The sequence below is a fragment of the Manis pentadactyla genome, chromosome 9, assembly GCF_030020395.1.
Source record: "Manis pentadactyla isolate mManPen7 chromosome 9, mManPen7.hap1, whole genome shotgun sequence".
Classification (NCBI taxonomy): Eukaryota; Metazoa; Chordata; class Mammalia; order Pholidota; family Manidae; genus Manis; species Manis pentadactyla.
In genome coordinates this window covers 90,138,266-90,251,756 of record NC_080027.1, presented here as the reverse complement: position 1 = coordinate 90,251,756, position 113,491 = coordinate 90,138,266, and the positions used below count along the sequence as shown (strand labels likewise).

At 43.7% G+C, this 113,491-nt stretch overlaps 5 protein-coding genes and 2 long non-coding RNA genes across 17 annotated transcripts; 4 read left to right on the top strand and 3 right to left on the bottom strand.

Annotated features, from left to right (window-relative positions):
- The first annotated feature begins 7,712 nt into the window (after positions 1–7,712).
- GDF11 (growth differentiation factor 11) lies at positions 7,713–15,111 on the top strand. Its single transcript, XM_036918327.2, has 3 exons — positions 7,713–8,269; positions 12,808–13,205; positions 13,675–15,111. The coding sequence occupies exons 1-3, from the start codon at positions 7,846–7,848 to the stop codon at positions 14,053–14,055; spliced, it is 1,203 nt and encodes a 400-aa protein (XP_036774222.2). The 5' UTR covers positions 7,713–7,845; the 3' UTR covers positions 14,056–15,111.
- Positions 15,112–15,285: 174 nt separating this feature from the next.
- Positions 15,286–80,412, bottom strand: SARNP (SAP domain containing ribonucleoprotein). Of its 4 annotated transcripts, XR_005031330.2 has the most exons (13): positions 80,249–80,412; positions 72,704–72,803; positions 70,707–70,753; positions 70,431–70,498; positions 67,338–67,389; positions 66,403–66,476; positions 65,920–65,948; positions 62,037–62,062; positions 60,871–60,939; positions 41,096–41,230; positions 37,126–37,215; positions 20,880–21,051; positions 15,286–16,854 (listed from the first exon to the last, which is right to left on the bottom strand). XR_005031330.2 is itself a non-coding variant. In XM_036918331.2 (12 exons), exons 1-12 carry the CDS (start codon positions 80,282–80,284, stop codon positions 21,010–21,012), a joined length of 768 nt encoding a protein of 255 aa, XP_036774226.2. In that variant the 5' UTR covers positions 80,285–80,412; the 3' UTR covers positions 20,753–21,009. The 4 variants fall into 4 exon arrangements, 3 of the variants coding, with proteins under 3 accessions (XP_036774226.2, XP_036774227.2, XP_036774228.2); XM_036918331.2 differs by lacking the exon at positions 15,286–16,854 and having other exon boundaries at positions 20,753–21,051; XM_036918332.2 differs by lacking the exon at positions 15,286–16,854 and having other exon boundaries at positions 20,753–21,051; positions 41,096–41,227.
- A 131-nt stretch (positions 80,413–80,543) lies between these two features.
- On the top strand, positions 80,544–88,390 carry LOC130684925 (uncharacterized). Its single transcript, XR_008999301.1, has 2 exons — positions 80,544–80,684; positions 86,865–88,390. It is a non-coding gene; the product is annotated as an uncharacterized LOC130684925 (long non-coding RNA).
- ORMDL2 (ORMDL sphingolipid biosynthesis regulator 2) lies at positions 80,828–83,053 on the top strand. Its single transcript, XM_057507785.1, is given in 3 exon segments — positions 80,828–81,735; positions 81,897–82,084; positions 82,646–83,053. Coding segments are annotated over 2 exon segments (414 nt in total). The 5' UTR covers positions 80,828–81,477; the 3' UTR covers positions 82,053–82,084; positions 82,646–83,053.
- On the bottom strand, positions 83,282–91,023 carry DNAJC14 (DnaJ heat shock protein family (Hsp40) member C14). Of its 3 annotated transcripts, none has more exons than XM_036918322.2 (7): positions 90,886–91,023; positions 88,967–90,435; positions 86,840–86,946; positions 86,513–86,632; positions 84,596–84,756; positions 84,415–84,517; positions 83,282–84,222 (listed from the first exon to the last, which is right to left on the bottom strand). In XM_036918322.2, exons 2-7 carry the CDS (start codon positions 90,377–90,379, stop codon positions 84,012–84,014), a joined length of 2,115 nt encoding a protein of 704 aa, XP_036774217.2. In that variant the 5' UTR covers positions 90,380–90,435; positions 90,886–91,023; the 3' UTR covers positions 83,282–84,011. The 3 variants fall into 3 exon arrangements, with proteins under 3 accessions (XP_036774217.2, XP_036774218.2, XP_036774221.2); XM_036918323.2 differs by lacking the exon at positions 90,886–91,023 and adding an exon at positions 90,524–90,870; XM_036918326.2 differs by lacking the exon at positions 84,415–84,517 and having other exon boundaries at positions 83,897–84,222.
- A 1,211-nt stretch (positions 91,024–92,234) lies between these two features.
- LOC118928775 (transmembrane protein 198-like) lies at positions 92,235–97,266 on the top strand. Of its 6 annotated transcripts, XR_008999299.1 has the most exons (6): positions 92,239–92,435; positions 93,413–93,671; positions 94,210–94,791; positions 95,231–95,391; positions 95,489–95,866; positions 96,448–96,560. XR_008999299.1 is itself a non-coding variant. In XM_057507779.1 (5 exons), the coding sequence occupies exons 2-5, from the start codon at positions 93,497–93,499 to the stop codon at positions 95,572–95,574; spliced, it is 1,008 nt and encodes a 335-aa protein (XP_057363762.1). In that variant the 5' UTR covers positions 92,237–92,435; positions 93,413–93,496; the 3' UTR covers positions 95,575–96,560. The 6 variants fall into 6 exon arrangements, 5 of the variants coding, with proteins under 5 accessions (XP_057363763.1, XP_057363762.1, XP_057363765.1 ...); XM_057507779.1 differs by having other exon boundaries at positions 92,237–92,435; positions 95,231–95,395; positions 95,489–96,560; XM_036918329.2 differs by having other exon boundaries at positions 95,489–96,560.
- LOC130684927 (uncharacterized) lies at positions 97,055–100,604 on the bottom strand. The gene is made up of 3 exons (XR_008999303.1): positions 100,186–100,604; positions 99,126–99,198; positions 97,055–97,194 (listed from the first exon to the last, which is right to left on the bottom strand). It is a non-coding gene; the product is annotated as an uncharacterized LOC130684927 (long non-coding RNA).
- Between the last annotated feature and the right edge of the window lie 12,887 nt (positions 100,605–113,491).

The window sequence follows — 113,491 nt, the reverse complement described above, 5'->3', positions numbered from 1 at the left end:
GGCCCACACCTGCTGCACAAATGCCTTGTCCTCTCATTCAGCAGGCCCACCGGGCCCCTGCCTGGGCCCCACTGGCCAGCATGAGATGACATGCAGGAGCCCTAGCAGGGGAGGCCCAGTGGACAAGGAACTGTCACCTGCAGAGGCAGGGGTGGGGTGTGAGAGGAGCAAGGAGAGATGGGGAAGGAGAGGAGAAAGAGAAGGGGAGGAAGAGCTTTGGAGAGCTGGGAGAGGGCTGAGGAGAAGGGAGAAAGAATGCAGGGCGTGGGAGACATGGGAGGGGACAGGGCACAAGATGGGGGACTGGATGTGGCACAGGGGCAGGAAGAAAGAGGAAGAGCTGGGGATGGGAGGAGAAGGGAATGCAGGTGCATGGGCATCATGGCCACTTCTCCACTGAGGAAGCAGGAAGGGTGGTGGCTGGGATTTAAGGTCAGGGGTTGAGTCTGAATTTGAGGTTTAGATCCAAATGCAGAGCCCCCAGCTTTGATATGAGGGAGGTGTGGAGGCTTGGTGGCAGCTTCCAGGCTGCAGGTGAGATGGAAACAAGGGCAAGGCTGGAGGCATTCTGGTCAGTGGGGTCGCTGTGGCAGCCGGCTCTGAATGCCCAGCCAGCAAGACAGGTCCCAGCACACAGTACCCAGGACACGGCACTGCCCATGTTACCACACACCCTTGCTGCGAGGACAGTGAAGCCTGGGGAGAAGCCACTCACCCAGGGGCAGCGTGCAGGCAAGAACCAGAGTCAGCACACACCAAATCCAGTGCTGGGGGCACTGCACCCTCACCGGCAATAAGTCACTGAGGTCAGCGGCCTTGGTGCAGACAAGTTCCCTGGCAAGAGTGGGGCAGCTGGCGAGGCTGGCTGGCTAGGCTGGCTAGCCCCCCTAGGCTCCTTCCCTTTAGGCAGGAAGACTGCTTCCCTTTCCCACCTCACAGCGCAACTGTTGATCATAGAAGATGAAGGGCACCAGTTTTGTTACCTTAAGAATGATAAATGTTTTATCATACGCTGCTTTTAGACTTATGGGAATTAAAATTATTTTGCTTTGAGAAATATCCAAGCTCCACCCCACCAAGGTGGCCAAGGTTCTTGGTGAGACAGGGACTGTGGGTGTAGTCAGAGTAGGGTGAGGGCCTCTGGAAAAAGCAAGGCAGGATATTTGCAGTCAGAGCAATATAACTACATGCAAGGAAACCGCTACTAAAACTGTGTTAAACATTCAGCTCTAGAGTCATTCTTCAGTGAGATCAGTTAATATACCCCAGATAAAGAAGAGTAGCACGTTTATTTTATGCTAATCATTTATAATCATGTGTAAGATTCACTTTAACATGCTAAAAGGCCTAGGCCTATGTGCTGTCTTTCCTCTTTCAGATCTGATGAAGTGGTTTTGCAAACTGGGCACACTAATTTAGCATGCAAGCCTAGCCATAACACAGTAAAAGGCAAGAAGGATTCCACCTTAGAGATAAGATTGCACTTCACTTACTCTTTAGCAAACAATACCTCAGCCCACCGTGGGGACTGAGTAGGTGGCCTTGTTTCATATGTCCCCAGACCAAGATGCTGGTATCTCAGGGAGAAATCAACAGAGCAGGAGGTTACTTGTATCAAGTTAATTGCAAATATCCTGGGACCACTTAATAAGTCCACACCCCTAAGCTTTTTTTCATGTTCTCGAAAAATCCTCATCTGCCTATAAAACCCCTAGGCAACACACCACCCTGGACTCTCTTGTCCCCTCCTGGGTGAGCCAGGAGCTCTTTCCTCTCACTTTATTTCTAAATAAAAACCTGTACCTTGCTCTCCTACCTTGAGTGTTTGTGAAGCTCATTCTTCGGTTTCGTGAACAAGAACCCCAGCATCATTGGGAGGAACAACCCAGTCTCCTTTGGCCCCTCCTGCCCACCTTAGCCTTGGCCCAGAACTTGGGTTCAAGCCCCAAGGCCCAGCTCCTGCTCCAACCCCACCCCACCCCCTACTGCCCAGCTAGTCCTTGTGTGCAGCCTCCCCTCTTGCCCTTCCTTTACCTACAACTTGGGCCCCCAGCCTTCTGGCCCCTCACACTCCCCTCCCTTGCCTGACTCCTGTCCCAGTTTCCTCACTATCACCAGTGGGTTAATCTGGGTGCCCACTGGTGAGTGGGCAGGGTGGGCAGCTCTAGTCCATGGCTTCCTCATGCACCACCTGAGCCAGGAGTTCGGCTGCTGTGTGGCTCTGATCCACACAGGCTCAGCAGTGCAGCACTCTCCACCTGAGAGTCACAGACCTGCAAAACTAAGGTCACCCCTGAGATGGAGCAGACACAATCATAGGAGAAATGAGAATGGGGACGAATGGTTACCTCAGATTTCTGTTCCTTGTTCATTCATCCACCTGTCTAACCATTTGTTGAAAGCTTAAGCATGCCAGGACCCGGGACTATATGAAAATGAGTAACACCTGGGTGATTACAACCTGCAGGCCCAAACAGAAATACATATGGGGAGAAGGGGTGAAGGCCTGGATGCTGGGGCTCCTAGTACCCCTGGGGTGCAGCAGAGTACTGAAGGCCTTGGAGGCATCCTCTCAGGCTGCTCTCAGCTGACTGGACTCCTCCCCATGGGTGTGGTCTTAGAGCTCAGGGAAGTAGGGGTGGGCAGAGGAGCCAGGGTTTGAATGGGTGGGGATCGCTGGCACCCAGAGGCAGAGCCCAGAACAGTTTGTCCTGCCCTCACATCCCTAATTTCTGGTTCTCATTTCCAGACCCCAACCAGGCCTTCTGGTGGTTGACACACCCTCACCATTGCTACTCACACACACACACATACACACACACACAGCACCACTCATCTGGCAACAACATTGACCTTCACTGTTCACTGCTGTGTGCTCTCTCCTGGAGATTCGATGGCCTCTGAACATTCCTGCCTCCAGCTTCCCTCTGCGTCCCACCAGCGCCCCTCACTGGGCAGCCTAGGTCATGCTCTGTCACCTCCTGAGTCAGCACATTCGCAAGCGTTTGGAACTCCCTGGAAAAGCAGACTTTGAGCACAGTTCTCCTCTTCTTTGACCAGCATCTGGAAGAGTGGTGCCTTCTGCCATCATAGTTGGGCAATGTGGCCAGCCCTGGCCCCAGCAGGACCTCACCATGGGCCAGGAGAGGGAGCACTAGGTGAGAAACACAGGAAGAGATGGGAGATCAAGTGGGGACCAAGAATGAAGATGGGAAAGAGGCTGCCCCCAGAGATGGAGGGTTAGGCCTGCCCTAGGAGGATAGGGAAAACTGATGGAAGGGGGCAGGGAGGGGGATTCTGGGAAGCCAGAAGCAAAGGAAGATGTGACTTCAAACCATTCTCAGATTCCCCAGTTGTACCCTGTTTCCACCAGCTCCTCCCAAACACCAACTCTTTGGCTCCGGGCTCCCAACTTCCAAGTTCTCTTAGAGGGCCTCGGGGTTCAAGAGGTTAACAGGATTGCTGGGCGATCCAGTCAGGATAATTACAGGGTTCAGAATGTTGTGTGAGAGGATGGTAATTACTCAGTGAGGTTCTCTCCAGGGGCTTCAGGGTTTGTGCGCAGAGACCTGGGAGGGGTCCATTACACCACCACACCAACCCCTAGCCCAGAATAGCTTCTGGGCTCCACACCACATTCCCAGAGGCTTATGCTGGGAGGGGATGAAGAGAGAGCTTCCTGGGGCAGCCCCCTTCCCCTCAGCTGCTTCTCAAATGACCAGCCCCTCACCTGCTTGGGAAAACCTGTGGTGCCAGGGAACAAGTTCACTGACCCTAAGAATAGAGCCTTTTAGGAGGAAAAAGCAAGAGGAGAAGGGATTGGGGATCCTGAGTTACCCTCTAATGGACAAGGCAGTTTGGGGGTCGGGGTGGCCTGCGTGGTAGAGGGGTGCGGGACAGCAGGAGTCCCTCCTCCGCATAGCGGTTCCTACGTTCCAGGGTCAGCAGCTCTGAGTGTGGCCCAGGTGTCTCTGGTCGCCCTGGTGACTGGCTCCCAGGACCCGCCGATTTTCTTCTTGAGGGTCCCACCCCACTACCCGAGGCTACACAAGCACCTCATTCCTCCAGTAGCTCCTGAAACCTTAACGCCTACCCCTGGGACACCACCTGCTTCTCTCCCAGCAGCCCGCACCCTTCAGACCTCAACGCCTGGGTCAGACCCAGACCCGGGCATTTGCTAGGCACCAGTCTGGACCTTGAAGGAGGCGGGCCTGAAGGTTGCCCGGGTAACGTCCTTAGAGCGGCACCCTGGCTGGAGGACCGTTGCCAGGGAAACCAGGACAGTGGGCGGGGCCCCAAACCCTGGTTAGCTTGTATTAAGATGAGAAAAGATCTACATGTCTAGATCTTTCCAAACTCCTTTTCCATAAAGACAACAGGGCTCTCTCTTCGGGACTGGGTTTAGGGCGGCTGGCAGCCTGATACTCCTGAAAGGGACCTCCCGTTAGTTCCTGCAATTCAGGGGAACCCAACAGCACCAAGCCCAGGGGAACTCAGAAAAGAGGCAAGATCTAGGAGTGGTTGGAGAAATGAGCAAGACTTGATGAATTCTGATGTAGAACTTTTTGGACTAGAAATCTAAAGTGAAAATATGCAAAGTATGAAAAAAACCCCAAAAGTGGTTTTAATCCCACCTCCAAAAAGCAAAAATTCCAGATTCTACCACCAGATGGCAGCCTTGTCCGCTCATTGGATTAAGGGCAGTTCTGGAACCCGCGGAGGAAGCCACAAAGCGGAAATCCTTTCTGTCTCTTAAGTTGTTGCTGACTCTTGCTCTCTGGTATTTGGCAAAGGCCCTTAACTCCTCATGGCCATAAATACACAGTTTCCTCTCCCCAACCCCACTCTGGTCAGATACAGTTAGCAGGGTTCATTCATCCTTTATTCCAAGCAGTTATAAACTATAGATTAGTTTTAAAAGTTCTGCCCTCTTGGGTTTCACTCAGTGTGAGGGTCATAAATTAGGATAGTAGTAATTACTAATTAGGTCATTTAGAACTGTCTGTCGGGCAGTTAGTCCTCATAACCTTATAAATAGCTACATACATATTATTATACCCATTTTACATGAGACATAAAGAGCCAAGTTCACACAGCCAAAAAAGGGAGGAGATCTGGGACTTGAACCCAGGGATCCTAGTTCTAGTCTAGAAGCTATGTGACTAAACTCCTTTCCAGAACAGTGCAGATACAGCTAGGAAGAGTATCTACTCCAGGTTTGGGAATCAGGAACAGACTCCTAGAAGACATGTGGAAAATGACATCCATACCGAGACCTGAAGAAAGAATAAATTTGAGTGAGAGACCAAATTTATAAGAAACTGGAGGTTGGGAGCAGTGGAAGTAGGAGGGGAGTTGTTTTTGGAAGAGGCAACAACTTGTGCAAAGATTCAGAGATGACCAGGAGAGAAAAGGTGAAGGCTACTTCCAGGTTTCTGGCCTGGATGATTCCATGTCATGTCACTTGCTAGAATGAAAAACAGCAGAATGGGGGCACATTTCAAGGGAAAAGAAGTTCTCGGTTATATCTAACCCACCATGTTTGAGGTGCCTTGGGGACATCCTGATGGAGATAAAGAAGCATCTGGACTGGAGTTTTGGCCAGTACTCTGCTCCTAGTGTCTTGTCCAGTCTGTATGTTCCCTGAGGAAAGGGACTGAGTCATTTATGTTTGCCTCTCTCATAGCCCTACCACTAGAAACATGTTTGGTGAGGAAGTGAAGGCTGGGCTATCTCTTCTGAGGAAGGAGGAGGTGACACACCTCTGATCTCAAGGAGCTGGTAATTTTGCTGAGGAAATGATATCAGAGAAACATTGTGGAGAACAAGATATGCCAGAATATGTGGTAAAGGCAATCACTGCTCTGGGAGATCAGAAAGGAAAGAGGTGAGTCACAGCGAAGGAACCCATGAAGGCCACTACTGACTGGTTACTATGGAATCCTCACAACCAGCTGAGGGTGAACAGTGTGATCCTCATTTTACAGATGAAGAAACTTGATGAGATATTGGAACACCCAAGTGCTGGTCCAAACCACAGGAGGGAACCAGATGGCTGTGGTCTTAGCTCCTGTTTTCCACAGAAATAGATAATCTCTTTAAAGCTCCCCAGCTTGGTCTTCCCAAGCCCTTTTCCCTCACGCCTAGACCCCCAGTATATTTCCTAATTCCAGTCCAGCTTCCCAACACAACTCTGTCTTTGTGACTAATGTTCCATAAAACCAACTTTAAGATGTTCTATTGGGCTCTAATCCAGAGAGGAAACCAGTGTCCCTCTGTTCTGCCGGAAGAGCCCAATAAGGTTCATCCATTTATTCAATAAACGTCGTGTGTGCCAGGAAATTAGTGAGACCTGATCCCCTCAAACATTTTTAATCTATTGGTTATTTGTCTGTTGACCACCAGGACTTTGGACTCAAGAAATAAGCCTGAAGAATGTAAGGACTGGGAAGAGGTATCCAGAACTAGAAGTTAAGCACCTCGGGAGCATTTCAGTGCCTTGGCACTCTTCTATTCTGCCCTCTGGTCATACCCTGGGTCACACCTGAAGACTAGAGCTGGTCCCACACCTGGTTTTTCCCCCTTGCAACTCGCTGTTTCCCGCGCAGGCACCTGAGGGCAAACCTCTCTCTTACCCCTGCAACTGCAAGTCCCTTCTCAGACTTCTAAGACCCTGCACGTCCAAAAGTATAGCTAGAAATCCAGAGGTCCAGATCCTTCTTCAAGCACAGTATCTCCAGCCCTGCTTCTCTCCATTCCTCCCCTGTGATCCCCAGTTTCTGCCTTTTCCATCCTGCCAACTCCCTTATCCTTTTCAAGCCTCAATTTCAAGCTCACACTCTTCCCAGCTCTAAGCTCTTCCTCCTGGCTCTAGGCTTCCCACCACCTCCCCACCTTCTCAGTGTCCCCGGTCTCTTCCTCTCCTAGTCTCCATGTCCAATCCTTACATCTTGCTCTTCCCGAACCCCCTGAGCTCCCCTGTATGGCTTCTTTAAGCAGCTTCTTTGAGCTACCTCTGGTAGCTGGGCATCCTCAGGGCTCAAATCCTCCACCTCCTTCCGCTTGGGCTCTTGGTGCTCCCACCAAGGCTGACCTCTGTCACTGAGCTGTCTCTCCTTCCCTGAGGAGTGTGTCTTCCCACCTCCACCTTCCCCTGATCCTCTGCCCCTTCAGGGGCTCCCTAGCTATCTGTCTGTCCTCTGGCCCTCACCCTCCTGCTCTTCATTTCTTTCCCCCTCTTTCCCAGGGCTCCGGCCCCGGTTCTCCCAGCTTCTCTGCCCCTGTCCCCATCCCTCTGCACCCCTGATCTCTTGCGGTCCAGCTCTTCCCCGTGCAGCCAAGGCTCTCTCCTCGCTCTAGTCTCTCTCCCCTCTTTGTCCCCGATTCTCCCCGTCTAATCCCCTCCAGTTTTGCCTGTCTCTTTCCTGCTCTGTCTGTCTCTCTAGCTAAGTCCCTCCTCTCTGACCCCCCTTTGTCTCTGCCCCTTTATCTCTCTGTCTCTCCGGGGTCTCTCCCCCACCCAGGCTCTCTGGGCCCTCGCTCCCTCCCTCCCTCTCTTCGGCTCTCTCCGGCTCCCTCTCTCGCCTCGGATGACAGCGCTGCCTCTTTTGTTGGCTCCGCAGCCAATCGCGGCCGCTGACGACACGGGGGACGGGGCTATAAAGGGCCTGGCCCGGGCGCGGGCCCCCCCAGCCGCCCGCCCCGGCCGCCCGCTCGCCCCGCCCGCGCGCCCGCCGCCCCCGGCCCCCGGCCCCCCTCGGCCGGGCAGCCCCGTCCCGTGCCGCCCAGACCCCCCCGCCCCTCCCCGCGGCCCGGCGTCCCCGCCCCCAGCCCCCTCCCCTCAGCATGGTGCTCGCGGCCCCGTTGCTGCTGGGCTTCCTGCTCCTCGCCCTGGAGCTGCGGCCCCGTGGGGAGGCGGCCGAGGGCCCCGCGGCGGCGGCGGCGGCGGGGGCCGGGGGGGAGCGCTCGGGCCAGCCGGCCGCGTCCGCAGCGCCCGAGCCCGACGGCTGCCCCGTGTGCGTGTGGCGGCAGCACAGCCGCGAGCTGCGCCTGGAGAGCATCAAGTCGCAGATCCTGAGCAAACTGCGGCTCAAGGAGGCGCCCAACATCAGCCGCGAGGTGGTGAAACAGCTGCTGCCCAAGGCGCCGCCGCTGCAGCAGATCCTGGACCTGCACGACTTCCAGGGCGACGCGCTGCAGCCCGAGGACTTCCTGGAGGAGGACGAGTACCACGCCACCACCGAGACCGTCATTAGCATGGCCCAGGAGAGTAAGTGGGCGGCGGGGCGCGAGCGGCGGGGACCGGCTTGGGCTCCGGGGAACGAAGCGCCTCCCGCCTGAAGCGGGGCGCTCCCGGCTGCTCTAGAAAAGGGCTGGAACCTTTTTTAAGGAAACTTGACGAATTGGGAGGCGGGGGCTGCTCCCTATAAGTTTTCCGAACGACGGCGACAGGCTGCGCGTGGCGTGCACGCCCCGTCGCTGGATGTGTGGGGGGTACGGCCCACGGAGAGGTTGTGAGGACAGGCGCGTGCTGGGTTTGGGGGGTGGTCCGGGAGCTGGGGCCCATGCGCAGCGGACGCGAGGGGCAGCCTCTCACTCAACCCTCAAGGCCTGCGGTCCAGGCGGGCTGCAGCGTTCTCCACCCCTCCCATCCTCGGCTCCGCTCCGCGCCCACCCGGCTGCGGGGAGCGAATGCTCCTGTTCCCCTCCCCGGAGTGACGCCCCAGAGCCCCGCGTCGCTCCCCACAGCCCCGCTGGCGTCCGTTCCACCCGGAGCCTTCTGACACCCGGTCTCCCAACGGGCTGCAAAAGCTGTGCCTGCTGGGCAGACCGAGCTCCGAGAACTCAACTCCCTTGCGCTGGGGCCATAGCACCCCTTTGGTTGCTCAGACCACAGCGTTCCATTCCTCATTCACCCGTCCCTACCCACTAGCGGACTTGAGGAGGAGAAAGACCTAAGGAGGAAACCAAAGAAATAGACGGGGAGAGAGGGAGAACCCAGGCATCCAAGTCCCCTGCCAAACCCGCCAAACGGAAGATTAACACATTGATAGATTTGAGCTGCTTTGAAATTTTATGGCCTGGAAAATCCAGGCCAACGCCGGCCGCCACCCCCCCCCCCCCACTCCCAGCCTGCCTCCCACTGCTCTCCCTAGGGTCAGATGATTCCCTTCCCACCCCCACCCAGGTTTCCCCTCACTCCAGCTCCAGGGAACGAGTGGTTTGGCAAAGTCACGCCCCGACACACACACACACAACCACTGTTTGGTTTTATGGCTCTGAGCAGAAGGGGGAGACTGGTTTATTGGCAGATGGGTCATAAAAAGCTGGGGGCTGAGGGGCGTTCTGGTGGCCCGCCCCCATGTGAGAGGCACGGAACCCAGGTGTGCATCTGGGAGGCTGAGTGCCTCATAATGCCACCAGTTTTTTCTGCAGACCCTAACTCCACAGTACTTGGTGCGGGCTGTAAAAAGAAAACTCAGAGGACTAGGAAGCTAACTTGGGGTGGTGGTGAAGGCCTGAGCTTTGGGGCTTGGTTCCTCAGTGCCCCTTCTGTTCTTAAGGATTCTGCTTTATAGAAGCTAGGGTCTGAGATTAACTGAGGGCGGGGGTGGAGGTTCTAGGAAACAGAGAGTTGTTGAGACATTGTGAAGAAGAGTTTGCTGGAAGACGAAAGGGAAAGAGGGAAAAGACACTCTGGTCTCTATGGGGTAGGGTCCAGAACGGGTAAGGGAGCTGTGGACTTCCCCTTGCCCCTTTCTACCCTTAGCATCCCTTAACCTATGTGCCTGAGCCCAGAGTTAGCCCAGGTAATAGGGTTGCAGGAAGCTAGCCTAATGCACGATTGGGAAGTACAGGTTAGGCTGGGGGGGGGGGGGTAGGGTAAGGACACCAGCAGGTGGGGTTCCACCCCAACTTCTGCCCTCTAGCCACCCCAGGACTTGGATGACTAGGGAACTGGGTCTCTGGCCAGGTACTGTACGTCTCCTTTAAGAGACAAGAGGGGGAGGAGGAGCGCAGCGGAGGAGAGGGGAGGGAGAGGGGGGAAAAAGGAAAAAGAGACTTTTATAGTCTAATCCCCAGGGACCCGCTTTAATAAGAGACTTGTGCTCTGCTAATCGGGGGAGGTGTTTGTCAGCAGAGATGGCCTCCGCTCCCCTCCCCCTCCTTCCCCTCCCCCAGCCCTCGCCCTGGACCCCAGCCCCCACCTCTCAGGCTGCAGTGCCTGCCCTAGTTCCCTCCACCCTCTCACCCACCGCAGGCTTCGTTCTGGGAACCCAGCCCCCTTGCCCTTCTGGGAGCTAAGCCCATCCCCTCAGTTTCTCCCTCCTCCCTACACCAAGAGGCCCCTGCCCTGCCCTCTCAGCCCAACCTCCTAGCCTGGGTAGGGAGAGTGTGTAAGGGGGGCAGGGGGAGGAGGGGGAGGAGGCGGTGGTGGGCAGGGAAGGGGTTGGGCTTTTGCTGAAAATAGTGGGATGACCTCTCTCCAGACCGGAGCCGCCTACTAAACCTGACAGGCTGCCTGCTACAACCCAATCAATCCTACACAGATGTGGCTTCTTTCCCTACCCTTGGGAGTTAGGCCTCTGTGTGCGTTGGGGACTGTCTCGAGCCCCTTGGTTCCCTCCATGGCTCTACCTGCTTCTCCTTTGTTCCCCCGTGTCCTTCCATCCTTTCCCCAACCCCACCAGGCTCAGCTACCTCCTTCACTTCTAAACTTCATCCACTCCTTCTGCACCCCCATCTCTCCCAGTGCTCTCCAACTGCCAAACTTACTTCTTCTCCTCCTACCACGATCTTCCCCTCTAACTTCTCTCCTCCATTTCTTTGCCAATCTCTTCTAACCTGCCTTCATCCCTAACAGTCTCTTCTCTAATCTCCCACACCAGGCTTCAGTGTCTCCCTCTCTTTCCCTTTTCTTTCTGAAGACATCTTCGTCCTATCCCCACATCCACTTGGGGAGAGTGTATGGTGAACCCCTGGGGTCGGAATGGAGCCCTGGTGCCCAGTTCCTTATCTCTAAGCTTTGGGTCAGCCTAGTAGGGGTATATGTGCTTAGAAAACTAATAATAAACATTTATTGACAAGCTACAACTATTTTCACATCCCTTATTTAATGCACAGCACTCCTATGAAGCAAGCATTATTATCTGTATCACTGAGGAAGTTTGGTGGGTAAGGTCAGATACTGGTTAATGAGGTTTACCAGTCATTAAAGTCATTTCAATTGTAGTAAAAAATCAGTGTTTAGATGCTAGGAAGAACTTTCAGGCTCTTGCCTGTGTAATTTAAGATTGGGAGTTTAGGGAGTTCATTCAGCATGCCTCTATTGAGCTCTGCCATTTGGATTGTTGCTTGTCATTCCTCATCTCACCAGCAGCTTCCCTGCTCTCACTGCTCCAGTCTCTGCATCTTCACTCCCCAAACCTCACCCCACTGTGCTATCACTGCAGCTCCAGCAGGAGGATAACTGGGAGGGTTACCAGGGTCTTAGGACCTCAGAGAAGAACCAAGGGAAAGGAGGCTGCAGAGGAACCTTGTGTCCTGAATATATGAAAATGACTAAGTGCTTTCCTTCCCATCCTACCTCAGGATCCTTCTCCTCCTGGGGTGGAAATCGGGGAGTGCTGATGGGAGAGAAGGTGCCGGGTCCTCCATGATTGTGCAGAATACAAGACGTGGGCATGGCACATCAGGACCAGACTTCCTGATCATACTTAACGGCTCATTCCTGAGTCCCCCTCTCAGTATGTTTAGAGAGAAAATGGATATTGCTGTCCAATGAAATAGGATTTAGGGGCTGCTGACTGATTAAGAGGTTAGAAAGGGGAACCAAGAGTAGCTGAAATGGAAGCAGAGGCAGATATTGAGAATCCTATTTTAGACGCAAGAAAGGTCAATTTATGGTTCAGAACAAGGGGAAGTAGGCCAAAATGTATCAAGATGGGGTGTTAAACCCTTTTACTGGCACTAGAATGAGAAACCTAAGGAAGCTCAGGGGAGAAAAGACTGACTACAGGTGATCTGGTGTGCTGAACACTATTCCTGATGCTTTGGGCAAGTAGAACACATAGGTAGTTTTTCCCTTCCTCAAAAGCTGAGGCAGTAATGGTGATAAGGACGAAGTAACTGAGGAAACTTGCTCTCAGGGCTCAGGGCCCAGGGAGTCGGATGTACAGAAGTGCTTGAGTAGTTACATTCTTCTGGGTGTTATTTCTAGTGGGAATGATGTAAGAAGCCTAGATCTGAATTCTGGTTTACCTCATGGAATAAATTTAGCCTATGCTCCCTTTCTGGACCCTCGGTTATCCACTCTCTGAGGCCATCTGTTTTGGGGGCTGTGCCAGGCTCCACCTGACCACCAGACAAAACAGAAGAAGTGGAGCAAGGTGACCTGAGACCAGCAGGTGTGACAGGAGTTTTGCTTCTATGAAGAGCATCAAAGGTTCAGAAAAAGTTGGAGCCCTACTTGCTGGGCAGAGTTGGAGTAAGGGAAGGCTGCAGGTGGAGAATTCCTTAATAACTGTCTTTGCAGGTTACCTGGTAAATGGGAACCTATGCATTAAGGGAAATGGATTAGGGAATGGGTACAGATCAGCAAGGCCTGATAAGAGTCATCACCATAAAGGCAGAGAGAGGAGGCACTGTTCTGGGTACCACTGACACTGTACTTAACAAGATAGGCACAGGAGAAGGGTAAGAACTGGAAAACTCAGGCTGAGGAGTCCAACTTGCCACTGCCACCTTGGACTGCTGAACCCCTGCACACACACCTTTTGCTGATGCCGTGTCCCCTTCTCTTACCAGCGGACCCCGCAGTGCAGACAGATGGCAGCCCTCTCTGCTGCCATTTCCACTTCAGCCCCAAGGTGATGTTCACAAAGGTACTGAAGGCACAGCTCTGGGTGTACCTACGGCCTGTGCCCCGCCCAGCGACAGTCTACCTGCAGATCTTGCGACTGAAACCCCTAACTGGGGAAGGAGCTGCTGGGGTTGGGGGCGGAGGCCGGCGTCACATCCGCATCCGCTCACTCAAGATAGAGCTGCACTCGCGCTCCGGCCACTGGCAGAGCATCGACTTCAAGCAAGTGCTGCATAGCTGGTTCCGCCAGCCTCAGAGCAACTGGGGCATCGAGATCAACGCCTTTGATCCCAGTGGCACAGACCTGGCGGTCACCTCCCTGGGGCCAGGAGCTGAGGGGCTGGTGAGCAGGGAGCCTGAGATGGTAACAGATGTGTGTAACCTGGCCCTGAGGAGGTGGGATGTTGAAAAAGGTAGACCAGTAATATGAAGAGGGCTGGGAGCTGATTCTAGAGGAACTTAGGGAGCAGTAGCTGTCACTCTTTTGAGAGCCAAGCCAGGTAATAAATGAAAACTGGGTTTGGACTGAAGGTGTGAGTGGACAGGAGATCCATGGAACACAAAAATGAACTGTTGATGAGGCCTTGGGCCCAGGGGCTGATGAAGGTCAGGTCTCTGGGAGAGGAAAATTAGGAAAGTTGAGTTGAAGAGACGGCTAGCTGGCAAGAAAAGTGACAAGATACAGGCTGGGGAACGGGTGCAGTGGAAGTGCAGTCAGCAGTCTCTGGTCCCTGTGGATGGGCAGCTGAGAATGTCTGGAATAGGAGCTCCTCAGGGCTGTATCACAGCTGCTTCTGTTCTCCCTCACCCAGCACCCATTCATGGAGCTCCGAGTCCTGGAGAACACAAAGCGGTCCCGACGGAACCTGGGCCTGGACTGCGACGAGCACTCGAGTGAGTCGCGCTGCTGTCGCTACCCCCTCACTGTGGACTTTGAGGCTTTTGGCTGGGACTGGATCATTGCACCTAAACGCTACAAGGCCAACTACTGCTCCGGCCAGTGCGAATATATGTTCATGCAAAAGTATCCACACACCCACCTGGTGCAACAGGCTAATCCGAGAGGCTCTGCTGGGCCCTGTTGCACCCCCACCAAGATGTCCCCAATCAACATGCTCTACTTCAATGACAAGCAGCAGATCATCTATGGCAAGATCCCGGGCATGGTGGTGGATCGCTGTGGCTGCTCCTAAGGGGGACAGAGGATTCCCCCCAACAGACCTTACCCCTGGACTCCCAGTCCTGACCCCCACTCCCCCAGGCCCCAGAGCTCCCTCTACCTCTTCCCGTGAACATCACACCTTGTTCCCTGCCCAGTGTGCAATACAACAGAGGGAGGCAGGTGGCACCAAGGGGTGGGGTCTAGGGAAAATGGGGGAGAGAAAGGGGCATGGCCAGGTGGGGAGCATTTTGAGGTTACAGGTGAGAAAGTTTGGCAAGAAGACAGAGAGATGTAGAGACAGAGCAGAGGGATAGAGACAAAGGAACAAAAAAAGCAGCAGTGAGAAGGCAAAGAATAGAGAGGCAGAAGACAGAGACTAGGCAGAGACAGACAATGAGAGAGACTGAAATGGAGCAATGCAAGAGCCCCACACCAAGCCTCCTCTTTCCAATGGCAAGGTGAGGGGCTTGGCATGGTTTGGGTAGGAGGAAATCAATACTCACTCTTAGCTTCTCCCTCTCTCTCTCCAGCACTGGCAGGAGAAGGGAAGTGAGGACAGGGGCAAAGGTGAGGCTTTTGGAGTTTTATTTATTTATTTATTGTGACTTTTCATGTTTTGGTATTTGGCTTTACTGAACTAGAAAAGGGACCCTGCCCACTGTGCCCCATTGCTCCCTTATTCCCTAAAACCTTGTTCTCCCACAGTACCCGCCTACTTAAGCACTTGTATAAAGCCTCCAGGGTTGGGAATGGGAGTAGAAGGCAAGAGGGCCAACATATGGTAGTTTCCAACCCATAATCACCCTACTTAAAACCTTCCTGAGCCAAACAGGTTGAACTGAATTCCAATGGTCACAAAAACAGTTAAGAGGTGAGGGTGGGGTAGGGAGAACCCTGATATCCAAGATCTACACCTCACTATACTAAGCTTCAGGTCCACCCCCTCAGAGTATTGAGGTGTTCAGCCAGAGGGTGTAGCCTGCCTGCACCTAACCCCAGACCAGGAAAGACCAAAGAGCCTGCTCCAGCCTCCATCTTCAGGTCAATATAAAGAACACAGAGATCCCAGAGTCCCAAGTCCACAAGAAAGGAGCAGTAAAGAGGGTGAAGGTTAGAGAGCATCTGAACACAAATCACTGCTCTGGGCTGGGGGCAGAGCCAGCAGACCAAGGCAGAAGGGATTCTGGAAGGGGACACGTTAGTCCCCCAACCCTAAAGCTCAGGGTGGAAGGGGGGAAAACAAGGGAGCAGAGTGTCTATAATTATTTTTATCTTTTATTTTTTAAATCTAGCAGTACCTGGCAGCAGGGAGGGGGAAGTACAGTGGGGAAAAACATCTGACAAGGCCAGTTAGAGCAGAGGATGGGAAGGACGCAGGCTCCCTGGTTTGGAAGGCTACAAAGCAGCTAGGGGACTGGTTGCCAATCCCAGTTCCCGGCTGGGACTACTCATTCCTCCTACAATCCCAATGCAACCTCCTCTGGACTCAGTGTGCCTCGGTTTCTTCCCTCAATGGAATGAGAAATAGCAGCACCCACCACAGCCAAGAGATGAATTCTGAGCACTTACCATGGGCACTTTATGGACATAAAATACCTCTCGCTGTGGGACAGATACCAGGGCACCAGAGTAGTGGTGAAGAGATGAGGCTTAAAGGAGTCAAAGGCTTCTGAGTACAAGATCCCCTGTGCCTCCCAGCTGGACAGTGCCTGAAGGCAAGGAACTGAGAATCTCCTGATCCACACCCAACGATACCTCACCACCAAACCTCTTGGTTCCAAGCAAGAGCCTCGAGGTGGTCAGGAGAGGAGGGAGAAAGAACCTTCAGCAAAACTGTCACTCTAAGTAAAGACAGCAGTTATGGGTCTGATGAAAACAGAACTGAAAGCCCAAGCTGGAGAGCTGACCCAGGAGATTGTTCTTCCCAAGACCATGACTCGCACCTGGGCCATCAGTGGAAAGGGCAAAGGTATGTGACCACCCTCATGAAGATTATGTCGGTGAGCTTTAGCATCTTATTCCCATTCCCATAATGAAAAAATTAGAGGAAGTATTTCAGTACATAAATGGGCAGGGGCTATAAAGCATTGCATCTCACCTCCTCCCAACAGCAAGTGTACTAAATAACCCCCAGCTTCTCCTCTCCTGTTCTTCACCCATCCTGCCCCAATCTTGGAGAACAAGACACACCTGACCATCAACACCATGCACACTCCTTTGGTGGAAGGAAAGGAACAGAGTGAAGAACAGAAGATGACTCTCCCGAGGTCACATGTCCATGCCTCTTGATCTTGGTACAGGGCATCAGGTACTTCTCTCTACAAATTCTAGAGAGATGGGGCATTACATCTGGGGACATTAGAATATGACCCTTTAATACCACCAAATAACCTTTGGGGGAAGGTCTTTCTCTTATGAACGTCAGTCCATAAGCTGAAGTCTCAGTCCCCTGGTCCTCTCCACCCCCAGAGGCATGGGGTATAGGCTTGGGGGCACAGCCCAGCAACCTAGTGGGAACTAGAGCCCTCACTTCCCACCTTATGTGTGGACATGGCCAGTGCCCTCCAACCATGATTAATGTAATGATTATTTACTTTGTGTATTTTGTTACACTGTGTGATTGCCTTTGTTAAGGGTGTCAGAGGAGTATGGGGCTGGCAAGGTACTGGAATGTTGGGAAAGGACTTCTTCACTGAGATCAAGGCTTCCTGGAGGGAACCACTGCAAAAAGGCTATCAGGCAGTTTTCAAGTTATGTGACAGAGGGCAAAGATGGCCATAGAGTGCTCTGAGTTTTGGGGTGGTCACATGACACAATCCAGCACTTGAACCTGAAAAAAGAAAAATAAAAGCAGTCAAAGAGTTTAGAATTCAGTGCTGAGCTCTCCTCCCTAAGCAACATTTCGGAGACCAGGGGCCTCAGAGGGTCTGAGAAAGGATGAAACCTGTGCTCACAGACTAGTAAGATGGGTCTTTGGAGCAAGGGGAAAACTCAGGGGCCTCGGGGATGAGGGCTGGGACGTGCAGCTCCAGGGAGGGTGGAGAGGGAGGGGACCTAGAGCAACTGTTCCCTGGAGACCTGAATCCAACAGTCCCCAAACTCACAAAAACCTGGCCCCCACGGAACAGATGATCTAAAAGTTCTCTTGAGATGCTCCAGCTCATGTCTATCCTGTTCTCCTGCAGTTCCCTGATCCTAGGTTTCCTTGTCTAAGTTTCACCGAAGTCCACAAACCAGACCAACATAGCCATTAACTGGTTAAGCATCTCTGGTATACTTTGATTCTACCATAAAAACTTATCCCATGTACCTAGAGCACACTTTCAGTGCGTTGAAGAGTTGGGAGTAGCAAAGTAATCTTGCCTGACACATTTTTTAAAAAACTGTGACATCAGCCTGAATGAGAATGGGGAACAGGACCACTGAGGATCTCAGTGTGCCATCACATCCTGTCACGTTAGTTCTATCAGATTGACCCCACCTCAGACCAACTACAAAACCGAAGTTGACAGGAAAGTGCTACATACAGTAACCTCCTTGTAAAGGAGCTGCTTTATCCACACCTACTGGCAGCTTCCGGTCGGAGCTAAAAGTAGGTTTCCTCCCACTATTGCTCATTATGTCCTATGTTGAGAGAACACCCAGAAGGAGCTGCAAGAAACTTTTATCCGCAAACATCCTCCAACCTGGTGGTATGAGTAGCTATCCTACACTGTCTCTGCCCATTTTTTGGCTGTTGGGGGCCCCAGGTAAGACTCGGCAGGCAGTGGCCTTCACAGCTTCACTGCAGTGAGGCCCCAGGACACAACGTCAGCTTTCTTGCAAGTTAGCAGGGGTAAGAAAGCCACTGGGACTCCTCCCACCTCTTCCCACTCTCTGAACCCCCAAATGGACGTGCAAATGCAGTGTGTATACATATACATATGCTCAACTAGTCCACTCAGCAGCCCTTACTCCCACTGCAGCTGGAACCTATTCGGGGGAAGAAAATACTTCTACTGTAAACCACCTAGTAAAATTAAGAGCTAATATTTATTGAACAATTACTATGCAAACTATGATAAGTAAAGTGTGCTGAGTACATAATATGATATTATCAATTCTCACAGCAACCTTCACAACAGGGTTGCTGTTAGTACAAAGTCTCTGGAAGAGTCACAATGATTAAGTAATTTGCACAAGGTCTCAAGAGCGAGTGCAGTAAAACAAAGTTGCTACACAATATTCCATTATAATTATTCAAGTAATAGTAATGTGAGAGGTGGAAAATTAAAGGAAGGGACAATTCACAAAGAAAGAGAAAGCCGGGGGGCACCTTGGGCTTAAAGGGTCTGCAAAGGTGTTGAAACCTGCCATTATTTTTCAGTCCTTTAGGAGGGAAAAACAAGAATGTGGACATGAAACAGAGGGGGAGGTTAGCTTTTGGTGGGTTTCAGTAATCAGAAGTGAGTGATGTTACCTGTCAGAAGCGCTCACAGATGACAACAGGGAAAAGCAGCTACTCTTCCTTACTTACACACAGGCTGCTTCCTGCCCTCTCATCCATCTCACAGCCAACATGGCAAAGGGACCCAGCACCAACAAGTCCTGCTCTTAGCCACTTCTTTCTACAGCCCTCACCCCATGTTAGCTTTTAGTCTTTTATCTTCAAAAGTCCAGAAGTTGGGATAGGGGAGGGACAGTTTAGAATGATAGTGGATTAAAAAGAATGACCCTAGAGAACCACAAAAAGGTGCAGATCTGCAGCTGAGAAAGCTACTTCCCTCAGTATCTTTCATGGACTCCCTTATTTGGAGTTTCCAGGTATGCAGAAAATGTCACAGCTTCAGGACAGGGAAAAGAAGAGTCAAGTCAGCTAACTCCTCTGGATCCTCCATCACCTACACTAAGGAAATGGACGGATAGGAAGGAAGGGTACTTGGATCCCAGATAACTGGTAGCCTGTTCTGCCTTCAAGGGACCATTTTAAGACAGAGTTAGTAAAAAAGATAGGCATCCTGAACTACTCATGCTCAAAATGTATGTGTGGAATGATTACAACGAGACAGGAAGACTGTTTGGTGATCAGGCTGAGAGTTAAGAAACTTTTGTAAGAACAGCTGCTAGATTGGGATAAAAATAAAGTTAGCAAAAAGTCATAAACACTGTATCAAAGACTGGAGAAGTGAGTTGAGCAGAAAAGAATGATTAAGCTTCAGGGAAAGAATCCTTGGGGGAAGGCTGAATACCTTTCTGGAAGGTTACAGAGGATAAGGAAACCAAGGGAAAAAAGTTCTGAAGGACCCAGTGTTCCATGTCATTACCAGCATTTGCTCTATTCCTTTACCTACTTATTTTTACCATCTTTGGGTAGAAAACCTTCACTGAGTCTACTATAATCTTTCCCAAGCCTCAAAACTAGTTCTCTCTGGTTCTGTTTTCACATAGAGATGGAGCAGAGAGAGGAAAAGCTAGGCTCAGTATCAGGGCCTGGAGAAAAGAAAAGGGAGGCAGACAGAAGAGGCTGGAGGAAGAGAGGAAAGGAGAAGTTTAGCCAGCATTTCGTTTTATTCATTTCCCCAAAATCTCAGGATGGGACAAATTTCTCAACAAATGGGACAATCTTTGGATCTGCTCTCCAAAGCGCAGTTTTCCTAAAGCATCTAAACTTAGGTATCTGTCCTCCTCAGCAACCAGAGACTTTGTGGAAAGAGATTCTTGTTAAGAAGGGGTTCAAATTATTAACTTTCTATTAATCACAGAACCAAGCAGAAAGTTTTGGTAGAAATGGGAACAAGGCATCACACACCAACATGGAATCTGATCATGATACCAAAGTGTTCAGGTAAGATGCAGGCTTTTAAGTTTTATAAGCACCCCCGCCAAAAAAACACACCCAAAAATACAAACGAACTTTACATAGACATCCAAAATTTTAAATGAAGATTAAAAGGAGAAACCCTATACCAACACATCCAAAAAAGAGTAAGCAGCATGTCCCTAATCTATGTGAAACTTCAGATGCAAACAAACAGCCTACTTAGGGAGATCCAAACTTCTAAGAAGGAGGCTCAGCAAGGAAAACAGACTTTCGAAGTATCTGAGAACCACTGCCAGCAGAACTGTGATGGTACACCTCTGCAATAGAAGACAAACTAGGCCAGGGCTTGACTGGAAAACAGAAGCCTCCAGTGCACCGCCTATGTTCCAATGATCAAGGTAACAATGCTTCCCACCTGACATCCTGTCAGGCCTTGAATCCCTAAACTTTCTCCTCTAAGCAGGTAGCCAGCTTATCTCCTTTCCTGAAATGTACAATCAACACTGGTTTTGGCTGAAGCCAGACATTATCATATCAGGTCATCCTTGAAAATAGGGCCCTTGTGGACTCCAGAATAGGGCTCTGGACTCCATTCCATAATAGACTACCAATCATTAGCCCCTGTTTTTATAACCTCTGCACCTCCTAAAACCCTGTGTTCTGTTTTATCCCAATGGGTTATGCCAACCTGCGGAGGCGAAGATTCAGGGTGAAACTTGGCCTCTTCATGGGGGATAAAGAGGTAAAAGGACACCTGGAGTATGAGAAGGCAATCAATATGCATAACGGGATAGATCCAATCCTTCTCTCTGTTCTCTTTTCTAGATACAGGCATTATGGCTAATTCCCTATAATATTTATCCTTGAAGCTCCCCTTATCTGGTCTAATCTGGCTCTAAGAACTCAAAGGAGGACCTAATAAAACACATTGTTCTCTTTTCTATTTGTTTTTTTATTAACAAGCAAAATAATAATAAACAACACAATCACAACAGCGACCACTCTAGAGACGGCACAGCAGTTAGTCAGATCGCTGCTGGAGCTCACGGATGTACCTGGGTACACGCTCCCTCATTGCAAGGCAGGACCTAGGCACAGGACTCTGCATTCAGGTATATATGTGGCCAAGAAGAGACAGAGAGCTGGAAACCACTGGATAACAGAAAGCATCAAGCAGCTTTCTCATCACGCAATCCCAAAGCGCTCTGCTCTTTTCCTCTTCTTTGCCTGTACGGATGAAATAAGAAGAAAAAATTAGACTGCTAGACAACAGTGGGCTGCATTCCTGGCTGCTTTAATCCAAACTCACATGAACATCAAGTTCAAGAAGGAGGGAAGGCCCAAGCAGCCAGAGATTTCACTTTTGCATCTCTAGTTAGGCAGTTAGAGCTGAGTAAGTTTGATGGGAAAGGACGGTGAGGAAGGGAAAACACTGGGGTGTTGGGGGTCAGGCATTGGAGGTTGGGAGAGGAAGAGAATAGCAGTTGGAAAAAGATTCCTGAAGGAGAAAGGACCACTCAGCCTTATCCCAAGTTAGCCTGCCAACAACGCACCCTTAACAGGCTGGGGAAAGTCTTCAGTCAGTGGGAAGATGGGAGAGTTCAAAGGACAAAGGGTTGATCAATGCTGTTTCATGGAGAAGGTGAAGGGGATGCCCTTCTGAGGAGTCAATCCCAAGGAGCAGCTTATTCCTTAGGCTTCCAAATCCACAGAGACATAGGAATCCCCAGTACCAACAGAATAAATGGGGAGCAGAGGTGGAGCATCCCCAACATTGACATCTTAAGAGAGGCAGCATTGGAGAGAGGGCACAAAATGGGAGGGTGAGAGAGACCTTTTTATTTTGGGAGTGACTCAACAAACAGTACTAAGTCCTTCATCCTCACTGCCACCATTGCCCCACAGCAGAGGGCATTTTTTTTTCCATTCCATTCACATAGGTTTAATTTAGATTAAAAAGAAAAGCTGGCTGCATACAAGCCCAGCCCACTCCACCTGGCTTATGACACAACTCTATGGAATAAAATAAAAGCCATCCAATTCATGTAAACGCTATCAGCTCAGAATTTACTAGTTCCTTACATACACTGACTATGCTCCCAACAAGTCACTATTCCTTGCCACTCACCAACATCCTGATCTGCCTCACCATTGAGAGAGCCTCATGTACCAACTGAGTGAGCATACCCAGGTTTAGTAAGTTTCCTTGGCAGAGGGAGTAATTTGGACTAGAATTAAAACAAGCCTAATTTACTTCTAGCTCATCTTGGTGAGTCGTTAAGCAAAGCAGATACTTACAACAGGTAATGCTTTATTCTGAATTAACAGCACAAAGCATACAAACTCCTTTAGTCTTTTCTTACTGGACAGCGTAAACTGATCAAATTCTGAAATTTTCAAGGTTTATTTACAAAACTGACTAGCATAAAGACACTTAATAAGATTCTGAGTGTGTGAGTTAATAGATTTTCAGAAGCCATCTCCAGAGGTAGGTGGAAAGAAGTAGATTTGGACTAAATAGAAGTAAAAACATTACAAATTCTATACCACTCAAAAAGTTTCTATAATTCTAAAGATACTATTTTGACTGTTCTTTAGGTACTCCCAGGTGACAGTTGGTCTCCACTGCAGGTATGTTCAAATCAGCAACTCAAGTCTGCAGATACATGCTCTAAGCAGTCTGCCAATGCTCAGGGTCTCAGTGAATGAGTTACGCCAGAGAAAGCTGGGATATAGAACAACACAAGTCTTAAAAAAGAAAAAAAAAAGCTACCCTTTCATTTTGAGAAACTATTTGTAAATAAAGTGATATGAAAAAGAAGTCTCATTTGAATCCACTGTCTTATTCCAGAGGGGTGTTAGCACTGTGTCTACACTTCTGTCTGGTTTGGACAAGGCCTTCGTTAAATGATCAAAGAAATATGCGTGGCAAGTAATCAGAGACATTGCTACTTATCGAATACTTATAATATGACAGGCATGTGTCAAGCATTTTACACAGTATCATCCTTTTTTACATAGGAACACTTCATCCTTAAAATACTACCATAAGGTGGGTATTATCTCCACTTCCCAGATGATGAAATTGAGGCTTAGAAAAGTACCATAACTTGTAAGTAATACTATATCCAGGGACTTGGAATAGCCAAAACAATATTGAAAACACAAAACAAGGTAGGAAGATTCACACTTCCCAATTTCAAAACTTACTACAAAACAGTAATCAAGACAGTATGACAGTTGAGAAATAAAACCACTGTCCATGGTCGACTAATATTTTACAAGTGTGCCAAAATCATTCAATGAGGAAAGAATAGTCTTTCCAACAAATGTTGCTGGGACAACTGGATAGAAACACACAAAAGAATGAAGTCAGACTCTGGTCTATCACATCACATACAAAAAATTCAAAACTGACCAATGACCAAAATATGAGTTGAAAACATAAAACAATTAGGAGAAAAAATAGGGACAAATCTTCATGACCTCGGATTTGGCAAAACCAGGATTTTAGGTATGACACAAAAAAACACAAGAAATAAAAAATAAAGTAAACCTCATCAAAATTTTAAAATTCTATGTTTCGAGATAACATCAAGAAAATGAAACCCCACAGAATAAGAGAAAATATTTACAAATATATCTGCATATATTTGATAAGGAATTTATACCTATAATATACAAAGAACTGTGATAATACAGAGACAATGAAATGAAAAAATGGGCCAAGGATCTGAATACACATTTCTCCAAAGACAATACACAAATGTTCATTAAGCACATGAAAAAATGTTCAGCATCACTGGTCACTGGGGAAATGTACATCAGAAACACAATAAGATACCACTTCACATCCACTAGAATGACAATAATCAAAAATACAAATAATAGCATTTATTTAAGGATGAGAAGAAACTGGGACCCTCATTTGTTGCTGGTGGGGGAGTAAAATGATGCAGCCACTTTGGAAAACAGCCTGGCAGTTCCTCAAAGGGTTAAACATAGTGTTAATATAAAACCCAGAAATTTCAAAGCATAAGCCTAAGAGAAATGAGACCCTATGTCCACATAAAATTCAAAGAATGTTTCTAACAGCCACTAAGTCAGAAAAACCCAAGTTACCCTCAAATGATGAGTGGATAGACAAAATGTGGTATAAATGGCATATTATACAGCCATAAAAATTAATGAAGTACTGAAATATGCTACAACATAGCATACAGAAGTAAGGAGTCCCACACTAAAGGAACAACTTATACACTAGTCCAGAACAGTCACATCCAGTGAGAGAGAAAGCAGAAGAGTGATTGCCTCAAGATCAGGGGGATGAGGAGGTGGAATGATGGCTAAACTGTGTGATGTTTCTTTTTGGAATGATATGTTTTAAAATTGATTATAGTGATAGTAGCACAACTTTTTGAATATACTAAAAACCACTGAGTTGTTCACATTACATGGGTGAATTGTAATGTGTGGGGATTATATCTCAACAAACATATTATAAAAATTTGTTTAAATATGTAATATTATAATACTAAATGGCAGAATCACTTTTCAGATCCAAGCTTATCTGATTTCAAATCCTGTGTTCCTCTTCCTGTGTTAGCCTAACCAGCTTTAACAGTGAATGAAAGTATGTATTTTTTTTTTTTTGCTTTCATCCTTTTATTTTTATTTTTATTTTTTTTATTTTGGAATCATTAATACACACTTACATGAGCAACACTGTGGTTACTAGATTCCACCCATTATCAAGTTCCCATCACATACCCCATTACAGTCACTGTCCACCAGCATAGTAAGATGCTATAGAATCACTAATTGTCTTCTCTGTGCTATACTGCCTTCCCTGTGTCCTTCCACCTACATTATGTGTGCTAATCGTAATGCCCCCTTTTCCCCTTCCCACCATTCTCCCCAGTCCCTTTCCCTTTGGTAACTGTTAATCCATTCTTGGGTTCTGTGAGTCAGCTGCTGTATTGTTCCTTCAGTTTTTTCTTTGTTCTTATACTCCACATATGAGTGAAATCATTTGATACTTGTCTTTCTCTGCCTGGCTTATTTCACTGAGCATAGTATCCTCTAGGTCCATCCATGTTTGTTACAAATTGTAGAATTTGTTTTCTTCTTACCACAAATTAAAGTACATTGATGGGATTCAGTGAGACTACCTTATTTAGAAAACAGATTATCAAGCAAAGGACAAAAGACCTTATCATCTGGGCACTTAAGAGGTAGGCTGGGGAGATTGGATTAAACATGGCAGCGTGAGAGGTGAGCCAGAGGCTTCCTCCTAAAACCTCAGATAATACGAAAATATAATTAATACAAATCTTGAAAGAGCAACAGGAAAGAGGACTGCACCAGACTGCATACACCTAGAGAAAAGAGCAGACCTCACGGAACAGGGTAACATACTAAAGCTGTGGCCCAGCGGGACCCAAGCCCTTCCCCAACCTCAGCTCAGGAGAAAACAGCAGACCTCCACCCCGGCTCATGGGCAGGTAGAAGAGAAACGGAGCGGAGGGAGTAGAGACCTGGGACTGCTGAATACCTAACTCTGGACATCTGCTCTGGGAGCACAAACCTACATTTCATGGTTGCTTGCATGATACTCTTGTGATTAGGGGGTTGGAAAGCTAAGACAGGCAGAATTCCTGGAGAGACTGAGATTCCAGCCACTTGTGGAAAGCAGGGATCCATATCCGGCTGCTCTGGCACAGTGGAGACAGGCATAGCGGGCGAGAAGCAGGAAACAGCTCTTTCCTCCCCCCAGGCACCAATACCACTCCCTGCGACCTCTGACATTGCTTCAGGGGCTGAGCAGCTCCAGAGAGTAGAGCTTCTGAACACTAGAGGGCGCCATATACAAATATGAAAGGCAAACGGGACCTGGTTCTGAGTAAAATTACAAACACAACTGAGAAAGCTTTAAATGACATCGACCTCAGGAATCTTCCTGAAAGGGAGATCGAAATACACATCATTAACCTGCTCATGGAGGTATAGAAAGATATCCAAGAACTAAGGAATGAATTCCAGTCAGAGATCCAATCGTTAAAGAGCACAATGGAGGGTATTAAAAGTACATTAGATATGGTGGAAGAGACAATAAATGAAATAGAAACTACAGAAGAGGAATACAAAGAAGCTGGGGCACACAGAGAAAAAAAGGATCTCTAAAAATGAAAGAATATTGAGAGAACTGTGTGACCAATCCAAACGGAACAATATTCGCATTATACGAGTACCAGAAGATGAAGAAGAGAGAGAAAGGGATAGAAAGTGTCCTTGATGAGGTAATTGCTGAAAACTTCCCCAATCTAGGAAAGGACATAGTCTCTCGGGCCATGGAGATCCACAGATCTCCCAACACAAGGGACCCAAGGAAGACAACACCAATACATATAGTAATGAAAATGGCAAAGATCAAGGATAAGGACAGACTTAAAAACAGCCAGAGAGAAATAAGATCACATACAAAGGAAAGCCAATCAGGCTACCATCAGACTTCTCAGCAGAAACCTTACAGGCCAGAAGGGAGTGGCATGATGTATTTAATGCAATGATGCAGAAGGGCCTTGGACCAAGATTACTTTATCCAGCAAGATAATCATTTCAATTTGAAGGAGTGACTAAACAATTTCCAGATAAGCAAAAGCTGAGAGAATTTAACTCCCACAAACGATCTCTACAGTGTATTTTCAAGGGACTTCTATAGATGGAAGTGTTCCTAAGGTTTGATTAAGCTGTCACCAGACGTAATAAAACAACAGTAAAGAAAGTAGAACAGGTAGTTACTAAGCAACTGCAAAATGAAATTAACTACACCCAAAGTCAATCAAGAGATAGACAAAGAGTACAGAATATGATACCTAACATATAAAGAATGGAGGAGGAAGAAAAAGGAGGGAAAAAAAAGGAACCTTTAGATTGTATCTGTAATAGCATATTAAGTGAGTTAAGTTAGACTCTTACATAGTAAGGAAGTTAACCTTATACCTTTGGTAAACACAAACCATACAGCCTGCAATGGCATTAAGTACATACCTATTGATGATCACCCTAAATGTAAATGGGCTGAATGTACCAATCAAAAGACACAGAGTCACTGAATGGATAAAAAACAAGACCCATCTATATGCTGCCTACAAGAGACTCACTTGAAACTAAAAGTGAAGGGAGAGAAAAAGTATTTCATGCAACTAATGGGGAGAAAAAAGCAGGAATTGCACTACTTGTATCAGACAGAATAGACTTCAAACAAAGAAAGTCAAAAGACAAAAAAAGGACATGACATAATGATAAAGGGGTCAATACAACAAGAAGATATAACCATTGCAAATATCTGCACCCAACACAGAAGCACCTACATATGTGAAACAAATACTAACAGAATTAAAAGGGGAAACAGAATGTAATGCATTCATTCTAGGAGACTTCAACATTTCACTCACTCTGAAGGACAGATTAACCAGACAGAAAATAAGTAAGGACACAGAGGCACTGAACAACACATTAGAACAGATGGACGTAATAGACATCGACAGAACTCTACACCCAAAAGCAGCAGAATACATATTCTTCTCAAGTGCACATGGAACATTTTCAAGACTAGATCATATACTAGGCCACAAAAAGAGCCTCAGTAAATTCAAAAAGATTGAAATTGTACCAATCAGTTTCTCAGACTACAAAGGTATGAAACTGGAGATAAATTACACAAAGAAAATGAAAAGGCCCACAAACACATGGAGGCTCCACAACATGCTCCTAAATAACCAATGGATCAATGACCAAATAAAAACAGAGATCAAGCAATATATGGAGACAAATGACAACAATTATTCAACACCGCAAAATCTTTGCGACACAGTGCAAAGAGGAAAGTATATTGCAAAACAGGCCTACCTCAGAAAAGCAGGAAAGTCCCATATTAGTAGTCTAAACTCACAATTAACAAAACTAGAAAAAGAAGAACAAATGAGACACAAAGTAGAAGGAGGGACCTAATAAAGATAAGAGCAGAAATAAATAAAATCGAGAAGAATAAAACAATAGAAAGAATCAATGAAAGTAAGAGCTGGTTCTTCGAGAAAATAAACAAAATAGATAAACCCCAAGCCAGACTTAGCAAGAAAAAAAGAGAGTCTACTCACATAAACAGAATCAGAAATAAGAAAGGAAAAATCCCTATGGACACCACAGAAATACAAAGAATTATTAGAGACTACTATGAAAATTTATATGCTAACAAACTGAATAACCTAGAAGAAATGGACAATTTTCCAGACAAACATAACCTTCCAAGGCTGACTGAGAAAGAAACAGAAAATCTGAAAGGACCCAATTACCAGCAACGAAATTGAACTGGTAATCAAAAAACTACCTAGGAACAACACCCCTCGACCAGATGGCTTCACTGCTGAACTTTATCAAACATTTAGTAAGACCTAATACCCATACTCCTTAAAGTATTCCAAAGAGCAGAAGAAGAGGGAATACTTCCAAACTCACTCTATCAGGCCAGCCTCACTCTACTACCAAGCCCGGGCAAAAACACCACAAAAAAAGAAAATTACAGAAGATACCAATAAATGGAAACACATTCCATGCTCAGGGATAGGAAGAATTAATATTGTCAAAATGGTCATCCTGCCTATAGCAATCTACAGATTCAGTACAATTTCCATCAAAATACCAATAGCATTCTACAACGAACTAGAAAAAATTGTCCTAAAATTCATATGGAACCACAAAAGACCGAGAATAGCCAAGGAAATCTGGAGAAGGAAGAATAAAGCTGGGGGGACTATACTCCCCAACTTCAAGCTCTACTACAAAGCCACAGTAATCAAGACAATTTGGTACCGGCACAACAACAGACCCATAGACCAATGGAACAGAATAGAGACCCCAGATATAAAACCAACCATATAAAGTCAATTAATATATGATAAAGGAGCCATGGACATCCAATGGGGAAATGACAGCGTCTTTAACAGTTGGTCTTAGCAAAACTGGACAGCTACATGCAAGAGAATGAAACAGGATTATTGTTTAACCCAATACACAAAAGTACTCGAAATGGATTAAAGACCTGAATGAAGTCATGAAAGCATAAAATTCTTAGAAGACAATATAGGCAAAAATCTCCTGAATATAAGCATGAGCAGCTTCTTCCTGAATGCATCTCCTCAAGCAAGGGAAACAGAAGCAAAAATGAACTCATGAGACATCAAACTAAAAAGTTTCTGTACACCAAAGGACACCGTCAACAGAACAAAAAGGCATCCTACAGTATGGGAGAATATATTTCTACATGACATATCCGACAAGGGATATATAAAGAACTTACATGCCACAACACCCAAAGAGCAAATAACTCGATTAAGAAATGGGCAGAGGATATGAAGAGACACTTCTCCAAAGAAAAAATTCAGATGGCCAACAGACACATGAAAAAGTATTCCTCATCACTAATCATCAGGGAAATGCAAATTAAAACCACAATGAGATATCATCTCACACTAGAAAGGATGCCCAGCATCGAAAAGACTAAGAACAACAAATGCTGGCTAGGATACGGAGAAAGGGGAACCCTCCTACACTGCTGGTGGGAATGTAAGCTATTTCACCATTGTGGAAAGCAATAAGGAGGTTCCTCAAAAAACTAAAAATAGAAATACCATTTGACCTGGGAATCCCACTCCTTAGAATTTACCCAAAGAACATAACTTCTCAGATTCAAAAAGACATATGCACCCCTATGTATATCACAGCACTTTTTACAATAGCCAGGATATGGAAGAAACCTAAGTGCCCATAAGTAGACGAAAGGATAAAGAACATGTGGTACATATACATAATGGAATACTATTCAGCCATAAGAAAGAAACAAATCCTACAATATGCAACAACATGGATGGAGGTGGAGGACATTACACTCAGTGAAATATGTCAGGCGGAGAAAGACAAATGCCAAATGATTTCCCTCATTTGTGGAGTATAACAATGAAGCAAAACTGAAGGAACAAAATAGCAGCAGACTCACAGATTACAAGAATGAACTTGTGGTTACCAAATGGGAGGGGTGTTGGAGGGAGGGGTGCAGGAGGGTGGGTGGGGAGGGAGGGAGAAGGGGATGGAGGAATATTATGTTTAGTACACATGGTGTGGGGAATCACGGGGAGAACAATGTAGCACAGAGAAGGCACACAATGGATCTGTGGCATCTTGCTGCACGGATGGACAGTGACTGCATTGGGGTATGGATGGAGACTTGATAATGTGGGTGAATGTAGGAACCACATTGTTTTTTCATGTGAAACCTTCATAAGAGTGTATATTAATCAGTTGGACCCAAGATGGCGGCATGAGTAGAGCAGTGGAAATCTCCTCCCAAAACCATATATATTTTTGAAAATACAACAAATACAACTCTTCCTAAAACAGAGATGAGAAGACAAAGGACAACAGCCTGACTACATCCACACCTGCGAGAACCCAGCGTCTCGCAAAGGGGTAAGATACAAGCAGCAGGCCGGTGGGACCCGAGCGCCCCTCACCCCAGCTCCCAGCGGGAGGAGAGGAGTCGGAGGGGGGAGGGAAAGGGAGCCCAGGACTGCCAAACACCCAGCCCTAGCCATCTGCACCAGAGCACAGACACACAGTGAGTGGTATGCTGGATATTAGGGAAACAGGACAGTAAGACCTGTGAGCGGATCCCTGCAGCCGGCGCCCCTGGGACAAAGAAAAGCGAGTGCTTTTTGAAAGTCTAAAAGGACAGTGACCCCGCTGCTCGACGGAAGCACCCCGGGACACTTAGCCTAACAGCTGGGAATCCCAGGGAATTCCGAGTGCCCTAACCCTCTGGGCAGCAGAACAGCTCAGACACCCCTCACGGAGATAAACAGCCTCCCGGCCGTTTCCTCTCCGAAGCAGCTCCACCATATCGGAGCAGAGGCCTGAGGCAGGCCACACCCATGGCAACCGCAGAGCTTAACTCCATAGCTGCTGGGCAAGAATCAGCAGCTCTGTCTGTGCACAGACGCCCAGCACAAGCCACTAGAGGTTGCTGTTCTCCCAGGAGAGGAAGGCCACAAACCAGCCAGAAGAAGGGACGTTCTCCCAGCCGTCACACATGCCAGTTCCACAAACTATCTTTATCGCCATGAAAAGGCAAATGAATTTGATACAGACCAAGAACACAGAGTCAACCCCTGAGGTGATAGACCTAACAAGTCTTCCCGAAAAAGAATTCAAAATAAAGGTCATAATCATGCTGACAGAGATGCAGAGAAATATTCAAGAGCTAAGGGATGACGTCCGGAGGGAGATTACAGAAATGAAACAATCTCTGCAAGGATTTATAAGCAGAATGGATTAAGATGCAAGAGGCCATTGATGGAATAGAAATCAAAGAACAGGAATGCATAGAAGCTGACACAGAAAGAGATAAAAGGATCTTCAGGAATGAAACAATATTAAGAGAACTGTGTGACCAATCCAAAAGGAACAATATCTGCATTACAGGGGTACCAGAAGAAGAAGAGAGAGAAAAAGGGAGAAAGCGTCTTTGAAGAAATAATTGCTGAAAACTTCCTCAAACTGGGGGAGGAAATAATCGATCAGACCACAGAAGTACACAGAACTCCCAATGGAAGGGAACCAAGGAGAACACCAAGACACATAATAATTAAAATGGCAAAGATCAAGGACAAGGACAGAGTTTTAAAGGCAGCCAGAGAGAGAAAAAAGGTCACCTATAAAGGAAAACCCATCAGGCTATCATCAGACTTCTCAACAGAAACCTTACAGGCCAGAAGAGAATGGCATGATATATTTAATGCAATGAAACAGAAGGGCCTTGAACCAAGAATACTGTATCCAGCACGTTTATCACTTCAATATGAAGGAGGGATTAAACAATTGCCAGACAAGCAAAAGTTGAGGGAATTTGCCTCCTACAAACCACCTCTACAGGGTATTTTAGAGGGACTCTTCTAGATGGGAGCACTCCTAAGACTAAATAGATGTCACCAGAGAAAACAAAATCACAGCAAAGAAAGGAGACCAACCAAATACTAATTAAAGGCAAAAAATAAAATCAACTACCCACAAAAGCAGTTAAAGGAAACACAGTAGAGCACAGAATAAAACAAACAACATACAAAGAATGGAGGAGGAGGAATACGAAGGGAGAGAAAATAAAGAATCACAAGACAGTGTCTATAACAGCTCAATAAGCAAGTTAAGTTAGACAGTAAGATACTAAAGAAGCTAACCTTGAACCTTTGGTAACCACGAATCTAAAGCCTGCAATGGCAGTAAGTACATATCTTTCAATAGTCACCCTAAATGTAAATGGACTGAATGCAGCAATCAAAAGACACAGAGTAATAGAATGGATAAAAAAACAAGACCCGTCTATACACTGCTTACAAGAAACTCACCTCAAACCCAAAGACATGCACAGACTAAAAGTCAAGGGATGGAAAAAGATATTTCATACAAACAACAGGGAGAAAAAAGCAGGTGTTGCAATACTAGTATCAGACTATTTTGTAGACTTCAAAATAAAGAAAGTAGCAAGAGATAAAGAAGGACATTACATAATGATAAAGGGCTCAGTCCAACAAGAGGATATAACCATTATAAATATATATGCACCCAACACAGGAGCACCAGCATATGTGAAACAAATACTAAAAGAACTAAAGGAGGAAATAGAATAGAATGCATTCAATTTTAGGATACTTCAACACACCACTCACTCCAAAGGATAGATCTACCAGACAGAATATAAGTAAGGACACAGAGGCAATGAAAAACACACTAGAACAGATGGACCTAATAGACATCTATAGAACTCTACATCCAAAAGCAATAGAATACACATTCTTCTCAAGTGCACATGGAACATTCTCCAGAGTAGACCACATACTAGGCCACAAAAAGAGCCTCAGTAAATTCAAAAAGACTGAAATTCTACCAACCAACATTTTACACCACAAAGGTATAAAACTAGAAATAAATTGTACAAAGAACAAAAAGGCTCACAAACAACATGCTCCTAAATAATTAATGGATCAACGACCAAATTAAAATAAAAATCCAGCAATATATGGAAACAAATGATAAGAAGAACACAAAGCCCCAACTTCTGTGGGACGCAGCGAAAGCAGTCTTAAGAGGAAAGTATATAGCAATCCAGCCATACTTAAAGAAGGAAGAACAATCGCAAATGAATAGTCTAACATCACAATTATCGAAACTGGAAAAAGAAGAACAAATGAGGCCTAAGGTCAGCAGAAGGAGGGACATAATAAAGATCAGAGAAGAAATAAACAAAATTGAGAAGTATAAAACAATAGAAAAAATCAATGAAACCAAGAGCTGGTTCTTCGAGAAAATAAACAAAATAGATAAGCCTCTAGCCAAACTTATTAAGAGAAAAAGAGAATCAACACACATCAACAGAATCAGAAAAGAGAATGGAAAAATCAGGACAGACTCCACAGAAATACAAAGAATTATTAAAGACTACTATGAAAACTTATATGCTAACATGCTGGAAAACCTAGAAGAAATGGACAACTTCCTAGAAAAATACAATCTTCCAAGACTTACCAAGGAAGAAACACAAAAGTTAAACAAACCAATTACGAGCAAAGAAATTGAAGCAGTAATCAAAAAACTACCCAAGAACAAAACCCCCGGGCCAGATGGATTTACCTCGGAATTTTATCAGACATACAGAGAAGACATAATACCCATTCTCCTTAAAGTTTTCCAAAAAAATAGAAGAGGAGGGAATACTCCCAAACTCACTCTATGAAGCCAACATCACCCTAATAACAAAACCAGGCAATGACCCAACCAAAAAAGAAAATTATAGACCAATATCCCTGATGAACGCAGATGCAAAAATACTCAATAAAATATTAGCACACTGAATTAAAAAAATATATCAAAAGGATCATACACCACGACCAAGTGGGATTCATCCCAGGGAAGCAAGGATGGTACAACATTGGAAAATCCATCAACATCATCCACCACATAAACAAAAAGAAGGACAAAAACCGCATGATCCATAGATGAAACCATAGATGCTGAAAAAGCATTCGACAAAATTCAACATCCATTCATGATAAAAACTCTCGGCAAAATGCGTATAGAGGGCAAGTACCTCAACATAATAAAGGCCATATATGATACACCCACAGCTAACATCATACTGAACAGCGAGAAGCTGAAAGCTTTTCCTCTGAGATCAGGAACAAGGCAGGGATGCCCACTCTCCCCACTGTTATTTAACATAGTACTGGAGGTCCTAGCCATGACAATTAGACAAAACAAAGAAATACAAGGAATCCAGATTGGTAAAGAAGAAGTTAAACTGTCATTATTTGCAGATGATATGATATTGTACATAAAAAACCCTAAAGACTCCACTCCAAAACTACTAGAACTGATATCAGAATACAGCAAAGTTGCAGGATACAAAATTAACACACAGAAATCTGTGGCTTTCCTATACACCAACAATGAACCAATAGAAAGAGAAATCAGGAAAATAATTCCATTCACAATTGCATCAAAAAGAATAAAATACCTAGGAATAAACCTAAGCAAAGAAGTGAAAGACCTATACCCTGAAAACTGTAAGACACTCTTAAGAGAAATTAAAGAAGACACTAACAAATGGAAACTCATCCCATGCTCTTGGCTAGGAAGAATTAATATCGTCAAATGGCCATCCTTCCCAAAGCAATATATAGATCTGATGCAATCCCTATCAAATTACCAACAACATTCTTCAACGAACTAAAATAAATAGTTCAAAAATTCATATGGAAACACAAAAGACCCTGAATAGCCAAAGCAATCCTGAGAAAGAAGAATAAAGTGGGGGGAATCTCACTCCCCAACTTCAAGCTCTACTATAAAGCCATAGTAATCAAGACAATTTGGTACTGGCAGAAGAACAGAGCCACAGACCAGTGGAACACATTAGAGATTCCAGACATTAACCCAAACATATATAGTCAATTAATATATGATAAAGGAGCCATGGACATCCAATGGGGAAATGACAGCCTCTTCAAGAGTTGGTGTTGGCAAAACGGGACAGCTACATGTAAGAGAATGAAACTGGATCCCTAACCCCATACACAAAAATAAATTTGAAATGGATCAAAGACCTGACTGTAAGTCATGAAACCATAAAACTCTTACAGAAAAACATAGGCAAAAATCTCTTGGACATAAACATTAGTGACTTCTTCATGAACATATCTCCCCGGACAAGGAAAACAAAAGCAACAATGAACAAGTGGGACTATATCAAGCTGAAAAGCTTCTGTACAGCAAAGGACACCATCAATAAAACAAAAAGGTACCCTACAGTATGGGAGAATATATTCATAAATGACAGATCCGATAAAGGCTTGACATCCAAAATATATAAAGAGCTCACACACCTCAACAAACAAAAAGCAAATAATTCAATTAAAAAATGGGCAAAGGATTTGAATAGACAGTTCTCCAAAGAAGAAATTCAGATGGCCAACAGACACATGAAAAGATGCTCCACATCGCTTGTTATCAGAGAAATGCAAATTAAAACCACAGTGAGGTATCACCTCACACCAGTAAAGATGGCTACCATCCAAAAGACAAACAACAAATGTTGGCGAGGTTGTGGACAAAGGGGAACCCTCCTACACTGCTGGTGGGAATGTAAATTAGTTCAACCATTGTGGAAAGCAGTATGGAGTTTCCTCAAAATGCTCAAAATAGGAAAACCATTTGACCCAGGAATTCCACTTCTAGGAATTTACCCTAAGAATGCAGCAGCCCAGTTTGAAAAAGACAGATGCAACCCTGTTTGTCGCAGCACTAGTTACAATACCCAAGAATTGGAAGCATCCTAAGTGTCCATCAGTAGATGAATGGATAAAGAAGATGTGGTACATATACACAATGGAGTATTATTCAGCAATAAGAAAACAAATCTTACAATTTGCAACGACATGGATGGAGCTTGAGGGTATTATGCTCAGTGAAATAAGCCAAGCAGAGAAAGACAAATACCAAATGAGTTCACTCATATGTGGAGTATAAGAACAAAGAAAAACTGAAGGAACACAACAGCAGCAGAATCACAGAAACCAAGAAGAGAATAACAGTTACCAAAGGGAAAGGGACTGGGGAGAACGGGAGGGTAGTGGGGGATAAGGGCGGGCAAGAAGAAAGGGGGTATTATGATTAGCATGTATAATGTCGGGGGTGGGGGAAAGGGGAGGGCTGTGCAACGCTGAGAAGACAAGTAGTGATTCTACAACATCTTACTACGCTGATGGACAGTGACTGTAATGGAGTTTGTGGGGGGGACTTGTTGAAGGGGAGAGCCTAGTAAACGTAATGTTCTTCATATAATTGTAGATTAATAACAGCAAAATAAAAATGTTATACCTCATAAACACAAGTAATATTATATAGAAAATTCACTTATTGAATTAAAAAAAGAGTGTATATCAATCATACCTTAATAAAATATTGTTTTTAAAAAAGTCATATGCACCCCTATGTTTACTGCAGCACTTTTTAAAATAGCCAAGATATGGAAGAAACCTAAGTGTCCATCAGTAGATGAATGGATAAAGATGTGGTACATATGTACAATGGAATAGTATTCAGCCATAAGAAAGAAACAAATCCTACCATTTGCAACAACATGGATGGAGCTGGAGGATATTATGCTCAGTGAAATAAGCCAGGGGGAGAAAGACTAGTGCCAAATGATTTCCCTCATTTGTGGAGTATAACAATGAAGCAAAACTAAAGGAACAAAATAAGCGGCTGACTCAGATACTCCAAGAATGAACTAGTGGTTACCAAAGGGGAGGTGTGTGGGAGGGTGGGTGGGGAGGGAGGGAGAAGGGGAGTGAGGGGTATTATGTTTAGTATTCATGGTGTGGCGGATCACAGGGAATACTGTAGCACAGAGAAGGCAAATAGTGAATCTGTGGCATCTTAACTACACTGATGAACAGTGACTACACTGTATGGGTGGGGACTTGATAATATGGGTAAATGTAGTAAGCACATTGTTTTTTCATGTGAAACCCTCATAAGAGTATGTATCAATAATACCTTAATAAAAAATAAAATTTTTTTTTTAATTTTAAATTTAACAAAAAAGAAGTAGGCTGGGGAAATAATACTGTTTGTCAGTCTGTTCACCCTCACTGCCCTCCAAGGGCTCTAGGAAGCATTCTAGGTATATCTTACCTCTGTATCCCCTGTGTTTCCTGTTCCAGGTAAACTTGTGACAATCCCAAATCGCTCCTTCCTCTTTTTCAGCTTCTCATCATCTTCAGACTGTTCAGGGACAAAGGAAACGGTTGAAACAAACTAGCCTCCACTCACAAGGTAAATCGGAGTGAAATTATAACTTATTGGTCACAATATGCCAGCCAACTTTGTGCCAAGAACTAAGAATCACACAAACAAAAAAAGTAGCAGGAAACAGAGTTAGCTGGCATACAGCATGTTGGCCCTAAAAGAACTAAAAACTTAATTTTAAGTTTACTTAAATACTCCTAAGACCAGGAGAGTCAAGAAAATAGTAAGAAATATCTATGAAACAAATTTCTGTGCTGAAGAAATTTTAGTAGTTCAGAGATATGGAAAACTGACATTTCAGTGATTAACATTTGCAGAGAGATTAGTAGAAGACACCCAAACCAACTGTTGAACACTGCTTACAAGTTCCATTTACTTGCCAAGAAGGGGAAGAGGAAGGGGGCCAGAGCGAACTCTCAAAGAGAGCAAAGTGTTATGAATACCCAACAAAATCACAGAAGGCTCTGAATAGTTTGAAATGATTCTGAAATAAGGTAAGCTGAGGAAACAGCTGCAGTCTTCTGTTTGAGAGATGCTCTGGGACCTTTTCCAAACATCCAAGAGATTCATAATTTCTGCCTGTAACTAGAAAGAGTGTTTCAGCTTACTATGAATTAGAGCTGGCAGTTCTCCTATAGCTGGTTTAATAACTGAACTACTGTTCACATCCAACACTGTTCGGTGTAAATGGTCCTAAATCCTGCCACTTTACTACATTTTAATAGTTATTTTCTCCTTTCCCCCTTCCTCTCACACCCAGTCACCAACAATAAAAAATCCAGCCCTAGGACTAGTAAGAATCTAACATCAGGTAGGCTTCCTGGGTGTTTTTCTCCCCCAGAAGAACTTTATAGAACTTTGCACCATCTAAACAACAATCTTATTCTCTCACACATCTCAAGAGACCTTCTACTCCATACACACATACCCACCCTCACCATGGGCCAGGACACTTCCTTAAACTTTACTTACAAAAGGTCAGGTCAAAAGAGTTCAAACAAACTTTGAACAAGCTTCTGTTCGGTGCCCCTGAGCTGTACTTTTTTTTTTAAAGCCCAAGGAGTTCATATTCCTGCAGTCTGCAGGCGGGCTGTGTCTCTGGGTGTCCCCTCCTGTGTCAAAAGGAAGGTAATCAAGAGATCCACAGAAATACAGAGATTTTTAAATTCCTCTATACTTAATCCCAACCAAGGAGTTGCCTTTGATCCTAGGACCACAGGAACCACCTCTTTGGGCAAAAGCAGGGTAGCTACCTAGCTTTCTATGTTCAATTTTTTTAAACCAGTCCAGCTCTGTGAACAGAGCACACATGAGTACCTTCTGGGTCTTACTTTGGCTCTTTTCAGCTTGAGGAACATATTCCCTCTCACCCTTCTACTGCACCTGACTTCTAGTGAGCATAAAAGCAACAAAGAAAAGTTGGTGGCTATGAAGAACTGAAGAACTCTACACACAAGTTATGACTGAGTCACAGTATGTTATCAGAATAGAATACTGCCTACATAGTTTTTCTGCCTTTTTCATTAGCACCATCAGCAAATCCACAGTGGGGGCCTAATCAATGTAATCTATTGTAAAACACGGAGCCAAGTTCCAAGAAAAAAAAACATTATATTGATTTTAAAAATCATAAATTAAAACAATGACGATGATATTAATAGCCACTGATATTTGAGTGCTTGCTATGGACCAGGTACTGCAGGAAGTTTTTTTACATGCAATATCTCATTTACTTCTTATAACAATCTTAAACATAGTGAGTACTATGAATTCATAGATAGAAAACTTAAGAGAAATTAAGTAACTTGCCCAAGTCTTATAGTCTAACAATAATAGTAAGTAGCAGAGCCAGATGGGAACCCAGCACATTTTACTCAAAAACCCATTTTCTTAACTTTACCATATCCTCAGGTGTCTCACAAGAGCATTTCCTTGGAAGAATAGCAGAATGGAAGAAATGCTTAATTCCCAAGGGAAGAAAGATCATAAGGCCCCTTGGCTAAAATCAATTGTGAACTACTCAACCACTTTAACATCACTCAACTAACAGGGTCAATCCTCTAGGTTCCCACCCCCACCATGTGCCTCCACTTGTAACTAGAGATGGAGGGAAAGGACTTCAGTTAGTCATCTTCTACTAAAGGTTTTCTGATTTTGGCCAACTTGCCATTCATTCTACTATAACTGTAATAAAAGAACTGGGAGGGTTTCCAGTGAGCACAAGCCCCAATATATTTTTCCTTACTAAGTCACTAGGAAAAGTTTCTTTGATTTTGCCTACCACCAAGAAATGAAGTAAGTAAGAGATATAAACAGACATTTCAAAATGAGAACCTCTACAAAATATTCTGGATGAAACGTTTACTAAGTCTTTAGGCCAAGCAGGAAGGAAACAGCTTTAGGCAGAATAAAAGGAGGGTCCCTTACCCTTCTAGGGGAGAGGCAGGACTACACCGTATCTTGCTGAACTATCACAATGCACTTTTCTTCATTCAGTTCCATGCAACGTGTACTTTGGTCAAGTTCAAATCAAACTGAGATGCTGCTTCTGAAACCCAGCTGTTCTCTCAGCACAAGCCCTGGGGCCACTCTACAAATGTCATCACGAAGCCCATGTCCATTCAGAATGTGTGGGACAGCCTTTCCTCTGGTTCTTTATTGTGCTATGTCCTGAAATGGGGAGTTTGACTTCTAAATTAAATTTCCTGTGTTTCCTTTTGAGCTCAAAGGCGAGGAAAGAATAAGAGAGGAAAAAAGGGGGGGATGGGTTGTGAATATACATCTCTGGCCACTCAAGCTAGTATCAGAGATTTCCCCACGAGCTTCCTTTGTAAATCACATCTTTGGTGCCTCTCCTGGAGATGCAGGCAGAGCATCTGCTCCAAATCTACCAGAAGCTAGAGGGGGGAAAAAAACAATACAGATTCCCCCCACCTCCCACCCCCTCCAAACAGCCTGCCCACCCCTCACCCACACAGACCAGTGAAGGTTTTATTTATTTTGTGCATGCCTGCCCTTCTCCCCTCCCTACCCAGCATCCCTCAGCTCCCCTCCTAAAGCCTCTTTCCTCCTCGCCCTGCAGGGAAAGTGCACAACAGGCCCAGTAAATCAACACAGTTCTAATGATCTCTCTCACTTGACCCTTCTAGCGTGACGGTGTCACGTGGAAACAAACATACAATAAACTTCACTCCATCTTTAGCTCCTTGCTGACAGGTTTTGATTCATGGTATGGTGAGACCCCATCTGAGGGAAATTACCTTGACCAAAACGCATCTCTCCCTGCATCCATCAGGCCAATGCTCCCGCAGGCCATGCTCAAGTGCACAAATGGGGCTGTGCATCTGCAGGCAACACTGACCCCTCCAGCTCAGTGGCATGCATTTGCAGACCTTTCCCTTCTTCATCCCTTCCCCACTTTCCTCCTGCGAACCCTCAACCACGAACAAATTTTTTCTTCCTACGCATACTCAAGTGTACGAAGAATAGTGCTTGAATCTGAAGTGCCTTTATTTCCCATCAAGTAAAAACTCCTCAAAACATGTAATTTACGTCCAAAATCAGAGAAGAAACCTGTACTCACTGATAAAACATAAGGCATTTGAAGTTCAGACTGATCCGTGTACTTCCCTCCCTTCCATCCTCTCAAGCAAGATTTAAATAGCAAGCTGACTGGCTCATGTCAGTAATTTCAGCATACGTAATCCTCATATCCCCCAATAATGGCCTTGTCTTTCTTTTTAAAAGCTCACTGATAAAAATGAGAAAAAGAATTCTATAAAGGAGGAGAAAGCCCATGGGCAGAAAGCATGACAGTTTTTTAATAAAGCCTAACACCCCCATGAATCAACATCACTGTTTTCTCCATCGTGGAGTAAGATGGTTCCAAACTGAGCTCTTCAGAAGACATCTTCAACTTTTCAAAATCCACTTTGCTCCTTCTCTTCCACATTTGGAAAATCCTCAGGCAATATAAAGAAAACAGTAACTGCTGAGGGAAAAGAGTAAGACATTCAAGGCTGCCCTAAGACATATGACAAGTGTTCAGTACACAGGAACTATCATACAGACTATTCAATAAATGCTAGCTTACTATTTTTACTACAGCATTCCTCTTGGTCCCCCAGTCAAAGCCTGAGGCCACAAACAAAATCTGGAAGCTAATGATGTCACTCATTCTTCTACATTAGAAGTGAAATCATTAAAAGTTGGCAAGAATGAGATCCATTACCAAGGCAACTGGGAAATTCCATACGTAATATGGATATATACGTATCTGCAAGGCAAATTCCATATCTATCTACCGATCTACCTACTTATCTATCTATATCTATCTATGTATCTGCAAGGCAAATGAGCTTTTGAACAGATGATTAGAATTAGGGTTAAAGTGTGGCAGAGTAATAACCAGACAAAATCACAGTCTTTTCCACCATGTAACTACTAACCATCTTCTCTCTCCAGGACCCTAAAAACTCTGTGCAGCCAGACTTTACTGACCTAATTCTCCTTAATAAAGACTATAAAAAAAGGTACTTATAAAGGTAATGCCTGAGGGAACTGAGCAAGGATCCAACCTCTAACCCTAGGCCCAATCCCAGGTGCTCTAAAAGCTCCCGAGGACTGTTCTCACTGAATTATATGACATCAGCTTCTGTCAACATTTTCTGTTACACTGAGCCCATAAAATTAATCCATTAATCCACTAGTCACTGAAATTGGAGAGTGCCTACTTTGGGTCAGGCACTGCTTTGGCATTGGTAATAGAGATGAGTAAGACAAAGAACCATAACCTCATGAGGCTTATGAATTCACAACTCAGTTAAAGATGTGTGCCACTGTTTGTTACATTACTGCATTATGAAGACAAATGGGGTAATTTTTTTCTGGTCTCCAGACCCAAAAATAATTATGCTTTTGCTGAACAACTTGTTAGTTTTTACCTTCTGAACCTTGTGAATCACTGAATAGTACACTTGTTTTTCCTCTTCCTGCTGGAGCCAATTATACGGCTTGTCTGTGCACAGTAAGTGGTTTTGAAAATATTTCTATTAGAAAGGAGAGGCCAGAAGCATTGAGGTGAAAGAGAAACATGAGATCCAGAGACAGATGAATCCAGAGACAGAGACTGAACACCCAGTTCTGAGGTAGAAACTCAGAAGACAAGATATAGTGCAACTAGTTACAGGGTTGTTTAAGAATTTACTCCTCTCTAAATATAACAGAATTAAAAAATAACTGCAATGTCCCATGAAAGAAAAAGAGGGGAAGGAGGTACTACGGAAGAACTAGAAATTTTAAATTAAGGACCCTTATCAATGGTATCCCTGGCATACACATGTATACACAGACAAGAATTAAGTCCCAAATGGAGGATAAGCTACAATTGGACAGTCTGAATATAACATAGGTGCTTTCTAAAGTGACTGTCTCTTTTTATTGCCAGTGCCACTCTGGATCCTAAGGAGAAACTAGGAGAAACCAAACAGTGACCCAAATGTAACCCAGACTTATTTATAGAATCTGAACTCAGGGATTTCTAGAACACAAAGCAAGAGTATTTACTGAATTCAAGTACGAAATATCTTCATTATTCTCAGAGGACCAAAATAATTAACTAAGCTGGGTTTCTCCTGGTCAGTGCAAAGAAGCTCACTCACTCACCACCCCTCTTTACACCATGTGTGAGAAGAATTCCCATCATAAGAATTCAGTCAGATATCCTTTCAAAATCAGGGCATTTTAGGGAAGCTCAGGTACTGCCGAAGTGCTGGCTGTTCTTGAATAGTTGTTTTAAATGACCGAGCTACTGTGTAAGAGTCTCATGTATATTCCCATCAGGCCCTAAACCCTACCACTTAATTTTCTCAGAAGTCTTTTCCCTGGAGTGATGGGGGAGTGGCTGATAGTGTGCTAACACGGTTACATTTTGGAAAACAAATAGCTACCCCCTTTTGTAAATAAACTTCCATACTAAGATGTTTAAGTTCTCAGGCCAGTCTGATGTTCCATGGGAACATAAAGTAAGAAAGAGGCAAAAAGAAAAGAGGGAGCCTTACGGTCACTTTCCTGAGCCTCACTGCCACGTGACTGATGGCAGGATGAAAAGCAGAGCCTGGGGGCTTTCAGGCGAAGGTAGATTAATAATGACATGGCCTTGACTTCCCACAGGCAAAGGTTACGAAACACTCCAGGGAGTGGGCTTCCAATTTCATACTCTCAGGGTGAATGACAGCAACTGATGGTTTTTCTCTTAGAAACACTTCAATACTTAAACATCCAGCTGCCACCTCCTGTTCCAGTTTCTGAAATTCATCTGAACATGTTTATTTCCCAAGCCGTTATGCCAGCTGGATCACAGAACATGGGGTGGGGCTCTAGAAACCAATGCAAAGAGCCCAAGCAGGACTAGAGGTGAAGGCTTGGACTGGCAGGGGGAACTCCATCTTAACACATATACAGCTAAGAGATACCCTAACACTCCCCCATGAATATACATAATATACTTCTCAATACAACCATGCTAACTATTCCCAACAATCTTTCAACTATGAGATCAGAATTAATCCTCTGAGACCAGTAGGGTGCCAGTAACTTTAAAGCTACCCTAGAATTAGCAACCACCAGGAACTGTTTCTCCTCCTATCTTTACAGGACTTGAAGCCCCTAAAACACAGACAGCTTAGAACCAAACTTCTGAGTCACTAGCTCCCATCACTTTCTTTCTCTTGTCCAAATCAAGCTCTTTCCCCAACCCCCACTACCCTCCAACCCCAGAGGAGGTCGTCTTGGTCTTGCTCTAGCTGACTGCAGGACAAAGCAAGGCAGGTGGAGGAAATGAAGGCTTCACACTTGAGACCCCCGGAAACCAAGTTCCTATTAAAAGTCCCCACCTCCCTCCTTTAAAAGCCAGGAAGTTGCTGCTTTTAAGGATAAGTGATGCAGAGCTTGGCAGAAATGTCAAGAAGTCAGTAGAGAGAAACTAACAACTTTTGAGAGGAGGTGAATACTCTTGGCCAAAATATGCAGAATGAGGGAGAAGAGTTACCTAGAGCATTCAGAAATTTAGAATGAATACTAGGAAAACAGATTATCTTCACCTGTAACATTTTACAATGCAGATTTCTAGCTTCAACCCAACCTAATAAATCTGAATCTCAAAAGGAAGAGCCTAAGGAGCTATATTTCAAAAAGGGATCCCTGGTGACCCTAACGTGCAGCTATAGTTGGGAACAAGTGCAAATACCTTTGAGAAAGTATATTTTAAAAAATCTCACCAAGTCCTGCTACCCCACACCAATTCTCCTACCAAAAGCACTAGGGGACAAGCAAGAAAGTTTATACTTCTCACAAACAGGGTATCTCAGCTGATGTGAAGGGAAAAAGCAAGCTATGAAGGAATTACAGCTGGTTCTAAAGAGCATACCTGTCTCTGCATTCCTAGAGAATTCAAACAGGAAGATTGACTCTTACCAGATGAGTTCAATACAGAAAATAACACTCAAAAACAATATAAGGGAACACCTCCGGTTATGTGCGGCAAAAGAGGGAGGCAACTAGGTTGAAGCATGGTTATTTTTTTTCTACAGAACTAATACAAAGGAAGAGAGGGACTATCAATAAAATGGAGAACAGGTCAGTTTTGTGCTAAGCCTCATGCATTTTGCTCTGTTCATTTAAAGCACTAAAGGGGTCCATTACATAAGGCCTCTCAACTTAAGAGTTCTGTTTCATTTCAGGTGCTCTTCCTCCTCAACCACTTGACACCTAAGCATGAACCTGGCAGTGAGAATTCTGTAACTGCCTCATCTACTCTATACCTCACTATTAACTCCTCACCCAATAAATACTTTCTAAAATCCAGACACCAAGCATTTCAAACATAATCTCCTTCTCAATAAACACTAGGAATTTAAAGATTTAATATTTGATATGAACTCCAAATGTAAACACCCTGAAAAGATATTTCTATTTCTGTCCTAAGAATTTGCTCTGGGGGTAAGAAGGTTAAGATTTGGTTAAAATACTGTTTTTAAAAATGTGAGAAAAGAGTAACAAAGAAAAGTAGAGAGGAAGGTCTTAACAAGTGATGTCAGATTTTATTAAAAACAGGGCATCTGCTAGTTTGCAAACATTACCACTAAGTATCTCCCTATAAAATATCTCCCAATCTGATGCCTTGCCTTATTCCCATCTCCAAAATACTATAAAATTTTGTCTGACCTATCTCAACTTTGCTTTTTCTGAGTACATAAAAAAAAATGAACTATATGTAATCAAACCTTACTTGAATGGAACCCATATATACTTTTAAAAATGTTACCTGTCCTTACCAATGTCATACCAAAGAACAGTATTACTCAAGTATCAGCCTCTCAAGTATCAAAATATATCTTCAACACTCCTACAATTCTCACAACACAAGGAGACTTTGAACACGAAAATTCCACCCTCCCAAAAAACCTAGCAACACACACACACACACACGCCAAAAAAAAAAAAAAACACGCCAAAATAAAAAACACCCCACACTTTTCTCTCCCATACAGATTTGAAGGACAAGTAGACTTGGATTCAGATAGTAAGCTCACATTTTACCATAGCTGGAAAGAGCATCAGAGAGTAATCAGACAGGTATTGCTCTGCTTAGAAGAACCAGGCCAACTACTGGTCACCCCCAAACTAGACATACAACTAGACATACAACCAGATATAATGTGATTTACAGGTGGATTTTAAAAGTTATCTACCTTATGTACTAAGAGTGGCACTTAAAACAAAGCTGATACTCAAAGAATGATACCACCCCAAGAAGTTGGCCGGCAAAAACAACTGAAGGGATTTAAAGGTAAAACAGACTCAACAGAATCTAGCATTTCCCTCTTTTTCCAGGCTGTGTTTACTCTTGGGGCAAAGACTACAGGGGATCACAGGCAGGCATTAAAACTTGTTTTTTATCAAAGTCATCAGTTCTGACATGTCAGAAGGAATACAAAGACAGAAGTGGGGGCAGGGGTACAGAACAGGCAAACAGAAAAGAGTGAGCTTTTCCCTTTACTAGCTTTTTTATTTATAGCTCTTTGGGTTCAAATCCAATGAAAGAAAAGAGAGAAAAAAATAAAATGAATTTGTACAAGATTCTAATGGTCTCAACCATGTATCTTACGTAAGTATAACCCTTTACCAGAAACTTCCCAAAGGTCCAATTTTTAGTAAACAGGGCAAACACCAGCCACAAATGCCGACATAGCATCAAAATCTTCATTTCACTTTCCCCAAATTTTAAAGCTTTTCCTCTTTAAAGTATTCAATTTATACTCCTAACATTTCTTGTCCAATTTTTTCCTCACACACAGCTAGGTAAAACTGTGTGTTTGAGGGTTAGGAGATACTGGGAGGCCATTAGTAGTTGAGCAAAGAAAAACCTGACTCCTATTTCTCTAGTTAAAATTAGAATACATTTTCAAGAGCCCTGGGGAGGAGAGAGAAAAATTAAATTCTGCCCCTTTGCTCTCCCAAATTCCTATAGCCAAGTGGTTCAACAGCAGGTGAATGGCACACATAATGACATCACTGACTGGAACCATAATAGAAGGGAATGAGAAGAGCAGATAGTGGGGGCGGCAGGAATGGAGGATGGTGAAGACGTATTTGTGTTACAGACAAAAGACAAGTTCTGTTCCTCAGCAGCAACAGATGAAGAACCAGATGAGAAGATAAACTGAGGTCAGAGAGTTTTCCCTATTGTTTCCTCTTTAAACAGCTTCTTCACCACTCCCTGAAGACTTGTTCCAATGGGCTAGTGGAGAAACAGCTCTTTGTTTTTTTAGATTTTATTTTGGTATCATTAATATAAAACCACACGAGCAACACTGTGGTTACTAGATTCCCCCCGTTATCGAGTCCCCACTAAATACCGCATTACAGTCACTGTCCATGAGCATAGTAAGATGCTACAGTCACTATTTGTCTTCTCTGTGCTATACTGCCTTCCCAGTGCACCCCCCTACGTTATGTGTGTTGATCGTACTGCCTCTTATTCCCCTTATCCCTCCCTTCCCTCTCACCCTCCCCAGTCCCTTTGCCTTTGGTAGTCAATTCTTGGGTTCTGGAGTCTGCTGCTATTTTGTTCCTTCAGTTTTTCCTTTGTTCTTATGCTCCATAGATGAGTGATATAATTTGGTACTTGTCTTTCTCCACCTGTCTTATTTCACTGGGCATAATACCCTCTAGTTCCATCCATGTTACAAATGGTAGGATATTTTCTTCTTATGGTTGAATAATATTCCATTGTGTATATGTACCACCTCTTCTTTATCCATTCATCTACTGATGGACACTTAGGTTGCTTCCATTTCTTGGCTATTGTAAATAGTGCTGCGATAAACATAGGGGTGCATCTGTCTTTTTGAAATTTGGATCCTCCATTCTTAGGGTAAATTCCTAGGAGTAGAATTTCTGGGTTAAATGTTATTTCTAGTTTTAGTTTTTTGAGGAACCTGCATACTGCTTTCCACAATGGTTCAACTAGTTTACATTCCCACCAGCAGTGTGGGAGGATTCCCCTTTTTCCACATCCTCGCAAGCATTTGTTTTTCCTAGTTTTTTCTATGTTGGTCATTCTAACTGGTGTAAGGTGTTATCTCATTGTGGTTTTAATTTGCATTTCCCTGATAATTAGCGATGTGGAGCATCTTTTCATGTGCCTGTTGGCCATTTGAATTTCTTCTTTGGAGAAGTGTCTGTTCATATCCTTGCCCATTTTTTAATTGAGTTATTTGCTTTTTCGGTGTTGAGGTGTGTGAGTTCTTCATATATTTTGGATGTTAACCCCTTGTGGGATATGTCATTTACAAATACATTCTCCCATACTGTAGTGTGCCTTTTTGTTCTGCTGATGGTGTCCTTTGCTGTAGAGAAGCTAGCTTGATGTAGCCCAATTGTTCATTTTTTATTTTCTTTCCCTTGACTGAGGAGATGCATTCAGGGATAAGTTGCTCATGTTTATATTTAGGAGAGTTTTACCTATGTTTTCTACTAAGTTTTATGGTTTCATGTCTCAGGTCTTTGATCCATTTTGAGTTTACTTTTATTTTGGTAGCATTAATGTACAATTACATGAGCAACATTTTGGTTACTAGACTCCCTCCATTATCAACTCCCCATCACATACCCCATTAGTCACTGTCCATCACTGTAGTAAGATGCTACAGAATCAGTACTTGTCTTCTCTGTTATACTGCCTTCCCCGTGAACCCCCCCTACATTATGTGTGCTAATCGTAATGCCCTTTTTTCCCCCTTACCCCTCCTTTTCGATCCATCCTCCCCAGTCCCTTTCCCTTTGGTAACTGTTAGTCCATTCTTGGGTTCTGCGATTCTGCTGTTTTGTTCCTTCAGGTTTTTTTTTGTTCTTAACACTCCACAGATGAGTGAAATGACTTGGTTCTTGTCTTTCTCTGCCTGGCTTATTTCACTGAGCGTTATTTCCTCTAGCTCCATCCATGTTGTTGCAAATGGTAAGATTTGTTTTCTTCTTATGGCTGAATTACATTGTGTATATATACTACATCTTCTTTATCCATTCATCTACTGATGGACACTTAGGTTGCTTCCATTTCTTGGCTATTGTAAATAGTGCTGCAATAAACATAGGGCACTATGTTTATCAAACTGGGCTTATCAAACTGGGCTCCACCATTCTTAGGGTAAATTCCAAGGAGTGGGATTCCTGCTTCAAATGGTATTTCTATTTTTAGTTTTTTGAGGAAACTCCGTATTGCTTTCCACAATGATTGAACTAATTTACATTGTCACCAGCAGTGTAGGAGGGTTCCCCTTTCTCCACATCCCTGCCAACATTTGTTGTTGTTTGTCTTTTGGATGGTGGCCATCCTAACTGGTGTGCGGTGATATCTCATTGTAGTTTTAATTTGTATTTCTCTGATTAGCAATGTGGAGCGTCTTTTCATGTGTCTGTTGGCCATCTGAATTTCTGCTTTGGAGAAGTGTCTGTTCAGCTCCTCTGCCCATTTTTTTTTTTTTGGTATCATTAATCTACAATTACACAAGGAACATTATGTTTACTAGGCTCCCCCCTTCACCAAGTCCCCCCACACAAACCCTATTACAGTGATTGTCCAACAGCGTAGTATGATGCTGTAGAGTCACTACTTGTCTTCTCTGCATTGCACAGCCGTCCCCGTGCCTCCACCCACATTATACATGCTAATCGTAATGCCCCCTTTCCTTTCCCCCCTTATCCCTCCCTTCCCACCCATCCTCCCCAGTCCCTTTCCCTTTGGTAACTGTTAGTCCATTCTTGGGTTCTGTGATTCTACTGCTGTTTTGTTCCTTCAGTTTTTTCTTTGTTCTTATACTCCACAGATGAGTGAAATCATTTAGTACTTGTCTCCTCTGCCCATTTTTAAACTGGATTACTTGCTTTTTGTTTGTTGAGGTGCATGAGCTCTTTGTGTATTTTGGTTGTCAACCCCTTATTGGATGTCATTTATGAATATATTCTCCCATACTGTAGGATGCCTTTTTGTTCTACTGATGGTGTCCTTTGCTGTACAGGTTTTTAGCTTGATATAGTCCCACTTGTTCATTTTTGCTTTTGTTTCCCTTACCAGGGGAGACATGTTCATGAAGAAGTTGCTTATGTTTACATCCAAGAGGTTTTTGCCTATGTTTTTCCCTAAGAGTTTTATGGTTTCATGACTCACATTCAGGTCTTTGATCCATTTTGAGTTTACTTTTGAGTATGGGGTTAGACAATAATCCAGTTTCATTCTCTTGCATGTAGCTGTCCAGTATTGCCAACACAAGTTATTAAAGAGGCTATCATTTTCCCATTGTATATTCATGGCTCCTTTATCATTTATTAATTGACCATATATGCTTGTGTATATATATCTGGGCTGTCTAGTCTGTTCCATTGGTCTATGGGTCTGTTCTTCTGTTAGTACCAAATTGTCTTGATTACTGTGGCTTTGTAGTACAGCTTGAAGTCAAGGAGTGTAATTACCAAAGCTTTATATATACATTCTTCCTTCTCAGGACTGCTTTTGCTATTCGGGTTCTTTTGCAGTTCCATAAGAATTTTAGAACAATTTTCTCTAGTTCGTTGAAGAATGCTATTGGTATTTTGATAGGGATTGAATTGAATATGTAGACTTCTTTATGCAAGATGGCTGTTTGACAATATTAATTCTTCCTAGCCAAGAGCATGGGATGAATTTCCATTTATTAGTGTCCCCTTTAATTTCTTTTAAGAGTGTCCCATAGTTTTGAGGTTATTCGTCTTTCACTTCTTTGGTTAGATTTATTCCTAGGTATTTTATACTTTTTGATATGATTGTGAATGGAATTGCTTTCCTGATTTCTCTTTCCGCTACTTCATCTTTACTGTATACGAATGCAACAGATTTCTGTGCATTAATTTTGTATCCCACAACTTTGCTGAATTCAGGTATTAGATCTAGTAGTACATGTGTTTTTTATCATCTTTTGGAATAATTAATCTACAATTACATGAGGAACATTATTTTTACTAGACTCCCCCCATCACCAAGTCCCCCCTGCAACAAACCCCATTACAGTCACTGTCCATCAGCGTAGTAAGATGCTGTAGAATCACTACTTGTCTTCTCTGTGTTGCACAGCCCTAACCCAAAATTATACATTGTAATCGTAATACCCCCTTTCTTTTTCACCCCTTATCCCTCCCTTCCTACCCATCCTCCCTAGTCCCTTACACTTTGGTAACTGTTAGTCCATTATCGGGTTCTGTGAGTCTGCTGCTGTTTTGTTCCTTCAGTTTTTCTTTCTTCTTATACCCCACATACGAGTGAAATCATTTGATACTTGACTTTATCTGCCTGGCTTATTTCACTGAGCTCCATCCATGTTGTTGCAAATGGTAGGATTTGTTTTCTTATGGCTGAGTAGAATTCCATTGTGCATATGTACCACATCTTCTTTATCCATTCACCTACTGATGGACACTTACGTTGCTTCCAATTCTTGGCTACTGTAAATAATGGTGCGATAAACATAGAGGTGCATCTATCTTTTTCAAACTGGGCTCCTGCATTCTTAGGGTAAATTCCTAGAAGTGGAATTCCTGGGCCAAACGGTATTTCTATTTTGAGCTTTTTGAGAAACTTCCATACTGCTTTCCACAATGGTTGAACTAGTTTACATTCCCACCAACAGTGTAGGAGGGTTCCCGTTTCTCCACAACCTCACCAACATTTGTTGTTGTTTCTCTTTTGGATGGTGGCGATCCTTACTGCTATGAGGTGATATCTCATTGTGGTTTTAATTTGCATTTCTCTGATGACTAGCAATATGGAGCATCTTTTCATTTGTCTGTTGGCCATCTGAATTTCTTGTTTGGAGAACTGTCTGCTCAGCTCCTCTGCCCATTTTTTAATTGGATTGTTTGTTGAGGTGCATGACCTCTTTATATATTTTGGATGTCAACCCTTTATCAGATCTGTCATTTATGAATATATTCTCCCATACTGTGGGATACCTCTTTGTTCTATTGATGGTGTCCTTTGCTGTACAGAAGCTTTTCAGCTTGATAGAGTCCCACTTGTTCATTTTTGCTTTTGTTTCCCTTGCCCGGGGAGATATGTTCATGAAGAAGTCACTCATGTTTATGTCCTGGAGATTTCTGCCTATGTTTTTTTCTAAGAGTTTTATGGTTTCATGACTTACATTCAGGTCTTTGCTCCACTTCAAATTTACTTTTGTGTATAGGGTTAGACAGTGATCCCGTTTCATTCTCTTACATGTAGGTGTCCAGTTTTGCCAACACCAACTCTTGAAGAGGTTGTCATTTCCCCATTGGATGTCCATGACTCCTTTATCAAATATCAATTGACCATATATGTTTGGGTTAATGTTTGGAGTCTCTATTCTGTTCCATTGGTCTGTGGCTCTGTTCTTGTGCCATTCCAAATTGTCTTGATTACTGTGGCTTTGTAGTAGAGCTTGAAGTTGGGAAGCGAGGCCCCCTGCTTTATTCTTCCTTCTGAGGATTGCTTTGGCTATTCTGGGTCTTTTGTGGTTCCATATGAATTTTAAAACTATTTGTTCCAGTTTGTTGAAGAATGTTGTTGGTATTTTGATAAGCATTGCATTAAATCTGTAGATTGCTTTAGGCAAGATGGCTATTTTGACAATATTAATTCTTCCTAACCAAAAGCATGGAATGAGTTTCCATTTGTTAGTGTCTTCTTTAATTTCTCTTAAGAGTGTCTTGTAGTTTTCAGGGTACAGGTCTTTCACTTCCTTGGTTAGGTTTATTCCTAGGTATTTTATTCTTTCTGATGCAGTTGTGAAAGGAATTGTTTTCCAGATTTCTCTTTCTGCTAGTTCATCGTTAGTATATAGGAAAGCCACAGATTTCTGTGAATTAATTTTGTATCCTGCAACTTTGCTGAATTAAGATATTAGTTCTAGTAGTTTTGGAGTGGATTCTTTAGGGTTTTTTATGTACAATATCATGTAGTCTGCAAACATCGACAGTTTGGCTTCCTTACCAATCTGGATGCCTTTTATTTCTTTCTGATTTCTCTTTCCACAAGTTCATCATTACTGTAGAGAAATGAAACAGATTACTGATTAGGTCTGATTGCCATGGCTAGGACCTCCAGTACTATGTTGAATAAAAGCAGGGAAAGTGGGCATCCTTGTCTTGTTCCCAATCTTAGGGGAAAAGCTTTCAGCTTCTCACTGTTAAGTATAATGCTGGCTGTGGGTTTATCATATATGGCCTTTATTATGTTGAGGTACTTGTCCTCTATACCAATTTTGTTGAGAGTTTTATCATGAATGGATGTAGAATTTTGTCAAATGCTTTTTCAGCATCTATGAATATGATCACGTGGTTTTTGTCCTTCTTTTTGTTTATGTGGTGGATGATGTTGATGGATTTTCGAATGTTGTACCATACTGCATCCCTGAGATGAATACCACTTGGTCATGGTGTATGATCCTCTTGATGTATTTTTGAATTCGGTTTGCTAATATTTTGTTGAGTATTTTTACATCTATGTTCATCAGGGATATTCATCTGTAATTTTCTTTTTTGGTGCAGTCCTTGCCTGGTTTTGGTATTAGGGTGATGCTGGCTTCATAGAATGAGTTTGGAAGTATTCTCTCCTGTTCTATTTTTTGGAAAACTTTAAGAAGAATGGATATTATGTCTTCTCTGTATGTCTGATAAAATTCCGAGGTAAATCCATCTGGCCCAGGGGTTTTGCTCTTGGGTAGTTTTTTACTTACTGCTTCAATTTCATTGCTGGTAGTTGGTCTGTTCAGATTTTCTGTTTCTTCCTTGGTCGGTCTTAGAAAATTGTATTTTTCTAGTAAGTTGTCCATTTCTTCTAGGTTTTCCAGCTTGTTAGCATATAGGTTTTCACAGTATTCTCTAATAATTCTTTGTATTTGTGGGGTCCATCGTGATTTTTCCTTTCTTGTTACTGATTCTGTTTATGTGTGTTGATTGTCTTTTTCTCTTAATAAGTCTGGTTAGAGGCTTATCTATTTTGTTTATTTTCTCAAAGAACCACCTCCTGGTTTCACTGATTTTTTCTATTATTTTATTCTTCTCAATTTTATTTATTTCTTCTCTGGTCTTTATTATGTCCCTCCTTCTGCTGACTTTAGTCCTCATTTGTTCTTCTTTTTCCAATTTCAAGAATTGTGACGTTAGACTGTTCATTTGGGATTGTTCTTCCTTCTTTAAATGTGCCTGGATTGCTATATACTGTCCTCTGAAGACTGCTTTCGCTGTGTCCCACAGAAGTTGGGGCTTTGTGCTGTTGTTGGCATTTGTTTCCATATATTGCTTGATCTCTATTTTAATTTGGTCGTTGATCCATTGATTATTTAGGAGCAGGTTAAGCCTCCGTGTGTTTGTGAGCCTTTTTGCTTTGTACAACTTATTTCTAGTTTTATGCCTTTGTGGTCTGAGAAGTTGGTTGGTAGAATTTCAATCTTTTTGAATTTACTGACACTCTTTTTGTGGACTAGTATATGGTCTATTCTGGAGAATGTTCCATGTGCACTTGGGAAGAATGTGTACCCTGCTGCATTTGGGTGTTGAGTTCCATAGATGTCTATTAGGTCCATCTGTTCTAGTGTGTTGTTCAGTGTCTCCGTATCCTTACTTATTTTCTGTCTGGTGGATCTGTCCTTTGGAGTGAGTGGTGTGTTGAAGTCTTCTAAAATGAATGCATTGCATCCCATTTCCTCCTTTAATTCTGTTAGTATTTGTTTCAAATATATTGGTGCTCCAGTATTGGGTGCATATATGTGTATAATGGTTATATCCTCTTGTTGGACTGAGCACTTTATCATTATGTAATGTCCTTCTTTATCTCGTTACTTTCTGTATTTTGAAGTCTATTTTGTCTGATACTAGTACTGCAGCACCTGCTTTTTTCTCCCCATTTTTGGCATGAGGTATCTTTTTCCATCCCTTGACTTTTAGTCTGTGCATGTCTTTGGGTTTGAGGTGAGTCTCTTGTAAGCAGCATATTGATGGGTCTTGCTTTTTTATCCATTCTATTACTATGTCTTTTGATTGGTGCATTCAGTCCATTTACATTTATAGTGATTATTGAAACATATGTACTTACTGCCATTGCAGGCTTTAGATTCGTGGTTACCAATGGTTCAAGATTAGCTTCTTTACTACCTTTCTGTCTAATTTAACTCGCTTATTGAGCTATTATAAATACCATCTGATGATTCTTTATTTCCTCCCTTCTTATTCCTCCTCCTCCATTCTTTATATGTTGGGTGTTTTATTCTGTGCTCTTCTGTGTTTCCTCTGACTGCCTTTGTTGGTAGTTGATTTTATTTTTTAGCCTTTAGTTAGTATATTTGTTTGGTCTGCTTTCTTTGCTGTGATTTTAGTTTCTCTGGTGACATCTATTTAGCCGAAGGAGTGCTTCCATCTAGAACAGTCCCTCTAGAATACCTTGTACAGGTGGTTTGTGGGAGGCAAATTCCCTCAACTTTTGCTTGTCTGGGAATTGTTTCATCCCTCCTTCATATTTAAATGATAATCGTGTTGGATATAGTATTCTTGGTTCAAGCCCCTTCTGTTTCACTGCATTAAATATATCATGCCATTCTCTTCTGGCCTGTAAGTTTCTTTTGAGAAGTCTGATTATAGCCTGATGGGTTTTCCTTTGTAGGTGACCTTTTATCTCTGGCTGCCTTTCATAGTCTGTCCTTGTTCTTGATCTTTGCCATTTTAATTATTATGTGTCTTGGTTTTGTCCCCTTTGGGTCCCTTCTGTTGGGAATTCTGTGTGCTTTCGTCATCTGAGCAACTATTTCCCCTCCAGTTTGGGGAAGTTTTCAGCAATTATTTCTTCAAAGATACTTTCTATCCCTTTTTCTCTCTCTTCTTCTGGTACCCCTATAATGTGGATATCGTTCTGTTTGGATTGGTCACACAGTTCTCTTCATATTCTTTCACTCCTGGAGATCCTTTTATCTCTCTCTGCATCAGCTTCTCTGCATTCCTGTTCTCTGATTCTATTCCACTAACAGCCTCTTGCACCTCGTCCATTCTGCTTTAAGTCCTTCCAGAGATTTTTTTATTTCTGTGTTCTTCCTCCCAACTTTATCCACTAGCTCTTGCATTTTTCTCTGCATCTCCATCAGCATGGTTATGACCTTTATTTTGAATTCTCTTTCAGGAGGATTGGTTAAATCTACCTCCCCGGGTTCCCTCTCAGAGGATGTCTGAGTTATTTTTGTCTGTATCAAATTCTTCTGCCTTTTCACGGCAATAGAGGTAGTCGTACGCAGTTGGCGCATGTGTCAGCTGGGAGAACAAAGTCCCTTCCTTCTTGCCTGTCACCTTCCCTTCCTGTGAGAATGGCAACCCCTAGCGGCTTATGCTGTGCAGCTGCACACCGACGGGGCCTCTGTGTCTGGCCCAGGCAGCTGTGGAGGAGGCTCTGCCCAGCTGCTGTGGGCATGGCCGGTCTCAGGCTGCTACTCCCCTATGGCGGGGCATGCCGGAAGAGGAACGGGCGGGAGGCTGTTTATTGCTATGAGGGCCCTCATAGCTGCGCTGCCGCCCAGGAGGTTAGGGTGCCCGGAGTTCCCCGGGATTCCCAGCTGCTGGGCTGAGTGTGCCAGGATGCTTCCGTCTAGCTGTGAGGCCCCGCACGCAAGTTTTACTATTCCGTTTTCCTAGTATCCAGCATACCACACACTGTGTGTCTGCGCTCCCAGTGTGGATGACTAGGGCTGGGTATTTAGCAGTCCTGGGCTCCCATTCCCTCCCCGCTCTGACTCCTCTCCGACTGCCGGGGAGTGGGGGTGGGGTGCGCGCTCAGGTCCTCCCGGGCCATGGCTTGTATCTTACCTGATTCGTGAGGCACTGGGTTCTTGCAGGTGTAGATGTAGCCTGGCTGTTGTACTATATCTTCTGGTCTCTTTTAGGAATAGTTGTATTTGTTGTATTTTCAAAAATATATATGGTTTTGGGAGGAGATTTCTGCTGCCCTACCCACGCTGCCATCTTGGCTCCTGTCTATTTTTGTTTTTAAATACTTACCTAGCAGGATTTTCTGTAACTTCCTAACTTCCTAAAGTATCAAGTTTCACTTTCCCAAATGTGCCAAAATTGCAGGGGAGGGGGCAGAGGGAAATACACTGAAATTAACTACATCATTTAACACGATAACTCTAAGCCCAAACTTAGTTTTCACTAAAACTAATGTGCTTTGAATATCATATATTCACTGAGCTGGCTTCCCATCTACTCCCTTTATCCATCTCTCATTCCTTTCAGAGATGAGTTTCTTATGCATCAGGCCAAGTCCTTCAACAGGACTGACCCAAACACTGCTTCTCTTGGGAGACACGGAAAACTAACTGACAGAAAAACCAATCAGCCAAGCACAGGACTGAAAACCTAGCTGGTGATCCATCATAACCAACCAAGCAGAGTTATTTATTTGGGTTTTGTTTTGTTTAAGGGGGTGGGAGGTTTCTCAGCCCATAGTCACCATGAGGCTCATATGAGAAAAGGCATGCCATTCTATCCTCAGATAGTCCAAAGAGTTGGAAGGAACAATTTACAGCCTCTTGTGTAAAAAATGTCTATAAATGCCAATGCCATTCTTTGCTCTGTCAATTCCCATTATCCTAAACCAACAGAATTCTATTCACTGAGACTTGAGTTGGAAACATGAACAGACAAGCCTTTCTTGGACAGAGGGAAAAGGGGAAGATGACTGAGCTGGGGAAGAATGCCAGATTTCTTTAAGTTTCTGTGTGCTGCCTAATGTGTATAGTGTACAAGTGAAGCTGAAAACTGAAATACATGAGCAGTTCTGCAGAAGTCAGCCTAGGAAGTATAGCAGAGATTTAGTGCCCTCAAACTGGTCATTTGTTCAAGCCATAAATCTAAAATAAGATTTGGTGATCAGAGTATGACAGTTAAAATAACTCAGCTGTAAACACTACTGATCTATGGCTCACTTCCTCTTACACTCTTTCTCTTTTTATCTTTCATACACTGGTCTGCAGTGGAATCTACTGAAGAAAAGTCAACAAGCAATCAGGGCCTTAAGCTGAGTCAAGCAAACAAACCCCACACAATGTAGATGACAGAAAGTCAGTTTCCCATTCCCTGTTCAGGATACTAGGATGAAGAAGAGATCCACGCCACCTGCTAACCTCCGCTATTTGTACCATATCTAACCAGATGAGATTTGTACTTAGAAAACTGTAAAACTTAAAGTCAGTAACCAAATTTATAGGAGGAGGTATAATAAAAAAGACAGAACCCCAGGACAAGGTGGAGAGAGGTGTGCTGACCTGGCTGTTCCATAAATATAAATTTAACCGTGTCACTAACCTTGGCCAAACAACCAAATACTAGGTGGCAAATCATCTCTGGGGATAGAGAACAGCTAAACACAAGACTCGGAACCAGGGAACTCTCACCAAGAAATGTAGCCAGCTGCAATTTCAGGATTTGGGTCTAGAAAAACTAAGTTCCAAAAAAAAAAGCTACTTGAAAAAAAAGAATACCTTTTTTTCTTATCTCTTACTCCCTTTCCTCAAGTTTTTTTTCCCTCCACAGATTCACTCTGAGACTGCTTATATTCTACAAGTACTAAAAAATTCTGCACTACAGACACAGTGGTCTAGATATGTGCTCTGATAAAGAATTTCTATGCTCTGCTATTTCCAAGTGTGAAAACTGTGTGGGAAATACAAGCTAAACCTCAGCTGTCCAATATAGATGTTGACTATTTAAATTTATATTAATTAAAAATTCAGTTCCTCAGTCACACAAGCTAATAAATAACCACATGTGGCTAGTAACCACTATGCTACATAATAGATTATTCAATAGAAAAATATTCTATAGAATATTTCCATCATCACAAAAGTTCTATTGGACAATGGTGGACAGCAAAATTTCAGCATTTCTGGGACATTTTAATGGTTTATGGGGCAAGCAGAGCAAACTGTTAGAATTATTCTGAAAATCGGGCTTTATGATTTCTGTAAATGGAACCTATACTCAAAGAGGACATCTCAAAAAGTCACAAACCTCCAAGCAAAATAGTCCTTGGAAAAAAATCATATATATTCTAGTACGGTGTTATTCAAAATATGGTTTGCCCCCTGGTGCTGATCCCCAAACTGTTGTTACCACTGTGTAGTAAGTCCAGAAATTGAAAGTATTTTTAGAAACTTCTAGAGTAGTGTGACATTGCTGTGACATTTTTGTATTTTACAAAAAGTACCACTCTGCAATGAATTTGGAAGTTTTAAAAATTAGCCCTTTGCCACTGAATTTGAAAAGTACTATGCTAGAGCATATGTGACAAAGAATGTTATTAGAGAACAGGACTCTCAGTCAGATTTCTGCCAATTCCCATTATCTGATCACAACCCTTCAGAGATTTAAAATGGGAACAGAAATCTCACCGATTATCAATAAAATCACAGAAGTTAGTTGACTCAAAGTCATAAAGCCAGTTGGCCAACAGAACTGAACTAAGAAAGGAAGAAAACTAACATTCATTGAGGGCCAAAGTGTCACTGTTATAATAATTTCAAATAACAGTTATTTACTCCTCACCTGGATTTTAGGTATTACCCCCAGTTTTATAAATGAGGACAAAAGATGATAAGTAATGTGTTCAGTCACAAAATTAATTATAAATGTATCTCTTCATGTTTTACATAGCCCCCCTGTGGACTAAAAATGAAACAGGTCAAATATGAAGATTGTAAGGAAGGGTAGAGAAAGAGAACATTACCCCTGTAATGAAATGCTACCAAAATAATTCCAGTGGACAGTAGAGACTGAGGGACAAATTCCTCTCCGGAATGTATATATATGAGCTAAGTAGTAGGAGATACAATGTTCAATTTTTTTAATTTTGATGGGACACATAGACACAATTCTCTAGAAGAATAAAGTTATTGCTGAGATTCTCAGACACACCTAAAAAGGAGACAGATGAGAACGAGGGCCACAGATCTAAGGAATCCTTCCCCTTGGCCATTTAGCAAAACACAAATGATTTTTGGCTTAAAATAATTCTTCCCAATCAAGCTGCATGCAGTTAAGAATTACATACTCTGCCCACCTCTCAACTCCTAAATCTTTTTTATTTCATACAAATGAGCAAATTCTCCTACTGATCATCTATGGTCTTAGCATCAAGCTGGGCAAACAGACCTGGTGTTGTATTTCTGGTAAACATTAAAAAATGTAACCTAAAGGGAAGGAAGATAGAGCATAGTTGTACACAAGATTATCAGTCCCACAGAGGCAAAACAAGTGGTTACTTTTTAGTGCTCAAGTTTTTTTTTTCTCTTTAGCAAAAATATAGGACAGTTTTGTCTAACTGATTTCCAGAGAGCTAAATGCTTCCATACTCAAGTGGGAAATGATTTTATGATGGTTTTTCTGGTTTGAGAGTCTTCCCTCTACCCTGCCACCACTGCAACAGCCCCAAAAGCTCTACCATTCTCACAGAACAGACAGGAAGAGGATATGGGGACTAGCATTTTCTCTGATGTGCCTAGCAAAACTCTAAACACAAAATGCTCAGTAGGGCTGACTGCCCCAGAAAGCATGGTGTCAACAAAGTCAGCTTCTTTATAAACTAAGTAATACCAGTTAGCATAGTGGCAGAAAGAATGAAATAACTTTCTCATTTTTGTTACCCAGAATCTCCAAATTTTGTTTCTAGGGTTCTCTGACCTAAAGACAGGACTGTCTTCTCCTGATTATATAATTTCCATTATGCCTATATTAGAAGTTAAAGCAGATGCAACAAGTTTTAACATCACTGAATTCAACATCTTAACCAAGAGGAATATAGACCATGCTCTAATAACCTGGGTGGAAACTATGAAAACAATCTGTGGAAAGAAACAATTAGCTTTGTGAAACAATCCCTATAATGTAATCAGCAGTCAGTGAGGGGAGGTGACAGTCAAAGGATTTTGTGAAACCAAGTGCTGAATGGCCAGCTACAATCTCACCATAGCCATTTTCAACCTATGTAACCCTCAAGCTACTTCCCATGTTGCAAAAACAGTACCTTACCCTTCTGGAGATTGAAGAGACATTCAAACCAAATCTTTGAGCTCTTTCCTTTAGTTTATCCAGGTTAACCTACAAAAACATAAGGGAAAAAATGGTATTAAAAAGAAAAAGAACCGAAAATACAGAAGGCAGAAACTATGATCCAAAGCTAAGCATTCAAATAAGCCTACAACATCAAAGATACCCTATGTGTCAAATTATAAAACTAGGCAGTACCATCCATGCTACTAATTATTAAAAGGCCTCTTCTGGAATGCAGTGAAAGATTCAGCCCTGCCTCCTTCATTCATCTAAGGTGGCCAGAACCTAAGGAGGTTTAGGATCAAAGTGGGTCAAGCACTATTTGAAAAAGCAAACGAACGTCTAAATCATCACCTCTAAACAAGTCCATCATTCACAAACCCAAATCACTAATTTCTATACAAAGTCTCTGCAACTAGTTCTTAACTATTTCCTAGCAAAGAGGAACTATAACTGCAACTCTCCCTCCTTCAAAAGACAAATCTGCCATCAGCATCCAATTCAATTTCCTTCCTTCCTTTTTCTTGGAAGCCTTGACATATAAGACTTATTATTATAAAGATAGTTGGGACATTTTCACTATTACTACTACTATAATATTTCACCCTCACTTATCAATATTCAACTATAACTTCAAGAGCAGGATTTCATAAAGCTGAACATATTTCACCACACATTTTTTTTCCACTTTCTACACATGCCAACTAATCACCATGTTCAGAAGGCATCTTACTCTACCAGTCTTTATTCTCTGACTTCATATTGGTTAGGTTGTGTTTAAAAATACCAGTATCTACAAATGGAACTTATACCTGCTTCCACAGATTCTCTTGTGCTAATTAAGAACTACACAATATCCGAAGCCAATGGACAAGGCCTAACCTCCTATACCATAAAAGACTTATATGGACTCTAGCTAACTAAATCTATTTTTTCAAGAATGGAAAGAAAATGTCTGTAGTGACTTTGAAAATGTGGCAATTTTTCTGACCTCTCAGTACCTCCAACAATTCTTTTTATTTAGGACATAAAACAATGTACTGAAAACAAATGTCAGCAAACACATATCATCTAGGGCACATATCATCTACAGCTTTAAAACTGTAGACTTAAGATTTGGCTCTCAAGATATAAAGATTTCTTACCATAGGCTTGGGGTCAGATGACAGACCTAAAGAAGCAAACAGAAGTTTTATTTAATATTGTTTAAGTCATAAAGGAAGTTGACAGTCTTTAAGTCAAATTAGACAGCATAAAAATAGTATATAGTACACATTTCCTTTATCTTCTGATAAGAAAGAAAATGCAGAGATTGCATCTAAAGATGATGTCTGCATTCACTGCTGATGGGAATATACAATGGTATAGCTACTTTGGAAAACAATTTGGCAGTCCCTCAAAAAGTTAAAACATAAGTTATACCGTGACTTAGCAATTCCACTCCTAGGGTATATACCCAAGAGAAATGAAAACAAACATCCACACAAAAACTTGTGTATGAATGTTCACAGCAACATTATCCACAGTAGCCAAAAAGTGAAAACAACCCAAATGTCCATCAACTGATGACTGGATAAATAAAATGTGGTATACCTGTACAATGGACCATTATCCAACAACAAACAGAAATGATGGACTGATACATGCTACAATATGGTTGAGCCCTGAATACATTATGCTAAGTGAAGCCAGTCACAAAAGACCACAAGTTTGTTTGATTCCATTTATATGAAGGCAAATTTACACACAAAAAAATTAGTGGTTACTTTGGTGGGGCTGGCGGGGAGTGGAGGGAACAACTGCTAACTAGTACAGGGTTTCTTTTTGGGGTGACACATGTCCGAAAATTAGACTGATGATAGTTGCATAAAACTGAACTATTGCTTTGAATGGATGAATAGTATGGTATATAAATTTTATCTCAATAAAGCTGTTTGAGAGAGAGAGAGAGAGAGAGAAAAGTCTGGACAAAAGAGCAGACTACTGTCAGTAAAATTATGGCCTCTTAAAAGCCAATGTTCTGTCCTGAAATTATCACTAAGAAAAAGGCAGTACATTGGACTGTAGGTCCAAAGCTAATCTAGTCAGTAATTATTTACTTAGAACTTTTCAGAATTTTATAAACAGTCTCTGTAATTGGGTCCCTAACTCTCCACTGTAAACATTCATGTATGGATCCAACTTTTACCACAACCCATGTGCGAGGACCTGCTAGGTGCTTTCAGGTTCTCACTCATAAAACACTTCCTTTAAAATGTTGCCAAAATTATATTCTTTTAAAAGCTATCAGTAGTTATAGGATGTCAGAATTAATATGAATAACACTGCAAATGTTTTATTTTATTCATCAGGTTTCCTGTTCAGACTAAGTATTAATTTTAACTTTTATCTTTCCTCAAACAGCACAATCTAATGTCTTCAAGAATTTATGTTGTACCATCACCAATCCTGTCATCTCTCTTGATACAACTAAAAGCCAGAAAAGATCTTGTTTCCAAAACATATAGTGATAGTGGTCAGAATTCTACTGGTCTTTTGAAAAGCACAGCAAAAGCCTACAAGATCTTTAAAGAACAATTTCTTAACCAACTTGAAACTACCAATTGGTCACTGGGAAGAATGAATTGGTTCAGGAGACTATATTTAAACTTTAAGTCTCTGAGAACAGGGACAATATTCTTTTTAAAAAATAACATTTTTTGTGTATTCATATTTGAACTGACTGTTTATAGTTCATAATGCATGAGCAAAACCAAAAGTTTCTGTGATGACTGCCCTTGTACTGTTCACCATGTAACTTATACACTATGTAAGAATTTGTTCTCCATGTAAGAACTTGTTCGTTATGCTTCAGAAGATTGGAGACTGACGAAAATTAGGCTTGGGGTGGATTAATGATTGTGCATTGAGCATTGACTCCCCTATACAGAATTTTATTGTTGTTAACAACCATTTGATCAATAAAAATGAGAGATGCCCTAACAACAACAACCAAGAAAAAGTACACACTTCCAATTGTAAAATAAATAAGCAACCGGGATGTAATGTATAGCATAAGGAATATAGTCAAAATATTGTAACAACTTGGTATGGTGATAGCTGGTACTTAGAATTATCATGTATATAAATGTTGAATCACTGTGTTGTACACCTGAAACTAATGTAATGTAATACTGTGTGTCAACTACCCTTCAATAAAAAATAATTATCTAAAAAAAAAAAAAAAAAAAAAAAAAAATAACATTTTTACTTACATGCCTCAACAACCAAAAAGCAAATAACCTGATTAACAAATGGGCAGAGGATATGAAGAGACACTTTGCCAAAGAAGAAATTCAGATGGCCAACGGACATGAGAAGATGCTCCACATCTGTTCATCATGGAAATGCAAATTAAAACCACAGTGAGGTATCACCTCACACCAGTTAGGATGGCCAGCATCGAAAAGACTACGAACAAACGCTGGCGAGGATGCAGAGAAAGGAGAACCCTCCTACACTGCTGGTGGGAATGTAAGCTAGTTCAACCACTATGGAAAGCAATATGGAGGTTCCTCAAAAAACTAAAAATAGAAATACCATTTGACCCGGGAATCCCACTCCTTGGAATTTACCCAAAGAATACAAGTTCTCAAACTCAAAAAGACATGTGCACCCCTATGTTTATCGCAGCACTTTTTACAACAGCCAAGATATGGAAGCAACCTAAGTGTCCATCAGTAGATGAATGGATAAAGAAGATGTGGCATATATACACAATGCTATTCAGCCATAAGAAACAAATCCTACCATTTGCAACAACATGGATGGAGCTGGAGGACATTATGGTCAGTGAAATAAGCCAGGTGGAGAAAGACAAGTGCCAAAAGATTTCCCTCATTTGTGGAGTATGATGACAAAGCAAAATTGAAGGAACAAAACAGCAGCAGACTCACAGACTCCAAGAAGGGACTAGTGGTTACTAAAGGGGAGGGGTGTGGGAGGGCGGGTGGGGAGGGAGGGAGAAGGGGATTGAAGGGTCTTATGCTTAGTTCACATGGTGTTGGGGATCACGGGGAAAACAGTGTAGCACAGAGAAGGCAAATAGTGAATCTGTGGCATCTTACTACACTGATGGACAGTAACTGCATTGGGGTATAGGTGGGAACTTGATAATATGGGTAAATGTGGTAACCACATTGTTTTTTCATGTGAAACCTTCATAAGAGTGTAATCAATAATACCTTAATAAAAAAAAATTTTTAATAACATTTTTTCCTTATTATAAAATATATTATTCGTTGTAGGAATTTTTAATACAAGCAAAAAGAAGCCACTTGAAATTCCACCAAACAGCGATGATGCATATTAACAATTTAGTATATATCCTTCTAATCTTGTTTCCTATCCATACATGCATTTATTACTAAATGGGGAACATACTGCTAACATAATTTTATAGCTTGCTCTCTTCAGTTAATGTCTTTATCACTTAATGACAAATATTCTTCAATAAAATTTTTAACATCTGCACAGTCTTCAAATGGTACACATTTATTTAACCAATTCTTTGTTGTATATGCCATTGTTTCCAATTATTGATCACCATAAATAATACTGTGATAATCCTTGTGCCTACATCTTTAAGCATATCCTTGTAAATTCCTAGAATTTAGACTGTGGAGGCAAAAGATACTCTTTTCCCTTTACCACTCACAGGAGACACCCTTCACACCAGACAGGTATACGATAATTATACACTGATCTGAGACATCAGAGTAAGTCAGCTAGGTGCTAGAAACTTGTCTGAAGATGTCCAAGACAAGGAAAACAAACACTGGCACTCCCTATTGTCCCCTGGCTTCAGTGCTCTCCTAAACTTCCCAGGATGCTCATGTACAGTTTTACCCAAAGCAGAGCAGTGACCTTTATCATCTCTCGGTGACTTTTAGAGTAACAAGTTTACCTCAGTTGGGAGAAATACTATCCGCTGTGCCAGAAAAGTAAGAATACAAAAAGAACTTTCTCAAAAAGTCTCTGTATTTTTACCTTTTGATGGAACTGAGGAAATCCCAAATCTGTAGAAAGAAAAGCAAGCTGAATTTTAGGAAGCTGTTCACACTCTTGGTTGTCTGTCTCCGTGTCAAGTGTACATATGGCACTTCTTGCTTGTGATCTCAAGCCTTGCAATCATTAGCTAATTCTAACAACCCCATAAAAAGAGGTTCAGTTTACTCTTTTTCTCACCAAGAGTTCAGAGCATAAACTAAAAGGAAGCCTTATCAGAATTGGGAGTAGCAGTCAGTTCCTGACTTTTACCTATTATAAAAACTCTGCTTAATAATAAAAACCCAATCTACACTACGATATCGAAATCAGCCAAGATGTTCTGAAGAAATCCCAGAGAGTATTTCTTTTCAGCAAGGCCGCTATTCTGCTTAAAATCAGCAACTGTATTTAAAACTGAGGTTCATACCCTCTCACCTTTCTACTCTTTCACCATCTTGAGTCCAGAAGGCTGGGGATACTCACCTAGCTGCCCGGGCAGCTTTCTTGCTCTCCAAGCTCACAGGCACATTGAATCGTTCAGCTCTCTTCTGCATTCTCTACAGGATAACACACAAAAGGGAGGGAAGAGAAAAATTCAATTTCTGGTTTCCTTCTTTTAAGAGGTAAGTTGTTTAAATGTGTTTCTCTTTAGAACATCAACAGTGATTTCTTAAATCTAAACAGAGAATACTGATAGTCCTAGAGGATACCAGGTTGTATCCATCTTAGGACTTGATTTAACAGTCATTTCCAGAAGGCAAACACAAAACGACTATTATTACATTCATGTCCTCAAAAACAAAAGGGAAGGAATAAAATAAAACCCACATTCTGCACAAAGCCAAGAAGACAAAAGCTGTGTTTGCTTGACCTTTGAAAAGGGATCAAAGGAACAGCTTGGTTCCAACATTAGTGGTACTCTTTCAGTTAGAAATGAGGCAGCATTGTCCTATGCCATTTCTACTTTTAAAAAGGCAAAAAAGAACACAGATCTCAACTGGAACTGAGTTTCAGAGATCTCAAGACAGAATCCAGAGAAATTTCAACCTCACCAGCCAGCAAATAGTAACTCAAGAGTGGTATTTTCCCTTGCTACCTCCAAGGTACCCTCCCAAACTCTAATCCTAGTTTGTAAACACCTTAAAGAGAGTTAGCACTAAGACCATAGTACTATATACAAGAAGACTAGGGCCTCAAAGGTGATTTCAAAGGCCCAATATTTTCCAAAGTATAGCTGGTGAAAAAAATGTATCCATACCGAAATCTGTCAACACCGATTTTATGCCTGTGAGTCAACGTTTTGGAGTGATTATACAGATGAGAGAGAGAGAGAGAGAGAGAGAGAGAGAGAGAGAGAGAGAGAGAGAGAGAGAGAGAGAGGAGAGAGAGCCTGCTCTTATAACAGGGAACATGCCTACCTCAGTCTGTGGTATTTCAGATGTGATTTTTACCACTTTCTTCTCTGCCGCTCTGGAAAACAAGAGATTTAAAAAAATCCAGAAACTGGTATTCTAAACCAAAACCTTAGAATTGTGTAAGAACTCCCCTGAATTATGTCCTCTGTCCCATATCTTTCTGCCGCCCCTTAGTCCAAACAAACACAAAGGCCATTAGAACCTCAGCTCCTTGAACTGTCTGTCATCTATTGATAAAAGTTCAAATAACAGATGAAGCTGCTTTGCTGCAGTATAAGAAAGTAATCAGGAAGGAAGTATGGTTAAATGTAACTGGGCTGAAGGGAAACATTCAAAGGACACCAGAAACCATTTCATTTACTTTTACGAACTTTATATTTACTTTTCGACTAATGATTATTCCTCCTTCATTTAGATGTCAGCTCTCATCACAACAGCAATTAATGACTGCTCTACAACCTCTGGTTCACTTCTTTTAGAAATCCCTTATTTCTCCCACGGGACTGTAGCTCCAGCTGGAACAATCCAAGTGGGACAAATAAAAATGCCAAAGGGAGTGGGAAGAGAAAAGGCTAAGGGGAGTCTGAATTAGGAAAACATGGTAAGTCACTAGTCAAAAGGTTTAAGAGAAAACAAAAGGGGGAGGACGACAGGGGCGGGAGACAAAGTTCGGAAGTACCCAGGATAAATGGAAGGGCATTAACTCTCCACCAAACAGCTCCCATAAAACTGTGGGTCATAACCAGCCTCATTAAGGTCCCTAATTTAGAGACATGGGCGGCTTTTGTTCCAATATCCCGGACACTTTTCCCATTTGATGCTCTGAAAGGTAGTAATGGCTTAATGGCATTTTCAGAGGAAGCAATTCTGAAAACAGGAACTCACTCTCTTCTCCATCCTTTTGTTGGCGGCTCCTGGACTGACGGACAAGCAATGGGTGCCCCCTGCTGACCACAACTAAGTCCTACAATATTTAACCACCTTGCCAGTGTGGGGAAAATCAAATTAGATACATGTCTATTCTTGGAAAACCTCAAGACAAAGATAAAGTAAGGGAACCTCCTTTTGACTGTTCAAAGGACCTAAACTAGCTCTGAATAGTCTGACTTCTAAAGAAATTTCTGAATTCTTCCTTTCTCCTGGTCATCCTTCCTTCTCCAACCCTCTCTGTACTGTTAAGGCAAAGAGGGACACTGAATATTTAATGTTTTACTTGAAGTCCAGTGCCACTAAGAGGGCAGACCTCTCCACCAAGCCCCAGCTAATGGCTTCTTCCACATTCTCATCTTGAAGCACAATCACTGCAGGATACCCTCGTAGCAGAAAGGGAACCCCAGAGAGGAAGCTTCCCTCTACTCTGTCCCAACTCCCTCCGGCACAATTAAGCTCAAGCAATAAATACAGATCACATTCAGACACTCACAGGAAGTCTCTTCTCTTCATTGAGTATCTCTTCTATCCATAGGTACACACAAACACTCTCGAAACTACAGGGGCCCAGAACCCTTCTGTACATACTTTAGTCTAATAACCACTGCTATCTCTCTGAAAAGCAAAATCACCACCTTCACACATGCACTCTCAATTTCCTTGTTTAGAAATTAATAAAATTAAAACCCTCTAAACAAGAGAACTGTATATTTTACATGTCTAAGGATAATGAACTTGTACAAATTTTCAAACTTCATTATTTTTAAGCCACTCAAGCCAATTATCACTCCATTTACCTGAGCTTCCTTCTTGCCCCAGAAGTCCCCAAAATATCTCTACTTTAAAGCTATCCCAAAAGGCATTTTCTCAAGACATTATCTCTGAACATAAATCTATGATGGCAGTTAACTAAATGGCTTTAGAAAGCAGCAATATCAGACAAAAATCTAAGAAAATATTAAATGCACACCCCGAGATGCAGCAAACCCACTGCTAGGAATTTATCCTGTGGGCACAAGGACATGCAGCATGGCGATTTTGATACTATGAAAAATCTAAGTGCCTGCCAACAGGAAACTGGTGACATTACTGTTCATCCATAGAATGGGGTACTACTAGTTGATAGAATAAGGGTATAAATTGATAACTACTAAATCTGGGTGACAAGTCCACTATACTATTCTCATAACTTTTGTATGTACTTGGCAATTTCCCATAACAACAAGCTAAAAAAAAAAGAGACCTACCACTTATAAGGATAATAATTCCTATTTCATAGGATTAGTGAGGATTAAACAATCCTCACAGGAAACACTTAGATCCTCACTTAGTATGTAACTATCGTTTAATTAGGACATTATGTGATGATATAGAAAGCAACAATATGTAGTATTTCCATGTACGCATCTGTATATACATACACACCCCATATAAATAATTGCAAAAGAATATGTTGAAAATATCTGGGGAGTCAGATGGGCATGGAGAAAGAGTACTTAATTTTCATTTCCAGACTCCTCTATGTGCTGTTTGACTTTTTATTAGTATATTTATTGCCTTTTATAATCAAATGCAATACAGCTATGAGGAACAAAAATGTTAAAAAAAGACTTCAACTGTTTTTAATGTGCTGGAGTATAAGATGGCCAGACACTTAGGGAAAGAACCCCATATAAAAGATATTTATGAGCAACTTTATGGGATAGTTTAAATAAACCAAGCTCCACTTTCCACTCTAGTACTTTGTCCTCCCCTCCTCCACTGTCAATCAAAAAGGAAAAAAGAATACGGTGTTGACAGACATAACCTTTGCTCAGCACCCTCCTCCCTTACAAAATTCCTCATATGCAGAGAATCTATATGATTCTCTACACAGAAAGAGAATCATCTATTATGGAGATGCAACCAAGGCTAGGAGAACTAAACTTGTCAGTGCTTGATATCCCCTGGTCTTGATTATGTAACCCCTATTATATTACACAGAGACTAACTACTTTGCTTCATTGAAACCATATACTTGGAATGAAGTAGAGTCTTCTGAAAATGTATGATCTAATGAGAAAAAAGCCAATGGGAATGTGTAAGAGGTAAACAGAGTGAAACACTACACCCCCTAAACACCAGAACTGTCTACTCTGTACTAAGATTATAAAAAGAAATAGTTACACATCAACAGTTTTTTCAGGGGGTTCTTCTTCTTTGATAGGCAGTTCTATGGGCTTTGGTTCTTCTTCCTAAAACCAAACGAAACAGGACAGTTAACATAAGTCAGAAGTATATACCTGTGAAGAGAAGAATATGAAAACTCCAAAATGAACCAGTCTTTTGAAGCTTTCCTCTCCCCAATGCTCCCTTAATAAGTTACCATTTAAGCCCTCTAACACTGATGTCAAGGTAATGGCACACGGCCAGGCCAGTGACTAACCTTACTCTCCAACTCACCTCTGTTTCATCTCCCAATACATCTTCTTCATTTGCCTCCTCTTCGGCTAAAGAATATTAAAATATTCAGGTCAATAGTATAAAACTATCTTGATCTCTGTACTCAAGGCTACAATTGTAATAATTTTGCTTTCCCAAAATAAAATTCAATATTGAAGACAGACTGATGCTTAAAATTTGCTCCACATGAAGACAATCAATAATACAAAGCTGAATTCCTGTGAACTAAATGTGATGAGATCAAACTATAACATTAATAAAAAAGTAATGTGGGAGAGTACCTTTAAGATTCAGTAGTGAAGAAGGATTTCTTAAAAAAAAAAAAACCAACCCAGAAACAAAAGTAATATGCAAAAAATGCAGATTTCTCAATACTAAGGAAAAACAACATGAAAAAAAAAATGACAAAGAAGAAATCTGTGTCTAAAACTAACAAGGGAATAGTTACTAGAATATAACAACAAATGCCTGCAAACTAACAAGTGAATGATAGAAACTCCCAACAGAAAAACAGGTAAAGGACGACTCAAAGAACCATGAACAATGCAAGAAATGTTTAAACTTTTAATAGAGAGATATAAATTCAAACAACAGATTAGCAAAAATTACATTGCTAGATAGGGTAGTGCCAAGTTGGGTTTTGTGGAGGAGATACAAGGACCCTCGTGCATTGACTCTCGGAGTGTAGATGTATAGAGCAGTTCTGAAAGAAATTTTAGTACTACTCAGTCGACTATCTTAAATACACATTTATGAATAATAGGTATTAACCAGCAATTCTATTGCTAGGTATATACCCCAGACGGACTCTCACATGAAAGAGTAGCTAAGGAGGCAATATAGGTGTCTGTCCCTGGGTGAATTAAATACGATCTGGTGGATTTCAGGCATCACAGAATACCGTGCAGGAATCAGAACCAACAGTCTATATGTACACAGAGCCACAGGCCATATGAATATATCTTTAGAAAGACAGTGTAGTTGACTATTGACCAATATGGATTTGAAATGCACAAGTCCACTTATAGGTGAATTTTTTCAATACTAATATTGCAAGATTTTTGCAGATTTGCAAGAAGTTGCAAAAAAAATTTGTCTAGCTTACTTTAAGAATACAGTAAATAATACATATACAAAATATGTGTTAACCGACTGTTTATGTTATCAGTAAGGTTTCTGGGCAACAGTTGGCTATTAGTTAAGTTTTAGGGGAGTCAAAAGTTATACATGGATTTTTTACTGCATGGGGGGTGGTTGTCTTTAATCCCAACATTGTTCAAAGGTCTCCATGCTCAGCAAAAAAAGTGAGAAACAAAGTTAAGGCTATGGCCTCATTGTCAATTAAATAAAAATGTTGTATAACAAACAACACTACATGGTTTACAAAGATAAAGACAACAAATATGTATCAAACACATTAGAATGTTTGCCTAAGGGAGCTGGAGTGAAAGGAATGGGAATAAAAGGGAATTAATAGAGAAGGGACTTGTACAACCTGGGATAACAGTGTGCCTTAAATGAAGTTTTTTGTGTGTTTGTTTTTAAAAAGGCGGAATCAGAAAATGTCAGAGCTAGAAGGAACCAGAGATTACCTGGGTTCATGGATTTCAAGAGCAGAGACACTATTTCATAGATCAGAACAGACACTTAACCATGAAAACAGTGACTACTCAAAGTTTCCTAGTAAATTCCTGGTGTAAGAAGACTTAGAATTCCAATCTTCCAATTATCAGTCTAATGATACTTGTTTTATCATACTTCCTTTTAAATAACTCGCTGAAATAAAATTAGTGTCTTAAAACGGTGGCGGTGGGCGGTGGGGGGGGGGTTCTTTGTATTCTAACCACTGTTTTTGGATGACCAGGAGCTTTCTTGATGCAGTTAATTAAGAGCTTACCTCACCAACAACCTAAAGGAAAAGAAGAAATCTTCCATACGGCAGAACCTAAAAATTATTCCCCTCACTCACATCACCCTTCCCTCTACAAAGCACTCACCATGCTCTTCAAGATATGCTTGGAGTCTGTTGATGAGATCTTGTTTTATTCCCTTGGTCTCCAAACCACGAGCAAGACATTCCTGCTTTAGTTCAGCAAGCTAAGAAAGAAGAAGAAAGCTTTTCCTTAGTTAACAGAATGAACCTGGTAGGAAAAAAAGAGAGGCAGTTTTCTCAAGGAAGAAAAAGAGAAGAAAGCTCAATCCCAAACTACTGCTCTTAATCCCACCAAGCCTCTGGATCCGCAAAGACAGCCCACTTCCCCTAACAATATTCTAAGATATGGTGAAGAATAAACATCCTATTTTAATAAAATCCTGATCTATTCATGCAACAATTTATTACTACAACTCTTTAGCTGTGTCTGAGATGGAAAAAAGTCTTCTCCCCTCACTTCCCAAAAACGACTGTACCAGCTAGTACTACAGAGAAAAAATGAATCTTTAAGTAGAAAATCTAATTACCTAAAAGCAGATTAATTCCTCTTACTATCTGTTATCCCAGTAATGCAATCTATCATAAACAAACATACAAGTTTGACTACTGACTCAGGTAGATACGTTAGCTGCTTAACATCAACAAGTGAATAAAAGGATCTATGTGAAAAATGTAAAACTACCCAATGGCATGCCAGAGTTATGATGACTTTTAAATCAGTTAGTTGACTAAACATGTAACAGGTAATGCTTATTAACTTTGTACACAATAGGAGAATTGATGGATTACTAACAGAACTATGCTGGGCAAGGGGCTGGGGGGCGGTGATACTCTTCATGGACAATAAACTAAAATGAAGATTCAATCTAGAGAGAATAAGGTGTCACTATAAAGCATTTCACTTAGATTCAAAGCTTAAATTGTTCAAAACCCAGATGAGCAAGGGCTGGCAACAGTAACTCAACAGATAACCACCTCAAGCTTTCAGATGATTGTAAGCACAAAGAGGGTGAACAGTATGACTTGTTACCAAAGTAATTTTTGGTTCTAGGTGACTGAAAAATATAATTAAATTAATTACACCATTATATTAAATGATGCAATATCCTTACTGGGTTCTATATTCCTATTTTAAGAAGCATAATAACATGCTGATCCAAGAAGAATAAGCAGGAAAAGGAAGGCTCCAGATAACCTCTATGCAGATCAGTCCACAAATAGATGTTTGGCCTGAAAGAAAACTTTATTGGTTTTGAAGTACAGATCAAGACCAACCAAAAGAAGTTAAAGCAGATTCCTACAGAAGAAAAAATTTTACAACTAAGAGAATATTGTTAGGCATCTCTAGAAGGTTTACAACCAAGGGAGCATTTAGAAATGGAGATGACATCTTTTTCTCCCCACAACGACTGGGCAGGTGAAGCATTCAATGAGCGGGGCAGGCAGGCACAAGACTATGTAGAGAGCCATCTTTCTTAAGAAACCAAAAGCACCCTCTATTGAGAAATATGGTAGGTGATCACCCATGAAATGTGGAGTGGCTACATAGCATAAGAGGGCCTCTGAGGTAAGACTACCTGGGTTCAAATTCCAGCTTTACCTTTTATAGCTGTGTTGCCTTCAGTGAGTAACTTAACCTCGCTGTGCCTGTTTCCTAAGAAGAGGGGATAATGTGCCAGTACCTACACCACAGGGCTGTTATGAAGATTAGGCCAGTAAATATTTGTAAAGCATTTAGAACAGTGCTTGGCAGCTAGTAACTCTAGAACAGTTTGTGTTAGACACAGGATAAAGGATTAGACAAGATTACTATCATTGCTTCTTGGATTTCTGAATTTCACTGATCAATATATATTAAAATTGGTAGACTGATAGGGCTGTCAACTTTTTATAATATCCCAATGAAGTCACCAACTGATACTTTTGTAAAAAATAATAAAAACCAGTTACTAGAAAAATGATCATACACTTGGATGAAGCAGTGGTGTCTGCTATAAAAGTTTCTAAAAACTTACTCAACTTTTTTTTACTTACCATCACTAACCATTAACAGTTCACAGCCCACCTTGCCTACAGACAGGTCACATTCAGAACAGTAGGAATCTAGACTCTAAAGTGATCTGTAAGGCCCATTTCTTAAGAATATTGACCTGTCCCACACTGATACTTTATTTTCTTTCAGCTTTCTGTAGAACAAGTCTTTTGATTTTAGTTATACTTTAAAAGAGTATTCTTGATTTGTCATACAAGTATTCTATCCCTTGTAGAATAGCTTGAAAATTATAGAATGTATTGAGAAAAATAAGTCTTATGTAACCCTGACACTTAAGAGATCAAGTAACAGTTTAAATCACCTGCAGTATGTGTGTAGGTATGTAATACTATTTAGAGAGTGTTGGTTATTTGTTTACAAAGCAATATAGCTTCTTTATTTCCTATAACTCCTAATATTCCCCCAAAGCCTCCATTCCTTTTCTCCCCTGGTTTAAGTAACTTTTTTTGGTAAATAAGTAGGCAATTCAAAGTTCAACTTTCTCAAAGAGTTGTTCCTTTCTCTTTCCTTCCCAAAACTGTGCCTAGATACAGGCAAAAGTTTACAAGGAACTTCCAGATGGTGGATATGGAGTTTTTGCACAGGATGCTGACCTAGAACGGTCTGATCTAGACTTGGAGCAGACAAATTGGTACAGCCGGTTGTTTAGCACAGACAGCATCCACCACTGCTGATCACTGACCTTGCCACTGCCTTTGGTCACTGAAATCTCAGCCCCCACTGGTTCCCAGTCCCTAAGCCCAGGTTCACTCAGTTGTCTTCTTAGCACCATCATGTTACTTCAATTATTATATTACTCTCACACTGGGACATTATTTCAAAAGGCAAATAGATGATAACACAAAACAGCTGAAAATGAAGTCATTTCTTTTTGCACATTTCATCTCAGTACAATTACAATAGCAGATTAAAAACCTTTTGAACCCTCAAATAAGAACAAATTAAACACTAAATCTTATTCATTTAAAATATGCATTTAACTTTAAAGTATTTTAAAAGAATGTATTTAAAAAGCAAGGCATGTTGAGTTTATTATGTGATATGTGAATTTTACCTCAAGATTATTTTAAAAAATTAAAGAACACTACTGTATACAGGATACTAATGTTAATACTAGAAAATAATGCATGTGCATACCCCCTCTATGTGATGTATATACATACATAAGCTGCCTGAACAAGAAACAGTTAACACTGGCTGAATCTGGGAAGATGCTTGTTGAGGACAATGTAAAAACCCTATACCATATGCATTTTTTTACCTTTAGAATTGTGAACTTGTATATCAGTACCCTACTCAAAAATTAATTTCCTTCATTTTCAGTATCAGTGAGGCATTTTCCATTCTACCTATCCACCTGCAGAGAAAGGACCAATCAATGTACCACATAATACGTTTGACACTAACCATTCACTGCCCTGTGATTTCTTCTATCTTTCTCTCTTCCCACTTTCCTCTTACCTCTCATCCTCAGCTTCCTTGCTATTTCTTCTCACACCCAACTGTGTAAATACCAATATCCACTAAGATCCCTTCTTTGGTCACCTCATTCTACTTTTATCAAAGGCTTTTTCATGTTCCAGAATACAATCATTGGCAAATCCTGCAGTTACCTTCAAAATACCTATATCCAGAACTTAATCCCTTCTGGTCTTTCTCTTCTGCAGATTATTGTTCTTCAGCCCCCGCACCTAATTATACTTTATCCTCAACAAGGCAGTCAGTGATCTGCAAATTTAAGTCAGAACATGTCACTCTGCTATTCGAAAATCCTCCGCTCCTTCACCTCCTTCAGATCTTTTCTTAAACATCAGCTTCTCAGTGAGGCCTTCCCCAGTCACCCTGGTTAAAATTAAAATCCCCTTCTTTCCACTGTACTCTCTACCCCCTTTCCTATTTTTTTTCTACAGACCATTATCATTATTCAACATACTATATAAATTTTATTTATTGTACCTTCCCCCAGTAAAATAGAAGCTCCATGACAGCAAGAATTGTCTGCTTTGTTCACCACTATAACCCCACCACCTATAGTAGCTGACATATGGTAGGCACTTTTTTTTTTAATAAGTTCTAAACCTTTATTATCAGCTCTCAGCTCCTGAGCAGAAGACCCACATTTCCAACTGACTACTAAACATCTCCAAGTGCATGTCCTAAAGATGCTTTCGCCCAACACTGAAGTTACCTTCTCTCCTACAGAAAACTGGCTGTTTTTCTTCCTTTCAACCTAGACTAAAGGTATCACTACTCAAACCTTTAAGTCATCTTTCATTCCTCCCATATCTAAATGACTTCAAAATTCCAAATTTCTTTCAGATTCAGTCCCATTTTAATAGGTACTACCTTTTTTCAGGTCTTATTAAGTTTGTTCACTTGATGAATAGTTTTTGAGTACCTATTACACAGCAAGCATTATTTTAGGTACAAGAAAATAATCATAAACAAAACAGAAAGAATTCTTGCCCACATGGAGTTTGCGATCTAGTACAGAAACAAGGCAATCAATGATCATATACATAATGTTTAACTGATTTTTTTTTTAAGTACAGGGTCCTATGACAGCACATAAGAAAGTGGTTTGACCATGGGTGTGGATAGGAAGAACCTATCATAAAGAGTTCCTTGGGTAAATCATGTTTGGTATCTGAAGGGCAACTAGCAGTTAATTTGACAGAGGTGAAGAGGACAGGGCTGGCAGGAGCACTGCCACCAGAAGTACGAATAAAGATTCTGGGTTCTGAGGTAAAAAGAGAGGCAGTGCTGAACATGAATTCTGGAGACAGATGACTTGCATTTCAGCTACCACTTCTTAGCTTTGAAACCTAGGGCAACTTACTCAGTTGATCTATCTCAGCTTCCACTTTTTTCTCATTTTGAAATGGGGATAATAGAGGCATTTACCTGATGGGATTACTGTGAGAATTAAATCAGTTGAAGTATATAAATACTTTTGACCAAGGCTTGCCACACAGTAAATGCTATGTAAGTGTACGAATATGAACACAGTAATTCAGAGGAAAGAAATAAAGCCACTATGTTTAGAGTTTAAGAAACTAAGCTGGAGAGATTGGTAGGGATATAGTTAAAAGGCTTTACACAGGGCAGTGCTACTGTAATAAAAATCTAACTGGCACAGCAGCTCCTTCCAAATTTCCAAAGGCTCCCCACTTTCTGCCTATGTGAGAAAAACTATATGCCTTACACAACTTAAAAGGCCCTTTTCAGTATCACTCCAATCTTCTTTTACAGTCACACAGTTCACCTACTTTCCTGTCCAAACTGCCGTCTACCACCAATATATATGTGCAAAAGTCTCGCTGTTCTCAACACTCTGGCTGTGTACACCCTTCTCAATCTCTCCTCTGCAGTAGTCCTCTTTCTCACCATTGATTGGAAATTTGGTACTATTACCAGTTCAACACATTTTCACCCACAACTCAGTTTCTCTTTTCAACTGTATTAGAATGACTGCATTTCTACAAAATCTTCAGAAATTTGCAGTTGTGATGTGTACTTACATATCAATTCAGATAGATATTTTTCCTTCCTATGTTGAAACTTGTTCCTTTCTTCTGAGATCCCATACTGAAGTCCCAAATTCTCTTTATAAATATGGAAAGAATTTTTTAAAAGGAGATAAAACCAAAAAGTCAGGATCACTCCATCATCACAGATGAAACAAACACTATCTTGGAAGTCAGAATTAAAGGCATGGGCTCTTAACCAGAAGTCCATGGAATCCTCAGGGCTACAAAGTAATTTTATGAAGCCCCCTCAAATCACATGCAAAGTACGTACACGTGCCTTTTCCTGGGAAAAGGGTCCGTACCTTTCATCAGAGTTTCAAAGGTATCTGTGACCTCTAAAAGGTTAAGTACTCTAGAGAAAAAGCAAAGACAAGCAAATGTGATTACAAGAGTGAATCCTTTTAAGTTGTGAGGAGTGCCTCATGTTCTCTTAAACTGTAATACCTGAGATCAGGTCAGAGGACTTTATGCAATCAAAATCAAATTTAGTATAGACCTGAAAAAATGCAGGTTTTATGGAAGAAGGAAGTCCATAAGCCAATATAGAATCTGTTAAAACAAGTCACAAATAAGGCTGGTGACTTATTCCAGGGGTTTCAAAAATGGGACTAATAGGAAGGAAATATTCAATCTTCCAGTTATGTTTCTTTTTTATCTCCATTCAAAAATTACTTTCCTGTGTATGGTTTATAACATACAGTAACACAATTAATATAAATTAAGTATACATATAATGGAGATGGTTGCCCTTTTTTTTTTTTACTTGACCACTGATCTAATCTACTCATTTCAATACCACCAAGCCCACAGTAGCTCCAGTTAACACAAAACCCATTAGAATCCAAGAGTAAGAGCTCCACCAGCTTGCACAGAAAGGCTAACTGGTGTCAACTAATAACTGACTAAGGACCTCTCCTTACCCTTACTCTCCTTGAGGTTTATTTATTTACTTACTTATTTTAAGCTCATCAACATTTAAAGGATCAGTTTTCAGCTTCAGCTCAATCAGCCTGGTTCGTTCAAGGTTCCCAGGATGATGTGACCAAAGACCACAAACTACTTATGAACCAGAAATGGACAACTAATCAAGATACGTTCTTAATTCACCCTAAAAGAAACCACTCTTTTCTTCCATGAAAATAATAACCTAAATGTGAGAAAGCTACAAAATTCCCAAGCGCCACAATTTAAAACAGCTTCTGTGATTGAGAGTGTCACCCAGTGGTGACACCAAGAGATGCAGGGTCCATTTGCGATATGAAATGGGACAGGGCTAAGCCTAAGCTTGGAAATGTTTTTCCAAGCTGCGGGTGACTTGTCTCTCTGGCGGTAGAGCTTAAATTCGGGGAGGCAGGGAGAGGAGGCTGGAGGACGGGGAACCACGAGAGAAAACTTGAAAAACTTTTAAATTCGAAATATCTGTGTCTTTACTTACTCTTAAAGTCTCCTAACCCCCAGGCTTCCAAGGGAAGGCCTCTATCTTAAGAGGTCTCTGCTCAGGTTTCAAAGTTCGCCCCGGGGGCGTAGACCCACTTAAAAAGAGCGGAAGCATTTTCTGGATTATGTATGAGACCTAGATTGAGAGAAACACACAATGGTGTCGCCATCTGCTAACGGGACTCTCAGCTCTAGACAAGATAGGAGAGCATCAACTCAGCGAAGCATGAGGGGTCCTGGGCTCGGCGTGGGGCAGATGAGGGGACCACTGATGTAATGCAGCTCTGACGAAGAGAAACGAGAAGGGAATCAAGGGAAGGCACTTACACAACCAGGTGGGGAAGTGACGGACGATATAACGGCTAGGAAGGGAGCCGAAATAACAAGATTCAGGGAAACCGTGGAGAAATAGGAAATCAGGAAAGGCGTAGTAAGGAAGAAGGGAAGCACAAAAGGAAAGTACTACAGCAGGAGCCGGAAAACGAAGTAGAAAAGCATGCAAGATGAACACGTAGGAAAAGCTGCAAGCCTCCCAGCGGACCTAAGTTCCTAGAAAAGTCCAACTGAGCCCCCACCCCGCTCACGGTACCTTCAGTTTATGGAGCTCCACTGTCTCCGCCGCCATCTTGCTGCCCCTCCACTCCACTCGGCCCCCACCCGCGGCCTCCGCCGCCGGGAGCTCCCGCCCAGGCCCAGGCAGCCAGGGCTGACCAATCGTCGTCACTCTTACTCGCACCTCGAACCACCAACTCTCCCCATTAGGCAGGAGCTGGCGTCTCTCCCACAACTTTCCCCACCTCTCTCAGAAGGTGGGGCCGGGAGAAAGCCTCCTTCTACACCTTCCGGACAGAAGTGGCGGCCAATTGTGCGTCTCCACTGCAGACCGCCAACCAATGGCAGGGCAGCACTGATCCTGTTCCTCCAATAAGGAGAGCGCAGGGGGACGAGGGCGGCTGCTTCCGGGAGACCGCAGGTGTGGAGGCGAGCGTCGCTCCCTAAGCCGGACGGGCTTCCCAAGGTGGCAGGTAGGGGCTGCCGGGACACTGGAATGGGGTGTTGGGTAAAGTGTTCGGAGGCGACGGCGTGAGACGGGAGTGGCGGCGGCTTAAATACGGAGAGAGACGCTCTGAAGAGAGCCCGGAGAAGAACCGATGAACAGAGTAGGAAGCTGGGAGGAACGGGGGTGGGTGGGCTCAATACTAGGGTTTAAGGCATTTTTAGGTAGAAAGGGTGAGCAAATACTGCTTTCTAACTAGGTGTCAGCTTTAGAGCTAGCACGATTTTAAAGGGCCAAGTTCAGAAGATCAGAACCGCCCCTGGAGTCAGTCTTAGAACTCCCTTCTCTCAAAACGCAGAGCTCAGCTCTCCTCAGTCTAAAAATCCCAGAACAAGGTTCTTGCAGCTCTCCTCGTTTGAGAGGAGGATTGGGATGCTGACTACTTGGCCAAGGGGGTGAGAGACAAGGATGAGCAAGCCCCCGAGGAAAAGGTGGACATCAGTAATAGCTTTACCCCCACCCCTTTTTAGTGGTTCCTTGTTTCCTATGACTCTCTTACGGAATTCCGGGTGTATGTGACCCCCTAATAATTCCTTATTTACTTCTTGAGTCAAGTAAAGTGAGGTACGTCGATTTCCCTTGCTGCTAAGGTAAGTGCCGCCAAGCCTAGGCTTACTCCTTCAAGTGTTAAAGTGTAAAGATCAGAGTAAATACTACCATTCTTAAGATGTGGAGAGGATTCTTTTTGCCTTTTTTTTCTCCCAAGTAGTTTTTCCTTTGTGCATGATTGGAGATAGAATTCAGGGGGATTTTAGCTATTCATGAGACAACTGGAGGGAACAAACTTGAATATGAGTGGAGAGGAAACTGAGTTGGACTCCTGCCTGATCCCCCGTTACGGTAGGATGAATGTTGGGGTGGCACACAGCGAGGTAAACCCCAACACATGAGTGATGAATAGTCGTGGTGTCTGGCTGGCCTACATCATCTTGGTAGAACTGCTGCATGTGGTTTTACTCAGCATCCCCTTCTTCAGCATTCCTGTTGTCTGGACCCTAACCAACGTCATCCATAACTTGGTGAGCACTAAACCATGCCCTTACACCTGCCCAGGTCTTTCCCAACCAAAAATAAAATCAATTATTTGGGAATTTATGTCTTCCTTTGGGGATCTTAGCATAACTCTTGAGCTGAATGACTCCTTTTTGTACCCTCACGCTGCCCCCTTCTCTCCTCCCAGACTATGTATGTCTTCCTACAAAGAGTGAAAGGGACACCCTTTGAGACTCCTGACCAAGGAAAGGCTCGGCTACTGACACACTGGGAACAGATGGACTATGGGCTCCAATTTACCTCTTCCCGCAAATTCCTCAGCATCTCTCCTATTGTCCTCTGAGTCCAGGGGAGACTTAAGGGATGTTCCAAGAGGCAGGTACAAAGGTCCACAGGGGAAGCTTTAAAAAAGCAAACTATTTACTTAGACCCTTTGAAGACACTATGGTATATGAGGTCTAAGTCTAGGTGGGAAGCAATAAAAAATAGAAGACACTACTCAAGCATTTCTTGCTGTCTCCTTGATGGTAGGGGAAGGGAAAAGGGACTGAGAAAATAAAATGCTAAGTAAAATGAAGTGACTTTACATTTCCAAAAGCAGAACTGATGTAAAGCTGTGAAAACTTGACTGTGGGGAGTGGAAGCAAAGAGGATTCCAACAGTCATACAGGCCGAAACTGCTTCAGCTGCCATTTGCCACGTCATTAACAATTTAGAAACACACAACTAACATAAGTTAGTTAAAGGTACTATCTGATTTTCTCCCCAACCCCAAAGTATATACTGTTAATATAGCTGGAAAATTTTCAGATATCCTAGGATTCATGCAGTACAATTGGTCATTTAAAATAGAAGGTAAAGTCCCTGGAGAGGCATGAATACACACATAGGGAGAGCCAAGGCCAACCAACTTCAACCTACTTCTTCTCTCTCCAGCTACCTCCTGGCCAGCTTCTACACTAAGTATGACTCTGCTCACTTCCTCATCAACACAGCCTCACTGCTCAGCGTACTGCTGCCTAAGCTGCCCCAATTCCATGGGGTTCTTTTCGACATCAAATACTGAGGGATGGACCTGGGGATTACATTGGAACAAAGGGTTGTATCACCCTTCCCAAACTTCCAGGAAGAGAACATATTGGAAGATGGAACTCCATGCGCCCAGGCCTACTAGGAGCACGTTTCTTTTAATCAGGAAAGGCAGGTGAGGTAAGGGCTAAATCACCTCCTCCACAGCAAAAAGCCATGTTTGGGTAACTTATTTGGAGCAAGTTTTTCCATTCCCATCACCTTCCAAGTCTGTTTTGCTGTGTATTTTCCTCATAATAAAGATAATCTTTTTCAGATATGGCTACAGTTTGGTCAGCAAAAAGGATAGGGAAATGTCTTCATAAGGCTGGGGGAAAAAAATGGAAGTGATTTACTACACAAAACTTCTCTAAGGTATTTTTTATCCCCTCTTCCTTGGTCCAGTAGGAGGTGCCCTTTCACTCTCAGATAACACTTAGGAAAAAAGATTCTCCAATGAGAAAAAGGGCTCCATCCATAGGGGCAATGAAGAGAGGGAAGATACAGGTTGCCAGTTGTGTATTTATAGAAAGAAAATCCCCTGGCTTTAAATAGATATGTACATACAAATATGAATAAACGTAAAAAAATACAAACCCTTGGATCATAAGGGGGCTGCCAGAAGCCCCTTTATCCTTCCCCCTCAACCCAGGGCAGCGGGCATGAGTCTACTGTTTAAAAAGTATTAGTTTTGGCGATCCTGCAGCAACAAGCAAGAAGTTGGGTGATCACCCACAAGCTGAAAGAGGAAAAACTCAAGAGTTCCCACACTGAACTATAACGTATGTCCTACATTTAGGACTAGATGCTTTCTTGTTCTTTTAACTAGTATATTCGAGGAAAGGAGGAGGCTCCCTCCTGAAATGGGTCAAGAAAATCAGGCAGACCTGTCGTTGAAAAAAAGCAGCAGAAGACAAGACAAAGGCATACAGACCCAAGGGAAATACCCAGTTCCCACACTACTATGGGAGATGCTGTCCAGCCCAGGCCCGAGGTCCTTTGCTCTAGCCATCCCCTTTTCTTTGGTATTGTCAGAAGACAAGATTCGGTTTCTGGGTGCTGATGGAGGAGGGAGAGTGCTTCCAGGACTTCCTACAAGTACTGAGTTAACAATCTGAGTTTAAATTTTTCCCTTTTTTAAATATTTAAAAATAAACAAGTCAAACTCCATCCTGTGCTGTACACAGCCCTTTTGACTCCCTGGCATTGATTTAAGGAAAGAAAAGAAGGGGTGTCAACGTTGGAAGGGCCTCCTCACTTTCTTCCGCCGCTTGGGTTTGGCTTCTCCCTTGGGTACTGTGCTGTTGGGCTTGGAGGCTGCAGTGGCCCCAGGGCCAGGCTGAGGAGCTGCAAAGAAGTTCCCATTGGACATCTGGCCTGGGGGTACTTGAAAGATCCGACTCAAAAAATCCTGAAAGTCAGCAGGAGGGGCATCTGAGGTGGCTCTTTGAAGAAAAAAGAAGAAATAATGAGGCAAGAGATACCTTTTGGCTACCCATAAGACCCATGTTTTAAAGACAGACTGACTCAGCTGCAAACTTAATAAATGGTGAGACATCTAGGTGTCCTAAACAGCATGTCATCTGAACCCACATTCAGAACTAAAAGGGTAGATTATAGAAGGCAATACCACCTACCTCTGCCGTCCACTGGTGCCTGGGATCCGAGAACCAAATGAGATGTGATAGGGGACCCTGTGGGTATCTGGGGAGATGCCTACACGCTGGCATCCAGCCCACTCTGAAAGCACAGAAATAATTAGCCAAAATACCACAGTTTTGTGTATATATGAGCCCATATTTCTAGAGGACAGTGTACCTGTGATGTCATACACCTTTCCATCCATCAGTGCAAAGTAGGTGATCTTGAGGCCCAACATACTGGACTCTGCCCAAAAGTCTCCTTCCTCAGCAGGATGCAGCCTATTACACTCAGCACAGTATCTGGCACTCTTAGCTTCCCGATCCATTTCAAACCTCCTGCAACCCAACAAAAGGATAATTCCTTGGAATCAGGAGCCAAATGATGGTGTGAGTAGGGCAGCAGAAATCTCCTCCCAAAACCACATATACTTTTGGAAATACAACAAATACAACTATGCCTAAAAGAGAGACAAGAGGATACAGTACAACGCCCAGACTATATCTACATCTGTGAGAACTCAGCATCTCACGAAGGGGGTAAGATACAAGTCGTGACTCGGCAGGACTCAAGTGCTCCTCCCACCCCAGCTCACTGGCAGGAGGAAAGGAATCAGAGCCGGGAGGGAGTGGAAGTGCAGGACTGCTAAATACCCAGCCCTAGTAATCCGCACCGGGAGTGCAGACACACATTGCATTGTGGGCTGGATATTAAGGAACTGGAAAAGTAAAATTGGCAAGCGGGTCCCATACCCCCGCTCCCCAGCCAGCTCCCCTGGGACAAAAGAAAAGCGAGTGCTTTTTGAAAGTCTTAAAGGGACAGGGGCTTCATTCACAGCTTGACGGAATCTTCCCGGCACACTCAGCCCAACAGGCTGGGAATTCTGAGGAGCTTTGGGCGCCCCAGCCCCCTGGAAGGCAGCACAGCTCTGAAGCCCCTCATGGCAATAAACAGCCTGCCGTTCATTCCCCCTATGGTGCGGCCCCACCACAGCAGCAGAGCAGCCTGAGAGTGGCCGTGCCCACAGCAGCCGCCCAGAGTCTCCTCCCAGCGTGCAGCCGCCCAAGCCAGACCCAGGGGCAGCCGCTGCCAGTGTGTGGCTGCTAGGCACAGGCAGAGGAAGCTGGGACAGTGCAAAGGAGTGCCATTCTCGCAGGAGAGCACAACCAGACCTCCTGCCACTCCCCATAGGGCTCTGGGCTACCCTGAGGGCTGCTCCTGGTGTGCAGGTAACTGACACAAGCAGTGGAGAGGGGGAGGGCAACCAGCAAGCAGGAGGGGACTTTGTTCTCCCAGCTGACACACACGCCACCTGCCTACGACTATCTCTATTGCCATGAAAAGCAGAAGAATTTGGTTCAGTCCAGAATCACCCAGACAACCCCCAAGAGAGGGCCTGGGGAGACAGATATAACCAATCTTCCTGAAAAAGAATTCAAAATAAAGGTCATAACCATGCTGATGGACCTGCAGAGAAATATGCAAGAGCTAAAGGAGCAAGTAGGGAGGGAGATTACAGAAACGAAACAATCTCTGGAAGGACTTAAGAGCAGACTGGATGAGGTGTAAGAGACTGTTAATGGAATAGAAATCAGAGAACAGGAATACAGAGAAGCTGAGGCAGAGAGAAATAAAAGGATCTCCAGGAATGAAAGAATATTAAGAGAATGTGTGACCAATCCAAACGGAACAATATTCACATTATAGGGCTACCAGAAGAATAGAGAAAAAAAGGGATAGAAAGTGTCTTTGAAGAAATAATTGCTGAAAAGGATAATTCCTTGATAATCTGTCAAGCCTAGGGCACTGCCATGTCTCACCATTGCTGACAGGATGAAACATTAAAAACTAGCTCCATACTTACATTTATTCCATATGCCTACAGACACTGTGCCCTCAACTTTCCATATTAAAGCTAAAAATACTTTCTTTTTTTCTTACTGCTAATTCAAAACCCCAGTCTCTTGACAATATGGCAGAGGTCTTTTTCTCAGGGTCTTACATTCTGTACCCCACAGCACCAGTAACACACAGAAGGTCTTTGGCTACCCAGTCCCTACACTGTGGCTGTCCCATTCCTGTCCTGTTTCATACCTATGCTTTCCCTGGCATCGGCTGCACATCATAGTATTCATTGCCTCTTTGAGGTCATCTTGCAGCTTGGACAGAAACTCATTCACTGACCGGCTCAGCTCATTCTCTGCCATTCGTTTCCTGAGAGAAGAAAGGCTTTGTAAATCACAGTATTGAGCAAGGGACAAAAGGAAACAGATCTATTGGCCTCTTGAGGCCTCTGGCCAACTAGAAAGACAAGCAACTTCAGTTCTCTGCCTCAGAGAGCCTCTATCCACAAGTCCAGGGACATCTGCTATTGAAGATTATTCATTCACCCCACCTGACAATTACCCATCTTCAACTTACATCTCGTATTCCTTTCGCCTTTCAGGATTGCTGACAATGTCCCAAGCTGCCCGCAAAACTTTGAAGGCCTCCTCAGCCCGGGGATGATGATTTTTATCAGGATGAACCTACCAAGACAAAGATTTCACCACAAATCCATTCCAACCCTCTCCTATCTTGGGTCAAAATAAACTTTTACAAAGGTTACATCTCTCACCACTCTTGGAGAGTCAAAATAGGTAAATAATTAACTGCGAGAACTGAGTTCAAGTCCTACCTCTGTCACTAATAGCTATGTAACCTAGAATATGGTATATATCGTGGATTGTTGGGAATATTAAGTGACAATACATGTGACGTATACACCACAGAGTATAGCACAAGAGTGAGCCACCATCCCAGTGTGCCTGGGACTGTCCCATTTTTAGCAGAGTTCATGTCTCAGGAAATTCCTCAATCCCAGGCAAACAGGGATGGTCAGTCCACCCTATCTGACACATGCATACCAAGCCCTCACATTTTAACTTTATTGTCAGGCATAAAGTAAGAGTTCTGAACATACTACATCCTCAAACTCATTCTTTTCTATCTAGAAAACTCTAATATGTACTCAAAACTTCCTACAATAGTTTGCCTTTCTATCCCAGAAATGAAATAGCATATCATGAACCTCAACAGGTTTCTTAACCCCTTTTCAGACCCTTGTCCAAGATAAATGATATTCTCACTTCCTATAGCTTCCTCAACCTCCTCATTCTCATCCTCATTCCCTCAAAAAACAGAAATAAAGGTGGTCTACTGACTGATGCCAAATAAACAGAATATTGTTAAATCTCCCATATTCCCAAGCTTATAGACCAGCCTTTCAGTCAGGGTCACTCTGGGGCCTCATAAAGGAAGTGAGAGGTTCTATAAAAGGAGACCACAGACATTCTGGCCCAGAACAAGGGAGAACTTTCGGGCTTGGGGCAGGTGCATTGAGGAACTATAAACTACATCTCTGCTCCAAGAAGTTAAATTGAAAATAAGAATTTTTGTAATAATGATACACGTGGAGAATGGTATTCCCCAAGAGAAGGTATCTGCTAAAAGACATGAAGGTGACAAAAAGAGCTGTCTATTAGTAACAATTTGAGTGTAAGCACTAAAAAACAATTTGTTGTTTCCACATTCTTAAGAATATCCCAGGCTATTCACTTAAGCATTTATTTCCCATCAAACTAATTTGGTCCTCTGGTAAGTTACCAGCCTGGTACTTTATTGTGCCTTGAAGGGTTAATGGAAACCATAGTTGCACCACTCTTTGGCATCACCCAACTGTTGAGGTAATGTGCACGTTGTGGTATTTTACTAGTCTGGACCTCCAATGCAACTTACACACATTACTTATATTCATAATGTAATTTTACTTGTACAGAAGGAACAGTATCATACGTAAAAATTTCAACCTAGTATCTACTTCTAGTAGCATTTGCATGCTTGTGTTAAACCTATTTCCTCAGCTTAAGGTGTGTCACACCTCCCACCTGTGCCCCCCTCATCAATAAAAGCAACTTTATCTTCATGTATGACCTACTTATCATATACACATACCTCTCTATGACTTATATTCTATTCCCCTTCCCTTTCTTACTCTAGATTGCTGGTCTTGGCATGGCTTTTCCTTCACCTGTTCCTGGAATAATCACTCACACATGTACCCCCTGGACCTTCCAACACCAGGTCTACACTTGGCGCCATGGGCAGATAGTTGGATTTCCCTGTGTTCAGAATGCTCTCACTTGTTCAGGAAAGAGGAGCCAACAGTCTTTCTGAAGAGGCCTCTTCTCCACCCTGGCCAGAGGAACTTCACCTGGATATTCCAGGGTGTGTGAGTCCAACACTGCCTGATAAACCAGGTTCATTTCTTTTTCATTAAGAAAAAGAATGTCATGACAAACAACTTAGACAAAAAGGTAAGAAATCAAGTGAAAGCCATATTTTATAGTAGACAGTAAAGTCTTTATGATTCTTTCCTAAGAATTAAAATCATTCTTCAGCTTCAAGCTTTCTACTCTGCCTTCTCTTTATTCTACTCTCCCTAAAATTAGAATAGAAAATAAAATACAGGAACAAAAACAGAACAGGAAACAGGAGAAGGATACTCACCATCACAGCCAGCTGCCTATAGGCCTTTTTCAGTTCAACATCTGATGCAGTGGTTTCAACCCCCAACACATAGAAAGGGTTTAGCTCATCCTCAGGAACCCCAGCCATGGTCAAGAGTCGAGTCACTTCCTCTTCAGGCTGGCAGTAGGGACCACCAGCTACAGGTGCATTCCCCTGCCTATTACTCATCTGCTTGACCCAAGGAAACTCCAGCCAACCCCACTGAACCATTCTTACCAGCTGCTGCCATGGCCTGCTATCTCTTAGCAGAATCAGGCAACGCTGCAAAGTGGGAGTATCCACCCAAGAGAAGAGCCATGTTGCTCTACCCCTCCAGCCTAACCGGTCACCCAATCCCATCAGGAACCGCCAGCCTAACTGGAGACAGCCCAACAAGAGAGCCAGGGCCAAGAGCAGCAAAGCACCCAATAGCCTAAGAACATGGGTGAACAACCCTGCCCCACAGCAAAACCCCTGGCTGAGAAACTGGAACATCACCTGGGCCCAGCCCCACAACCGCCCTGCCCAGACTCCCACCCAGACTCGAAAAAGGTCCAGGTCACTGCCTTTCAGCTGCCTGCATGCATAGATGATATGGCCACAAGCTTCCACGTACTCTCCCACCAGAACCAGCAGTTCAATCAGCCACCAGAAGCCTGCCTGTCCAAGCTGACACAGTTCTTCTGCTCCCCACAATCCTAGGCCTCTGCGCTTATCTGCCTGACTTCGCTTCCGGCCCAGCCGATGTCGCCCAGGGGGCCTGGGATCTCTGCGTCCACCCTCCCGAGTATCCTCCTTGGCTGGAAGACGGTGCCGCTGTCTCCGTGGTGGAGGTTTCTTCTCACTGGTCACACGTGAAAAATAACTGGGGAACTTAGGAGGTTCCTCCTCATCATATTCCTCTTCCAATTCTTCATCTTCCCCCACAGCTGGAGAGGTACAATGGTGGCAGAAATTGCTAGAAGAGCTCTCTCCTCCCTCAGAGTAAGGCCCTTCAGGGACTTCAGGGGTTCCCTGGCAGTGGCAAGCAGATGGAATGGAAAGAAAAGAAGGGTTCCCATCCTCCTGGTACCCAGTCTCATTCTCTCTTGAGAGTTCCTGGTCCACTCCAGACTCTTCTTCTGAAGATGCCTCACTCTGATCAGGGTCCTCTCCATCCCCAGGGGGTCCTGGGCCCCTTGGGGGGCCATGGCTTGGATCCGACCAATGGGCTGGGTTTGGCGGCTGTGTATACTTAGTACTAGAGTGCTCTAGGAGGCAGCGGGTACCATTAGGAGCAGGCCCCTGGGAGTCCCTGAGTCCTGAGGATGAAAGTATTTCAGGGTCCACAGAGGGTCCTGAAGTCCTCAGGGAGGCACCACCACTGTGGTGGGCTCTACACAACCCTCTTTCTCCAGGGTGCTTCTGGGCCATGACCCCGGGGTTTCCTAAGGATTTTAGGTCACAGCCATCATGGTAAATTCTGATGCCTGTAACAAAGGTGTCAAGATGAGGATTATCAAGAACCAAGAGAGGGGTTACATAATCTTAAATTGGGGATATATTTAATGCACCCACCTCCTTCGTTTTCCCAAGTTCTTTGGGGGCATTCATTCCCTCTAGCAGTACGCCAGAAATAATACGTTAACTACAGCCCTGCTCCCATCCCCCTCCTCCAAATCCCCTTACTGTTTTTTCTTTCTCCGGAAAGCTATAATCTAGAATCAGGGAGAGAGGAAGGTACCACAAAGGATGTGGTCCTGGGGTCACTCTTGGGAAAATGGGTAAGACGACCCTAAACGGGGGCCGCCGGCGGCCAGAAAAGAGTGGGGACCGTGCGGCCCTTAAGGAAAAGCTGGGGGCGGAATTTGGGGTTGCCCCTGAGAGAGACAACCAGGAAGCCCTCGGGGTAGGTCACGGGAGAGGCGAAGGTAACCTACCGAAGAGCGGGGGTAACTCCTCCCCCTCGAGCAGCAGGGCCTAGGGCCCGGGGGGAGGGGGGAGCTACGAGCGGCAGCTCCCCCGGCTCCGCCTCCTGCTCCGGTTCGGCTTCCGCCTTCCGTCCCAGCCGCGGACGCCGACCTACGCCTACTTCCACTTCCGGGGTCACCAGGGAAAGATGGGAAGGAAAATTAAAAGCGGTTGGCAGAGGCGCGAGCCAGTCCGCCAAGCGCCGAGTCGAATCTGAGGGGGCGGTCCTGGGGAAACACCGGCCCCGCCCCTTAAAGGGCCCTCTGCTGCAGCGCTCCGCGTGCCGGAGGGGCTCCCTGCAGGCTGCTGCGCTGGAAGCGAAGCAGTGCACCCAGCAGCGGTGCCTGCTTACGGCAGTTCCTCTGGCAATATTCTTGGGCTTTGCCGAGACTGGGAGGTAGTGGACAGCCACCAAGCCACAGGCCGTTTCTCTTGCAGACAAAACCAGGGAGCGTAGAGGATCCCGCGCCCTGATCCCTTCCCTGTTGGCTGTCGAGAGGACAGAGGCCCTTCTGTATCCAGCCGAGGTGGAGAGGAGGGTGCCCCGAGCCAGCCCCCACCCTGTTCCCTCGGCGCGGCCCCTTCTTTCCCAGCAACCTTCGGCCTCCCCAGCGCCTGACCCAGCTGCCGAAGCGTCCCTTATAAATGCGGGTCCACCACCCGGATGCGCCCCTCTGGACGCAGCTCCAGGCCCTGTTACAGTGTTACAGAATAGGGCCAGGCGACTGGAAGTCCTAGCTCCGCGGGGCGCAGGACAGGAGCAGAGGGCCAAAAAGCACTATACTCCTCTGCGTGCTGCTTTGCATTCATTTGCATACCAATCTGTTCGGTCGCTGTCCACATGCACTCCCGTCCCCACGCAAACCCGGCTCGCGTCCCCTCTCTGTCCCTTCCTCTGCGCTCGCCTCTCTCTTTAGTCCCCCTTCCGGACCCCGTCTTGCTCTGCAAGTTTTTCTACTCATAAACCCCTCGCCGTCCCCTCCGGACGAGTAAGAGCCCCTTCCCCGATCCCGACCACCAGGTTCTCGAGAAGACAATACTCCAATTATCTGGGAAGTGGAAGAAACCAAACCGGAGCTGGTGGGGCGCTGGGACCCCAGTTGGAACTTTGAGAGCTTCCAGTTGTCGAGTCCTTGTCTAAGTATTCAGAGACCTTTCCCAAAACCTCTCGCAGAGCCCCCAAAATCCTTTCATGCTATGGTTGGGGGTCCCTGGTCCCAGCCTAGAGCAATAAGTAAACTGGATCCCCCCACACACAGGGGAAAGAGTTGGAGGGGCTTGCCCCATGATGTCATCCCCTTCCTCATGCACCCTGTCCCCCTTCCTCCAGCCCCCAAGCTGGTTGTATTTAGCTCCCGGGGCTTGGGCTACGACTTGCAGGAGTTTGGGGGGCATCGAACGCAGCGGCCCTGGGGGTGCCCACGCCCAAGAACAGCCGTTCAGACGCCCGAGACCTCCGGGCAGAGATGCGACTGGGAGTCTAGGGAAGCACTCTATCCCTTCTCAGCCTGACAGGGAGGTGAGTAGTTAACACCCCTCTCCAACCTCTCCTTGTTTAGGATCCTCAGACTTGCAAACGGATTGAAGGGATTCCCCAAGGCAAGCTTACAGCCTGTCAGGACCTTGATGTCCAAAAGAAGACACCTGAAGGACAGTGCCTGCACCTACTCCACCCCACACCCAAGTGCCCCAGGGCCAGCTCCCGCTTGGTGCAGAAACTGAATTTAAATCCCCTGGCAGCCCTGACAGCCCCGAGAAAGGGAAGGATAGAAAAAGTTCCACCTGTGTCCTGAGGGGAGGAGCAGGAAGCTCCCAGGATGTGAGATGTCTGTGGGCAACTCTTATTTAGCCCATGAGGGGTCGTGGGGGCTGGACTGTCGCTGGACACCCTTCCGCAACAGCCCTATCTCTGCATGAAGCCGAGGCTTCAAAACCCTAACAAAGTCTGGGTGCTTGTCTCTGCTTGATTTCTTGTCCAACCCTTTTGATGTCTGGTTTTCCCCTCTTCCTTCCCTGGGGTTGGAGCAGCTGTCTAGAGACCCCACCATGACTCATTCCTCTTATTCCTCCTTCTCCCACCTTTACTAACTCCACCCTTCCCAGTCCAGTGGGGTAGTATCAAGTCCCAGCTATATAGAGGGCAGCTTGCTTTCAGCTGGGACAAGCTGCTGGATAAATAGCCCTGAGTCCCATGAGTGCCCCTGGGCCTCTCCACAGATCTAGGACTTCCTAATCCTCCACCCCACCCTGGAAAGCTAGGCAGCAAACATAAACTCATTATCTTACAAGATTTTTGTTGTAAGTTTTACTTAGTGTCCTTGTTTCAGAGAGTGGTGAAGAGACAGCTGGCTTCCCTTAACCCAGTCCTATAGATTTCCTTAGTACCCCAGCAGGACCATGCTCCCTCCTGAAATTAGCCTTCCTTCCTAAGAAGTAGATAAAGAGAGTCCTCAAGATTCATGGACACCTGAGTTCCTGCCCCCTCCCCCCTTACAGGTTTCCCAGCCCCCTCCAGACATTCTTGGATGGAATGAGAGGAGCTGGCACTGACCCCCCTCTGTGACCACTTCCTCTTCTGCCATGGAGGAAGCCTTGTTGCCCCTGGCCATGAGCTCTGACCCCAGGCCCTATAATCAACAACTCCCAGAGCCTCCAGACCCAGGATGTGTCTTGGAGCCCCAGGACAGTCCTGAGGCAGCGCCTGCCCTGGTGTGTGCTCTTTGCTGCTGCCTTGGAATCATCTACTGCTGCTTCGGTGAGGACAGGGCCAGGGTGCTGGGGGGCAGCTGCCCAAGACTGTCACCCTCAGGGATGATGCCAGCCTTCTCCTTTGTGCTGGGGCCACCTCTACTCCTCTACCAGGGGAGGTCTACCTTCAGTGGGGCCCCTGCTCTTTTGCCAGCTCTTCTGGTCCTACCCCCACCCCATGCCCTCCAGTGCCAACCCTTGGCAATTATCGCTTGCCTTCCCCTTCCCTCCTTTCTCAAAATCCTCCATACTTAAGGCTTCTTCACCCTTCCCCACTAAGCTGAATCAGCCTATGCTGATTTCTTCCTATCTGCCTCCTGACAGGACTATACCTTCTTGTGCCCCTCAGTGCATCCATCTTACCTTCCTCCCACTCTTCACTGTCCTGAAGAGCCCCTGCCCTCCCTGAGATTGTCCCTTTCTTCCCCTTGCCTTGAGGTCCCTGGTGTGCTGCTCCTCTGGTTAGCCATCCCTCCCTTCCAATTCATCAGCGCCAACCCTGCAGGACTCCCCCTCTGTCTCAGTGTCACGTGCCTCTTTCCCAGGCTACCGCTGCTGCAGGGCAGTGATGTTTCTCTCGGGCCTGCTGTCAGGAGCTCTGGTGATCTTCCTACTGTGCCACAATGAGCGGGTTCTAGAGACACAGCTGAGCCTGGAGGTGAGCGCGGGCATTGCGCTAGGCATCGGACTTCTCTGTGGCCTGGTCACCATGCTGGTTCGCAGTGTCGGGCTCTTCCTGACTGGTCTCCTGCTAGGCCTAACCCTGGGCGCTGGGGCCGTGCTGGGCACCGAGCCCATCTACCAACCACCTTCAGCCTGGGTGCCAGCTGGGGGGCTGGGGGGGCTTGCACTGCTGGGAGCCCTGCTCACACTTCAGTGGCCACGACCATTCACAGTTCTGGGCACAGCCCTGCTGGGGGCTGCCATGCTGGTGGCCTGTGCTGACTACTTCCTGGAGGGGCTGGCACTGGGCCATCGGCTGGGCCAACGCTTGCAGGCACTTCCAGCCTTGCCTCCTCTCTGCTGGTATAGCTGGGTCCTCCTGGGGACCTGGCCAGCCCTGGGGGCCCTTGGGGCGCTGGCCCAGTGGAAGCTCGTGGATGAGGAACGTGGAGCCCACGCCAATGGTGAGTCAATGCCATGGTACAGAAGCAGCCAACCTGTGCCTTCTCTCATCCCAGATCCCAGGCTTGAAGAGGGGAAGGGGAAATATACCTGAGAGAGGAGGGCAGAGGTGTTTAAGCAGAGTGGGGCAGGGCACTGAAGGAAAGTTAGAGTTGTGGGAGCCAAAGGTCTGCATAAGAATAAGAAGAGAAACTGTCAGGGGGTGCAGGGAAGGGAAGAGTTACTGGGGGCTGTTATGGAAAGATAGGAAGATCTCAGTGGAGTGGAAGAGGAAAGAGTAGGATTCCAAAGAGGAATTTCTTTTAGAATAATGGGGGGAAATGAGGTTTGAGAGAACCCAGACAGGGAGATCAAATGGGTTTTTCTAGAGGGTGAGTTTGTTTGGAGGTGGCATTCAGGGTCTCACGAGGCCTCCCTGAGTCTGTATTGCCCCCTCCCAAGGAGTGGTCTTGAGCCACCAGCGAAGGCATCTCCAACTCCTTCGGATCCATCAGCAAGAGGCCAAGTGGCACCAGACCTCCGCTGGGGTGGGGCTCTGTGAGGGCAGCTACCAGCGCCACCTCCCCCATAACACCTGGGGCCCTGCTGACAGTCTGGCTCTAGTGAGTGAGTGAAGGGAGCATATGGGGACAGCCAGGGTGGGAAGTGGGCTCTGACCCAGGCCCTTCCTTCTGCCCTCTCTGCCCTGTGCCCCTCCAGAGTTATCTCCAGAGCCTTCGAGAGCACCAGCTGGGACCAGGCCCCCAGGCCTCAGCCCCCCACGCCATCCTGGACCTGGATTCTGACTGTGGTTCCACTGTACCCCTCACCACACCTTCTGGTTCCAGCCAGACTTGAGCCTAAACCTCCACTGACCACCCCAATCCCCCCAGCAAGGGCATAGGGACACCCTAGCAGTGCCTGCACCCACAGGAAACACAAAAACTTCCCTACCTCTGGGACTGGATATGGAATCTGTGCTCCCACCCCGACCAGCCCTGGAGGGATTTGTTTCAGGGACCAAGGATCCTGTGGAGTGGGGAAAGGAAGGATGAGTACATGTCTCTGTCCAATCATGGAGGCACCCTGGCCTCTAAAGTAACTAGTTCCCTAATTCCTCCAAACCAAGAAGGGCCCTTACCCAAATAGCCTTCTGTATGTCTGCCTCAGTGTGCCTCACATGCTTAAATAAGGGGTTCTGTGTTTGTAGGACCTATAGAAAATCAGGAAGCCTTCTAAAGCACCTGATAGTTTTTTAGTGGGGAGTAGGGCACAGAGGGGCTCCAGGATCCCCTAATCCCCAAGCCCCTCATTAGGGAGTACTCGGGTTCCTGGTTAGCCTTTCCCCCTGGACCCCATAGGTCCAAGCCCCCTTCTCCTACCTCAATTGGGGGCACTGTCCTCCATGGTGCTTCTTTTTCTCTCCTTCTTAGTGTGGGGAAGATCATGGGGCAGTACCTGGCTCAGCACCCACCTCCCAAAAAGCTAGCTTCTTGCTCCAAGGAAAGAGCATTGACCCACATGGAAGAGTCTTGCCCTTTTGTTTAAAGGAGTTTGGTCTTTGGGGCTGTGTGGGAGACAAGTGCCTTCTCTGCTTCTCATTGTAGGTAATGCTGATCTTAAACAGAACTTTGTCCCAGCCATTCTAATCCTCCCCTCTCTGATTTTCCTGCCCAAAGTCTGTTCCCTGGTTCCCAGACAGCATGAAGGAAGATGCATCCCCCTGGGCAGCAAGGCCTTGATGGGAGGAAGAACATGGGTGCATGTTAATAATAAATGGCATTGAACGCTGGCCTCTAATGTTGCTGCTCTTTTCTTTGCACCCCAAAACAAAGAGCCAGACTGAGTCCCTTAAAGATCTGGTAAGAGTTCCCTTATCAGACTGAACAGTTGTACACACAGCCACACAAAGAGCTGTTTGGGCCTTTCTTATGAGCATGGAGTTAGCCTTTATGAAGCACAAATGTGCCAGACACAGTACCACTTCACATACAGTATTTCACTTAATGTGACAACCCTGCAGGACTGATAATAACCTTATTTTGCAGTTGGGGGGCCCGAGGCTCAACAAGGTTAATTAACTCGCCTGATGTCACAGGAGAGGCACCTTAGGGAAGCAGCTCAGGTGGAACAAGGGGGAGCAGTGGGAGATAGGCAGGGGTAGATGGGCATAGTGGAAGGAGGGGAAAGGCAGGCAGGGAGGCTTGGATGGGACCTTGGAGCAGGGCCCCCCCATCCCTCTGCTGGCTGGGCCCCTCTTTCCTGGGAGCCTTACCACTGCTGCCTCCTTCTCTGCAGGCCCTAGAGCCCGGGCTGAGACCACCATGGGGAGGAGGAAGCCAAGCCACAGCAGCTGCCAGCTCATGGTCCCACCAGGCAGGAGCTCCAGAGGCCATCTGTGCTTCTGCCCTGAGATTTCTGGGAGCCTGGGGGAGCAGGGCAGGGTAGGGTGTGCCTTACCTCCAGTTCTTTTCACTGTATAGTTTCTGGTCCCCTTTATGAGACTTCAGGGGAAGGGAACTTGGGGGAGTGGCAGTAGGAGGTGACTCAGCCCAGAGTTATGTTGCAATTCCCCATTAACCCCTGCCCTGCCAGAGTGGAAGACAAGAACAGCCCCCGGCCCCGCTTTCCCTGAGCCCTCTGTGAGAGAGAGGAACACTTTTCACACTGTCCCGGGGCTGGGCATCCTGGCAGGAAGAGAAGCAGAATCTGTGTCCGGACAAGGATGACCACAGCCATTCTCTGGAGTTGGGCATTCCTGTGCCCCAGTGACCCTGGGACAGCAAACCCCTCAACTTCAACCTTCATGTCTCCCCATCTGCTCTAGGATAGAAGAAACTAAAAGGTAAGAGGTAGGAAGCCGCTTAGGTGCTTGGGTTTCAGGTGATGGAACCAAGGGGGGGAGGTCTCGGTTTCTTTGTGTCCAAGACCATCTGGGAATTTAAATACTCTTGAAGCCTGCTCTGTCTGCTTCAATAAAAGTCATTACTTCAAGCATTTAATGAGCTCAGAATATGTGCTTGTAAGTGGGGGTTAACAAAGGCACAAAAAAGTAAAGGGCCATAGCCTGTCTGCAGGAAGCTTAATTAAGATAGGGTAAAGCCACCCAAGGACCTGCGAGGAGGGGTATACAAGGATGCCAGGCAGGAGGTGCCTGTCCTAAGGGTCATGGGGCTCCGGGGAGGCTCATGGAGCAGGCAGGCTTGGGGTTGAGCTTTGAAGGCTGACCAAGTGTTGCACGGGGTAAGAGTGGTGAGGGACAGGGTCACACAGGCCTAGGTAAGAGTGCAGAGCTGAGAAAAGCTGACTGTGCTCAATGAGTAAGTTCTGAAGGTCTGGACTGTTTCATTCACCACTGAGTCCCTAGAACAGGCTAGCTCAATGCTCCAGGTGGCACTTAATAAATCTGGTGGGAGAGTGGTTGGGAGCCACGGTTAAGTGAGGGCTTGAAAGCTGTTTCAGGATGAGGAGAAAATCTTACATTAAAAAAATCTACTTTATGTTAGGTGATTTATATATTATCTCCTTTAATTCTCACAGCCCTTCCATGATGGAGGAATTATTCTGGCCATTTTTTATAAGAGTTATGGAGACCTGGAGAGGGAAACTTGACTGAAGACATGGAGCTCCTAATTGGTCTGGTCTATATTCAAATATGTCTGCTGACTCCATAACCCACACTCTTTTCATGCACCACACTGACTCTTAGAACTTTGTTCTTTAAGTGGTTAGGAACTCTGAAGTTTCCACTATCATTTATGCATCACACAGCATTTGTATACTCTTCAAAACACACAGCGAATAGGGGAAAGGGTTACTGAATTCATGTTCTCAGTAGGACCCCAATTCTGAGCCCTTCCCCACAACCCAAGCTGAATGGCTGACATGCTACAAGAGAACCCTGCACACCCCAGGATTGAGGTGGGGGATCCTCCGACTCTTGTTGCCCTCAATGATATTGGTCCCCTTGACCCACCAAGCACTCAACTGGGTAACAATCGAGTGACTAAGTCCCAAATGGCCAGTGACAGGCAGAAAAAACAGAGAGCCTCTGACTGAGGCCATCACCGAGGCCAATGACCCCAGAAAATGGTAAGAGTTTGGGAACCAGCTCCTGCTCAGCTGCCTGTAGGGCTCTCTCCCTCTTTCCCTGTCCTTTTCTCCCTCTTTTCACCCTATCCCTCAGTTCCCTCTTCTTTGGAGAACAGGACAGTGGCTAACTGAAAATTATCTCTTTTTTTTCTGATTAAAGTTTTCTTTTTTTCTGAATGAAAGTTATCCCTTGCTCATTGTAGTAAGTCTGGAAAATACCAAAACAAACAGAAAGGAATCACTGGTAACATTTTGACGCACTTACTTGAAACTATCTGTGGTTCCAAGTTCAGCTCCAGCTCTGCTGTCCAGCGTCATCTCCAGAGACCATGGCTGGGCTGGGAGAGAGAGTGGAGGACATAGGATAAGGGGAAAGCAAGTCACTGAGGGTGATTGGGGAGAGCAGGATACAAGGAAAAGGAGTAACGAGAGATGGCTGTGATTACTCCCTCCCCTCAGGCACCTCAGGCACCTCATATAAGCAAAAACAAAAAGAGGAGGATGCTTAGGAAGGGGTGTTTGGGTGTTAGTGAGAAATGCGGTGTTTATGAAAGGTGAAGACTGGGCACTCACTCTGGCCTCAGAAATCCCTGAGGGATGGACCCACATTCTAGCTAGTAAGGAGCCAGGGGAGAATAGAATAATAGTAAAAGCTGCCAAATAGTTTATTTAAATCTCAATAACAACCCTGCTGGCTGGTATTAACACCTTTTTACAGAAAAGGAAACTGAACCTCTAATAGATTGCTTCAGGTCACATAGCAAGGAAGGCACAGAGCCTCTGGCTCAAGATACAACCTTCGACCTTCACAGCCTCCCAGGTTTCTCAGGCACCAAACAAGCCCCCTAGAGCTGAAGCCTGCATGAGAGCTGCATGACTAACCTTGTTCCCATAGTGGCATCATGACCACCCCTTCTGCCAACCCCCACCCCCAAGCCAAGCCAACCCAGCTCTTTCTCCTTCTGAATTTGTCATCTCTCACTGAGGGAGATGTGGGAATGTGTGCAAGAGGTTAGGACATGTGTTCTGTCGGCCCCAAAATGAGAACTTGATTCTGAGAGAAAAAACTCCTGGGTTCTTTGGTTTGCTTGCAAACTGTTTTCCTTCTTTGCCTCCAGATTGTGGCAGAAGCGTTTGCATAGAAATATTTTTAATTAAAATATTTGAAACTGTAACAGGAGGGGATAGGTTAGACTTGGAGTATTTTCTGATGATCAGGGACTATAGGGCTTTGGGTAGAGGGCAAAGGCTTGCAGGAGTCTCTACGCCCAGGAGACGCCAATCTCTAAACCATTACCCACCCCTGCCCCCACAGCCACCCTTACCTGGAAGACTGGACATCCTGGTATATAGAGGTTAAGTCTGGGGCCTGAAACGGGAAACTGAAAGTGAGACAAACTTTAATTGTAAACAAGTTAGGGCCCACCCCAACATTGTTGCTGATATAGAGAAATGTGTTAGTCTCTGGCCTGTTTTCCCCTAAGAGCCCTGAGGGAGTTAGGAGAGGGAACTTTCTCTGGATTAATGGGATTGAGTTTTCCAAGCAGTTACCCTGGAAACCCCTATTTTTAAGAAGACTCCCACACACATACACACACTCCTTCAATTAGTCATGGGTTCCTAGAAGCCAGAATGGAAGTGATGGCAGGGACTGTGCACAGCTGGAACTGGTTAGTGGCAGGGAAGTGGGAGGAGTCTGGGGTGGCTCAGGGCCCGGCCAGCTCATTCTGTTCTTTGGATGCCCCAAACTTCCTCAGGCTTCCTGGCATTTCCACACAGACACTGTTCCTCAAACATGCACCCACTTAGGCACTGGCCTGAAGTTGCTCAGCTGAGGGGACATCAGACCCAAATCTTCAAGGCCTTCAGCTCCTGTGAAAGTGATAAACATCTGCTTCTCTTCTCCAGTTCACAGAGAAAGGTGTTACCCCACAGAACTCCACTGGCAGTTTCTAGAAGCTTCTGCTGGTGGTCCCAGGGCCCAGCAGTCTGCAAGGGAAGCATGAAGGCACAAATTTTAGCCTCTGGTATTAGGAGGGGAGTAAGGAGTGTTAAGTGTTCCTGCAGCACCTGGAATGACAGGGAAATCTTCTGAGAATACAGGCTATTCCTTTTATTTTTTTTTAATTTTATTAAGGTATTATTGTTATAAACTCTTATGAAGGTTTCACATGAAAAAACAATGTGGTTACTACATTCAGTCCTGTTATCATGTCCCCCCCACCGATACCTCATTGTAGTCACTGCCCATCAGTGTAGGAAGATGCCACAGAGTCACTACTTGTCTTCTCTGTGCTATTGTGTCTTCCCCCTGACCCCCACACACACCATGTGTGCCAATCATAATACCCCTGAAACCCTTTCTCCCTCCCTCCCCACCCACCTCCCCCACCCTTCCCCTTTGGTAACCGCTAGTCCCTTCTTGGGTTCTGTGAGTCTGCTGCTGTTTTGTTCCTTCAGTTTTGCTTTGTTGTTATACTCCACAAATGAGGGAAATCATTTGGTACTTGTCTTTCTTCTCCTGGCTTATTTCACTGAGCATAATATCCTGCAGCTCCATCCATGTTGTTGCAAATTGTAGAAATTGTTTCTTATGGCTGAGTACTATTCCATTGTGTATAAGGACCACATCTCCTTTATCCACTCATCTACTGATGGACACTTAGGTTGCTTCCATATCTTAGCTATTGTAAATAGTGCTGCAATAAACATAGGGGTGCATATATCATTTGAATCTGAGAAATTACATTCTTCGGGTAAATTCCTAGGAGTGCAATTCTCAGGTCAAATGGTATTTCTATTTTCAGTTTTTTGAAGAACCTCTGCATTACTTTCCACAATGGTTGAATTAGCTTACATTTCCACCAGCAGTGTAGGAGGGTTCCCCTTTCTCCACATCCTTACCAACATTTGTTGTTCTTAGTCTTTTCAATACTGGCCATCCTAACTGCTATGAGGTGATATCTCATTGTGGTTTTAGTTTTCATTTCCCTGATAATAAGTGATGTAGAGCATCTTTTCATGTGTCTGTTGGCCATCTGAATTTCTTCTTTGGATAATTGTCTGTTCATATCCTCTGCCCATTTTTAAAACAGGTTATTTGCTTTTTGGGTGTTGAGGCATGTGAGTTCTTTATATATTTTGGATGTTAACCCCTTGTCGAATATGTCATTTACAATATACATTCTCCCATACTGTAGGATGCCCTTTTGTTCTGTTGATGGTGTCCTTTGCTTTACAGATGCTTTTAAGTTTGATGTAGTCCCATGTGTTCATTTTTGCTTTTGTTTCCCTTGCTTGAGGAGATGCATTCAGAAAAAAGTTGCACATGTTTATATTCAGGAGATTTTTGTCTAAGTTATCTTCTAAGAGTTTTACGGTATCATGACTTACATTCAGGTCTTTGATCCATTTCAAGTTTACTTTTGTGTATGGGGATAGACAATAATCCAGTTTCATTCTCTTGCATGTAGCTGTCCAGTTTTGCCAACACCATTTGTTGAAGAGGCTGTCATTTCCCCATTGTATGTCCATGGCTCCTTTATTGTATATTAATTGACCATATATACTTGGGTGTATATCTGGGCTCTCCAATCTGTTCCATTGGTCTGTGGGTCTGTTCTTATGCCAGTACCAAATTGTCTTGATTATTGTGGCTTTGTAGTAGAGCTTGAAGTTTGTAGTAGAGCTTGAAGTTGGGGAGCATAATCCCCCAGCTTTATTCTTCCTTCCTATTGCTTTGGCTATTCGGGGTCTTTTGTGGTTTCATATGAATTTTAGAATTATTTCCCCTAGTTTGTTGAAGAATGCTCTTGGTATTTTGATAGGGATTGCATTGAATCTGTAGATTTCTTTAGGCAGGATGGCCATTTTGACAATATTAATTCTTCCTATCCATGAGCATGGGATGTATTTCCATTTATTGGTGTCTTCTTTAATTTCTCTCATGAGCGTCTTGTAGTTTTCAAGGTATAGGTCTTTCACTTCCTTGGTTAGGTTTATTCCTAGGTATTTTATTCTTTCTGATGCAATTGTGAAAGGAATTGTTTTCCTGATTTCTCTTTCTGCTAATTCATAGTGTATAGGAATGCAACAGATTTCTGTGTATTAATTTTATATCCTGCAACTTGGCTGAATTCAGATATTATTAGTTCTAGTCATTTTGGAGTGGATTCTTTAGGATTTTTTATGTACAATATCACGTCATCTGCAAACAGTGACGGTTTGACTTCTTTACCAATCTGAATGTCTTTTATTTCTTTGTGTTGTCTTATTGCTATGACAAGGACCTCCAGAACTATGTTGAATAAAAGTGGATAGAGTGGGCAACCTTGTCTTGTTCCCGATCTTAAAGGAAAGGCTTTCAGCTTCTTGCTGTTAAGTATGATGTTGGCTGTGGGTTTGTCATATATGGCCTTTATTATGTTGAGGTACTTGCCCTCTGTACCTATTTTGTTAAGAGTTTTTATCACGAATGGATGTTGAATTTTGTCAAATGCTTTTTCAGCATCTATGGAGATGATCATGTGGTTTTTGTCTTTCTTTTTGTTGATGTGGTGAATGATGATGGATTTTCGAATGTTGTACCATCCTTGCATCCCTGGAATGAATCCTACTTGATCATGATGGATGATCTTTTGGATGTATTTTTGAATTTGGTTTCCTAATATTTTGTTGAGTATTTTTGCATCAGTGTTCATCAGGGATATTAGTCAGTAATTTTATTTTTTTGTGGTCTCTTTGCCTGGTTTTTGTATTAGAGTGATGCTGGCTTCACTCTACATTCACAAAACAAGAATGAGTTTTGAAGTAATCCCTCTTCTGCTTTTTGGAAAACTTTAAGGAGAATGGGTATTAGGTCTTCACTAAATGTTTGATAAAATTCAGCAGTGAAGCCTTTTGGTCCAGGGATTTTGTTCTTAGGTAGTTTTTTTATTACCATTTCAATTTCATTGTGAGTAATTGGTCTGTTCAGATTTTCTTTTTCTTACTGGGTCAGCCTTGGAAGATTGTACTTTTCTAGAATGTAGTCCATTTCTTCTAGGTTATCCAGTTTGTTAGCATATAATTTTTCATAGTATTCTCTCACAATTCTTTGTATTTCTGTGGTCTCCATAGTGACTTTTCCTTTCTCATTTCTGAATCTGTTTATGTATGTAAACTCACATTTTTTCTTGATAAGTCTGGGTAGGGGTTTATCTATTTTGTTTATTTTCTTGAAGATCCAGCTCCTGCTTTCATTGATTCTGTCTATTGTTTTATTCTTCTCAGTTTTATTTATTTATGCTCTAATCTTTATGATGTCCCTCCTTTTACTGATTTCAGCCTCATTTGTTCTTTTTCTAGTTTCCTTCATTGTGAGTCTAGACTGTTCATATGGGATTGTTCTCCCTTCCTGAGGTAGGCCTGTATTGCAGTATACTTCTGTCTTAGCACAGCCTTCACTGCATCACACAGATTTTATGGTGTTTAATTATTGCTGTCATTTCTCTCCATATATTGCTTGATCTCTGTTTTTATTTGTTCATTGATCCATTGGCTATTTAGAAGCATGTTGTTAAGCCTCCATGTGTTTGTGGGCTTCTTTGTTTGCTTTGCATAATTTATTTCTACTTTCATACCTTTGTGGTCTGAGAAGGTGGTTAGTACAATTTCAATCTTTTTGAATTTACTGGGGCTCTTTTTGTGGTCTAGTATATGATCTATTCTTGAAAATGTTCCACGTGCACTTGAGAAGAATGTGTACCCTGTTGCTTTAGGGTGGAGAGTTCTGTAGATGTCTGTTAGGTCTATCTGTTCTAATGTGTTTTTCAATGCCTCTGTGTCCTTACTTATTTTCTGTCTGCTTGATCAGTTGTTTGGAGTGAGTGGAGTGTTGAAGTCTCCTAGAATGAATGAATTGCATTCTATTTCCCCTTATACTTTTGTTAGTATTTGTTTCACATTTGTAGGTGCTCCTGTGTTGGGTGCATAGATATTTATAATGATTATATCTTCTTGTTGGACTGACCACTTTATCATTATGTAATGTACTTCTTTGTCTCTTGTAATTTTCTTTGTTTTACTTTAAAGTCTATTTTGTCTGATAGAAGTACTGCAACACCTGATTTTTTCTCCCTATTAGTTGCATGAAATATCTTTTCCATCCCTTCACTTTTAGTCTGTGTATGTCTTTGGGTTTGAAGTGAGTCTCTTATAGGCAGCATATCATTGGGTCTTGTTTTTTATCCATTCAGTGCCTCTATGTCTTTTGATTGGTGCATTCAGACCATTTACATTTAGGGTGATTGTCGATAGGTATGTACTTATTGCCATTGCAGGCTCTAGATTCATGGTTACCAAAGGTTCAAGGGTAACTTACTTACTATCCAAGAGTCTAAGTTAACTCACTTAGTATGCTATTATAAACATAATCTAAAAAAATGTTTTCCCCTTTTCTTCCTCCTCTATTCTTTATATATTAGGTAACATATTCTGTACTCTTTGTCTGTCCCTTTTCATTACCTCTGGTGACAGCTATTTAACCTTAGGAACACTTCCATCTATAGCAGTCCCTCCAAAATACACTGTAGAGATCGTTTGTGAGAGGTAAATTCTCTCAGTTTTTGCTTATCTGGAAATTGTTTAATCCCTCTTTCAAATTTAAATGATAATCTTGGCGAATAGAGTATTCTTGGTTCCAGACCTTTCTGCTTCATTGCATTAAATATATCATGCCACTCCCTTCTGGCCTGTAAGGTTTCTGCTGAGAAGTCTGTTGCTAGCCTGATGGGTTTTCCTTGTATGTGACTTTTTTTCTCTCTCTGACTGCTTTTAATAGCCTATCCTTATCCTTGATCTTTGCCATTTTAATTATTATATGTCTTGGTGTTGTCTTCCTTGGGACCCTTGTGTTAGGATATCTGTGCATCTCCATGGCCTGAGAGACTATCTCCTTCCCCAGATTGGGGAAGTTTTCAGCAATTACCTCCTCAAAGACACTTTTCCTTTTCTGTCTCTTCTTCTTCTGGTACCCCTATAATACGAATATTGCTCCGTTTGGATTAGTCACACAGTTCCCTCAGTAGTCTTTCATTCCTACAGATTGTTTTTTCTCTCTGTGCCTCAGCTTCTTTGTATTCCTCTTCTCTAGTTTCTATTTCATTTATCATCTCCTCCACCATATCTAATCGGCTTTTAATATCCTCCACTGTGCTCTTCAATGATTGGATCTCTGTCCTAAATTCATTCCTGAGTTCTTGAATATTTTTTTGTACCTCCATGAGCATGTTTTTTATTTTTATTTTGAAATCCCTTTCAGGAAGATTTATTAATTCAGTCTCACTCAGTCCTTTCTCTGGTGTTGAGATTTTGCTTTGAACCAGGTTCCTTTGATGTTTCATATTTGTATGTGATGCCCTCTAGTGCCCAAGAGCTCTACTCTCTGGAGATGCTCAGCCCCTGGAGCGATGTCAGGCGTCGCAGGGGAGTGTTGCTGGTGCCTGGGGTGAGGAAAGAGCTGTTTCCTGTTTCCTGGCTGTTGTGCCTGTCTCCACTGCCAGAACCAGTGGGCCGAACACACAGGTGAAAGCCTCTATGCTTTGTGTTTGTATCTGCCATAGGCGGGGCTTCCCTCTAGCTGGCCTGACATCAGGGCAGGGGCTGCTGGTTTGAGAGCCAGGTGCAGGCTAGCTGGGAGGAAGAGACAGCAGTTTGGCATATCATGGTGGGGGCCTTGGAGCTGCATAGCTAGCCAGGGGGATGGAGGGCCTGAAGATTATTTAAGTTCCCAACCCTGTTCTGTGATGTCTGCTCTTTTCTCCAGGTGTATGCAGTCTGGTGCAGCCTTCTTTCTTGTTGCTCTTTCAGGATTAGTTGAATTAATTATATTTTTGTATTATATGTGGTTTTAGGAGGAGGTCTCTGTCTCACCTCTCACACTGCCATCTTTTGGCAGGCTTTTCCTTAATGAAAACCAAACTGATCATTATTGCTTTTCCCGAGGGAAGTGGGATATGGAAGAGCATTTTGACCCTGTCCTCACTCTGTGACCCAAGGAAACAGATCTGTCCTAATGTTTGGGCACTCTAATGGGCCTGGAAAATTTATGTTTGGCTCTCTTGTTTGTTGGCAAAAGAGCTTGATAGGGGGTTGGTAAGATAAATTTAGCACTGAATTCCCCTTTTGAGGAGGGTAGTAACTGAACGGGGGAAGGAGGCCCAGGAAGGACCCAGTTCTGTTTCTGCAGCACCAGCAACCTCAGGGGGGCTGTTGGGCTGAGAAGGTGGGAAGAATGTTGAGAGGGCTCTCCTCTGCACCCCCTGCTTTGTCCCTAACTTCCTTAAGAAGGATAGTGGGTGTTCTCCAGTGTGATTTTTGTTTTTGTTTTTTAATGAATTCTTTAATTTGACAACAGGGGAAGAGTCGACACTGTGTACGAGTATATCCTGCACATAGTGAAGAAGAAGAAGCTGGAGGATTTTAAACTGCCACAACTCAAGTTTGAGTCTGAGCCTCATGCAGTTTGAATATAATGAGCCTCAGCTATGAAAGAAGTTTTTGAACTGGGGAAGAGGAAAAGACAACTGAGAAAGAGTTGATCCTAAAGAAGACTGTACTCTCAGATTTTTTTTTGATCCAGAAGCTGTTCCTAAGGAGGTGTGTGCTTGCCTGTTGCCCATTTCAAAAGAGGTGTGTGTGTACCCACATGCATGCATGCCTATATGCATGTGTGTGTTTTATTACAGGAGTGATACTTCTATGTCATAGACTTGAGATGATACATAATTGCTTGCCTGCTTTCAAAAAGGAGCTAGATAGTGACGGGATAGAGCACATTGGGAGGAAAACTTTGAGAGACTTTGGAAACCAAGAGCTGGAACAGGTGGAAAATATCCAGCTAATCCCTCACCACACTGAGTAGCCATGGTGGTCAACAAAATCAGGAAGAACTGAGCAACCGGGAGCTAAGCCTCTGCAACAAGGTTCATGGTGGGCGGCAGGAGCAAAAAGAGAGTAAAAGAGAAACTGACTGTTGAGGAATTGGAGAAAGGGGAACCTTCCTACACTGCTGGTGGGAATGTAAATTAGTTCAACCATTGTGGAAAGCAATATGGAGGTTCCTCAAAAAATTAAAAATAGAAATACCATTTGACCCAGGAATTCCACTCCCAGGAATTTACCCAAAGAAAGCAATATCCCAGATTCAAAAAGATACATGCACCCCTATGTTTATCGCTGCACTATTTATAATAGCCAAGATATGGAAGCAACCTAAGTGTCCATCAGTAGATGAATGTATAAAGAAGATGTGGTACATATTCACAGTGGAATACTGTTCAGCCATGAGAAGAAAAGAAATCCTACCATTTGCAACAACATGGATGGAGCTAGAGGGTATTATGCTCAGTGAAATTAGCCAGGCGGAGAAAGACAAGTACCAAATGATTTCTCTCATTTGTGGAGTAAACAACAAAGCAGAACTGAAGGAACAAAACAGCAGCAGACTCACAGACTCCAAAAAGGGACTAGCAGTTACCAAAGGGAAGGGTGGGGGAGGGTGGGGGGGAGGGAGGCAGAAGGGGATTCAGGAGTATTATGATTGGTACACATGGTGTGGGGGGGGTCACAGGGTAGACAGTGTAGCACAGAGAGGACAAATAGTTGATGCTGTGGCATCTTACTACACTGATGGACAGTGAGTTCGATAGGGTATGGTGGGGACTTGATAATATGGGCGAATGTAGTAACCACAATGTTTTTCATGTGAACCTTCATAAGAGTGTATATCAATGATACCTTAATTTTTAAAAAATTTTTAAAGAGAGAAACTGAAAAAGCAATGAGGCTGGGGAGCTGAAGGATCATGTGAGGCTGACCCCAGCTGGTGCAAGGACTCGTATTAAGGGCAAATCAAAAGTGCTGTTTGTTGGACAAGGCAGACTGTACCCTTGGAATGAATATTGGCAAAAATTGTATTAATCCATCATCTGCTGCTTCACTTATTGAATTTATCACTGCTTCTTAAACTTTTCTGCCAAAATTCCCCAAGAAGATTATAAAAACATATGCTCACAGGGTAGAGGTGTGTGTATGTAACTGTGGTGGTTACTTCCTCCAGGAACTTGTCCATCTCATAGGCATTACCCCTTGTCTTGCCTGAGGGTTTCAGCCCCAGGCAAATTCACTATGGCTTCTATGAGATTGAGGAGGAATGACAGTGGGACGTTTTTAGGGTAAAAGGGTTTATACCTGGCTTTATTCTCCCTGAGGTAGATCAAGCACTAGAATTAAGTCCACATCCAGCAGTCTGAAGGTCTGTAATCCTCCTCTGTCTCTGCCTCTTCCCAGAGCACGGGGCAGAGCTCATTATATAGTGACTCAGTCAATAGTAGTTTTCTCCCATGGGTGTGGGAGCAGTAGTCTAGCAGGCCAATTACACCATCAAATAGTGTAGGGCCAGGTGAGGATCCTGTCCATAGGAACTTCCATTTTCCCCACACCCCTCCTCTCCCATTTTCAAGGAGTCAAGTGGGTGGCTTCCAGCAGCCATGTTTATATTATGTAAAACTCTGCCCTCCAGACCAGCTAATTGAACCCAGAGATGGACACCTGAGTCAAGCAGATTTACTCCTCCCAGTTCCCCAGGAATTTGGAATTAGGTGTGAAAAGAAATAGGTTAGTCTGTTCCTGGGACTGGAACTGAAACATGTAAAGCTTAGGCAGTGCATTGTGCCCATTTCTTCCCCTCTGAGGACTGAGAATTGGAGAAAGCCTATTGTGAGGAAAGAGGCCCAATACAGAAGGTCAAAGGCAAGACTGAGAGGAAAGGTAAGAGGAACACACCTGGATTCATGGCTCATCTTTGCTCCATAAGACCAGTGGCTTGCTTGCTTTTGGTTCTTTGTAACACGATGACAGGCTGAATAAGGTCCCCAAACATGTACCTGTCCTAATCTCTCGAACCTATGAATATGTTACATTACATGGCAAACAGGGTTTTGCAGATGTGGTTAGATTACAGATCTTGAGATGGGGGAATCCCCATGCAAAAAAAATGAACCTAGACACAGACTTTACACCCTTCACAAAAAAATTAACTCAAAAGGGATCATAAACCAAAATTAAAACATTAAGCTATAAGAGTCCTAGGAGAAAACCTGGAGTATGTCAATGACTTTTCAGAGACAATACCAAAGGCATGGTCCATGAAAGGAACAATTGATAAACTGGACTTCACTAGAATTAAAAACTTCTGCTGTGAGACAATGACAAGAGAATAAGAAGAAAGGCAGCAGACTGAAAGAAAATATTTGCAAGAGACACGTAATATACCATTAACCCTTGAAACTCAATAGTAAGAAAATGAATCACCTGATTAAAAAATGGGCAAAAGACCTGAGCATCTCCTCAAAGAAGATATACAGTTGACAAGTGAGCACATGAAAGGATGCTCTACATTATATGACATCAGAGAAATGCAAATTAAAACAATGAATCATCACTACACACTTACTAGAATGGCCAAAATCCAAAACACTGAAGACACCAAATGCTGGTAAGGATGTGGAGCAGCAAGAATGCTTACTCATTGCTGATGGGAATGCAAAATGGTACAGCCACTTTGGAAGACAATTTTGCAGTTTCTTACAAAACTAATTTTACTCCTATATGGTCCAGTAGTCACAGTCATTGGTACACACCCAAATGAATCAAATCTTATGTTCCCACAAAACCTGCATATGAATGTTTATAGCAGCTTTACTCATAATTGCCCAAACTTAGAAGTAACCAAGATCACTGAATGAATGGATCAATAAATTGTAGTAAATCTAGACAATGGAATATTATTTAGTTCTTAAAAGAAATCAACTGTCAAGCTATAAAAAAGACATGGAGGAACCTTAAAAGCATATCACTAGCTGCAAAAAGCCAATCTGAAAAGGCCACACATGACACTCTGGAGGAGGCAAAACTATGGATCAGTAAAAAGATCAGTGGTTGCCAAGGGTTGGGGGGAGGGAAGGATGAATAGCTGGAGCACAGAAGATTTTTGCATGAGTGAGTGAAACTGCTGTGTATGATACTACCATGGGAGATACATGCCATTATACATTTGTCAAACCCATAGAATGTTCAGCAAGAGTGGACTCTAATGTAAACTCTGGACTTTAGGTGATAATGATGTGTCAATGTAAGTTCATTGATTGTGACCAATGTATCAACGTGGTGCCAGCTGTTGATAGTGGGGGAGGTTTTGCATGTGTGAGAACAGAAGGGCCCCCACCCATAAGATGGCAAACCTCCTGCTTCTCTTCCAGGTCCTCGGTTCCCGCCGGCGCCACCTGAAGCCCAATCACCCCTCGCCCCCCTCCCAATCCCAGCACCTAGCCAATAGCCACAAGCCCCATAGAAGTAACACCACAATCACCCCATGCCCTTTCCTATATAACCCAGCACCTTTCCCTAATAAAGCGGAATTCTCTGGTGAATTGCTGCTGTGTGTCGCTCCTTTCCTTTCATTGGTGCCGAAACCCTGGAGATGGGACACCCCAACTGGGCCCCGTCTTCCCCCAACACCAGCAGCAGCTTGCCCTCGTCCTCTTTTTCCGGCGCTGGCTCCTCACACTCACCACTCCTCTTTGGCCTTTGGGTAAGTTTTCCCGCGGGGTGGGCCACTCTTCCCCGAGCTATTGCAGCGCCATTGACCGTGATCGTCTGGCAAGGCCCTGACACTCAGGACGAGGAGGGAACTCTCCCCGCCTTAGGCCTTCATGGCTGCGGCGGACCCTCAGGCCCCTCCTCCAACAGTCATAAACGCACTCACTGCTCCTTCCATTTCCCCAGGGTGGGCCACTCTTCCCTGAGCTATCGCAGCGCCATTGACCGTGATCGTCCGGCAAGGCCCTGACGCTCGAGGATGAGGAGGGAACTCTCCCCGCCTTGGCCTTCACGGCTGCGGCGGACCCTCAGGCCCCTCCTCCAACAGCCATACACGAGGTGGCTCCTTTGTGGATGAGAACGCTCCCTTTCTCCCCCCCTCCTCCTTCCTTTCCTTCCGCTGAAAATTCCTTCCACCGAAAACTCCTAGTACTAGGTACCTCGGACTCCGGCACTCTGCCTTCTTAGAGAAGCCTGGGTGACGACCCACAATTCCTAAGAAACCGACTCGTATACGAGTTTCCGCAGACCACCAAGGATCATCGGGGACGCCCTTTGTCTCCTTGCGGTCTGCTCCCGGTCCGAGGATCTCCGTTCGTCTTCCCCTGTTTGTCTCCTTCTCTGCCCTTTAGCCATGGGAGCCTCCTCATCCCTCCCTGAAAGTTCACCTCTTGAATGCCTGCTCAAGTATCTAGCCACCCTCTCCCTGACGCCTGATATAAAACCAAAACTTCTCTGCAAATACTGCTCCCAAGATTGGCCGACATACCCCCTAGACAATAACAACCAATGGCCCACAGGGGGAGCTCTTGATCCTAACATCACTCGCGATCTCTTTAACTACTGCCAGCGCCTGAAAAAATGGAAGGAGATTCCCTATATCGAAGCTATCCGCCTCCTCCTCCCGCCTCCCTCTCCGCCGCTGCCTCCTCCTCCCGCTGCCTCCTCCTCCCCCCAAGTTCTCCTAGCCTGCAAGCTGTCTCCCCCGCAGAAGCCTCCCGTTCACTCCCTTCCCCCTCCTCTCCTACAACAGCCCCTCCCCCTTCCTCCACCACCATCTCCTCCCCCACCTCACCCCCCTTGCAGTTCAAGCCTGAGCCTTTCAGCCCCCCTCTAACTAAGTTCCAAGAGCCTCCTCTGTCTTTGCTCCCATCACCTGTTTCTCCCCCATAGACTGAGCCAGAACCCTTCAGTCCTCCTCAGACTCGGTCCCGAGGGCCTCCCAAAATTATCGCCCCCCTCCGGGAGGTAGCAGGATCCGAAGGCATCGTGCGCGTTCACGTCCCTTTCTCCTTAGGAGATTTAGCCCAACTTGAGAAACGCCTGGAGTATGTCAATGACTTTTCAGAGACAATACCAAAGGCATGGTCCATGAAAGGAACAATTGATAAACTGGACTTCACTAGAATTAAAAACGTCTGCTGTGAGACAATGATCCTTTTCCACTGATCCCACAACATATATCAGAGAGTTTCAATAGACCCTCCAGTCATACAGCCTCACACATCATGACATTTTCATGCTCTTGGCCAATACCCTCCTTCCTGAAGAGCATAGACGAGTTTTGGACTTCGCCCAAACGCACGCCACCGAAACCCACAGGACTGACCCCACCTATCCCCCTGGCCCCACGGCTGTCCCCGAACAAGACCCACACTGGGATTATAACACCGCCGTGGGTCTCTGCTCTAGAGATATCTTCGCCTGCTGCTTAATAGCAGGTCTGAAAAAGGCAGCTTGTAAAGAGTCAATTTTCAAAAGCTCCCTCCGAGTTTTCAGACAGACTCACTCAAGCCCTATTACAGTATACCAGCCTAGACCCAGAAACGCCTGACGGGAGACATGTCCTTATGACATACTTCCTGGCTCAAAGCTACCCCGACATTAAAGCTAAACTCAAAAAGTTAGAACAGGGCCCTGCTACCCCACAGACTGAGATCCTAACAGTGGCCTTTAAAGTCTTCCATAACCGGGAGGAGGAGAAAGAACGCC

What these genes read in the sequence shown, in the direction of transcription:
- SARNP (XM_036918331.2), bottom strand. Translation starts at nt 80,284, where the DNA reads ATGGCGGCGGAGACAGTGGAGCTCCATAAACTGAAG. An exon ending in TCTCTTCAATCTCCAGAAGG is followed by an intron (nt 41,231 to 60,870) that starts GTAAGGTACTGT and finishes CTTTTCCCTCAG; the next exon opens with CAGTTACTGTTTTCTTTATA. An exon ending in ACTCCACGATGGAGAAAACA is followed by an intron (nt 37,216 to 41,095) that starts GTGATGTTGATT and finishes GTCCCTGAACAG; the next exon opens with TCTGAAGATGATGAGAAGCT.
- LOC118928775 (XM_036918329.2), top strand. Translation starts at nt 93,497, where the DNA reads ATGGAGGAAGCCTTGTTGCCCCTGGCCATGAGCTCTGACCCCAGGCCC. An exon ending in ACGTGGAGCCCACGCCAATG is followed by an intron (nt 94,792 to 95,230) that starts GTGAGTCAATGC and finishes CCCCCTCCCAAG; the next exon opens with GAGTGGTCTTGAGCCACCAG. An exon ending in CTGCTGACAGTCTGGCTCTA is followed by an intron (nt 95,392 to 95,488) that starts GTGAGTGAGTGA and finishes GTGCCCCTCCAG; the next exon opens with AGTTATCTCCAGAGCCTTCG.
- GDF11 (XM_036918327.2), top strand. Translation starts at nt 7,846, where the DNA reads ATGGTGCTCGCGGCCCCGTTGCTGCTGGGCTTCCTGCTCCTCGCCCTG. An exon ending in CATTAGCATGGCCCAGGAGA is followed by an intron (nt 8,270 to 12,807) that starts GTAAGTGGGCGG and finishes TTCTCTTACCAG; the next exon opens with CGGACCCCGCAGTGCAGACA. An exon ending in GGCCAGGAGCTGAGGGGCTG is followed by an intron (nt 13,206 to 13,674) that starts GTGAGCAGGGAG and finishes TCCCTCACCCAG; the next exon opens with CACCCATTCATGGAGCTCCG.
- DNAJC14 (XM_036918322.2), bottom strand. Translation starts at nt 90,379, where the DNA reads ATGGCCCAGAAGCACCCTGGAGAAAGAGGGTTGTGTAGAGCCCACCAC. An exon ending in AAAGGTGTATGACATCACAG is followed by an intron (nt 84,518 to 84,595) that starts GTACACTGTCCT and finishes CTGTGCTTTCAG; the next exon opens with AGTGGGCTGGATGCCAGCGT. An exon ending in GGCACCAGTGGACGGCAGAG is followed by an intron (nt 84,223 to 84,414) that starts GTAGGTGGTATT and finishes TTTTCTTCAAAG; the next exon opens with AGCCACCTCAGATGCCCCTC.